The following is a 141005-nucleotide window of genomic DNA, read 5'->3' as shown; positions in this document are numbered from 1 at the left end:
GTCCTTTCACTCCGGTGACCTGTGGGGCCACCCAGATCCCTCCAAGGGGACGCGTCCCAACCACTGGCAGTGCTGTCAGCCACACCCAAGGTCAGGCCCTTCCCAGGCGGCCTGGGCTCAGTGACCCCACGACGCTGGTGCATAAAGGCTCGGCCACCTCGGCCCAGCTGGGGACAGCTCCAAGGGCCACCCCAGCTCTGCAGCTCCTGGTGGGGCGGGCCGAGCTGCCCCCCTCCCCCACGGTGCTGACCCAGGGCCTCCCCCCAAACGCTTGCACACTGGCTCCCTCCCAGAATGGGCCTCATGCTACTGGTGTCTATAGGTGGACATCAGGGATGGTGCCCACCATCCTGCAGGGCACAGGGCAGCCCCGCCAAAGAGGACGAGCCAGCCCTAACGTCCGCCTTCCTGAGCCTGAGAACTTGAGAAGCCCTGACAGTGCGGGGGGTTAAACTTTCACGTACATATGTGTTTACGTATATATATGTTTACATATATAGAGATTCTACTTCGCAGCAGACTCCCAGGACTGTGGGAACCTCTCCAAGACAAACAATCCTGTTTCTTAAATAAATACACCGTAACGAAACAGAGAGAGAGGGGGAGAGACAGAGACAAAGAGGTCGGGAGGAGGGAGAGGGAGACAGAGGCAGGGAGAAAGAAATGGAGGAGAAACCTATATATTAAATTAGGAGTTTGGGATTAACTACACACGCTACTATATATAAAATAGATAATCAACAAGGACTACTGTACAGCACAGGGAACTCCACTCAGTATTCTGTAATAACCTATATGGGAAAAGAATCTGAAAAAGGATGGATATATGGTATGTGTATAACCGAATCACTGTGCTGTTCACCTGAAACTAACACAACATGGTAAATCAACTGTCCTCCGATACAAAATTAAAGTATTTTTAAGAAGAGTCCATATATTAACTCCTCACAGTGTGGACCTTATTTGTATTCTGATACAAACCCACCCCAGGGTCAGGCAGTGGGTGGTGAGGGGACAGTGTTAAGAGTGGAAATAAACGGGGCACATCTTTGCCCGCAAATGGCGAGTCGGAAGAGCGCTTGTTTTCCCCGGGAAAGGCCCACGAGGATGACAGGCCCACACTGAGTTAAATGGGCTCGTTAATGCTGACGTTACAGTTATGGGGTGATAGCGATGAGCCTCGTCAGTCCTGGTGGGCCTAATTCCCGTCATCAGTGTTTCTCCTTCCATTCCATCCACTGCCCCAAACACGGCCTTTTATGGCCAGGGGGCAGCCACATCCCAGGCCAGCCTCAACGGCTGCTCCGAAAGCCCCCCACAGGGAAGCACTCAATTGCTTTAAATATTTTAGTTTTTTTGTTTTTCCACTAGGTTATTATGCAATAGCTTTAATGGTCAAACCTATCCTACACTTTCCTCTTTCAATTAAAAAAGATCTTGTTCCGAGTATACCCCAAAACAGAACGTGATGCCAACACCTGGATCTGGGCAATGCTCCTTCCAGAGGTCAGAGATGGGGCCAGGTGAGTAGGCAGGCCAACCCCAGGCCACCATAAAGCACCAGACCCAGGAGGAAACATTTAGCCATCAGAACTCTGGGACCCATAAAATGGAAATATCCCCCAAAGCCTAATCTCACCCCTCTGTCGACTCATCTGTCGCACGGCCAGACAAGAGCGGGGCTGGGACTTGAACTTGGATCTCCCTAACTCCTGAGCCCACTGCGCCACGTGTGCCACCTTCCCCCTGAGGCCTGCTGGAGCTCAGCTGCTCGGTGGCTGTTTCTCATAGGAAGAAGCAGGAAGAAGCCGCCAGTTAGAACTGCCTCTTCTGGACCTGTCTCCCCTCCCCCAACACCAATGCCACCAGTAGCCACCCGGATGGCTCAAAACCACAAAACTGATGATGACACTGAGGCTTAAACCCTCCCGTGGCCCCAGCGCCCACAGAACAAAGTCTTCCGCCCTCCATGACCTCAGGCTGGTCACAGCCCAGCCCTGCCTGGCTCCCCAGCCTCACCTCCTCACCTGAGAACACTGACCTGCTGGAGTCCTCAAACCTGCATGCTTCCTCTTGTCTCTAGCCCTTTGCACAGGGTGCTCCCACTGCCCGGAACAGCGCTCTCCTGCTGCCCCAATCCCCTTTCTCCTGGCTGTTACTCATCTTTCCATTTTCAGCTGAAATGTCTCCTCCTCCAGGAAGCCCTCCTGATTCTTCCAAGATGGGGCTGGATGCCCGTCATGAACTCCTGCAGCCCTCAGGGCTGCCTCTATATTTTATGTTTTTTACTCTGTTTTGTAAGTGATCATTAAATTGTTCCGCTCACTAACTAGGCCCTTACAGGGTGGGGACCCTCTGACTTCCCCAGGTTTACCCTGCTGTTCTCTACCTCCAGGGCACCATCACCTCTGCTCAAATGATTACAATTGACTCCTCCCCGCTCTCTCCACTCTCTGCCTGCCCCCATGCTCTCCTCCACCTGGTAAGTGGTCTTCCCTTCCTAAAAGGTAAGCGAGACCACATTGCTCCCCTGCTTAAGCCCATGCAGTGACTTCCTTCCTGCTCTTAGAACAAAGCCCAAAGTCCTGCCCTCAGCTCACAGTGGCCCAGTTATCAGGCCCCGTCCCCCCAACATCCTCTTGTCCCTCTCCCCTTCCTTCCCCCTCTGTTCAAGCCCTGCTGGCTTCCATTCAGATCCTAGAAGCCAGCAAGCTGTTCCTGCCCCAGGGCCTTTGCATGTGCTGCTCCCACTGCCTGGAGCATTCCTCCCACTCCTCACAAGACGGGGCCCTCTCTTCCTGCCCAGCCCAGGTCGAAGGAGCCCCCGCTCTGAAGCAGGTCAACCAGGGACCTATGGGTTTCGGTGCCTCTATAGGCCCACCTTCCTAATTGTAATTATTTGCATTTACTCACTTGGTTTTGTCTTATTTCCAACATTTCACTAAAATGAAAGAGCCTTCATTTGGGCGGGGACCTTCTGTCTTGCACACTCTTATAATGCAGATACCTCGCACATGCCTTGACACCCAGGAGGACTTGGTCAATATTCATGAAACAAATGAATGAACAATAAAAGGGACACAGTGAACGTTCCTGGCCAAGCCTTGGGTCTGGTGAGAGGCTTAGCGACCCTTCAGGACTTCTCTGAGCTTTGAGGAGACCAGGGACTAGCAGCCTCTGGCCCCTGCCCCCCTAAGGCCACCCAGCCTCCCCCGGTGAGGTTTTTCATTTGAGAAGAGTTGACACTTTCAAACAAAATAAACATGTCATAATAAATCTGAAAAACGGCGTAATGTTGGTGGGGGTCTGAGAGGTGGCTGTTGGAGGGAGCCACAGACAGACACACGGACGGATGGATGGATGGACAGATGTATGGACACAGGGTCAGGTAAGCAAGGGGCTGCCTGATGCCCAGCCAGCCAGGCTGGTGGGTTTGTGGATGCAGCAGGAAGGGCTCCTTAGCACCTCGGTCTAGTTCACGGCTCCGCCGAGGTCTACGCAGCCCTTTCTGTACCTGTGTTCACCTCAGAAGCAAGTGTCCACGACCCATGGACACCAGGAAATCTCTGGGCCTGCGGCTGGAGGCTGAAGGGTCATTTCTCTCCTTGAAAGGCTGGAGGGGAAGAAGGCACAGCACATGATGGAGAGGGGCAGGCAGGGGCACAGCCAGCTCCTCCCCTGACCCCGTTATCTTTAAGCAGAAAGACTAGGTTTGTCTAAAATAATGTTACTTGTTCAGGCTCTTGCTTCCTGCTGTTTCAAAGGTGGTTCTTAAAGATGTGCTCTTTGAGTGGGAAGATTCAAAAGTCATTTCAAGGGGAGGAGAGAGGAGGGGAAAGGAAGGAGAAAAGAAATAAAGAAAGAGAGGAAGGAAGGGAGGGAGGAAGGGGGAGGGAGGGAGGAAGGAAGAGAGAGAGGAAGAAAGAAAGAAAAAAAGAAAGAAAGGAAGGAAGGAAGGAAGGAAGGAAGGAAGGAAGAGAAAGAGGAAGAAAGAAAGAAAGGCTAAGGAAGAAAAGCAAAGAGGGGAAAAATAAGAAAAGAAAAAAAAGAAGGGGGAGAATTAACACCTCAACCCCTAATCAGAGAAGCCCCACCGCCCAGGCCCGAAGCCGCCCCAGGGGCCCCTTTCTGGACTTGGCAGGCCAGGCTGGCTGGTGGGACCCCACCCTGGGCCCAGGCTGTCCCCTCCCTCCTGGACAAGGCTGGTTACACAACCCCTCTGTGGAATCGGCCCAGGAGGCCGGTCACATGCGGCAGCTTCGCGGGAGGGGCGGGGGAGGGAGGCGCTTCCCAGACCCAGGCTGTCGCCACGGCTCCCCACCCTGCCCCCATGAGCTTGGCCTGGGAGTCAGCTCTTCAGCCCACTGGCTCGGCCGGACTGATCCGAGAGTGTTCCCAGATGTGCGCCGAGGGTAATAAAAAGGCAAACGGTTCCTGTCAGCAGCAGGAAACTCCAGGAGGGCGACCCCCAGCAGCCAGCAGGGCAGATGTTTGCAACGTGTGCTCCGGCGGCAGGGAAGGGAGGCCTGAGGCACCAGGACAGCCGCACAGGGACTGCACAGGGGGTGTCACTGCACCCCTTCTCCTTGGACACGTGGCAGAAGGGGTTGGGGGGTCTCCATGCATTCCCCTTGCTGGCCCCGCCTACCTAGTTCCATCCCACCCTGCTTCACCCCACCTTGGACTTAGCCTAAGTGTGGACATCTGGCGTTTGGCCTTTCCTCAAGAACTGCACAACTGCGTCCCTGACTTGGGGGAGTGGCTTCTCCCGCCCCAACCCTGAGGTTCTGGGGGCAGGTGCCAATCACAGTATTTTGCTCTTGTCCCTCTGCAACAGGGGAGAACATGTGACCCAGTCTGGGCCAATCACTGGTTCCCATTCTCCTAGCCACTGTGATTGGTGCCAGGATGGCCATGTGACCTAACCAAGACCAATCAAAGCCCTTCCCTGAGACTTTTCTAGGAAGATGGCAGAGGTGGAGGTAAGTGTCACCCTGAGTGAGGACCTTGTGGGAGGTGGAGCTGGAAGGAGGTTCAGGTCGCCTGAGCTGCTCCATGGACAAGGAAATGGGGTCCAGACTTGCAGGGAGAGGAAGTGAGCTACATGACCCTGACCTTGAGCCTTAGAGCACCAGGAACTCGGAGCGACTGGAAGGGTCGGGGGTGCCGCAGCTGTGCAGCGTGGGGAGACCGTCCTGGATGGTACCCAGAGAGGTCTACTTTTGCCTTAAAATGCAGGCTGAGGCCAATTAAACCAAATGGGCGAGGTCAGGCCCTGCCCAAATGGCTGAGGTGACTTTGGGCAGGGGAGGGGTTAAATCTGGGCAGGCCTGATTGGCCAGATTGGGACAGGAAGTGGGGCCAAAGCGAGGCCAGGCCCTGGAGGAAATGGAGAATTCTTTCCCTCAGCCCTCAAACTGACCTTTTGGGATGGCCTGAGCCTTCTTCCTTTTCTTCCTAATGTGTATGAGCACTGAGGAGGCCGCTAATTTCGTCTTGCTGGCTTATCTACTCCTCACAACCACCCACGAGGTAGGAACTATGTTCTGCTCACTTTCCAGATGAAGAGACTGAGGGTCAGGGTGGCAGTACATCCACCCAGGAACGCAACTGTTAGCAAGTGTCAGCACTGAGGTTCTCCTGCCCACCCCGGGCCAGGGCTCTCTCCTCCACAGCACAGTGGCTCCCACTGACAGGGCTTCCCTGGGGATCTGGGGGGCAGACACGGTCCCCATGCCCCGGCGACCCCCACTGGAGGAGCCATGCCTTCTCTCTCATAACCACCGCCCCCCCCTCCCGGCCTTGTGGCTTGAGCGTGTTCCCTGCCTGCCTTCCCCTCTCTTCTCCTTCCAACCCCTCCCACTGTCCGCCCCCTCTTCGCTCTGACAGCCAGGCTCTGAGGAGACATCGGTTCACACACACACACACACACACACACACACCCCCCGGGGTCTGTCCTGGAGAAACTTCAGAAGGAAGCAACACGACCGCTTCTGGTCTCCCCCATAAGAACACTGTTTGGGCAAAGTTCATCCCACTTCCTGGCCCATTTAGGGTGTTCTGTTGGATGTCACTGGAGCCAGGAGCTGGTGGGGGTGGGGCAAGGGGAACGTTCCCTCTGCTTCCAGCACAGTCCTGGGCATCTCCACCAGGGGTGAGAATCCCAGATGCAGCGTGGGTGCGCGGGCTGAAGCCCTGGGGTGTGCAGGGCAGGAAGGCAGAATGCTTAGACACTCCCAGTTTGGAGGCAGACGTGCTTGGGCTCAAACCTTGACTGCCTCTGATAAACTTACTGTGACCCTGTCAAGTCCCTCAAGCTCTCAGAGCCTCAGTTTCCCCACCTGTGAAGTTGGGATAATGACCCCAGCCTATGCAAGGACCGCCGCGCGAGGCCTGAGGGAGTGAGTGCAAAGGCCGTCCACACGGTCCCATCACACAGGGGAGCACTGCTGTCTCAAGACCCACCCTCAGCGAGCGTGACACACGAGTCGGCTGCACAGAGCCAGAGCTGTCACCCCCTCGTGGGGGGCTGAGGCCCCCAGCCCCGTGCCCCAGAGGGACAGCCCAGAAAGGCCGGGGCTGGTGGCAGGCAGAAACTGGAGCAGCAAGGCCAGCAGGGTGGGGGCCGGGAAGAGAAGGGGCGGCCACAGGAAAGCGTGGCCGGAACCCCCGGAGCCAGCAGCTGGAAGGAAGGAGTCGCCAGGTGGGCCCCACCCTCACCAGGCGGCGCTGGGCGGGCAGAAGGCCAGAGCACTTGGCAGGACTGGTCCAGCCTCCGGAGACCCCGGGATGTCCTTCGGGAATGAGGGCCAAGCATTGTCCCTGATTACAAGAGGCTCTGGCCGGCGGCTTTCACACGGCTCACTGTGTCCCGGGGCCTGTGGGAACTGGCTCTCTTCCCTCGGCTCAGTGGGGTTTCAGATTGTGGCCCCTCCATCTGCCACCACCCCTGAGCTCAGGGCCGTGCGGGATGCAGACGAGGGGGTGGGGAGAGGAGTGGACTTAGCTTTCATTCACACAATCATTCATTCAGGCTGCCTTAAGGAGCCCACTGCATGCCAGGCCCTGTGCTAGGACTCGGGAGAGAGTGATAAAAACTGGATCTAATCCCTACACCTCTATTCCTTCCTTTCTGATTCATCAAGTGCTCTTTGTCATTAGCAGTGAGAAGCTGGGATGGGGCCAAATCGCGAGCCAGCTAAGCCATGGGAGGAGCCTGGCAGTACCCAGGCTCTGGAAAGACAGCCCCGGGTTCAAATCTGCTCACTCATCAGGGCTGCCGTGTTCGGTTGTTTAGGTTGTGCACTGCACAAGGTGCCATATCCGAGGGGATGCTGTTCACACTGTGAACATCTTTATCATTTAAAAACATTTTTGAATTTTTATTACAGTTTCATTGACGTGAAAGGTGGGCTATTTGCGCATCATTTATGCCCATTTTCTGTCAGATGGCAGGAAAGGGACCCGCTATAACAAAATGGGCCTAACACGATTGCCTGAATTATTCCTAATCGTTATGAAAAATTTGAATTCTCCATTATTTTATGTTCAACAGTTTACAGAGAATGCCTTTACAGCTGGCCTCCTGCTGTTAAACAGAGAATAGTACAACTTAAAATCATCTACTGGGGAAGAGATGGTTCTTTCTACGGAGCCTGGGTCAGCCCGTGTGCCTCTCTGAGCCACGGTTTCCACAACTGTCTTACGGACCTAATGGCCCGTCCCTTGCAGGGATGTGTGCCGAGGATGCAGGGAAGCCTGCGGTACACAGTATGTGCTCGGCCAGAGGTACTTGCGGTCATTCTCCCCCGACATGCAGTCCTCATTTAAACTCTCTCTGCAAAGTGAAGGTACGCTGGTGCCTCAGTTTACAGCCCCCTCCCCCAAGAAGCAGAGGCAGCTCTCCCCAGGACCACCGCTGGGGGAGAGTGTTCTGCCTTACAGAGAGTCCTATTCCTGCCTGGGCTGAAATGCTTGCCCCTGAGTTTCTCCAAATTTGGTCCTGCCCAGACTCCCGAACCTGTTTCCTGTCCCCCGCCCCCGCCGCCACCCCTCCGTGCTGGCCGCCAGAGGGGCCGCCACTGATGGGGGGCCCTCCCCAGAGCCCCCAGAAGCCGCCCAAAGAGGAAATCCTCTTCCTCCCCTTACAGGCTGGAAACTACAGAATGTTTCTTTTGGAATCTTTTGGCTTTCACACTGCAGAATGTTCTAGCCTCATCAGCCACAGGTTCCCCTTCCCTGTTGGCCAGCAGTTCTTCGGCCAAAGATGTGCTTGGACCTTACCTCCCCTTTCCCCACCCCCTTCGCCTATGTTTGTCGCAAGCCAAACAAAATATGCCAAGGAGCCCAGAAGAACCGACCGGAAATGACCCAAACACGCCTACGGCTGATCCCTTCCAAAACTAGAGCGGCCGGGGTAGCAGGAACATGACAGCTGCGGCCCCCAACATGACACAGGGCGGGAGGACGGGGTAAATCTGAAGGGCCAGGTCGGATCCTGCCGTGGCCTTTGAAAAGAAAAATCCAGCTCTTTATTCATTTAGCTCCCAACCCTCCCCTCCTGGCAGCAGAATAATTAAATATTCATGCATTTTCTCCTTTCCCCTAAGAAAGCGATAAGTCAGATTTCTGCACACACATAGAAAAAGTGCCCCAAGGCAAGGAGCCGGAGCCACATTTCAGGGGAAGACAAAGCCTCCACTTCAATTTACGAATGAAAACACCCTTCACCTTTGCTGCTGTGAATTTCCTAGATACACATGGTCAAGACAATCCGAGAATTATGAGGCTCCAGGACCAATTAGGGCTGTTTGTGTTGACGTAAAGTCTGGGGGAATTTTTTTTCTTCCCCTTGCAAGTATTTATGATACTGACAGATGCAACAGGAAGAAAAAAAAAAAATCCCCTAACAGGAATCAGGCTCCTGGGGCCACATGTGGACGAGGATCCAAGGTGAAGAACAGCCTCTGGGCTTCTTTATTTTTTAATTATTTTTTTGACTTTTATTTTTATTTATTTTTATACAGCAGGTTCTTTTTTTAAATAGATTTTATTTATTTATTTTTGGCTGCGTTGGCTCTTCGTTGCTGCGCGCGGGCTTTCTCTAGTTGCGGCGAGCAGGGGCTACTCTTTGTTGCGGTGCGAGGGCTTCTCATGGCGGTGGCTTCTCTTGTTGCGGAGCACGGGCTCTAGCACAAGGGCTTCAGCAGTTGTGGCTCTCGGGCCCTAGAGCGCGGGCTCAGTAGTTGTGGTGCACGGGCTTAGTTGCTCCGCGGCACGTGGGATCTTCCTGGACCAGGGCTCGAACCCCTGTCCCCTGCATTGGCAGGAGGATTCGTAACCACTGCGCCACCAGGGAAGCCCCTCGCCCCTGATTTTGTTTAAGCCACCAGATCTGTGTGTGCTGCCACGTGACGACGGGGACAGAGCTGTCGCCACAGGTGCCAACACCCTCGCAGGGACACTGCACAGAGTCGGTGGTGTCAGCCACACAACAAACCTAGGGCGAGGTGTTCATCCCATTTTTCAGGTGAGGAAACTGAGGGCCAGAGCAGCCAAGTCGTTTTCTCAAGGTGGCAAGGCCGGGGGTGGGGTGTGAACACGGGCTCTCCCAGTGGCAGAGATGACCCCGCTGTTTGGAATTCAGTCCATCTAGGCCCTACTGTGTGCAAAGCACACTGGGGCATGAGGAGGTGCAGGCGGGGAGCCTGCTCCAGAGGGGCCAGTGGGAGGCAAAGGACAGCAACCTTGGGACTCCGTCCTGAAACAAGCTTCTTCTGGGGGAAGAGGAAAGTCGGGGAGAGGGGAGCAACTTAAGGGGTAAAGGCCCCCACATCAGCCTCCATGTCTGACCCGGCCTCCCAGGGACTGCGGACCCCCTCTGCCTCTCACAAAACTTCCTGGAGAGGGCCCGGGCACTGGTGCCCATTACTGCACCCAACCCTCACTCACATGGGCATTTATCCAGCACCTACTGTGCGCAGAGGCACAGTGTGGTGGTGTGATCTGGTATCCTCCACGCTGGGCCTCGAGCCCTGGACAAGGAAGTGACTGAGCTCTCTGACCTCCCTGTCCCATCTGGAAAATGGGCACAAGGAGAGAAGCCCCTGGCAGGGGGTTGTGAGGATTCCGTGAGCCGAGCCAGCACAGGATCCCCGTGGGTTGATGCAGCCGGAGGCCTGGGTTTAATCCTGCCTCTGCCATTCACTGTGTGATCTCAGGCCTGCAACTTACCCTCTGCATCTCAGTCTCCTCCTCTGGAAAATGGGACGGTAATGAAGGTTAAATGTGTTTATAGTTTGTTAGACGGTACATAGATGTTTTGTGCAGTTTTCTATATATGTGTTATGCTTGGTAATATAAAGACTGCACGTGATGGGGGAAGAGGCATTGCACGCAAAATCCCTTAGCGCAGTCTGGGCATACCGTAAATGATTAGGCAGTGTGAGCGCTATGTTATTATTATTCTAATTTTTATCCTGTAGGTCAGTGGGAACCATGGAGAGTCTCAGAGTGGGGGTGGGGGTGGTGGAAGCGGAGTCACACTTAGCAAAGTTCTGTTTTAAGCATCTTAGAAGTAAAGATACAGGAGCCAGGACCACTAGCCCAGGTGGTGCCTTTGTGTGTTAGGAAAAGATGCTCCGCTGGGCCACAGAACCCCACGCCAGGGCACGCGGCTTGCTGGACGGAGCCAGGTCTTCGCGCAGAATGAACGACCTGCCCGACAGTCCCCGGCAGCCCCGGTTGAGAGGGAAGAATGGAACGGTTGGTGGAGGGGTAGGGGGCCTCCACCTCTGAAACTCTTTGCCTCTCGGGCCACTCCCCCCATCTCCACAGCTCGGGCAGCCCACACGGCAGATGGAAAGGCTCCCCGGCTGGCATGTGTGCGGGTGGGCGGAAAGGGGGGCGGAGCAGCCACTTCCGGTGCCCCAGTCCCAGCTTGCTGACTCCCTGAGCTCATTTTTCCACCTCGCTTCTTTCCTTTTAATGCGCTCATACGTCTTAAGATCTAGATTGTTTTTTGTGAATGGAATGTAACTGGAGAGCTGGAGATGCAAGTCCCAGGAGGCCCTGCAGATGGAGAAGGTCCCCTCTCCGTGCGAAAGGCTCCCTGGTGGCCCGGGGCAGCCTGCGAGATGGACGGGGCCAGGTGGGGAAGGTCACGGTGCAGGCAAGGCCGCTAAACAGGAGAGGCCAGGACTCCCCCCCGCTCCGCTCCCCGCCCCCCCCACCACGCGGGGGCCCTACAGCTGTGTTTTCTGGGCTTTGTTCTGATCACACCCCAGGGTGGGACCACCCATGGAGACTCTGACCTCTGCCAGGATGGGGCACCCGGCGGCTGTGGCCTCTTCTACCAGGGGTCTGGTGACTTCCAGGGGCCCATCCTGCAGTCTCAGCCCAGCCCCCAGCACTGAGCAGGACACATTCATTCACTCATTCACTCATTTGTTCAAAAAAATATTAATTACGTGCTTACTGCGTGCCAGGGAACGCACCAGGCGCTGGGTACTGCTGTGAATGGGACGGCTGGGCCCCTGCCCTCATGGACTGATGGGGAAACACAACCAGCACAGGATTGTGAAGCAGAGAGATTCAACAACTTGCATGAGAACAGAGCCAGCTAGGTTGGACCCAGGTCCTGTTGACCCCTGGTGCGAGCGTCTAACCACTGCACTTCCTCCAGCTAAGTAAGACCAGCTCTAGGCATGGAGAGGCCTGGGGTGGTGGAGAACTCTGGCTCCTCCCAGTGGTCAGACAGGGCCTGCTTTGCAGGAAGGCTCCTGCCGGAGTTGCATCCCTCCCAGCACAGCTGTGAAAGGAGTGGGAATTAGGGAGAATCATGAAATTTCCCAAGGCTCCTGCCTTCATAAACTGAGAGTAACAACTCTCACCCAAGGGTGAATGTGAAGATTAAACAAAGTTCATCGTAGAAAATGAGCTCAGTACACTTTCTGGTGTATCGCAAATGTTCAATCAATGCTGCTTGCACAGTGAACAACCTGCCCAACGGTACCTGGCAGTACCCACTCTGTTCTCTTTCCTTAAAAGGCTATATATACATTTAAGTGGAGAGGGTCCAACAAGGGCTGGCTTTGAAGGACAGAAGGGTTTGAATGGAATTCAGACCTCCGAAGTAAAGCAAAGAGGTGACTGTCTCAGACATCCCTGTGGCTTCTGACACGCGTGCGTTTTCTGAGCCCTTACTGTGCTCAAAATGCGCTAGCACCATCCCTGGACGGCCCAGGCCACAGAAATAACCGCTAGCAAGAAGATCACGAAGAACGGGCCACAGCTCTGTGGCCTGTGAAAGCCTGGAAAGTTTCAAAGGAATGAATATTTTATACACTTTCCAGGACTTACGTGTGGAGAGATCCTTAAAAGATTGAAAGCGCCCGTTTCCCGGCCCTTCTCTCTGCTTTTTTTAATGTTGAGCTATAATTCATATACTATAAAATTCACAGTTTTAAAGTGTACAATTCAGCAGTCTTTTTAAAAATGTATTCACAAGGGTGTGTAACCATTAGCACTAGGTAATTCCAGAACATTTTCACCGCCCCCCAGAGAAACCCTATATCCTTTAGTGTCAACCCCCATTCTCCCTGCCCCCCAGCTCTGGCAAACACTCATCTACTTTCTGTCTCTATGGATTTTCCTATTCTTGACATTGCGCACAAGTGGAATCACAGTATGTGGGTCTTCTGTAACTGGCTTCTTTCACTTAGTAGGATGTTTTCAAGGTTCATCCACGTCCCAGCCTGTGCTGCATTCCTTTTCACGGCTGAATAGCAGCCCAGTGCGCGGACAGACCACATTTTGTTTATTCATTTACCCATGGATGGATATTTGGGTCGTTTCCACTTTGAGGCTATTGTGAATAGTGCTGCTGTGAACAGTTGTGGACACTTTTCCGTGTGGGGGCGTTTCCGTTTGTCTTGGGTAGATACCTAGGAGTGGAATGCCCGAGTCACGTGGTCACTCTATGTTTAACCTTTTCAGGAGCTGCCAGGCTGTCTTCCCAGGCAGCTGCACCAGTTTCCAGTCCCAGCAGCAGTGCATGCTGGTTCTGATTTCTCTGCATCCTCGCCAACACTTGTGACTGTCCATCTTTCCGACTGTGGCCGTCCTAGTGGGGGTGATGGGGCTTCTCGCTGCTCTTACCTTGCTTTTCCACCAGATCTTCTGAACACAGTCTTTACCACCCACGGAACTGCCAAGCTCTTGTTTAAAGGGGGGCTCCCCCGGGACTTCCCTGGTGGTCCAGTGGGTAAGACTCCGTGCTCCCAATGCAGGGGGCCCAGGTTCGATCCCTGATCGGGGAACTAGATCCCGTATGCATGCTATAACTAAACATCCCACGTGCTGCAACTAAGACCCGGGGCGGACAAAATAAATTAAAAAAAAAAAAAGTTGAGCCGCTGTAAACACTTAAAAAATAAATAAGTAGGGGCTCCCTCTGGACTGAGACTCCAGGAAATCAGGGCGCACACCTGTCCTGTCTGCTGTGGTCCCCTCCAGGGCGCAGTGGAGAGCAGCTGCTCGATCACAGTCTTGCTGAATGAATGGATGGCTTTATGATCATCTAAGCACCCACGTGGGAACACGGATCCTGACCGCATGCTGCGCTCTGAGCTCTAACGACCTCTGATCATTCAGAAGTCCAAGGAACCAGACCCAGACTCGCATTCTGTGGAAATTTCCACATTCTCATCAAGTTCTCCTCTGATATCATGTCGTCACTGAAGGCCCCGCCGGGTTGGACGGCGTCCTCCGGGCGACTGTCCTGGGAGGGACCTGGTGTCGGGCCACACACACCCCCACCCCTCCGAGTCTGCAGCTCCGCTCCTGGACGGAGCCCATCCCCCATGCCTTGGCCTCCGCGGCGTCCATCCCGGCCAAACGCAGCGGATGTGCGATGCCGCCCTTGTGGGGGAGGAAGCACAGGAGCTCAGCACTTATTGTTTAGAGGAAAAAGTTCCGCGGAGCCCGAGGAAGACGCTGAATTGTGCCTGTGGAACCGGGGAGCCCGAGGGGAGGTCACCCTTCGGTGCCTTGGACAGAGGCGGCTCGGATGCCTTGGTGGAGCCGGAAGTCAGTAGAGTTGACCTTGGCCAGCCTCCCACTTTCCTCGCTCACACTCCCCCCAGCCTCCCCGTCCTGAGCCCAGCCAGGTCCCTGCTTCAGGACCGGGAACAAAAGTGACCATCACTTCCGGGCACTCACCCCACGCGAGAGCCTGTCGAAGGGCTGTCTTCCTGTCCCCGTTTTACAGATGAGGAAAATGAGGCCCCAGGCAGGTCAGACCTGGGCCACAGTCTCAGGACTGGCAGGCGGAGGAGCTGGGATTTGAATCAAGCAGTTTGGCCACCGGGAGCTCAAAAAAGAGGAGCAAAATAGGGCCCCTGAGCGTTTAGAATATGTCAGCGTGAGGGGGCAGCTGGTACCTCCTCTGAGGTCATCCGCGTGTGTGCGCATTACAGTACTCGTTCCTTGAATAAAATGCTGTGATAGGGGAACCTCAGGTTTTTTTGGCTTTTGAAAAGTGTTTCTGCCTGGGCCAAATAAAAAGGTGTCTTACCTGCACTTGTTCCCCCCAGATTATTATTTTTGAATTTTCCTGATTGGTGAAATCGGGACCCCTTGTGGAAGGGAGGCACAGGCTTTGGCGCCCGGCTCTGTTCTCCTCGGGCACAGGGCGCAAACCCTTCCGTGCCTCAGTTTCCTCGTTTGGAGGGCTGGCATAAAGGTGCCCCTGCCACACGTCCCAGAGAACTGTATCCCTGGAAGCCACGAGCATCCTTTCCCCCCTCTCTCACTGACAGAGGTGGCTCACCTATCTCCCAGGTGAGAATGCCCCTCCCCCTTGAGGCCTGGGGCCCATGGACACTGGGACAGGCTGGACGGTAAGAAATTCAACCTGCATACTATTCACAATAGCCAAGACATGGAAATAACCTAAATGTCCATCGACAGATGAATGGATAAAGAAGATGTGGTACATATATACAATGGAATATTACTCAGCCATAAAAAAGAATGAAAGAATGCCATTTGCGGCAACATGGATGGACCTGGAGATGATCATACTAAGAGAAGTCAGAAAGAGAAAGACAAATACCAGATGATATCACTTATCTGTGGAATCTAAAATATGGCACAAAAGAATTTCTCTACGAAACAGACTCACAGACATAGAGAACAGACTTGCGGTTGCCAAGGGGGAGGGGGTGGGGGAGGGATGGAGTGGGAGTTTGGGGTTAGTGATGCAAACTACTATACACAGAATGGATAAACAATGAGGTCCTACTGTATAGCACAGGGAACTACATACGATAGCCTGTGATAAACCATCATGGAAAAATATATGAAAAAGAATGTAGATATATGTATAACTGAATCACTGTATTGTAAGGTATAAATTCACACAACACTGTAAATCAACTATACTTCAATAAAATAAATTAAGAGAAAAAAAAATTCAAGTTGTAGGTGAGAAGGCAGGAAAGGGTCACGATGCCTTGGCCATTCCCATCCTCTGTGAGTGAGTGAGATGGACCCAGTGGCAGCTCCCAGCCCTTAGATGTCATAGATTAGTAATTCTTCTTTTTCCCCAGTTTTGGGAATTAACAGAGGGTTGCCAACTCTTTGTCTGACCAAGAAAGGACAACTTCTAAAGTACCACTTACAACTACTGCCATTTAGCACCGAGCAAGAGACACGTTAGCACCAAAAGCAAAGGAAATCAACCATCTCGGAATTTTTTTTTTTTAATGGGATCAGCCCCACTTTGTGAGTACGCTTTTGCGTCTCCCATGTCCCTTCCTGTCTGTTTGCTTTGGACTGTGCAAATGCTTAAACAGGCCTGCTTTGGCATGTGGTCAGCCTTTGGGGACCACTGGGCTGGGCCCTGCTGCGGTGGCATCCTACCCACAGCCGGTGGCTGTTGTGGAGACGTGGCTGAAAAAAGTCAGGGACCACTTGGCACTGGTTTCCCACGGGCTGGGGGATGCCCTGATGACTCCATCATACTGAGGAAGTGGGCCCCGAACTGATGGCCGAAGTCCCTGTAGAATATATAAACTAGATAACCAACAAGGACCTACTGTACAGCTCAGGGAACACTACTCAGCATTCTGTAATAACCTATATGGGAAAAGAATCTGAAAAAGAAGACTATGTATATATGTATAACTGAATCGCTATGTTGTCCACCTGAAACTAACATGACATTGTAAATCAACTCTACTCCAATAAAATTAAAAATACACACAAACACACACACACACAAAACCCAAAAGTCCCCGTAGAGAACTTTCCCCCTTCTCAAGGGTGCCCTGAGCTCCCGGGAAGGCTGAGTTGCACGTTAGAAATTCCCCTTCGCCTGCTGGCTGTTGGCTCCTTGGTCTGGCTACGTTCCGCACTGAACGCCCGCTCAGGAAACGCAGGCCTACGCTTCCCTGACGTGGCCCCAGTGCCTAGGAGATCGCTGGGCACAGAGTAGCCACTTAATAAATATTTGTTCAGTAACTGACTGAGTTCAAGTACACCTACTGTCATGGAATATTATACAGCCAATAAAACAAGCTCAAAGACTGGCAAACGTTAACAGTATTCGAATCTAGATGGTGGGGACACAAACTATGTTGCCCTATTTTTTTCCACTGTTCCGTATATTTGAAATCTTTCTTAATAAAAAGCTGGAAAAAGTAACAAAAATTATACCCATGCAGAGTTTATAAGAAACAACAGGGGCAGACCTGTGATACATAGAAATTATGAACTCATATAAATTATTTACTAAAGAGATTGTCAGGAAACGTACCCCAATGCAACTAATGGATATTTCTGGATGTGGGTTACACCTTTTCCCTCCGTACTCTCTACCTACGTTTCTGGATTTTCTAAAATTAGGGGGAAAACAGCTTTGTAAAAAGTATGAATAAGATGCATCTTAGGGTTTTCTTTTCCCATCGTCCTTCCCTTTCTCTCTTCTCCCGGGGAACTGCTAATGGCTCCTAAATTGTCTTCTCTTTGCCTAGGAGGGAACAAGGCTTTCCTGTTCTGGAAACGTGTGTGTTGCCAGGAGTCCAGCAGATGAGAAAGAATTGAGGAGAGAGGCCCCTTCACGTGGAGCTGCGGCCGGGCTCCCAGGAACCACGGGTCCCCGGGGCAGCGCTGAGCTGTGGGCTGAGGGTTTTTCAGAAAGCTATACAGGGTCAGAGTGCAGGGTGCCCTGGGATGTGGAACTGATCCCCAGGGCAACAGAGATGGGGGGACTCTTGATCCCACCCTCTCATTATACAGAAAAGAACATGAGATCCAGAGAGGGGAAGTGACTGCCCGGGTCACATGGCACCCAGCCGCCAAGGCGGACTTGATCCCACGACTCCCGAGCCCTCCTCCCGAGATCCCTCTCCCCAGTCCTTCAGGGCACTCTCCCAGGAGTGCTTCTGGATTTTCCTCTGTTCAGTGGACCCAGAGGGCAATCACTCCAACCCCTTCCCGACATTCTGCATCACTGGGTTTCAAAATCACCCCTGAGTTTTCCAAGGGAAACATATTTTGGTTTTGGTTCTGTTCTTCCACTCATTTGAAGAAATCTGAGAGCCCTTTCTAATTGTTTGGTCAAGACTGCAGACAGGCAGCGAGGCACGCCACAAACGAGATCTTGAGCCTGGGGAACCCAAGGCCACCGCTGGCCTGGAGAAAGATGGGACACCAGGCCTGTCCCGGGTGCCTGCTCAGCCCAGGAGCCCCGAGTTCTTGGAACACGGGGTGGGGTGTTTGCCAAGTTCCCCAGATCCCTGACATTGGTGTCCTGTTGGGAGAGGCTGGGGCTTTGGTGTCTGTGAGTGCATACTGAGTCCATGCGAAGTTGGTAGCTATGGGCCCTGCCAGAAGTGGGGCCCTGCAGCCTGGACTACATTTCCTAGCCTCCCTTGCAGCTAGGTGTGGCTGTGTGACTAAGTTCTAGCCAGCAGGATGTGAGTGCAAAGTGACGCACAGCTTAAGAAAGGGGCATGCCGTTCTTCGCCCCGCCCTTCTTCTTGCTTGCTGGATGGTAGATGTGATGACCTGAGTTCCAGCAGCCATTTTGGCACCTGGGGTGACTCTAGGAATAGGAAGAACAAGATGGGAGAAACTTGGGCCCTGACATCATAGAGCCCCCTGCAGTGAAAAATAAGTTTCCATCTTCTTTCTTTTTTTTTTTTTTTTTGTCCACGCTGCACAGCTTATGGGATCTTAGTGCCCTGACCAAGGACTGAACCCAGGCCCTCGGTGGTGAAAGCGCAGAGTCCTAACCACTAGAACACCAAGGAATTCCCCCTTTCCATCTTCTTAAAGCCATAATTATTTGGGGTTTCCTTTGATTTGTGGACCCCCATGAGTCCTCTGCTCCCCCAGGGTTCACACTAGCTCTGTGTCCTCTGCAGCCGGCCCCAGAGAGCAGATGAATGGCCAGGCTTTGGATTAAAAAGGAGTCTCCTGGGGAGGCTGTAACCAAATGACCCCAGACAGAACACGTTTATTATCTCATGTTTCAGAGCTCAGGAGTCAGAGCAGAAGCAGAATCTGGGGGGGGTGAGGGGCGAGCAGCACGAGACACCCCCGCCCCACCCCAGACGCTGCCCGTCATGTGAACTGGGACGTTCTGCTTGGCTCCTTACTGCTCTTTCCCAATTTGAGGCCAGGCACGGTCGGGGAACCTTCCCCATCGCCCCCTCCAGCCTCATCCCTCCCGGCTGGCCTGATGCCCCCAGTGCGGGCCCATCTAGGACAGAGCCATTTCCGGACCTGGGACCACCCCTCCGCTTTCACCGAGCGGGACCCATCGGGGGGCCCTGCCCGACCCCTGTCTCCCTGGGGCCTCTCAGCATGTCCCCCAAGCCGGACTCAAGAGTCAGAAGAAACACCGGGCCCAGCAGGGCTGCAAAGCCACTGCTGACTGTAGGGTCTGCAGCAGCCCCAACCGAGTGCCCCTTTCTGAGTTCATGTACCTGCCTGCTGGCTCCGTGAGGCCTGTGAAATGCCAGCTCGGTGTGATGTGGCTGCTAAAAAAAAAGCTAATTCAGGGACTTCCCTGGTGACGAAGTGATTAAGAATCCGGGTTCGAGCCCTGGTCTGGGAAGATCCCACATGCTGCGGAGCAACTAAGCCCGTGAGCCACAACTACTGAGCCTGCGCTCTAGAGCCCGCGAGCCACAACCACTGAGCCTGCATGCCACAACTACTGAAGCCCACGCGCCCTAGAGCCCGTGCTCCGCAACAAAAGAAGCCGCCGCAATGAGAAGCCCACGCACCACAACGAAGAGTAGCCCCCGCTCGCCGCAACTAGAGAAAGCCCGCGTGCAGCAACAAAGACCCAATTGAAGCCAGGAGAAAAAAAAAACAAAGCTAATTCAATATTGAGTGGCACTAAAAATGTTGGGGCTTGGATCTGGGAGGGCAGAGCTCCCGGAGCTCGGTGTGGTCAGACCCCACATGGGGATGGAGCCCCTCTGGGCACTAGCAGCCACCCCCATGCTGCCCAGGGCTACTTTGGCCTGACACCAAGGGTCCCTTCCTGGCACCATCTCATTTCCTCCCTGAGGTCACCGTGTGAGGGCGGAAGATGACTGTCCCCACTTCACAGATGAGCAAACTGAGGCTCAGGGGAGTCCTGGCCTGCCCTGGGGCCAGCTAGGAGGAAGGAGCCTGGACTTGGCCCCTGGGCACTAGCTCCACGAGTCAGGGACCCTTCTGCCTGTGTAGAGAGGCGTCCCCAACAGCAGCCCGGGGCCGGGGGTGGAGGAGACACTCAGCAAACCCCTGGTGGGGGGCGGAGGATGACGGAGCCAGATCCTGGGCAAGGTGAGGGGCAGCAGGTGAGGGGCAGCAGGTGAGGGGCAGCAGGTGAGGGGCAGCAGGTGAGGGGCACGTAAGAGAGCTGGCAGTGACACCACATGGGGAACGGAGGAGGGAACGGAGCTGGCCATGGAACACAGTCTCATAAAACGGGGAAGGACCACCCGCCTCAGTCCTCGGGCCCAGGTGTGAGACCCGCGCCCAGCCCAACGGAGCGACATTCCCCCAAAGCAACTGGCCCCCCGTCCACGAAGACATCAGAATCATGCCAGCTAAGGACAGCAGGTGACCCTGGACTGGACACTGGAGCACGAGAAAATTATCTGTTTGCTTACGTACTGAAACGACATTACAAGTGTGAAATCTGAATGAAGCCTGCAGATTAGATAAAGAGTGAAAGAGTGTGTAACAGTGTGAAGCGCCTGGTTTCAAGTTTGTCTGTGGCTGTGTGAGAGGCTCGTCCTGCTCTTAGGAAACGCACACCGGGTATTTGGGTAAAGGGGCATCGGGTCTGCAACTTGCTCTCAAGTGGATCAGAAAAGAGAGAGCGAGAAGAGAATGATAAGGCAAACTCAGTAAAATGTTAACAGCTGGAGAATCTGGGTGAAGGAGTTCTTGTATTATTTCTGTAGGACAGAAATTACTTCTGTTACAAACAGAAAGGCAGCATCCTGAAAAGAAAAGGCCGGGGGGGCCCCTTTCAACTCAAGGAGACTAAACAGACTCAGCAGGAATTGCAATGCATCCCGAATCAGCGGAAAAACCAGCCACCAGTGACTTTAGTGGGACGGCTGGGGAAATGCGCCCACGGAGAGTGTACTGCATGCCAGCCCTGCACCCATGTTTTCTGGGTGTGATGGTCACGTGAGTTCTTGCAGGAGAACATAATGAACCTGCTCTTGAGGTGCATGCTGGATTTGGGGCAAAGGGGCAGGACGTCTGCAATGGGCTCTCACGTGGTTCAGCAAAAATACATATAGGAAAGAAAGAGTGCAAGCCATGCGCCCTAAACAGGGGTGGGGGTGGGGTGTGCACAGGGTTCACGCCATTTTTCTCTAAGACACAGACCTGCTTGCCCCTACAGCCAAGGGTAGTGAAGGGGCCTGGGGTGGGGGAGGGAGGGTAGGGAGGGGAGGGAGGGGAGGGAGGGGAGGGAGGGGAGGGAGGGGAGGGAGGGGAAGGGAGGGGGAGGGAGGGGAGGGAGGGGAGGGAGGGAGGGGGAGGGAGGGGAGGGAGGGGAGGGAGGGGGAGGGAGGGTGGAGGGAGGGGGAGGGAGGGTGGAAGGAGGGGGAGGGAGGGTGGAAGGAGGGGGAGGGAGGGTGGAAGGAGGGGGAGGGAGGGTGGAAGGAGGGGGAGGGTGGAAGGAGGGGGAGGCTCTCTCCCCACCCAGCCCCTGCACCCCCTCTCCCCAGTCTCTTGGCTTTTCTCTCTCTGGCCACAAGATGTCTCCGTGTAGCCCTACTAGAAAGTGGTCTCCGTTCTTTAAAGTTCTTTAAGTTCATGAATGACCCACTGCCCTTTCTCTCCATCAGCTGCTCCTTTTCCCATCTTGCCTGAAGGCACGGGCTTCCTCTGGTGCGTTTCCTGGGGTCACCTCCCACTCTGCCCTCCACGTGGTAATTCCCCATTAGGGGGTCTCTGCTGCCCTCTGGTGGTCGTTGCTTATAACACTGAACTCACACTTCCGGAGCCCCAGAAACCTGAAATGGCTTTGCGGCCTCTCCTAGTCCTACAAGAGGTGGGTGCTCCCGGGAAACAGAACCAACCGAATATATGAGGAGATTTATTTTAAGGAACTGGCTCACGTGATGTGGGGCTGGCAAGTCCGAAATCCGAAGGGCGGGCTGGAAACTCAGGCAGGAGCTGAAGCTCCTGGAAACCTCACTTTTGCTCCTAGGATCTCCCAGTGGTGAAGGGGTGAAGCCCCGCGGCCCTCCCACCCCGCCATGTCACTGAGGGTCAGGTCCTTTACTTCAAGCCAACTGACTGCAAGGCCGACCGCATCCCCCAGTGCCTTCCCAGCAACCCACGCGTTCGTGTTGGATGAAACGGTGGGTCACTATGGCCCAGCTGAGATGACACAAAAGACTGACCATCGCAGTTCGCTAACTGAAAAGCTTGCATTTTAAAGTGACATGTCACGTCTCCAATTAATGTTGGCCTGCTGATTCCCAACTCCAACTTTTTAAAAATCCCACATTTGGTAAGAAAACGCCGATTCTGTTTTCCGAGTGTATGAGTGAATGAGTGTGGGGCTTGGAGCAGGACAGGCCCAGAGCTGCCCCGCAGGTATTATTATTGTTGCTGTTGTGATGAGAATTACCTGCATGAAACGTTAATGAAGTTGAAAAGAGACAGAAGGAAGGAGGGAGGGAGAGAAATCATATGTAAGGGATAGAACGAGGCCCAGGGATGGAACTGAAGCTTTTCACCAAATGTGCAGGAAGCGAGGGAAGCCAGGCGTAGCTCAGAGCCACATCCCTCTGGTCTCCGCCCCTGCTGTCACGTGGCCATCTTCCCTGTGTGTCTGCTTCCTCTTTTTACAAGACCCCAGTCGTTGGACCAGAGCCTGTCCTGCTCCAGGATGGCTCGGCTCAGCTAATGACATCTGCAAAGACCCTATTTCCAAATAAGGTCACATTCTGAGGTCCTGGGTGGACGTGCATTTGGGGGGGACACTATTCAGTGCGGTGCAGCCCCCGAGAGAGACGGAGCCGAGAGCGTGCAAGGGATCTGACCGGTACCAGGACGGCCGCTCCGCACAGAGCAGGGACACAGGAGCCCCTTCCACGGCCTCATCCAGGGAAGACCTGCACAGTGACTGGCAGAGCCTCGGGGCACCGGTCAGGGCCACCGTGTGGGTAGTCAGGGGAGGTGACATGCCCCAGACAGGAAGAAGCTGAGTTATGTGTATGCATTGCTCAGGGCCCACAGGGAGCACTGAGCTTGTGCAAAGGGACGTATGGGGTGATAAAGGGACCACGCAGAGATGTGGGGGGAGGGACAGGTAACCAGCACAGGACCAGCCACCCCAGGGCTGGCGCCACTGTGGGCAGACAGGCCAGGAATTGCCCTGGGGGCTGCCCTGCCGTCTCTTTACTGATGCACCAGGGACTTATTTCCCCTGACAACAAGGCAAGGAAAGAGGGCCACGGTCCCATTTTACCGGGGAGAAGACTGCCGCCCAGAGAGGTCAGCTGATTTGCCTAAGGTCACACAGCAGGGCTGGGATTTGAACCTGTATTTAGCTGACTCTAAAGTCCTCGCTTTCAGGGTGTGGAGAAAAGGGAACCCTCCTGCAATGCTGGTGAGAATGTAAGTTGGTGCAGCCACGGTGGAGAACAGTATGGAGGTTCCTTACAAAACTGAAAATAGACCTACCATAGGATCCAGCAATCCCACTCCTGGGCATATATCCAGAGAAAACTATAATTTGAAAAGATGCATGCACCGCAATGTTCATAGCAGCACTATTCATAATAGCCACGACATGGAAGCAACCTAAGTGTCCATCAACAGAGGAATGGATAAAGAAGGTGTGGTGTATATATACAATGGAATATTACTCAGCCATAAAAAAAAACAAAATAATGCCCTTTGCAGCAACATGGATGGACCTAGAGATTATCATACTAAGTGAAGTAAGTCAAACAGAGAAAAGACAAATATCATATGATATCACTTACATGGGGAATCTAAAAAAATATACAAAGGAACTTATTTACAAAACAGAAACAGACCCACAGGCAGAGAAAACAAACTTATGGTTACCAAAGGGGAAAGGAGGGGAGGGATAAACAAGGAGTATGGGATTAACAGACACACTCCTATATATAAAAGAGATAACTATCAAGGAACTACTGTACAGCACAGGGAACTATATTCAATACCTTGTAAAAAACTATACTGGAAAAGAATCTGAAAAAGAGTGTCTGTGTGTTTGTGTGTGTGTGTATCACCACGCTGTACACCAGAGACGAATACAACACTGTAAATCAACTGTATTTCAATCAAAATAAAGTCCTCGCTTTCATATACACTTTAAAAAAAACAAACACACTCTTCGTTATAAAGACCTTCAGACGTATACAAAGTGAACACACTTGTGCAGCGGGTCCTCCATGGCAAGTTACCAACATGCTGCTTTTCTACCTTCCCCTCTTCCCGCCCAATCTCTTACTGTTGGGGTTGTTAGTTGCCTATTTCTTTCCTTCAGGTAAAACGGAGATGCACTGAACTGCACACATCCTACAATTAGCAAAATGTACCGTACTTCAGTCAGCACAGTTTTGTATGTGCCGTTCTATTTTCTTCTTTTTGTGTTATCGTTGTTTTCTTGCTTTTCTAGCAATGAGCAGATAGTGTTTATAAGGGGGGAAAGGCCAGTAAAATGATGATTAACGCGTTGAAGATGTCCCTGTGGGCTGGTGCCCTGTCCCCTCGATTCAGCGCCGAGCAGCGATTCGCTGTGCTTTTTCGCAAACCCCCCCTGAGTAGCCAAGTCTCCTAGGAGCCTGGGGAAGGCCGCGTGGCCTTCTCGGAGGCGGAGCCCCAGCAATACGGCCCACGAGCACAGCTGGGCGCAGGGCCAGCAGCCCTAAGCCCGGTCCCCGCACCTCCTGGGGAACCCCAGCGCTGCCAGGTCCACAAGAACCTCCATCTTCACCGGGAGACTGGGAGCCTCTCGGCGACCCCACCTGGGCCAGCGCAAGGCTGGTTGAGGCCTCCTAATCCGCTAGGGGAGGCTGGCCCGGGGAGAGGTTGCCTTAGTGACCAGCGGAGGCTCCTCCCAGGGTGACTGCAGGTGGCCACGTCGCCTGGTAACCAGGTGGCAGTGTCCCTTGAGCCAGGACCACGCAGCTGCACCCAGCCCCGTGTGGCTTCTCCCAGGCCTGTGGGACCCCTGGGGCCCTGGACCCCAGGACCAGGACAGCTGCTGTCTCCAGCCACAATGAACATCGTTCTCTCCAGGTGAGCAGCCCCACGCTGGCCTGGGTTGGGAGGGAGGGGGCGGCCGGGTTTTCGGGGCCAGACGCACCAAGACAGATGGGGCCGCCTGGACTGCTGGGGCAGGGGGCAGTGGTAAGGATGCTCTCCCGCCCACACCACGCCCACCTGGAGGTCTAGAGACCATGGAGGCTTCCAGAATCTGGCCTCTGTCTGCTTCTCCAGCATTTTTGCCCACAGCCCTGGGGTAGCTAAATTCACAGGGGCCACCCCAACTTCCCTCACTCATCTCTACCTGGGAAACCCCTCTTCATACCTCAAAACCCCATCAGGCATCACCCCCTCTGTGAAATCGTCTCCGACCCCACTGCCTGCAGCCTGAATCTATCACTGCCTTCTCAACTTGCCCCTTACCCAGCTGTTTCCACGCCTGGCTCCTCTGGGGCTCACAAACTCGAGGGTGCCCCTGGACCACCTGATGGGCTTCTTTAAAAATGCAGCCCCCTGGACCTCGCTCACAGGGAGTCTGGCGGAGAGTGGGCTGGGATTCTGCAGGCTTAACTTGTGTCCCAGGCGATTCTGACTGAGGGGGTCCAAGGACCCCATGTGGAGGGACAGGGATTGCGGCCGGCTGTGTGACCTGGAGCAAGATGCTGCACCTCTCTGGTCTCCGTTTACCTTGTTTGCAGGGTAATACCCACGATGCGCACTGCAAACCGTAAAGGGCTGCAGCAGTTCGGGTTTGTCAGGAGGACAAAGGGCCCTCCTCTCAGCTTCCAGCTTTAGAGATGTGACTGGAGGGACGCACAGGCTGGGGGCTTTGGTCATACAGAGAGAGGATGGGGCAGTGACCACCTGGGTGGGACGAGGGGCAAGGAGAGGGTGCAGTGGTGCGAGAGCGAGGCGACTGTCTGAGGCTGTGCCCCCTTTACTGTCTCGGGAAGATGAAATCCAGCAGGTCCTTCACTCACTCCGTATTTTTTCATGGAACACCTGCGATGGGCAGGCCCCAGGCTAGCGTCACATAAAGATGAGTCAGCACGCTCCCCGCAAGCCCGACCCAGAAAGATGCAGAGGGTGAGAGGAACCAAGCACAACAGGAAGCGATACATGGTGATAAACGGCCTGCCAGGAGGACACACTAAAGGTTCAGGGCTGGGGGAGGGAGGAGGGACCCACGGGCGGAGCACGGGGTCCTCAGGGCAGCGAGAGTTCTCTGCGACACTGTGAAGGTGGAGGCAGGGTACTGACGATGGCGCTTGTCAAAATCCACGGCATGCAGGACACCAAGAGGGAACCTTCATGTAAACGAGGGACTTTAGTTACTAAGAATGTGTCACCATTGGTTCACCTTTGGTAACAGAGGTCGGGCACGAAAGGGAAGCGGTTGATGATAGGGAAACCCTGAGCGCCGGGGAGGGGGTATGTAGGAACCCTGTGTACTTTCCACTCAGCTTTTCTGTAAACCTAAAACTGGTCCCCCCACCGCCCAAAAAAGTTTATTAATAAAGATTTACGATGTAGAGAAGGGAGAGAATGTCAACAGCTCGGGGAAAAGAGAGAATCTGGGGATTTCAGAGAAAAGAGGTCGTTGGGGCTCGGCGTGGCTGGAATACAGACCAACTCTGCTGGGAAGATAAAGCCCCTGTAAGGGCCCCGGGGTGGGAAAGGCCAGGTTAGGAGCCAAGCCCATGTCTGCACTCCTGCCCGGCCACTGACCAGCCCTGTGACCCCATCGGTCTCCCGCATCTGCCTTGACGGCCTGACCCGGGGACTTTGGGCATTATCGTGGGGACCGGACGCCTGGCCTGGGTTTGCCACCTAGGAGGAGGGCGGTGGGTGGGTGACCCATTTCGCTGTCGTGGCCTGGCTGGGCGTCCGTGCCCAGAACGGCTTCTCAGACCCCCACCTCCCCAGGGACAGCAGGTGTGGGTGACAGAGGACACAGTGACCCACGCTGAGAAGTGCTTCGGCCAGTTCTACTCGCTGCTGGGCGCCTACACCCGCAAGACAGCCCGGCTGCGTGACAAGGCCGACCAACCGGTCAAGCAGCTCATCGACTTCGCCAACACGGAGAACCCGGAGATGCGGGCGCCCTGAGGAACTTTGCCAAGGACCTGGCCAAAGTGCAGGGTTACCGGCAGGCCGAGGGGAGCGAGTGGCCCCAGCGGACCCATTTCCCGGGGGGATCTGAGAGTTGGAGCCGGCCGGCAGGGTCCACAGTCAGCGGACGCATCTCCTCCAAAGGTGTCCCCAGAGTGAGGACGCTCACATCACTCCCTCCCCAGGGTGACACCGCAGTTTACAGGACTGAGAGCCTGGAGGCTTGTGGAGGGCAAGGAGGCTGCAGGGAGTTAGGGAAAGAATTAAAAATCAAAATCCCCATGGGGCGTATATACAATGGAATATTACTCAGCCATAAAAAAGAAGGAAATAATGCCATTTGCAGCAACACGGACGGACCTAGAGATGATCATACTAAGTGAAGTCAGTCAGACAGAGAAAGACAAATACCATATGACATCACTTCCACGTGGAATCTAAAATATGACACAAATGAACTACGAAACAGAAACAGACTCACAGACATAGAGAACAGACTTGTGGTTGCCAAGGGGGAGGGAGCATTGGAGACGGAAGGGTTAGGAGTTTGGGATAAAAAAATAATAATAATAAAAGTAAAATAAAACAAAACTCCAGCCAGCCCAGAAAAATCCTCTCTGCGATGGTACAAAAGAATGAAACAGTTTTTCTATTGAATAAGCGTTAAGCCAGAGGTAATGCACATCACAGGTGATCGAATAAGTGATGGCAAAGACAGAGAAACCTCACTCCCCCTGAGGACAGGGAAGGGGACAGCACCCTTTGTCACACAGGACTTCCTAATTCCACCTGGCGACTGGGTGGCCACCTGGGCTGGCTAATCATCTTTATCCAAAGAAAACTAAAACCTCACCTCTCTCTGACAAGCAGGTAGGTACAGCTGGGAGCCGGGCACCAGGCAAACTCCCTGGAGACGCTGTGCTCCCCAAGTTTACAGTTCAGAGATGACTGGGCTTTCCTGGTTGTAAAACCAGCCAGAGGCTTCTTCAGTTTTTAAAGGCTTTATATCCATCTCAAAGGGACAGAGAAAGGATTCACAACTGCATGTTTTCTCAAAGGAATACTGCACGGAAAGGGAAGGGATAAGTTCCTTTCCCTCTCAGCACTTGGGAAAAAATTATTTCTTCTTTAGGTTTGCGTTTACAAGAGCCATAAGCCATAATGGAGGAGGAAGGGGCTGGGTGGGGACTCCAGCTCCCCTGGCCCATCGGGCAAACCCGACTCTCAGGGGACCCCATCCTCCAGGCACCAGCCTCACCTGGGAACCTGTCAGAAAAAGGCAGATTCTTGGGCTGCACCCTGGACCTGCTGAGTCAGAAGCTCTGGGGTGGTGCCTGGGGATCAGGGTTTCAAGAAGCCCTTGGGGGGACTCCTACACCTGTTCTACTGTGACACCCACAGGGTAAGCGCGTAACCCACACTAGCTTTAACTGTGACCACTGTTACCAGTACTGGTATTGTTTATCCTCATGTCTAGTTTTAGGCTTGGCACACAGGCACTGACTCAGGGGCGTGGGGTGTCCCCCTCGCTGACCCTGCCATGTCCCTGGATGCCGCACAGCACAGTCAGCTCTGAATTCCCCGCTAGTCCGTGTGCCAGGTGGCTCTGTCGGCATCCCTGGTGAGATCTAAAGCAGTCTGGAGAAATGAAATAGCGCTGGGTCCCAACCAGTTGCTAAAAAACCGTGCGCGGGTACACTCCTTATACCCATTGTACAGGCCAGGAAACAAGGCTCAGCGAGATGAAATGTGTCGCCCGCGCTCGCAACCCCAAGGTGGGAGGAGGGCCCACCGTGCAGCTGCGGACATGCAGACGGCGCTCTGTAAGTGCAGGCCGGTGGCCGTGCAGCCCCCCAGCATCTGCCTGGCTCCACCCGCTCTGACTGTGTTATGTCCGCGTGCCCCCAGGTCGAAAGGCTGGAGACCAAGGTGGTCAAGTCCCTGAAGCTCTACGGGGTGCAGATGAAGCAGACCCAGGTGAGCACGGCGCTGCGGCGCGGGCCACGTGGGGGGCTGGGGCCCCAGGAAAGCACCCTCCTCCTTCCGTAGGCTGAGATCAAGGAATTCAAACGCGTCCGGAACGAGGAGCTCAAACAACTGGAAAAGCTGGAGAGACTCAGGCAGAAGTCCCCTTCCCAGAGGTAGACCATCGTATCCTTCCCGAGGCAGGGGCCGGGGGGCGCTGAGGCCGGGGCCGTGCATCACCGAGCCCCCTCCACGGGGGCTGCTGGCTGACCTGAATCCCTAACGCCACCTGTTTCTGCCCCAGGTGAGCGTCGCAAGTCTGTCTGGGGAAGGCAGGCTCGCACGCAGGTAACGAACGGCCTCACAAAACAGCGAGGTGAGCTTTACCTGGGCAGGTGTGTGCAGGGCCCCGGGCTCAGGACAGCAGAGTCAGAGGCTCTGGGACAGCCAGCCATCAGCCGGGGCTCAGGAGACCTGGCTTCCGTCCCATCAGCGATGCTACTCAGCGAGTCAGAGAGAGACTACCCTCCACAGCCTGCTTCCTTGTCAGGGTTACCTACTTACTGCTCACGGGAGGCGGGTACTTCTAGGTGGGGAAACTGAGAAAAGTGACTTGCCCAAGGTCACACAGAGAGCTAAGGGGCAACCCCCAACTCAGCTCGGCGGGCGTCAGGCTCTGAAATCCAGCTTCCTCACGTGCCAGGCCTGCTGTGGAGTCAGGCCATATAGATGCCAAACAAGGCAACCAGTAAGTTAATTACCTAAAATCGTTCCACATGCGGGAATTAATTATCAGCGAACGTGGAGTACCTGTCATAGCAGTAGTTCAGCTGAGCCCACTCTCATGCTTGCAACAATCCTGCAAAGCAGGCCTTACAGCCATCCCCTGTTTGCAGGCGAGCACACTGAGGCTCAGAGGGGTTCAGTGACTTGCCTGAGGTCACACAGCTAACAAGAGGGTCTGTCCAAGAAGCAGCTGCCCCTTTCGCTGTGGTCCCACTCGGCCATTCCTTCCAAAACCAAATTGGCAAGAGGCTCCCACGATGCAGGACAGCTGGCCCAAGGGTGGGGTGAAGGGACAGAGAATGATCCAGAATGGAGCCCCCACGACACTTTGTATCTCTGGGGCCAGGCGGAGACCGGCGTGCAGAGGGCCTTGGCGGATGCCAGCCGCACCTCCCACCAGCCGGAGGAGATGGTGGATGCCTTCCAGGAGCAGAAGCTGCAGGGCCTCCAGGTGGGGGTGGTCGGTCCCTGGTCGGAAGTACTCTGGGCGGCCCCGTGGGTGAGCTCTGGCGGGTGTGCACCTGTGTATGTGTGAGAGCATGTGTGTCCCCTGTGACAGAGTGTGTGTGTGAGCTTGTGCCTGCTCGGCTCTCAGGGCCCTGACTCCCAGGACGGTTCATCCTGGCTTCCTCCTGGCCGCGGCGGGTAGAGGCCGGCTGCTCGGGCAGCTGTCTTGGGCAGCTGTCCTGCCCGGAAGCCAGCAGTGGCAGCCGTGCGCTCTCAGCACCTGGCCAAGCTCCCCGCCTACCAGGAGAACTGGGCAGAGTCTGTGCCCCCCAGCCCCTGCCTTTCCGCACAGTATCCACAGGACCCTCCTCCTTTTCTCTGCACAGCCCCAGGGGCACAAATACTTCCTCTCTCCACCCCGACCCACGCAGAGCCCCAGGCCCAGAGCCCCAGCTCTTACAAGAGGCCTCAGGGAGGCGGCGTCTTTAAGGGCAAGATGGTCACAGAGACCCCCGCACCCACTCTTGCCCCCCTGCCACTTTCGTCCATTTTCCAAACTGCTGCCCCAAGGCTCTCACAAAAGGCAGCTCTGATTTGTCACTCCCGGGTGTAACACCCTCCTGTGCTTCCCTCATTCCAAGGAGAAAGGCTGAAATCCTCCCCAAGGCTTCAAAGCCCCAGCCCCGCCCTCCAGCCTTCCCTTGGACACACCACTCCACGCTCCAAGAGTTCACCAAGACCTTTTATACCTCAGGGCCTTTGCACAGGCTGTGTCCTCTACCAGGAGGGCTCTGCCCCTACTCTGCATCGCGTTCACACCTGCTGTCCTTCAGAGAAACTCACCTGGACCCCCAGACCTGGTCCGACCAACTGTTAACACTCCCTGCTCCGCTCCCTCTGGGGGCAGTTATCCCAGGGGGTGGATTCATCGTATCTTTAATTCACTCGTGAATCTCACAGATGTTGAATTCACACCTACTGTGTGCCAGGCGCTATGCCTGAGGCTGGGGACACCACAGCCAGCAAAGCAAGGCCCCGTCCTCACAGAGCTGACGCTTTTGGGAGACAGAGTTCACGCAGACCCCGTGATGGCGGACAGCAGGGGAGATCTCACTGCTCCACGCCACCTCCTATACTGCACGTCGAAGCCACGGAGCAGACCCCCTGCCTGCCACGTCCCCTCCTGGGTCCTGGGCACCACGTCTAGGGCCTGGCACTCGGTGGGTACTCAGTAAATATTGGGAAAATGAATGAAAGAATGAACGAACGAAGCGAGCGAAACAGTAATTACTGCTGAAGCATCCACGTTGCAGGCAGAACCTAAAAGCACCAGCAGACCACTGTCAAGCACCTGACGCCTTCGAGGCCGGCGAGAGCACACAAGGTTCTGCGCGGTCGGCGGCCAGCAGAAGCATACATTTTAACATGGGCATCCTTTAAAATTGGGGGAATTCATTTGTAAGAGACGCTTATCCAAACCTCCAAATGTTAAAAGAGATAAAAGCCCAAACTTGAAATAATCATTACCACTCTATCAGTTTTAGGTCACGATTCTAATGAAGTACCTACAAAATAAGTCTCTGGCTCCTCTAAAAAGAATGTAAGCCATGCTTTCAAGCAGCGGTTCACTCACCTGAGCGCGCGTCAGAAATGCCCCGGCGGTCTCCTTAAAACGCAGACGGGGGGCACACCCTGGCGTCCCATCCAGTGGGCCTGGGTGGGCCGAAGAACGTGCAGCCTTGACAAGCTCCCAGGTGAGGCTGGTGTTGATGAGGGGCCCGCAGGTCGAGAGCCGCGGCGCTCACTGAATCTCTCGTAGGGCTTTGGGAACTGGGACCACTCCTGTCCTTCCTGTGCAGACGAATAAACTGAGGCTTGAGAGGATACGTCATTTCCTCGGGGCCACAGGCCGGCAAAGGGCAGGACGCGGCCTGTTGTTGTCACCAGCACGGCCTCCCGGGGGCAGGACGGGAGGAGGCAGGAGCCAGGGATTTCCAGCACAGTCTTTGGCCCCCTCGCCCCTTCCTTCTCCCAGGCGGCCTAGCGGCTTCCTCCGGCCCGCCTCTTCCAGGTGCTTCCCACGTGACAGGAAGAGGTGTGTCTCCAAACTGCAGGCTCCTCCCCCAACAGCAAGCCTCTTTCCTGCTGGGGCCTGCCACGGTGTAGGAGCTTGTGCTGAGCCCAGCACACAGTGGGAGGTTGTGCTGGGCCCTACACACAGTGGGAGCTTGTGCTGGGCCCAGCACACGGTGGGAGCTTGTGCTGGGCCCAGCACACGGTGGGAGCTTGTGCTGGGCCCAGCACACGGTGGGAGCTTGTGCTGGGCCCTACACACGGTGGGAGCTTGTGCTGGGCCCAGCACACGGTGGGAGCTTGTGCTGGGCCCAGCACGTAGGAGGGGACTGACACACAGTAGGAGCCTGTGCTGGACTTGACACAAAGCAGGAGTTTCCCCTCAGGTCTGGCACACAGTAGGAGCTTGTGCTGGGCCCAGCACACAGTAGAAGCCCCCACTAGAGCCGGACACACAGTAGGAGCTCTGTGAGAGCTTACTGAGCCAAGCTGAACCATCTGATCAAGAGAAGCCAACGTTTCCATCACTAATAATGTTTTGACAAGCTGGCTTATCAGGTTGTGGGCCTTCTGGGCCAGTAGCATCCCCTTCCTCTCCCATAAGACCCACTGCTAGCCCGTGGGTGACAGAGGCTGGAAGTTTGTAGCCATCAACCTGACCTCAGAATGAGAGAAGCGCAAGCTGAGTGGAGGAGCCCAGGTTGACAGAGCTGAGAAAAGGATGCCCCTCAGAAAGTCCACAAGGCCTCACACATTTCTGGAACAATCTCTGTGCAAGGCAGCTTTTGAACTATGGGAATGCATTATCTGTTCAACAAGAATAAATTAATTAGAAATAATATATTGAAATTCCACACCTAGGACCTTCCCTGCAAAGACAACTAAGCCCTCGCCCACACACACACACCCCCAATTGGTCCATGTCGAGATGACCCCAGGACAGTCCTTCTGACAGTGTTACTTATGTGACCTGGGCGTCTCTCCCCATAGAAAATTTTTTCGGACTTTGTGACCATTGAGATGGTCTTCCACGCCAAAGCGGTGGAGGTGTATTCCAGTGCCTTCCAGACCCTGGAGAGCTACGACCTGGAGAGAGATCTGGAGGTGGGTCACGGACATCTCATCTCCTATTTGGGGGGTGGGGCTGAATTGGAGGTGGTTTTTGTCTTTTTTTTTTTATTGAAGCCTAGTTGATTTACAATGCTGTGCTAATCTCTTCTGTACAGCAAAGTGCCTCCGTTTTACACATATGACATTCTTTTTTAAAATATTCTTTTCCATTATGGTTTATCCCAGGAGATCCAATATAGTCCCCTGTGCTCTACAGTAGGACCTTGTTGTTTATCCATTCTATATGTAATAGTTTGCATCTGCTAATCCCAAACTCCCAGTCCATCCCTCTCCCTCCCACCCTCCCCCTTGGCAACCACAAGTCCCCAGAGGTGGGGAATTTCCCCAACACCTTCTCTCTCTGGACCATCCACGTTCATGACCATCACCTGGGTGCTTAAAAACAAATGAATCAACAACAACAAGCATCGCCAGGCTGATGCCTGCTGACAAAGTGCTTATTACCCACACCTGATGTGATGAGGATCTAGAAAAAGCCATCTGAGTTATCTCTAATGTGCTGCATCACACCTCGTGGTGTAAAGCAGCGGTCGTTTACCGGGATTATCTTCCGTGGCTCTAGGGTTGCTGGGTTCAGCTGGGCTGTCCTCACTCCGGTCTTTCAGCCAATCCGTAGCTGGGGCCGGAGCTGTTTCCAAGGCCTCCTCGCCCGTGTGTGGTAGATGATGGCTGTCATCTGGGTCCAGGATGGGCCACGTGATTCGCAGAGTTCAGGGCAAAATGAAGACGTGGGCCCTTTGTTCAATAATTATTAACAATTCCAAGATGGCAGAGTCCTTCTGAGCTGGGGGCCCTGGGCGACTGCATGAGCTGTACCCCAGTGAGGCCCATCCCGTCTGGGTCTGCAGTGGGGTCTGCAGCCTGAATAACTGCCCACGGCCTCTCCATGGGGCGTGGACTTCCTCACAGCATGGCAGCTGGTCCAAGAGTGAGCATCAGAGAATTACACTGTGTCACCTTCCGTGACCTCAGCTCCGAAGAAACTGAGCATCCTGTCTGCCACACTCTGTTCCTTAGAAGTGCGTCACTAAGGCCATATTCAAGGGGAGGAGAATTACAGTCCAGCTCCTGACGGGAGAAGTGTCAAAGCATTTGTGAATGAGCTTTAAAACCATCTTAGGAGGGTCAGTGAAGGTTGGCTGGGCTCTGGTGCGTTCACTCAACTCTATTTCGGTCGGGGGGCAGTGTGATCTCTAATCTCTCTGCATGACTATGGACATGTTACCGTGCCTCTGGGCCTCAGTTTTCCCATCTGTAAAATGGGATGACAATGCCCACTTACCGCTCTGCAGTAGATCATAAGGAATAAGAAACAGGAGACTCCTAGGCGGACCTGGCGTAGGTGGGGGTCCCTGCAGTTACCTGGGCACCGGCTTCTCGTCCCGCGTCTTTCTTTCCCGCTGGCACCCCTTTCTTTGTGTCCTGACCGGATCCAACCCTCCTGGCAGGATTTTAGAGCCAAGATGCGTGGAGTTCATGGGCGTTATGACGCTCGGCTGCTCACGGACACCACCCTGCCCCCGGCCGTCCCGTGGTTTCTCGTCCAGGTGAGCACTGGGGGTGGGGTGTAACACCTGTGACAAGGTGAAGAGACCAGAGACCAGAGGCCGGCTGAGAACTCGGGTCTGAGAAGGGAGTGCTGCTTGGGGAGTGGGAGGGTGGCCCTGAGTCTGACCCGGACCTGCCTGAAGCAGACTCAGGGAACCACAGTGTGGTGAGGGGCGTCTCATGCTTTCTGAATAATTCTCTTGAAAGGCAGTGGAGGAAGTATGGTCCCCAGCCAGATTGCCTGTGTCCAAACCCACTGCTCCCAAGCTGTGTGACCCGGGGAAAGTTCCTTAACCTCTCTGTGCCTTAGATTCCTCACCTGCAAAGTGGGGCCAATGATAGTAACCCCCTCAAAGGGCTGTGGCATTAGGCGAACGCATCTACCCGAAACATTCAGGAAACAATGCTTGTCACTGTCATTATTATTATCGCTGTTGTTGCTGTGATGGTGATGATGATTCTGTTGTTGTTATGTATTTCTTTTATTTAGAGCACCCAGAGCACCATACGGAGCCAGAGAAAAGAAGCAGCCAGTGAGGACAGGTCTGCCGAGGAGGACCCCGTGGAGGACCTCAGGGGACAGGGGAAGGGGCTGCATCGCTAGGACGAGAACTCCCCAGTCAGGAAAAGGGGGCTGAGGCTGGATGCTCGGAGGCTCTGCCGTGTGCAAGCCCCGTGTCCTCTGAGTCCCGCTTTCCTCATCTGTCTGGCAGGAATCACATCACTCAGCTCATAGGCTGCTCTGGGGATCAGGGTGCCCAGAAGGACACCTGGTACATAGCAGGTGTTCAATAAACGTGGGCGCATCTCACCCTGACTCCTGCTGGGTCTCATTTCCTGTCTTACGACTGGGCTTCTGGGTGTTTAAGCCCGTGTGAACGTGTGTTACGGAACCAAACTCGGGTCCATTTGCCTGTGTGCAGTAAAGCCAATTACTGACACCGGGTTGCAGTGAAGGAAAGGGCAGGGTTTGTTGCGGGCGCCAAGCAAAGAGTCCAGGCAGCTGGTGCTCAAAAGGTCCCAACTTCCCGACGACTTTCAGGAAAGGTTTTTAAACACAGGGTGAGGGAGGGAGACCGTGGGGCGCGTTATCAGCTCTCGGACATTTTTCTTTTATTCTTTTTTTTTTTCCGGCTGTACCGTGCGACTTGTGGGATCTTAGTTCCCCAGTCAGGGATCGAACCCGGGCCCCCTGTAGTTGAAGCGCAGAGTCCTAACCGCTGGACCACCAGGGAAGTCCCTTGTGGACATTCTTCTGATTGGCTGGTGGTGAGGTAACTGGGCAGCATCCAGTTAACTTCTTCCACCTGTGGGGTTTCCGTACCTGCAAAACAGCTCAAAGGACATGGCGCAGGATATTATCTAGAGCCCTTGAGGAGGAACTAAAGGTCCTTGGCTTTGTTTAATGGCTGAACTCTTATTATTTTGTCTGGCTTGACTATTTTCCTTAGCTTCTGCATTTTCTCATTTCTCTGATTAAATTTATTCTTTGGAACTCGGGGAACTAGCCTAGGAGGCTAAAGTTTTTCTACAAACAAGAGTCAGGTGGAGGACATTGGGTGGGTCTGTCCCGGGAAAGCCCCACAGAGTCCTTATTGGTTGCAGGTGAATCATCTCCCAGGGCTGTCCTAACACAGCACCACACACTGGGGGCTTCAAACCACAGAAATCTATTCTCCCTCAGGCTGGACTCCAAGGTCAGGGTGCTGGCAGGTCTGGTTCCTTCTGGGGTCTGTTTCCCCTTTTTATAAGGACACCAGTCATAGGATCAGGGGTCCACCCCATTCATCCTAACTAAATATATCTGCAAAGACTCTATTTCCAAATAAGGTCACATTGTGAGTATGGGGAGTTAGGACTTCAACACATGAGTTTTGGGGACGCAATTCACCCAAACCATAGGGACGTGATGTGCGGGGATGACCTTGGGACCAGGGACACATCACAGAAGTGGAGGAGGGGTGGGAGTCCGCAGGCTCCTGCCCGCCTGGGCCCCCTGGGTGTGCACATTTGGGGAGCAAATTCCTGATGGTGGCTGGGGGCATCTGAGCTCTGGGTCACTCGGCTCTCAGCACACCTCCTGCTGCCTCCTAGACACCTCTGCCAGGGAGAGGACGTCCTGCAGCCGTTCAGGATAAACACTACGCTCTGGAGCCAGCTAGCCCCTGATTTCATTCCCCACTGCGGGTACCATGATTTCCTCCTCAGCAAAGTGGTGAACAAAACCTTCCTCGCGGGTGTGGTGAAAAGGGAACTCTCCTACACTGCTGGAGGGAATGTATTATAAACTGGTGCAGCCACTATGGAAAACAGTGTGGAGGTTCTTTAAAAAATAGTGTTACCATATGATCCAGCAATCTCACTCCTGGGCATGTATCTGGAGAAAACTAATTCAAGAAGATACATGCACCCCAAGGTTCTTTGCACACTATTTACAATAGCCAAGATATGGAAGCAACCTAAATGTCCACTGACAGATGAATGGATAAAGATGTGGTACCTACATGCAATGGAATACTACTCAGCCATAAAAAAGAATGAAATAATGTCATTTGCAACAGCATGGATGGAACTGGAGATTATCACCCTAAGTGAAGTAAGTCAGACAGAAAGACAAATATCATATGATATCACTTACATGTGGAATCTAAAATACGACACAAAGGAACTTATCTACGAAACAGAAATAGACTCACAGACGTAGAAAACAAACTTATGGTTACCAAAGGGTTAAGGGGGGGTGGCATAAATTAGGAGTATGGGATTAACAGATACACACTGCCATATATAAAATAGATAAACAAGGTCCTACTATATAGCACAGGGGTATCTTGTAATAACATATAATGGAAAAAAATATGGAAAAGAATATGGATATGTACAACTGAATCACCTTGCTGTACACCAGAAGCTAACACAACATTGTAAGTTAGCTATATTTCAATAAAAAATTAAATTAAATTTAAAAAAACCCAAACCTTTCTCATGGGATCATTGCAGGATTAACGTCTTCGCCACAGTGACTTTTATTTCCCAAAATGCAGCTCCAAGGCACCTCCTCAGGGAAGCCCACCCTGATTCAACCAGGAAGGACACTCACTCCAAAAATAACTAAAACATTCTATATTTCCTATATAATAATTTATAAAATAACCTTATCGTAGATTGTATTATATATCATCACATTTACAGTATATATTTTATGTTGTATTTTTATACTCTAAGCATTTATATGTGTGCACATGCACGCACAGACAGATACACACAAATGTACCTTTTCTGAACCTCAGTTGTGTCTGAACCCCACTGATAGTTTCTGAAGGAAAAGGACCTTGCTTCTTCATCTTGTGGTCCTGGAGCCTGGTGGCGCCTGGCACACAGTAGGTGCTCATTAAAGGTAAGTTGACGGCACAAGGGGCCTCTCCCCTCCCTCTCTGGCCCCAGCACGCCGAAGAGACCAATTGTTCCCAATTCCAGGGTTGGACATCGGCCAGGAGCTTCCCTGGCTCTCTCTGTGTGCATGGTCGCTTGGGAGTAGGGACAAAATTCCTAGCTCCTCTCTTTGGGGCCCAGGAGGTGGGAGGTGGGGTGAGCAGGGGTGGAAGGAGCATAACTTTTGGGGTCTCTTCCTTTCAGAGTCCCAGGCATTGAGGACAAACCCACCCCACTGCTTCCCAGCGCAACTCGCGCAGGATCTGAGCACAGGAGAAAAGAGAGCACCTGCGGTCACTTCCTGGGACATTAAAAGGTGACTTCGTTAGTGAGAGGCTAGTTCCAAATATGGAAAGAGGGGAGATGCTTCTTTCGGGGAGCCAGAGCATTTGTGGCACTGCGCAGGGGAGGTGGCTGCAGGCAGAGGTGCTCGGCACGAACTTAAGGGACAAGACTGTTACCATGGTCAGGGTGCCCCGGAAGCCTCAGCACCGTTTTAAGCGTCAATAAAGTCAGAAGTAGAAAGGTGACAATTTACAAAGGAACACGATGTGAATGCCTAATTGGTTAAATTTCTTTTATGTTTAGTGTCATGAATTTTGAAGAGTATGTTTTAAATGGATTCCTATAAAATTTAGAGAGAAGTTTGGTCGTTTTTCTTTTTCCTTTAATGGGCGGGACCCTTCCTACAGGTGCAGCTCCCAGGTTGATTTATTTCCTCATCGGGACAAGGAGGAAAGAGATTAGAGTGAGAAGCACGTTTGCATTTCTCGCAGGAACCGCCTCAGATGGGTGATGTTTTCCCTCCCATTATATGGATGAAGAAACTGAGGTTCAGAAAACAATTTGGCAAAAGGCACGCAGTGGGTTGGTGGGGAGGTAGAACGGGACCCAGGCTCGGGTCCCCGTGCTCTTCAGAATCCTTGCTGCCTTCAGAGGGGTCCTTCCCTGTCACCAGGAGTTGCCTCTGAATCCAGCCCCTGGCCTTCAGCTGCTGGACTCTCCTGGCACCTGAGGAAAAGTCAGGTGTGAAGGCTTCTACCACCCGGGCCGGTCCTCCAGGCTGGGTGGGAGAACCAGAGACAGGGCGGTCCGGCCCCTGCCCCACCGAGCATCAGGGCACATACCCCAGCCCATCTCAGGTGGCCAGGCCAGGGCTGGGGGACCTGCCTGCACCTTCGCCCCGGGAACCATCCCACCCGGGGCCCCTGGAACTGAGTCCACTTCTCCAGGTACCAAGGACACTTCTTCTAGGCCCTGTGCTGGTCCTCAGGCTTACCTCCCGGATCTGTTAGTCTCGAGAGTTAGAACATGGCTATTGACCTCTTATAATCAGAAAAAAAGAAAGCCCAACATTTCACAAAATACGTCTGTCAAACCAAGTTGTAAGGGATGATGGAGGTGTCCTGTGTGTGTCAGGTGGGGGTGGTAATCGCGTTCTACTCACAGCCCCTCGACCCCCAAAAGCAAGAAATGAGGCAGCTGTGGCTCAAAGGCAAGACCAGGATATCAGCTGGAAGGGGCTGGAGGCATCCTGGAGGCCAAGGCCCCTCCGTTCACTAACACACCCCGGCGGTGACTCAGCGGACACTCCCTCGGCCCATCGGTTTGGCCACGACACACACACACGTCTGCACAAGACCCAGCTGCTTAGCCTAAGTGGGGAGAACGTCTATTTGACCCCAGAAAAAAGGTGTTTTCTCTGTCATCACTGAGAAGGTTGTAAATTCTGTTAAAAAAAAAAAAAAATGTGCTCATGGACATGTGAAAACAAAAATTCAACAGACGGACTTCTTTTTTTTAAGAATTTATTTCGGTTTCTGCCTTCTGACAATCTGAGGTGAAATATATAGACGGTGTTTTTTTTCTTCACAGGAAACAGCTTTGACTTTAGCACTGTTCTGAGAGCTCGACCTTGAAACTTTCTCCACCTGAGAATATAGTTTGTAGAACGTCGCCTCGTGGGACACGAAATCGCGTAAGTGTACATATAACATACCTGCGTCGCGGACCCCGGCTTCTGGGCCACTAAGGGCAATGCGTGGGTATGGCCAAGGCAAGTTCAGGTCCGAGACCAATGGGTGGGAGAGAAACAGGGGAGGCACGTGGGAGACCCTCCTGAAGCCCCAGAGGCCACAGTTAGAACCACGAAGCTCTCGAGCTGACACGTCTTAAGGGGAGGTACCTGCCATTTGAGTTCGAGCCTTTCCTACTGTTCAGATGGTCGGCCCGTCCATCTCAAGGCGTCCACAGGAACCTAAGCAAGCCTCCAGCACAGGGACAGATCAGGGCCCGCATGTGCAGCCTGTGTGTGGGAACCGGGCCTGCTGAGCGCTTCCCTTTCATTTCCGCGAGTGCACCGTCCAGGACCAAGGTGGGGACAGGCACAGCCCCCCGGGGTCCGAGGGGCATCACAGCAGCAGGAGCCCTCCTTCCAGCTCAGCGACCCCGTCTGTGCTGCTCAGGAGGGCGCCAAGCGACAGCGCCCTGGTCTGACCCTGCGGGACAAGCGAGGATGCAGGGTCCCCCCCGCCTGCACAGAGTGATGGGAAGACGGGCAAACCCAGACCGTCCTGACTCGCTCCTGGAAATGACAAGGTGTTCCTTCTCCAATAGTAACCGAGAACTCTAGAGCGGGAGCAGTGTCCCCTTGACTCCTGGGGACACAGCCAGGGGGAAGGTTCCCCCCCGCAGCCCTTCACTCATCTCAAGCTCAGACAGACCAGCCAACGCAGGGACACAGGCCAGCGCCAGGACACCCAGGGACGAGGTAGGCCGGCCACCCGAGGCGCTTGCTGGAGAGGGACTGCAGGGAGATGGCGGCAGAACGAGGTCGGGGGGCCCGGCCACGCGGAGGGTCTTGGCGTTGAGGGTGCTCCTGGGTGGGAACCATCTGGAGAACCCACACAGGCCTGTTTCCGGCCGCCGGGCGACAAGGACGTACTGGGACATGTGACTTGACTAAGGCCTGGCTCCAGCCCAGGTCTGAACGTCGCACACCAGCCAGTTAGGGGCACTTGTCACCGATGCCATTCCCCTGTACGAACTCAGCTTCAAAGGCTTTTCTAGCGAAACTCCCCCTCGAGAATCGTAAAAAGGGATCAGGGATTTGCAGGAAGACGGGGAGATGGCTGAGTGGCACAAACAGTGGTTCAAGGAAACTAAAAGGCCGGGGGTGGGGCGCTGCGAGAAGAACCCCGGGACCGAGGGGCCGTGGGCCCCCAGCCCCGCAGCTCTGCCTGTGGCTGAGGAAGAGGGTGGCCAGGGGGTGACAAGCCTGGCACCGCCCGGCTGCTACCCCTCCCCCGAGGCTGGTGCCGGGCCCTTCTCCGCCTGCTTCCCAAGCTCCCTGCTGTTCTGGCAAATGGCTCAGGCCCCTGGCTGCCCAGCTGTCTCAATTGTAGGTGATTTGGCCATAGAGCTGATCTAACCGCACCGACCTGCTGGGATCCCCACTCGCTGAAAAGCCAACTCGTCGGGGTGCAGCTACGCCCAGGAAGGTCAGGCTTGTAGCTGCAGCCCTGACTGCTGGTCACGGTCACCTGGGTTCAACAAAACTCCTCGCAAGCCCCTTTGTGGCGTAAACACTGCGCTTCTCACACTGGGAGGCTGCAATACCGAGTGCTCTGGGCGATAAACCAACCCACTTAAAACAGCCGACGGAAAAGCAACCCTCAAGCCTGCCACCTCTCCACGGCAATGAACTTCACCGTCTAACCGGGCAGGGAGAGGTGAGTACGGGCTCCACTGGTTCCAGCTCCCGGGAAGGAGGAAAGAGAAAGGTCAGGCGGCACCTCTGACTGCAGTCCTGGGTCTCTGCCCTAAACCCAGCGTGGGGCTTGCCCGTGACCCTGACCGTCCCGGGTTTCACTGGAGCACAAAACTCGCGAACTGGACTCTCTCCAGCCCTCCTTTTGGCAACTTAAGAGCTCCTTGGTCTGCTTTTTTCCCCTTTCGGTGATAGGAAAATCATGGTCTACTCCCTTTCACTGTACAAAGAACTTACAATATCAGAACTTGGTTCTCCTGCCTTTGATTAAACGCGCACACACGGTAGATATAATCTGAATACCAGCACAGCCCCTCTTAAACATCTAACAATATTGCTAAAACTGCAACAAAGGCTGAAGACGTACAAAGCACATCTCGACACCATCCTATTTCCAAAGCAGGGTACTTTTCACTTGGGAGAATTAGCTGTTTTTGGCTCATTACGATTCACATAGCCCTGAAGGGCAGACAGCAGGAGACTGAAATGCCATTGCTAACGCAGGCCTTCGAAGCTCCTGGCTCGGGACCCTGAACCTACTGGGACTGGAAACTCTCCTCGTGGATATGACCCGACGCTTCCTGCCCCGAGTCTAAGGGTCCTGAGTTTACAGGGGAGGCCACCAGAGCTCTTTCTCCGAAGCCTCCTGTGTGTACGGCGGGGTGAGACTTCTCCGCCCTGGGACCTGAGAGCCCGCCCTGTGTCTGTCTGCTCGGAGCGGGCCTCGGAGGGAAGATCGTGCCACAGAGAGAGGAAACGTCAGCGAGGCAGGCTGCCGGCTCCTGCTAGGCACGCCGTGCGTCCTCCGGGTGACAGTGGTCAGACACTCGGAGGTGAAATGCTCAGCCAAAGGCAGACGCCACCAGGACACAGCAGGACAGCCTCAGAGCCACCCCGACACTGGTCACTCCACGAGGCCCACGGTCTCCGGCAGTGTCCCCTCGTAGGGCTGAAAGCAACAGGCAGCACTTCTGGGGTCAGACTCCACTCTTAGGAGCTAGATTTACACAAACCAGGGGAGAGGAAAAAACCCAAAGCAACCCTTCCTTCTACCTTCAACTGCTATTTCAAGAGGCCTGTATGGGAAAAAAAAAAGGTCTCAAGATCATCTTGAAGCTAAAGTGCCTGGAAAAGCCCCAAGAAGTCAAAGCTGCATTTTTCCTTCCAAGGCTGCACGGGCCCTCCCGCCCCACCCTGCGGGGAGAGAGCCGCCAGCTCCCCAGCACCCCTGGGAAGACCCAGAACCTACTGTCTCCCTCCAGAAATCAGACTGGATTGAACGTCCGTACAAAAATCTTCTATGTACAAGGATAAGTCTTTTGGGCACCTTTAGAATAAAATCTTAATGCCTTTCAACTAACCACTAAGAAAGCCAACGACACGCGGCCACAGGGGGAGAGCCCTGCGAGGGCACGTGGCCCGGCTCCTGTGGGGGGTGGGGGGAGCACAGCACACGCGGGGGTCGTCGCTGAGCGTCTCAGGAGGGGCTGCATCATCTTCAGGAGGCGCTGGACGAGGGGCCGCACACCCGTCAGCTGCATGTGACTTCTCTGAAACGCGTTCCATAGAGACCCGTCCTATCACTGGGCCCAGCATCGGGCGGAGGCGCTCCGGCCCGTGTGACCCGCCCCGCACGGGACAGGCAAACTGGCGACACAGCTGTGCTTTGTTTAGTGACACGGCCAGAGAGGCTGCCACCACACACACACACACACGCACACGCCATTGCGAAAACAGCAGGGTTTCTGAAGCCCCAGCCCCCCAGGTCTCCTGGAGGAGCAGCTCACGTCGGCGCACTCGGGTCCTGCCGTGTTTCCTGTCATCTCTCTTACGATCACCCGGATGTGCGTTCCTCGGCTCAACCAACGCACGCTCTGCTCTGGAACATTCCAGGGAGGCATCCCCCACGAGGGGAAACTTGGAGGGCCGGAGGGCTGGGTATCTCGCGTGTGCTTGTCATGCTGGAGGAGGTGCAGCGGGGACACGGGACGAAGGACCAAGGCGGGAAGGACGGAGCCCCGCTGGCCTCGTTGTCAGCGCCCAAGAGCTGGGGCTGGGGCGGGGGAACCGGGCTCGCCAGGGAAGCTGCTGGCAGGCTGGAGGCCTGCTGGCCAGACTGCAGTCCCTTGGGCTGGTCAGCTGTGCCTGGTACAAACCTGGGGGGAAGAGCCCCGGCTCCCGGCACCTGAGACGGCGAGGGGGTGTCCGCAGAGTCCGCAGGAAAGTGGTCCAAGGGCTCGGGTGGCGGAAGGTACAGGCTTCCCCAGGCGGCCGGGGTGGAGGGCCCGACCCTCCAAAGCCCCGCTACCCCGCCTCACACAGTCACCGCCACAAGCGGCCTCTGCCACGGTGCCTGTAACGCTGACACAGATTCTTTTGTCTGTTTTGAAATAAAGGGCAGCACTGTCTGCTTTCAGAAAGGGCGGTTGTCCTGAAGCCGCTGAAGAAGCTTCTCTTGTCTGTGCTTGTCACGGGACTGATGGCCCCGAGCTACTCCCAGGGAGCAAGGGGCGGAAGCGTCTCCACTCCAGAAGGAAGCTGTCGGCTGCGCGGGGACATCTCAGACAGCCTGACACAGACACCTGAGTGCTACGTGGGTCCAACACAGCCACTTGGAGCCGTGCCGTCTCCCGGCGCCCACACCCCTGACCGTGGCCGGGCCTTCTGCAGCCGGGAAGGCACGTCCTCTGCCCCGGTCTCTCTCCCGTCCTGGAATAGGGGGTCTCCCTCTCCTCCTGGAGCTTCCTGGGACTCCCGTCCCTGCTGCACGGAGAGGGGACCCGGAAAAGAGCCAGCACCAGCCGTGGACCGACACTCAGAGGCCCCCGCCCCCTCTGCTTGGTCCCTGCTCCGCAGGAACCCCATCCCACCCTGCCGGGGGGCCCCCAATCATCACTCCTGACTGCCCTGTGTCACTGGCGTGTGCCACCCCACAGCTGCCCTTCCCTACCCTCCCATGTGCACCCCAGCCTCTCCCGCAGGAGGCTACGATGGACACCGGCCCATCGTGGACCCAACATCCTCCCTCCTGCGCCCCCTCGGTCCCACGTCGCAGGTCTGCCACTCGGGGATATGGAAAGTCACCTCGGTGTTAGCTGTGTAATCCCAGAGACACTTTGGCACGCAGGTGGGGGAGCAGACACAGGCAGAGGGGAGGCAGGGAAAACGGGCAACCAGATTCTTCTAGCCGCTAGTTCTAGGGCGGTGGGGGGCGCCTCTGGGTGCTGCCAATGTCATGCGGGGGCGGGGGGGTGACAGCCAGCCGTGGGCCCGGGAGGGAGGCGCGCACCCACAGTCCTCCTGGGGGAGCCTCGGGCCAACTGCCGAGGCCTACTCGGCGGCCATCTGCTCGATGTGGTCACTCAGCAGCTTGTACTGCTCTGGAAGAGAGAACAACGTTATTCCTCGTGAGAGAGACGGCGACACGGACGGGCAGGTCCTTCTCATTCGGGGTGATGACAAAGCAGGCCCTCCCGGGCATGGCGAGTGTGGGCTTCTGAAGGAGTGACCTCGGCCTGGCAGTGGGCTCCGTGGAGCCAGGATGCATCTTCCCGTGGCAACGACGCGCCACAGGGCAGCCCCGCAGGCCCCCAGGAAGCCTGGTGTGGGCAGATGAACCCTGTCACGGGAGCCGGGCGTGGGTCCTGGAGGCCATGCAGGGGTCACGTGGTGGAGGACACAGTGTTCCTGCCCTGTGACGAGTGGTGGGGCTGGTGACAGCACTTTGAGATTTTCCGGGGGCACCGCCTGAGGCCACCCGTCCTTGGCCCTCTTTAACTCGGTCCAGGATGGAGTTTTATTTGTAAACAATATCGATCTGTACAAATCTATGTCTAAGTGGAAGAGTTTTCAGGGGACACGCAGGAAGCATCTTGTAGCACGTGGGATGACGCCTAAAGGCCAGCTGTCGATCAGGGAAGCTGACATCAGCAACGTGTCCCCTCCCGTTACAGAAGCCAGAGATGCCGCAAAGACCTCAAGACCCCCGCCGCTCCCCCGGGACCTGCGGCCACGTGTCATTCAAGCAACGAAGACAGGCCATGTGGTGGCCATTTAGACGGAGGGGCAACTCAGCGCCAGAGTCTGCCCATTTTCAAGGTCAGAGTCTGAGCACCAAGTTATATCTTTTCCTGGGCCCTGTCTGTAAGCACTGACCTGGTGGGCCCCGCACCATCCTGCCCCACGTGGGCAAGCCCTACCTAGCAGAACTGGGTCTCCAAGGGGAAGGAAGAGTGTCCCGCGCATGCAGGCCGACAGGAACGTTTAATGTCCCGTGGGTAATTACAGCAGGGACAGTCCTCTGAGCCGGGTGGGGATTCCAGCACGCAGCGCACTCGCCCCCAAAACCCCGGCCCTGCCGCCACTCACCCTCATCCAGGTTGCCAATCACCGCCTGCTTCTTCAGAAAGTCGTTGCACAGCTTCTTGTTCAGCCCGAACGCCAGCATGTTGTGCGTGAACGTGCTGGGGGGACACGGCTGTGAGCTGGCAGCCCTCCCGCCTCCCGAGGGGAAGGGAGCCGGGGCCCGACATGCAACCCACCGGGCCGGGGAATCGATAGAAAGATGTAAAACCAAATCGCCTCATCGGCCAGCCCTGCTCACCATGAAACCGTGTTAGGGGCGGACTAATTAGGAACCGGAGTCAAGGCCAAGTGGAGCGAATCGTGTGCTTCTGAGCCATTTAAGAACGCACAGTGGTCGTGACACTGAGTCGGGGATGTGTGACGTCATAAGGGTGGCGCTCCCCCAGCAGAGCGCCCGGGTAGGAGCGTCTCACCCGGCGGTCCCTCCTCACACCGCCCTGCTTGCTCATCTCCTGGGTGACCCGGAGTGGGCGTGGCCCCGTCCGGGTCATAGGGCGGGGCGGGGGGGGGGGGGCGGGTGGCAGGCCGGCCCTGGCGCTCACCCCAGCTGCCCGAAGGTGATGTTCTCGTTGAACCGTAGGCTGTCGTCCCGCTCCTCCTGGGTCATGTGGCACCACCTCTCTCTGCAAGCACAGGAGGGGCAGCGGAGGGGCTTCAGAGCCCACATCCCCGCCGCTTGGCCCCCTCCTGCTCTGACCCACAGGTGCTGGCCTCCCTGACAGAGAGGGGACACCTCTGCCGAAGAGCTGCTGGCGCTGCTTCTAGGAAGCCTGACCGAAGGCTGCCCCTCTGCCTGGGGGCCCGAGACCCACACTCATCACCTTCTCCTGGCGGAGACAAGGCTCAGGACCCAGAGACAATGTGCGCTGAGCGGCTGCCCGGAACATTCTCCGGGAGACGAGAACGCTGCCCCCACATCCTTCTCTAAGGTTCAAGGACACGGAGGCCGAGGCCCGTGTCACCGGTGGGGAGGCGTGCCGAGAAGCCGGCGGAGCAGGGGTCAGGAGCCCAGCGAGCGTCTGCGGCCTCTGACCACACGCGGCCCATCAGGCCGGCCCGCCTCTGCCGTTCACTGTGCTCCCAGGCTGCCTCGTAGGGCGCGGGGACGGGCCCGTGAGCACGGAGAAGACGGCACAGAGCCTCTCAGCGAAGCCGGGAACCCAACGAGGAGGGACCACGGCCCGTGAGGCTCCACGTGCTCTCCGTGAAGCAGCGCGGGGCTCAGGGTTCGGGCAGGGAAGGTGCGCTTTTGAGCTCTTTTTGAGCTCGGTGTCCCTGACTGAGAGCGAACGCCGCCCCATCCTGCAGGGCGTCAGCCCCTCCCCTTACGGCCAAGCACCCTTGTCCCCAGGGGCCCAGGACCGCCAGCCACTGCACCACTCCACCTCCACCCCCCGGGGCATGGGAGCCGCGTGGCCACCTGAGAAGTGAGCAGATGCCTATTTCCCCTTAAAAATTACACTCTGGACAAGGAGTCTGACTAAAACAGGGCTGAGAGGAAAAAGACAAAAGAAAAGGGAGAGAAGAGGCAGTATGAGGGGGTGAGGGGTCAGGGCGATGGAGAAGCTGAAAGAAGAGGAACAGAACCAACAACATCGACTCTTAACTCCTCTCTCCCCTCCCAGCCCAGGGAGGCTACTGGTGCCGCTGCAGCTGAGCGGGAGCCATGGGACACCAGGGCGCAACAGAGGCGGCACTGTCAGTCTCCCAGTCTCCTCATGCTGACAGGACACCCACGAAGACACCTGGAATGTGCTTCCAGGCACTATGCTAATCCCATGCCATGTTCCTTCCCATCCTTTTTCCCTGAGCGGTCACCCTTAGAATCGTCCAGCCACATAAACTCCCACACCACCACCAGGCTCGCCGGGTACTGTTGCACAGGTTGTGCACTGCACAACTCCAGACCATGTGGAAGTGGCTCCCTCGCAGGCGTGCAGCACAGCAGCCCTGACCCAGATGAGGAGGTCAGTCCTCTTGCTGTGGCGAGGACTAGAGTTGGGACATTTTATCTGATCTCTGAAGAAATAGGTAGAAGGTCATTTGGGATCAGGGGATGCCTACCAACAAATCGATTCCTTAAAATTGAGTTCAGCACCCAATACTGGTCGAGGTCTAATACCCCAGGAGGGCAGATCGTGTGTCTACATTGCCACAGTGGGAATTCGGATGTGTCCAGCAGCTTACAGAAGAGGAAGCCTCCTGAAACGGGGACATTTCTGCCTCTGAGAACAGAGAGGGTGCTGATGGTGCTGCCGGCAGAGTCTGCCAAAGAGGAATCATGCTGGAGGCACAAGGTTGCCCAAGGACCCAGAGCCAACCCCCGGCCCCCAATCTCGGGGTGTCCTGGGGGTCAGATCTGGGATGTGCATGGCCAGACCACATCTGCTCTGGGTGAGGAGGCCTGTGAGGCCCAGAGGCTCACTTCCCCTCGTGGGGCTCAGAGGTCATGATGCTCCAGCCCTGTCGGGCCTCGGCTGTGGTGCTGGGAAGCCTTGCTCCAGGAAGGCTGGTTAATTACACACACACCCCCGCCCCCCAGAGAGTCTGTGGGAACTTGGGGGCTTTTTAGGAACGGAGGTAGCTGCCGTGCCCAAATGCTCCTTTTAAAGCCATAATAAGGCTGCGTTAAAAAAAACAAGATTTCTCATAAAACAATAAGCACTAAAAATACATCACTGATTAAAGGAAGCATGCTTTGGGAAATTTCCACCAAATTAAAAACAAGCACTGAATCAGAAACTATATTTTGAATAGGCAGGCCTTTCACTCTAAAAATATCTTAACCAAGATATCGAGCACATATCAAGTTCAAACAATTGCAGTCAGACCCCACCGTGGGCTTGCAGGAAATAGCCTGTTCTAGACCTTTGTCTTCAGGGGACCCCCTCACACACACAGGCCTCACATCACACAGTGGCCGGGGGAAGGAAGCAGCTGTCCTTCCTCCGGGACCCCCCAGACCTGTCAGAGTGGGCGAGGGTCTGCCAGAGCCCGCAGGCCCCTAGGCACGACTGCAGGGACAGGTCCTCTGGCCCGACCTGCAGCTCCTGAGCCCGGATCAATGACCGAGCGGACAACAAGGGAACCCAAGGGTGTGGTTTCGGGGTCCGCTGGGAGGGCCAGAGTGGCCCATGGAGGCTGGACTCGCTCCAGGTCGGAGCTGACCTCCTGGACCTCACTGCCCTCTCCTCTCGGGATGCGCACTGGGCCTCGTGGGGCTCTCGGGGGCCGTGTCTGTCTCCTGACCATTTCGGGGTCTCTATGCTCGGCGAGCTCCCCACTGTCTGTCGCCAGCCTGTCCCAGCGCTGGGCCCGCCGGCCGCGAGTCACACCCACGTCTGGTCACACCCCCCTCCCCTCCGACCCAGCGGCCCCGAAGGGCCCCCGCACTGTCCATGGACAGTCACGTGGACACACACCTCTTCTTCTCCTCCTCTCCAGCATCCCCTCTGGAGCGGCAGCAGAAACAGGTAAACAGAGGAACACGTCAAAGTCATGCAAGATATGTGGATGGAAAAGAGAGCAAAGCGTGGAAGGAGGGTTATCACAGCGGAGACGGATATGGAGACGGGGTTCCGCGGGGCAGTGGCCCAGGAGTCTGAGAGCAAAGCAACACGAGGATCCCCCTCGCCTACAGGCACTTCCTGCATCTGCGACTCCCAGAAGGGCGGAGAACTCTCTCTCTAGAATCCTTAGGAATTCCAGCATCGCTTCCTCTCCACGTGCTCCCCTGCCTTCCTGGGGCACACAGCCACAGCAGGCCGCCGTGGGGTACGAGGCAGGTCATCCCGATAGGGTTTACTTCCCCCCCAAAAAAGATTTCACTTAAGATCCCCCAAGTGCTCGTGGACTAAAGCCTTAACCAGCAGGCACCTGCCCTCTCTCCTGCCGGGAGAAAGGTTAAGGGGTCTCCCCAGGGTCAAAGAAGGCGGGGATTCAATTTCATCAATGAGGAGAGACTCAGACTTCAAAGTCCCATGACTGGAGGGGCCAACGAGGTGACCCAGGCCTGGGAGGCCGCTGCCCCTTCCCCGCCCCGCTGCTGCACACAGCAGGCACCAGCCTTAGCTTGCCGCCGTGGCCAGAGAGAGCTGAGCACCCTGCCCAGCCCTCGCCGCTGCCCAGTGCTCAGTGAACCGCTTTACAAAGGGAGTCTTCCGAAGCGGCAAGACTGCCCTCGGGGAAGCTGCAGCCCAGAGGAGTAAGTTGACAGTAGCGACTGCCCTTCCCAGACGTGAGCCCAGCACCCAGGGTCCCGCGGCAGCGGTCTCAGCTCGGGAGTCTGGAGTCTCACAGAGACAGGCAGAGTGGGACCGAGGGGGGCCCTGTGGGCTTCACTCAGTGGGAGTCTGCATTTCTTAGGAGGGTCAGGCGGAGTCATGCCGGAGCCCCGGGGCAGGAAGCGCTCATGCAAGCTGGCCCCCCCACCCAGGAAGCGGTGCGCCCAGGACCCTTCAGGCAGCTTGCAGGGCACCGGGGCCGCCAGGGGTTGAGGAAGAAACACAGACGCGTCGACTCAGCCGTTCTGTCCTCCTGCTTTCCTCTTCAGGAACGGGACAATAAAGCCTCGCCCTGGTCCTCTTCCCTGGGGCAAAGCGGGCCCGGACTTGGCTCCTACCTGGTGGTGGGAGACCGCTTTCTCCTCTCACAGTGGACAGCGTCGAAAAAGGCCGCGTTCCAGAACCTCAGCGTGTGCCTGCAAGACAGACAAGGCCCACGTGCCTTTATCCTCAATGGAGCTGGTTCCCCCCCCCCCCCCCCCCCCCGCCACCACCACCGGGCGACGTGTCCTGAGGGCATCCGTGCGTCTCTCCCAGGACTCGGCCTGGACTCGTCGGGTCAAAGGGGAAGCCGCCGCCAGCGGGATGTGGGCGAAGGCCATCTCCCCTTCTCTGCCTCCGGCTGAGCTCCCAACAGGAAGCAGAGGCTTTGAGGAGGCCTGCTTCTCTAGAACACGGTCTAGTAACATAAATGGGAGCCCCGGCAGGGACAGGCCACGTGCAGAGGGCAAACGTATTTATAGCGACACACGAGGAAGAGGCACGCTTCCCAAGGATCAGGGTCAGCAGCCCTACGGCACGTGGGCCGAGTCCAGCGGGCTCGCCGTCTGTGTGAATCAAGCTTATGGGATCACAGCCACGCCTCCACTTACACCCTGTCCACGGCGGCTCTGGCACCACAGCAGCGGAGGGCAGTGGTTGCCTGTCAAGCCTAAAACACTTACCACCCGGCTCTGTACAGAAAAGTGGGGCTGAGCCCTGTTGCAGATAAGACAGCAGCGGAGCCTAGGGGGGCCCAAGCTATGTCAGACGGTGGGACCGGGGCTGCTGGGCTCCCTCTCCCTGCTTCCCCCCGAGGCTGGCCCTGCAGGGTGGGCTCTCCTCGCGGAGGCTTCGGGACAGCTGCAGCCCAGCCCCGGCCGGCCGCGTGCCTCACGCGCCCCATTCTGCCGCCCCAGGTTCTCCCACCGCAGCTAGACTGTGATCCTCGTGGGAGGGGCACGTCTGACACCCTTGGGGTTCCAGGAGCTACTACACCGCCTACGTGTGAGGAAATAAAAGCCACCGACGGAGAGGCTTCAGAGGGACGAGAGCGTCCTCAGAGAAAGACAGAGGGCGAGATGTCCCCTGACCACTGGTCTCCCACTGCAACCACAACCGTCACATGTGTACATTACTGACACACACAGAACAGCTGCACTAGGATATAAGTCACACACCGTAAAACGCACGCTTTTCAAGGACACAGTTCAGTGGGTTTTAGTATATTCACAGAATTGTGCAACCGTCGCCACTATCCATTTCCACCGCGCTCCCGGCTTCCCCCAGCCCCGGGCAACCACCGATCTGCTCTGTCTCCAGGGCTTTGCCTCCTGGACATTTTGTGTACATACACTACGTGGTCTTTTGTGTCTGGCCTGGGTCACGTGGCAGAACGTTTTCCAGGTCCACCCACGTTGTGGCAGGTGTGGGTGCCTCATTCCTTTACGTGGCTGAGTGACAGCCCACATTTCATGTACCCACCTTTGGGCTCTTACGAATAACACTGTCATGAACATACGTGCACAGGTTTTTGCTTGAGTACCTATTTTCAACTCTTTTCAGTATCTACCCAGGAGTAAAACTGCCGGGGTCATGGGCTACAATTCTGTTTAACTGCTGCCCGACCGTTCTCCGCAGTGGCTGCTGCGTGGGACAAGCCCACCAGCCGTGTACGAGTTTCCAATTTCCCTGCATCCTCGCCCATCTTTTCTCCTTTGGTTCTCCTAGGGGGCGTGAGTGGCCTTCACTTCTTTTGTTTGTTTGTTTGTTTGTTTTGCGGTACGTGGGCCTCTCACTGTTGTGGCCTCTCCCGTTGCGGAGCACAGGCTCCGGACGCACAGGCTCAGCGGCCATGGCTCATGGGCCCAGCCGCTCCGCAGCATGTGGGATCCTCCCGGACCAGGGCACAAACCCGCGTCCCCTGCATCGGCAGGCGGACTCTCAACCACTGCGCCACCAGGGAAGCCCTGGCCTTCACTTCTGATGGAGACATGGGTCCTGGTGACAAACGTCGAGGGTGGCCTTACCAGATGGGCTGCTGCTTCAGGTGTGTGTACAGGTAGATCTTCTCCCCCTTCCTCTCCTCCTCTGGGCTGCACACAGTCACTGTGGGAGGGGGAGGGAGACTGAGCAAGGCAGACCCCCGCCCCGCCCCGACTCCAGCGACCCTCCCAGCAGGCCCCGCATCATCCCACAGGTCACACAAACATACACCGGAAACTCCATGGCACCTGCCCTGCGGCTCTCAGGCCTGGCCCTGAGGACTCCTCCCCAGGGAGGGTCCCGGGAACAGCTCCCCCACCACTGGGGATACTTTCCTTGAGTCCCCTGGGAGGAGGAGTTGATCCCCAGAGAGGCGGGTTTTCCGTGGAAATTCAGGAAGCGGTTAGAGACCAGAGCAGAGCGCAGTAGGACAGCGTCCCCTGCTACGGGGGAGCTGGAGCCCCAGGCGTCCAGGGACCTGCGGCTCCCCGTGGGCCGGACTGAGGCCCTGTGGCGCTGCTACGGCACCGCCCGGCCCCACGAGCACGGGCAGGCACTCACCCGTCTTCCGCGGCTTCTCCTGGGACTTGCCTTCTTTCTCCCTTGGGGAGAGAAACCATAGCAGTGACAAAACGACCCAAAGAACCCTGTTACGTTGCTGAAACGGGATGATGCCTCATAACCAATGTGTAAACCGAAGGTGGTCTTCTCTGCAAACACGTTTACGAAATCAATGCCACTCGTACCACCTGCCAGCCTTTTAGAACTGAGATGTGCCGTTCAGGCTCCTCTGTGCCATTTTCTCTGAATCCAAGACTGTCCAGACCAGAGGAGGAATAAAGCCAAGTGGGCTGGTTGTAACCGAGCCGTCGGAGGGGACGGCGGGGACCACAGGGCGCCCCTGCTTTGTGGAAGTCTCGGTTCCTGCACTGCTCGGACGCGGCCCCGCCCCCCGCGGGTCCCCGAGTGGCTATGGGAACACCGCTGCCCTGGGGAACGCGGTTTCTCTCACGGCAGCGGGAGGCGGGGTGCAGGGAGGGGGGTGTAACTCCCCTTCTGCCTACCGACAATTTCCGCGCGCTCCTCTCCAGCCCTAGAAACACGGGCCCACGGGGAGAATCCCAGCACGTCAGCAAATGGAACAGCGTTTGGAAACCCCAGAAAACTGGAGGCTGGGGAGGCAGCTGCCCCCCGGGAGCAGCTCTCAGGCCCCCGTGACGGCCGAGGGCGCAGAGATGCTCCCGACGCTGGGCCAGGGTGGCCTCCTTGTCACACCCACGGTCGGGGAGGGACGTACGCAGGCGATACTCACTCGCTTCTCCTGGCCAGGGGCCCCTTGGGCTTGGTCTCCAGCCCGAAGAAGCCCTTGACGTTCTCCGTCTTGGCCGACGTGTTCTTCAGAAGCCGCTCGGCGATGTCCTTCTTCTCCGCTAACCAGCTATTGGCCGACTTCAAGTAGGAGTCGATGCTCCCGGCCGGCTTCTCCTTGAACTCGGAGGGGAGCAGGTGTGGTTTACCTGGAGGGAGGGGGAGAGAGCAGGGATGAGAGCCAAATGGAACCACAGAGGCCGGGGCCACCTCCCTCCGCCATGGCCAGACATGGCGGCGGGGGGAAGCAAGAGGCTCAGGAGGCCCGTGAGCACATGGAGGGCCGGGGGCCCTGCCCTCTCGGGCGGTCGCTGAGCACCCAGTGTGGACAAGTCAGCCAGGTGCCACCAGGGGCCGCAGAGGAAACAGGCAGGGACCCAGCCCCAAAGCAGCAGCAAGTCCAGAGGGCGGGGGAGCAGCGCACACAGGGAAAGTGTAACGTACAAAGTGATGGAGGAAGACACAAGAGTCTCTCCTTGTGGAGGGAGGGGCCGTGCGGATTCCAGACGGCCTGGCTGGCACCTGGGCTGGTCCTGAAACAGGGAGGCCACTGGACATGGGAGACGGTGCGAGAAGGGCAGCGAGGGAAAAAGAGGTATGTCCCTTCCTAAGGCTGTGCACGGACCGATGTGTCCCGCCCCATATCAAAGGGCTCCACGCTAAGGCCGTCAGAGCAGCTGCTGCAATGGCGCAGAGCAGCAAGGAGAGGGTGGGCTGCTGAGGTGAGGAGACGATGAAGTTGAGCTGCAGAGGTAGGGGACGCGCCACAAGAGCCAGCCCACTGGTGCCTGCGCTGCCCTGACCCAGCTGCAGCCCGCGGGCAAGCCCTCAGCAACCCTCCCCTCACGGCGGCCTGAACGAGCGCCAGTGGTCACAGCCCAAGGAGCTTAACACGGGGAGCCCCCCAGCTGCCCCCAGCTGCGATGCACCAGGAGGCCCCAGGGCCACGAGCCCTGCCCCAGACCCCGGGCTGCTCCAGGTCCCCCCCGTCCACGGCTGACCCTGTGTCACATTTGGCCAGAACATGAGACGATGTCCTGCGTCTACCCTGAAGCGTCCTGCCCGTGTGTCTACTTTCTCGTGTCCTCCCAGCCAGGGCCGTCAGCCTCCTGACCCACGCTGTGGACCGTTCTTCGCCTCCCGCTCTAGGGGTCTCCCTCCTCCTTGTTCCCGCCCTAATATCAGCTCCCTTTGTTTTCTGGATGCCTCGCAGCTCTGCCTTAAGAAATCCCCACTTGACGTGGCGTTGGAAGGGGACAGGTCTGCCTGCCACGTAAGCCCCGGGTCTCACCGATGTGGTAGTAGGTGAAACACATGGTCATGAGGTTCTTTGCAGGCCCGAAGTCGTCCATCTGGTGACACCTGAAATGGAAAGAGAGGCGACTGGCTAACAGATCCTTCCACCGGGTCCTCTCTGCATGTTCCTGAGACAAGACGAGCATGTTCCACAGACACCTCTAAGCTAGTACCTCACTCCCCAGACACTCCAGAGGAGAAGCCACAGAAAGAACTCCCCTGGGTCCAGGCACCCGGCCCGGGAGCGGGTCCGATTTAGGGCACTAAGGCGCTTCACTTTCAAGGTGGAAGAGCCAGAGCCCTACCCCAAGGAGCAGACCCGGAACTGGAGGTTGGGCCTCAGGTCTCAGGCTTAAACCGTTGGCCCCGTCCAGCCCCCCTACTTCTCAGGAATGAGCAGTGGCTTAGACGACACCCGCCCCCCCGATGTGGGCAGCAGCAGAGTCCCCTGGCAGGGGGGAGTGGGGGAGGCCATGTGAAGATGTGGATTGCCGGGCCCATCCCAGAGTCTCTGGGTCAGCAGGTCTGGGGCAGGGCCTGAGAATGTGCATTTCCAACAAACTGCCTTGGGAAGCGGATGCTCTGAGGCTCCTGGCCCAGGGACAGCACCCTGAGAATGACTGGGAATGTGAATACCTACGTACCCTACACCACTTGCTGAAAATCAAATTAAAGTATGACGCGCCAGAACCTTTGCTATGCCAAACGATATCCTACAAATATAAAGGATTATATTAATACTTACTATATCACACTTACTACATTGAGAGTATGAGATATACGTGGATCCATTCAATTTAGCAAACAAAAAAGGGGGGAAATACTTCAAAAAGAGGGTCTGTCGGCCACTAAGAATTTGTACTGTTACAGTGGCAGAAGCTACGGTGATGTGCACTGTGGCGCTGCAAATGAGAGAAGAAAATGAGGAATCAGCTAAATGCCCAGCGACAGGGCAGGAGCCAAATTAATTATGGAGCATGTGTACGTTCATGTGTGACAACACCCCACAGCTGTGACAGACGCAGCACTGAGTGCAAACGCACAGTACTGCCTTTTTATTTGCGGTACGCGGGCCTCCCGCTGCTGTGGCCTCTCCCGTTGCGGAGTAACAGGCTCTGGACGCGCAGGCCCAGCGGTCATGGCTCACGGGCCCAGCTGCTCCGCGGCATGTGACGCGCAGGCTCAGCGGCCATGGCTCACGGGCCCAGCTGCTCCGTGGCATGCGGGATCTTCCCGGACCGGGGCATGAACCCATGTCCCCTGCATCGGCAGGCGGACTCTCAACCACTGCGCCACCAGGGAAGCCCAGTACTGCATTTTTAGAAAAAATATCTATTTGCTGGTATGCGCTTTATTAAGATGGCTATCACTGAGAGATGGACGAAAAGTGAGAGAAGAGGGTGTGAAAGAATACCTCCTTTCCCTCTTAGGCTTCTGTGCCTCTCCATCCTGTTCCCTTACGTACTTTCCTTTCCTGTTTAGTTTTTCACCTTGGACTAGTGTTACTTAAAGAAAGAAAATCAACAGAAATTATCTAGACGTGGGGGTGAGGGCCATTTTTGTTTATCTTTTTGACATAAAAATAATAAATCTAAAAAACTAAACTTCTGTATGTTCCTTTTTTTTTTTTTTTTGCAACCACATAAAAAAATATACGCTCACGGACAAAGTAATGAAAGATTCTGTGTTTTGTCAGGGTTGGAACTTGAGGTTAACTACACCCCCCCCACCACCACCTACCAGTTTGCTTATTTAAGGAAAAACTGGAAGAAAAATTGAGAATTAGATAAGCACGTTACCATGCAGACAGGCACCATCTACACAAAATACAGGTTCCTGAAAATTATGGATGCAAATGTCTCGAGGTCAAAGGGTCTTTGGGGCAGGAGACCACACTGACCCTCGACCCCTGGGGCTCTTTTACTGAAGCTCCCGAGGCAAGCAAGCGTGGGCCCTTGGCTACCTCAGTGAGGGCCTCTCGTCCCTCCACCCACACTAGCTCCCAGACCCAGATCCCCGCCCCCACCCCTGGGGAGCACACCCTGAACTTGGGACATTCTGAGAGCAAGTGCAGGAAAAACAGGGGCTCCTCTCTTTTGGCCATTTTCCTCTAGTACATGCCCCGTGTGCATGGGGGACAGAGAAAGTTGGGGAGACACCGAGACAGGGAATTAAAGTCAAGAGAGCAGCTACATTTCTGTTGGGAGAAGAAGGGGAAGGGACAGGAAAGGAGGAGTTTTCAGGCCTGGAAGGACACAGGGACACAGAGAAGTGGCCACGGCCTAAGCCAGGGGACCAGGACCTGCTCCGAGGCCACACTGAGGTGAGGGGGGAAAGCGGGCTCAACCGAAGGTCAGATCAGGGTCAGAGCTTCCCTCCCTGTCCCACGCATTTCCCCCACCCACACGATCCCCCAGGTAGACACGGCCGCTCCGGTTCACACTGTGGAGGGCGCGTGCGGCTCTGATGCACGACAGGATGTAGGAAGAGGGTCAGGAGTCCTAGAGCCGTGCGCGGGCCTCAGCAGGAGCCCCTCAAGGCAGGTGGCCGGCCCCCCCGGCCACACGGAGTGGGGGGCCCTTCTCCCCAGCCCACGCTGTCCTCGGCGATAAAAGGCCCCAGTGGTGCCTCATTAGACCTCAGGGCAGCGATGCCACCCAACCATCTCATTAGTGGGCGGTGACCGGGTTTAGAGTAAGTACTTCACCACAGGAAATCCAGAGAACCCCAGACCTCAGCTGGAGGAGGGCAGGGCCGCTGTGTAATCACAGCCTGTCCCGGGGCCCGCTGCTGTCAGGTGGGGACCGCTCACTCCCCGCCGCCCCCCCCACCCGTGAGATACTGGATACTGGTCACGACTTCCAGACAATGCTGCCGCCGCGGGGGAGGGGAGGTGGTGGGGGAGGGGGAGCAATTGAGCTGACGACGCATGCGGCTGGTTCTCACGACTGGGGTCTCCCAGGTGGGGAGGGAGGGAGGGAGGACGAGAGGTCAGGACGGAGGCGCTAAGCCTCAGCATCACTTACTCAAATAGGACCACCGCGAAGGACTGCACCAGGCGGTAGAAGGTGGCCTCCGAGACGCACTTGGAGTTGCAGCGCTGTCCGGGAAGAGGGCAGCCGCGTCAGGGGGCCGCTGGCGGAGGTGCACCCAGCTCAGAGGGGCTGCGTGCTCACCCCGCCCAGCATCTCTGAACACAGCTGGGGCTCAGAGCCCAGGACAGGCCCTGCTACCCAGAGACCGGGACCCAGCAGAGGGCTGCCCCACCCCCGACCATCACTCAGGTGTTTCCTGCGTCTCCTTGGGAGACTTTTAAAACCAGGAGCTTCGCGCGCTCACCCTCGTGTGGGAAACTACAGAGGGATGGGACCCCAAGATGACAATGCTGGCTGTTTTCTGGGTGGGTGAGGTATGGGCAGTTTCTCTGTTTTTGCTTATCTGTATTTTCTAATTTTTCTTGGAAGAATAAATTATTCGTGACCAAAAGATCCTTTAAAAACGAAGAACTTAATCCACTTTACAGGAAAAAAATAAAAAGAACCTACTGGCTGTTTTTAAAACTTACTGTTTATCTGAGCTTACATACATGGCTGTCATTCTCTTGAATATTTTATCTTTACAAAAATGGAATATTGTAGGTTATTTAATAAAAACATGTGTGGACATAGCCCATGTGCTGGTCTTTAAAAAAGCGAACTTTTCTGGAATTTCATGAGGTTGACAGCCCAGCATTCCTTTCTAGTGGGGCATCTTCCACTATTCTAATTAGACTTTATAACATCTCTAGACGAGCTTTACTCTTTTTCCGGTGGAATCGTTTTCCTCAACTCCCTTCTCCAGAGCGGGTGGGCTGCCCCACACCACAGCCCCGCGTCACCCCTCTTACCTGGGCGCTCACGTACCGGGCAAACCATTCCCGGCCTTTTCCGTTCTCACTGCTGCAGTACTCTCCGAACTTGGCTTTCTCCTCCTGGTCCAAGTCCTCCCTGGAAAAGAGGGCAAAGGGAAAAGACAGGAAAGCTTTCATCCTCTGCAACAAAAATGGCTACAGTAGGGAAAGAGGAAGGAGAGGAACTCCTAAGTGCTGTCGGCCCTTGGCATCCGCACCACGGAACCCCGACGGTAACTCGCCCCCGCCAAGTGCGGACGCTCATCTCAGCCTCCGGGCAACCCCGAGAGGAAACACTATTACTTCTGTTTCCAGGATGAGAAGCCCGGCTCGGAGGATCACACACAGCTGGGGAGTGGCAGGTGGGAGCCCCATCCAGACCTCCTGGCTCCAAAGCCCACGTGCATTCCCCCGACCTCCTGCCTCAGTGAGGTCTGGGTACTCACAAGGGTTCCATAACTCTCCGAGGGCTTGGCTCTCCAGCTCATCCAACCGCCCCCCATCTTTGCTGCTGAGGTCGGCACGGAGCCATCGACTGGATTCAAGAATTCCTAATGTGCTCAGTCTCAGCAGGACCCACTGGGGCCAAGAAACGCAAGAGGTCTGACGCCACCTCCAGCCGTCAGAAGGAGGGCATGGTTGCTTATTCCTCTGCACTTCGGAAGAGCCGCTCTGCTCTCTGACTCTCCACGGCTCCGTGTGAGGGGTGAAGATCGGGGGACCCCAGGCCTGGGGGGGTCACCCCCGCCAGGGTGGACAAAATGCTCACCTGATCTCAAACCACTTCCAATCATCTTCGTGGGGGGGGGGGGCCAGTACTCTACCCCAAATGTAACGACTAAAAGGGGGAAGCAGGAGGCTGAGGATCCACTGGCTTCTGCAGTTTCATTCATTTAAGGTTTTATAGAAAACATCTTGGTCTCACTTATCCCAAGTACCGACACCAGATGAAATGTGAGAATTCGCCGGGCGTTTGCAGGGAGTTGTGGAAAGCTCTTAAAGAGGCATCTGACTCACTTGTCCACGTTCCATGTTGCTGACTGCCTGTCACAAATCTAGACTGGCCTTCCTGGCACATTAGTGAGCTTCTGGGCTTTCTCCCCTTTGCATGAACTGGGTGTGCTCAGAAAAAGCTGACTAATTTCGGTGTCAGTCAAACAAAATGAGTAGGAAGCCACATCTACCGCTCTCCCAGAATGCATTCAAAATCAAACATAAAAGCAGTCTGGGGACAGTCAATAGGATCCTAGAGCTCCGCCCCCTTCTAACTGCAGAGAAGACGGAGGCACACCTGGAAAAGGTGGAAATCAACCTTGCCAGCTAACAAACCAGGGGCCTAAACCTCAGCAGGGAGGAACATCCTCGGTGCGTGGCGTCAACAGGCAGAAATTCTTCTTACGCTTTAACGACATTGGAAAAGGGTCCCTTCAGCCAGAGCCCCTCAGGCCGCAATGCATGCACGGGTAGAGGCCTCACTGAAATGCAGATGCTGACTCAGTGGGTCAGGTGGGGCTCACGACTCTGCATTTCTCGGCCCCCCCACCCCGCGATGCTGATGCTGCGGGTCCCAGAGACGACCTGAGGGGCAGGACCGCCAGCATTTCGCGCACCGCTGTGAACGATGCAAGACCAGCCGTCAAGGCCTGAGGCCTGAACCGAGTTTGCGGCGTGCTCCCCTTTCTGCTGCTGGGACGGCCACAGCTGTGAGTCAGATTCCCGGCTCCTCGGCCTCCGCTCTCACTCCAGGCCCCACCTGTGCTACCACTGTCACTGCTCGTTGTCTGCACTGTCAAGAACCACCAACGCGAGGCCAGAAAGAGGTGCAAGGGTGGGTCCCCATCCTAGCAGCTGCTTAAGGCTCAGCTGCCCGAGAGCGTCCCAAGGGCTGCGGGTAACTGAAACCTCCTGGCCTTGTACTGCCCCTAAGTCACTGGCAGCTAACCACCACCTCTGAAGGCGTGCCCATGGGGGCTCACCTGAGGTGCCGCGGGAGCAAAGCCAGGGCCCTGAGCGGAGGGAAGGAGTGGCAGAAGCTCCCCAAGGGGGCCTATGTGCACTGGGGTGGGGCGGAGACGCGAGGGGCCCAGCAGCTTGTGAGGCCTGGAGCCCTGGCCGGTGGCGCCCTGCGAGGGGCTCACCCTCCGGAGAAGATCTTCTCCACGTAGCCGCGCATGAACTCCCGGAGCTCCAGCAGCTCCGCATCCTTGGCCGAGTCGGTGCTCTGGTTGGAGGAGAAGGACTCGCTGGAAGAGCAGCGGCGGCACTGGCCCCAGGAAGGGTGCGAGGGCGACTCGCCCATGTCGTTCTCGCTGTCGGCCGACTCCGTGGTCTCACTCTCCGACGCACCCTCACCCGGGGAGCTGTCCCCGTCCTGCAGCTTTGGGGACAGCATCTCCAGGGGCGAGGAGGTGGATGGCTTGGCCCCGGCCCCGAAGTCAATCAGCGAGCCCACGGGGACCTCGGGGGCCTCCATGGCTCGGGGGGGTGGGGGGCACTGCCGGCAAGGATGCCAGGTGGGGGCTGGCGAGCGAGGTTCCCAGGTGCGTCAGCGGGAGCCTGAGGCTGAGCGCACGTGAGCTGCTTGGGAGCCGCTGGCCACCGGGACTGAGTCCTCTGGGGCGGCCCACGGGGCCCTAAGGCATCTGGAATGGAAGCAGAGACACGTCATCATCACCACGAGAGCTTCTCTTCATATAACGGGAAAGAATTAGGGCACGAATGCCCTGTAAGAGGCTCCAAACTTCCAGAATTTGGGCCACCTGTCTGCTGATGTCATCTTCCTACTGCCCACTGACTGTTAAACACCTGCTATACGGTGGGCAAACAATGAACACACACACACCATCCGTCAGGATTTCTCCGAACTAAGCAAGGAGACCTTGAGGGGGCTGCACCCCCCGGCCCTCTCCCGACTCTGGCCGACCAGACTGAGGCCAGTCAGAACAGAAATCACCGCAGATGGCCGTCTGCCGCCCACTCCTGCTGGGTCACCAACCAATAGAAATCACCGCAGATGGCTGTCTGCCGCCCACTCCTGCTGGGTCACCAACCACTGAAGACGGTGTCGTCAGGCACACGCTAAGCGCACGAGTCTCCAAGGCCCACGTCTCTCCCTTCCCGGGTTCCTTTCTCAGCATTTTCCCACTCAAGACCCAGCACCTTCCTGGCTGTCGGATATATGTCCCCTCTCATCATCCCCCTAAAGCCTCCCATGGTTTCTTTCTTTTCTTTTTTAAGCACCTCACCAGACACAAGATCTGCTGGCACATTTTAAAAAATGATTTTCATTGTTTTTTGGCCGCACCGCGCGGCATGCGGGATCTTGGTTCCCCAGCCAGGGACTGAACCCGCGCCCCCTGCCGTCGTGGCGCGGAGTCTTAACCACTGGATGGCCAGGGAAGCCCCTCCCTCTGATGGTTTCTAAGCAGCATTTGCCGAAGGACCCACCTCCTCCTCCCTGCCCCCTCCCTGCCCTATGGCCACACTGGGCAACGGCATCCACCTCTGGTGTCTGTTCCTCCGCCCCTGAAGCTGGACGGTCCTCTCCCTTCTCCCCCATCTTCCTCCCTCAGCCCCAACCGGAGTTCTATTCATCCCTCGAGGCCCGGCTTAGTGCCATCTCTTCTGAGAAGCTTCACTCAAACCCTGTGCAAACTATTTACTGATTCCTGTGTGGCCCCCCTGGCATTTTACTTACACTCATTTCTAAGTCTGCTTGTTTCACAGGTAGATGTGGGCATTTCTGTTTGTCCCACTGAAGTACAATCCCCTGAGGGCTGGACCATGCCTCAGCCACCTTGGTAGCCATGTGAGTGCCCAGCACAGACACTAACTAAGTGTCCACTGGACGTTTGCTGAGTGGATGACCAGACCTGACCGTGAACACGCTCTAAGAGTCGGGAAGTCAACGGTGTAGGCAGAGCTGGCATTAGGATCTTGGCTTCTAAACCAGTCTCCTGCTGGTCAGTTCAGGGGTCACCTGCCAATTCTGGGGCTCCCTCCCCCATGACGATGGGCAGACAGCTAAGCAGTAAGTTAAAGCCCTCCTGATGTAAGAATCCAACTTGATCCTGGGCACTGTCCCTATCCTCCACCTCTACAGACCCCAAATATCTAGGACAACACCTGGCAGACAGGTGGCTGCCGATACTGTGAAACTAATGCATCTTCTGAGGGTAATTCAATATCAAAGCTGCGTTCACTGCCCGTTAAGAGCTTCATGTTCACGAATCGATTACGGGCTCCTCCAAATTCCCCAGCCCGGGATATTTTTAGGTGCCCTGAGTCAGAAGGATGGAATGGCTGGCTCCGTGTCACTGGAGTGGCAACCGCCCCCCTTCGGAGAGTCCTACAAAGCCCGCCTTGGTCCAAAACAGAGACGCATACACCTCAGCTCAAAAGAACTTTCTGGGCCAGGAGAGCAACAGGGAGTCTTAGGAGCTCAGGTGGCAACGCAGACTAAGGAGTCTTGGGCCAGGGCCAGGGTAGCCCTGGCCCCTTCTCGCCAGCAGGGCTGGTGAGCTGTGGTCTCTGCTCTCTGGGCCAGAGTCCCCGTCAGACACTGAGGTCAGGTTAGATCTCTAAGGTCCTTCTGGCAACCACACTCACAGACTCTCCAAAGGACAGAAAATGACACCTATAATGACTCACCGGATATTAAAAATGGAAAATCACACACTAGGAAAATGTTTGCAGCCACTATGATAGGAAAATTGAGTTAATCATATCTGTATGATAAATTCACCCAAATCCAACTAAAAATCTATATTCTAATAGATACACAAACTACTCAAATAGACATGGCACACAAGAGGAAGTATTATTATTAAGTGCTTAGACAATTCTTCAACCCATACTAATAACCACACGTATAGATAGGCAAATCAAAACAATTAGGTACCTGCTTATACTACAAAATAAGCAAAAATATGAAAATTATAACCCAAAAGCACATGAGATTAAGATAAAACTAATATTCTCAAACAATCCCGGCAATAGGGATAAATAAGACTTTAGAAAGCAATTTCTATAATTTTTATTTTTCTCTCCTCTGATCCGAGAATTCAAATGCTTGGAATTTATTCTGAGAAGAGAATTCCAAACAGTCAAAAACAGTTATGTGGAGAAAAACGCTCGCTGCAACATTAGTTATCGTCCTGAAAAATAGGGGAAAAAAATCTAAATATAGTAAAGTGGCAAATATATTCTAACAACTTGATGTAATGGTAATCAGTGTATGATGCAATTAGAAAAATGCTCACTTTATAGTCAAACAAATATTCCACAATCAGCAAATACTTACTGAATCCTATTGCAGGCCAACCTCTTGTTTTGGGTGCTAGAAATACTGAAGTGAGTGAATTTTAATTGTACTATAATTACAATCACGTATACAAGTGAAAAAGGACTGAAAAAGGAGATAGAGATGTATTACAGTGCTGGCACCGAGATAACCGCCCCTTTTTATTTTATTATCATTAACAGTGGAGTTTACAATCAATAAAAATTCAGAGGAAAAGGAAACAAGTTACTGTATCTTGCAACATTTCAGGTGGTTGGTCTGAAGGGCGGCATCTATTTACCAAAGCAGAACTTGACAGCACAGGAGGGGCAAGGTCAGACCCAATGGTTACAGCTATTTCTGGTCCGGCCCAAGGCGCTCTCCCAGCGCCTTTCTAGCTTGGAAATTCGGGGAGTGCATGAGTCACCCTTTCCCAGAAGCCTCCTCTGTGGGCTCAGGAAGGAGCGGACAAGGTGAGGGGCCTGGCCCTGCAGGAGAGGAAGCAAAATTGACGGGGGGGGGCCCAGTCCTGGGCACCATGTGGGCAGCATGGGCTGCAGAGTGCGGGTCCCTCTGCCCGGGATCTCATCTCTCAGCCAACCTTGCTCCCGGAGCTGAGATGCAGGTGAAGTGGCCACTTATGCTAAGGGCCTTGGAAGTGACCCCACCCTCTTTCTCCAGGAAGGAAACGTAATTACGGGCCTCTGTCCAGGACAAGGTGATGGTCACTCTCAAGACACCAGGATCACACACCTCACTCAACTACCCGTGCTCTCCTAGCTGCAGAACACAGAGGAAGTGGGCCCAGTGGGGACTGACTGCACTGTCCCCGAGGAGGGCCAGCCAGCGGCTGCCACTCAGGATCGTGGGCCCAGCGGGATCAGATCTAAAGAGCTTTCTATAAAAGTGCTGAAATCCACTTCATGAAATCTTCCAAGTCTTCAACACTGGCAACTAATTTAAATTTATTTCAAAACCCATCATGGACCAAAGAGAACGTGTCTGCGGATTGCACTCAATCCCTCTGCTCTGTCCTGTGTACAGGAGGTCCCCAGACCCACTGCACGGCCACAGGCTCTGAGACTCAGGGTTTTAAATCACAGCGGAATCTCTGCAAACAGACAGCGTGGATGTTTAAAATGCTTTCTACAGACTTGCAGCCAAACAGACCTCCCTGCAACCGCATCTTTACAATTCACCTCTTAGGCCCTATGGCAGAAGCTTCTACCCATCAAATTAGGCTAAAATTCTAAGTCAGCCCATGTCTCTGAGCGCTGAGAGGGGGCTTCTTCGGACTGGGGGTCAGGGAGGTAGATATCTGAGCTGAGATGGAGGGGGGCTGGGCCAGCCGAGAAGGCTTGAGAAGGCTGGAGAAGGCTGTCTTCTGAGCAGAGGACAGGGGTCTGGCTGGAGGAACAGCCCACACAGAGGCCCTCGGCAGCCATGACTTCGGAAAGTTCAGGAACTGGGAAGGCTGAGGAGGGAGGAGGTTGGCAAGGGGGGCCAGGTGAGACACTAGGAGCCTCGACTGGGTTCTCAGGGTGATGGGCAGGCAGCCGTGGCAGCAGTTTGGAGAAGAGAACGAGCGCAAGGGGGCCAGGGGACGTGGTCCCGGCGGGCGCATTCGGGGGGAGGTTTCCTGACCTCCTGCCCCGCCTCCCGCCCACATCCCCGCACCACGTGGCCCCAGCTGCGGCAGGAACTCGGAAGGAGATTGCCGTCTGTGGCTGCTGCGCCACATCCTCAGGGCCTTTGCTCAAACCCTGATTTCCCCAGCCCCCGGCGTGCCCAGACTGAGCCCTCCTCCAGCAGGCTGACCTTGGGCAATCACACAGGCTCCCGGGGCCGGGGGAGGCTCCGGAACCTTCTGGAACTCTGCCTCTGCCATCCGTCTCAGGCAGCTCCCTCTCCTTTACTGTCCCAGAGCCAACAGACGTGCTGCTCCTCCCACCAAAAGAAGAGACGGCAAGCCTCAATGGACCAGCACAGCCCACACGCTGGCTCAGGCTCCCTCCACCCCACCCGCCCCTCCTTTCACAGCATCAGAGAATCGAGGCGGGGGTGGGGAAGCAGGAGCACCCCCCCCCCCCCCCGCACACAGCTAGGAAGTGACGGGGCCCAGAGTCAAAACTCAGGTGAACGCCGAGCCCAGGCTCTCAAGTCACCACGTGGGCCCTGCAGCAGCCTCTCTGATGCTCTCCTGCGGGTGCGTCTCCAGAAGCGGAGCTGAGGGTCAGAGGCCTGCACAGCAGTGAGGCTCTGCTGGGGCTGCCGAATCGCCTTCCCCAGTCTGTGCTGTGTGCTAGAACAGGGGTCCCCAGCCCCCGGGCCATGGACCGGTATCAGGCCGCGGCCTGTTAGGAACCGGGCCGCACGGCAGGAGATGAGCGGCGGGCGGGCGGGCGAAGCTTCATCTGCGGCTCCCCGTCGCTCGCGCTACCGCCTGAACCATCGCCCCCGCCCCCGGCCCCCAGTCCGTGGAAAAATGGTCTTCCACGAAACCTGTCCCTGGTGCCAAAAAGGCTGGGGACCGCTGGCCTAGAAGGCAAGCCCGGGCCACGCCCAACAAACACCTTCCCTGCCGCTGGCGCCGAGAACCTGACGTAGGGCTTCACACACATCCCTTAGATGGATTCTCTCCAGCACTCAAGTCAAGCTTGTGGAGATTATTTTCTTTTCCCTTTATCGTAAATGTATCGTTAGAGAAAGATTTGGAAATAGAAGAGGGAGAAAAAGCTCCTGGTCCCACCAGGCCGACAAAAATCCCATCTCCATTCTCGTGGATGCCCTTCTGGTCTTGGTCAAAAGGCAAACCCTTTTTTTTTTTTTTTTTTTAACCATTTCAACGGCGAGAGAAATTCGCATGTTTATTTGGCACCTAGCTAGTGGCTGTCCCTCTCGTGACAGCTACAAACCTGCAGGGGACCCCAGTGGAGAGGGTCTGCTCTGCTCTCCCGAGGTGTGTTTTACTTCAAATGGACCTGACAGAAGGTCGACAGGCCGTCTGCGTTTGGCTGCAGGGAGGAGGGGAGACAAGTGAACTTGATCGATGATTGATCGATGATTACTGTTATCTGTTTCGGTTCAGCTATGAGAGGACTTATAATGCACGGTTTCCAGGAAAACTGTGCCTCACTGGAATAGCTGGAGGAGAGGAGAGGGAGAGGAAATAAGGGAGACCTTTCAACCCGCTGCTGCTTCCTTCGCCCTGTAGAGACTGCTGAGGACACGATGGATGGACTGCAAACCTCAAGGTTCTGCAGAGCCCTCCTCCCCTCCCCATGCGCCCGCCTGTGCCCTGGCAGGGTCCCAGCAGCACGGGGTGCAGGTACCACTTCCACACCTCCCCGGCCTGCCACAAACAATCAGCCTCACAGCGCACAGGCTCTTCCTGCGCCTCCGTCCGCATCCGTTCCCCGAGCACCCCTCCTGCTCATAGGTCACAGGTCACAGAGAGACCCTGTGGGCTGGCCAGGGAGGCGGGGCTGAGGAGAGACCCCCAGGTGGACCGCAGCCACAACTGAGGCTCGTGGAAACCCGCTTCCTGTCGCTCAGAACCTCTCCTGCAGCGAGACCCTAACAAGGACCTCCGTTTGCCTCTGCCAGGGGCTGGTCACAGCGCAGCCCTACAGATGGATAAATCCCCTCAGCGCTTTCTGGCTGGGTGATAACTGACACTGCCTTGGAATCAGGAAGAAATGTGGCGCTACTTGGGGCTAGGAGACAAGAGTCATTCCGAAGAATGAATACGTGTCGAGTAAGAAGTGTCAGCATGCTTTCAGATGTCAGTGTGTTCGTGCAACTGTTCAGACGTAGATTTATGTCCAGTCAATGTGGATCTAGGGCAACCTCAGGCCAGTGGAATCGAAACCCATTATTGCAGTCGGGCAACGAATGTAGTGGAGCTTCCTGGCAGCCAAAGCAAAAATGGGAATCACACCGGGTCACAAATTCTTTTCATTCCGACAAACTCATCTGTATGTGAACTTTATCCAAACACCGAACTTAAAAATCAATTTGTCAAGAAGATCCTCATATGAAAAGACACTGATTATTACAGTGGAAGTCTCTAACAGGTTCTGTAAAAGATACAGAGATGCTGAAACATACATTTTTTAAATGGATCTCCAAAAATCTGAAAGCACATGTTACATGCATTTGGAGCAGGTATCTGTCGGTTGGAGCACGCTACTGGGTGAAGGTAAGATCTCCTCGGTGGCGCAGGGATGGAGCATCACAGACCTGGAGACGTCATAGTTAATAATATGCCCATGAGGGTCCCTCTCCCTCAAACATCAGATGTCCCCCGGGGCTCTGGCAAGCACCAATCGCCACCATTCACGGCAGAATTCTCTGAAGAGCACTGGCGCCAACATTCTGATTTGGTGATCGAAACAGAACTAGAGCTGGAGGGGTGCAGGGAAGGGGCGACCCCAAAGCCCTGCCTGAGGCACCAGCTCCAGGGGTTTAATCGGGATCAGAGCCCACACTGGTTAAGGAGACGGGAACTGAGCAGCTGGTGAGGAATCTCAACCCACAGCCTCCGCAGGGAGTCTCTGAGCCATGATCTCTCATCCTCAAGGAAGGAGAGAGGACGGGTGGGGGAGGGACAGGGACATACGTAACCTGGTTTCAAAAGGGAATGAGCTCTAGAGCCTCACTCGCACGCGTGTGTGTGTGTGAGTGTGTGTGAGTCTTACAGACCCGCCAATCAAGGGAACACAGTGGAAACAGCACAAGGGCTTTAGCAAGATACTAGACAAACGCATTACAGCTCTGAGGACAAAACAGAAAAATGTGGCCTGAATGCTGTGTAATTAGGTGGTTTCATCCATACTGTATCTCGTTATCCTAAAATGCACTGTTCTGGCACTTTAAGACCTCTGAAATCAGATGTGTCTGAGCGTCGCTCCCAGCCAGGCCCGCTGGGATACAGCTGTCATTGTCCAGAGACCGGAGTAGAGCCTCTTCTACTCTTTTATTTTAAAAATCAATTCAAAACACATAAATTGTAGTCACGTCACTCAAAGTGAATCAATTCCCACACAGCGAACTCCCCCCGAAATCCACCACCCGCCTCAGGGAATAGAACACGACAAGCCCCCACCTCGTTCCCCTCCCCCGAGCTCCCCTCCTCCCCAAAGGGAAGTGGACCCGTAAAGGGCACGCGGATGGCAGAGAGGATGGTATGTTACAGAAACCCATGCACTTCAACGGCTCTGAGGCAACTGCAGAACAGGCCTCCGAACGTGAGGAAGCTTTAGAAGCCCTTTAACCAACTTATTTTCCTTATATTTTCCTCTTTATTATGGACAAGAGGGATGCTTCATAATAATCTATGCCCAAGTCATTCTATAGGCGTTCTTACAAGAAAGACACAATAAGATTCTAGGGACAAGAGAGCATTATGTCATAGTTTAAACGGCAGTGCCGCATCTTAATTCCTTGTGCGTAAAATAGTGGTGAATCTTACAACTGACGGGGTCTTCAATCTGAAGAAAGACGGTGGTTGAACCCCTCCCCCAGCGTCAACTTGGAAAGATGTCTCTACCGCTCATGGGCTAAGGACTCCAGCCCGGCTCTATCCTACCCCTTCATTAATTACTCAGACTTGAGGGCAGTAACATGTTGGTGGAGAACGTGGGGAGCCGAAAGCCGGAGGGAAAGTTAACTCAGAGAACGACACAGTCGGGACCCAAAAGATTCCGGCAGACTCAGGGAGGCTGAGTCTAAAAGATGCCCCTGGACGGGGAATGTGGTCATTCGCTGGGCACCAGCCAAGTGCCTTCCACGTGCCAGGCCTGCTGTGGGAGCAAAGAGATGGTGACAGTGTGGCCTCTGTCTCTGAATAACTTATAAATCATTAGCGAGGGAGTCTGACCTCCTGACTCAAAGTTTCACAAGTCCAATGTCGACAGGCAGCTCGTTCTCGGGCGGCACACGTGCCACACGAGTCAATGGGTGTGACGCCGACAATAACAGCAAACTCGAAACTGACCTTGGGCTGCCCTGACGGAAGCACCTGACCCAAAAGAGGAGAGACGGTTTCACTCACCCACCTCTGCTTCCGCCCGTCAGGCCGCTCCTGGACCATTCTGTCCAACCCCACCCCTTGGAAGGAGTAACCAGCTCCTCTTAGGGCAGCAAATCTCAGTAAACACGTCTGGGGACCCAGGCCTTGTTGTCCCCAGCCGTTAAGCCCAAAGCGACTCGGCAGGATCCATCATTTTGGAAAACGTAATAAACTGGCACAAGTATTTTAATTTAATAAATGTTTGGAAGACGTGTAAAAAAGCAGAGAGCATCCCCCAACATGAGAAGAAAAACAAAAGCCCACTGGATAACCGTGTCACATGAGCAATGGTGAGAAAGTCGAGGGGATTTACTGAGGGGTAAGTAACTTGGGAAACAAGACAGTGAATTCAGGGACTTCCCTGGCAGGCCAGTGGTTAAAACTCCACGCTTTCAACGTGGGAGGGTCGCGGGTTCGATCCCTGGTCGGGGAACTAAGATCCCACATGCTGCGTGGCCACACACACACACACAAAAAGACAGCGGATTCAAATCTGTGAGGAGTGGCTATGTGACCAAGGGACTAGGTTGTCCTCCATACTTCCAGAAGGGAGAACAGAGTCCCAGCAAGGCAGCCGTCTCCACCAGCCCCGGGAGTGGTCCCTCAAGAGTCTCCTTTCTAAATGGGAAGCCGGAAGCAGAAGGTGTTAGCACGCTGTTAGCGGGAGATGCTGCTGGACCTCTAGGGTTTCATGCCAATTCCATCCGGAGATAACATTTTATGACACTTAAGGCAGGTTTTTCTCCGCTGCAGCTGTCGTAATGGTTATATCCAAGATAACTCTTATTTTATGACCTCCAGGAAAAAGGAAAGGTCTAAAATATTCACAGTTCACAGGAAAAAGAGATAAGGGGCCATCTGCTGGTTCCCGCACACCTGACCTCACTGGGTCCCTATTAAAACCACCACGACGGGCCAGGCACTGTGCTAAGTGTGGGGAAAAGGGCCGTGGAAGAGACAAGTTCCCTACAGTCTAGTGACTCTGCCTGCCTCGGTTCAGCAACAGTGCAGACGGCTCCAGAGCAAATCCTTTTTCACCACCACACTGCCCGAATCAGAAGGGTCCAGGAATTCAACGAGCCCCAACTGGATTAGGGAGGAAGGAAAGGGTATACTATGATTACAAACCAACAGGTCCTCCCCAGTCTGAGACTTTGAAATTTCTTAGTTTTTCCAAAGTTGCTCGAAGTCTCAAGTCACCTCCCACCAGGGTGTGGATGTACCTTACGCACTTTACTAATGTTTAATTCATCCCAGGTAGTTCTTCAATGAATTGGCGAGCCCGCTAGTTTAAGGCCACAAGGAGGAATTTGGCGGCAGGTGTTTCCCATTAATTCTCACCACTGACTTACCGAGGTGGTTGCATTATAACCAAATGTTCGAATTTACTAGGCACATCCCTCCCTCTGTGAGCAGCTGCACTGCTTTAGTAGGAGAAGGACATAGCTGGCGATTCAGTGACAGCCGGATTTGATCTGGATACAGACGGCCTTGGCCTTCCATCCTTTTGGGTAACGTGGCAAAATAACTGCATACTTCCCCCACCCCTGGCACGAAGACAGCCGCACTCCATCGGATTAGGATAGGCTCCCTAAAAGCTCTGAAACTTGGTCCTTCTCCTAGAACCCAAGGTGGGTGAGGGATGGAACTGAACAACATCTAGTCTCTTTGGGGTTGGTGCTTTGCTCCACTGGCCCAACTCAGGGCCAAAACGAAGAGCCGTGCAAACGGACATCTGTGCCTCCGTGGGAGGGAAGGCTCTGGGCAAATCCTCCTGGATGTGGGATCACCTGGAAACCGCAGTAAGCACTCTGCGTGAAACCCGCTAGTGTCCGTCACCAGTTAGCTTCATCTCTGGCTGCTGGTCAAGGAGCTCTGCCATCTGGAGCTGGTCAAGGCTGCCCACGCAGCTCTCCAATGGCCACATGCAGAGGGGATGCTGTTGTCATTCAAAAGCAACCTCACATAAGCATGGGTTGCTGGTTTCTTCAAGACAGAACTTCTGCATAATCAAGCTAGTTTCCTCCTTCCCTCTCTCTGACACACACTGGGCCTTTGCTAATGCCTTCTTCATTTCCCTATACACACCACCCACCTCCCTCTGGCTAAATCTCTTGGCACATACAAAACCTGCTCTGCAACATGGAGAAGTCTGAAAATTGTGGTGTGTCACACCGGTGCTTTCTCTAGGTCATCTGTGGTCTTTTGAAATCCTCCCTAACGTTGAAACATGTTTAAAAATATTTTTTTAGTCTACCTATTTAATTTATCCTAAGGAACTAACCCCCCAAATGGCCCCAAATACCTCTATGCAGCATGCTTTATAATAGCAAAAAAAGTGAAAATAAACTAAACGCTCGACAAGAAGAAGGTTATGTCAATTCTGCTACATTAATTCTGGCACTCCACTGAAATAGGACAGCAATAATGACAACATGGCATATTGTGAAAATACTTCTGTTAAATGAAAAAGACGTGGGAAATGAAAAACCGAGATGTAAATTTATATTCTCCCTGTAATTACAACTATGTAAAAATAATACAGGGCAACGCCACAGCTATCCTGTCTGCCTTACACTGTTGTCATAAGGATCAAATGAACTAATAAAACAAACCAGAAAAGAAGAAGGCAAATGGCTAAAGTACTGTACGAATTCTGAATGGGATTCCTGTCAGGCACTGGAAGAATGTTCAGTACATGAATCGACAGGGCAATGGGGACTTTAAAGATCACATCAGTATCAGAGACCCTGGAGAAAACGGCCACTTCCGAAGTGCTGCCTTACGATTTTCAGATGGTTTTTGCTTTCATCTGGGTCAACACATGGAGACTGAAATTCAGTGACACTTAACGGTATCTGCAGTCGTCTCATTCAGAAAATCTTTTAACAAAGCAAGAGTTATTCTTGCAATAAAGGCTTTGCTTTATTTGAGAGAGAGAGAGAGAGAGAGAGAGAGAGAGAGAGGATCTACTTTAAGAGGTTCTTTTTTTTTTTTTAATGTTTAATAGATCCTTTCCAGGGAGCAGATTTAGTTATTTATTAGGTTGCACCGGGTCTTAGTCGCGGCAGGCAGCCTCCTTTTTTTTTTTTTTTTTTTTTTTTGCTGTACGCGGGCCTCTCACTGTTGTGGCCTCTCCCATTGCGGAGCACAGGCTCCGGACGCGCAGGCTCAGCGGCCATGGCTCACGGGCCCAGCTGCTCCGCGGCATGTGGGATCTTCCCGGACCGGGTCACGAATCCGCGTCCCCTGCATCGGCAGGTGGACTCTCAACCACTGCGCCACCAGGGAAGCCCTAGGTAGGCTCCTTAGTTGCAGCATGCATGTGGGATCTAGTTCCCTGACCGGGGCTCGAACCCTGGGCCCCTGCATTGGTAATGCGGAGTCTTATCCACTGAGCCACCAGGGAAGTCCCCTAAGAGATTAATTCTTTATCAAGCCCAGATCGGATTCTGCAGCACGAGGCTATACACATTGGTGACCACCTGGATACAAATACCCAAATACGCTAGATGAAAGCCTCTTGAATCTCAGAGAGACCTTTCCCTGCTTCTCTATGTGTACATTTCCTGACACCCCCAACGGAGAGGAATAAAGCTCATTTGCTTACAGTAAACCATTCCCTTCAACCTGGCAACCTGAGTGGGTGAGAAGGAACCCCCTTCACACTGTGCAAGGCTAGATACGTAACGATGGGGTAAGGGAAGCTCAGGGAGAGGGTTCCTTCCATCAGTCCTTTACGTGATGCTGCAGGTCAGTTATTTCTGTTACCATCCACCCAATCCTTCAACTTTTACTCTTTTATTTTCCTCCTTCTCCACACGAGCCACAGTTCTCCTGCATCAGTGACATTCTGACTTCCTCATGTGTCCGTTTAACCTGGACTTTTTGTTGAACGTCTCTAAAACTCTCGTCTTCTGGCTTCCTCATGGTTCTGAGTGAGATGGAGTGAGCACACTCCGTCCTGTCTCACCCACTGAGTGTGGCTACAAAACGTGGGCAGAATGGACAGGGCAGCTATTGGAGGACTCTGGAAAGTAAACAGTAGCAGGCCAAGGAGGGAAGATCATCAGAATTTGCAGCACCCCCAACATGGTGGTGATCCTGCCACCTCCCCACTCCAGGACCGCCAGCCTGGACTGAATATGACCCGATATCCAGAAACAGGTATCAGCGGAGCTCCAGAAGGCTGGTCCTGGCTTGGGGAGCAGGGAAGCGGTTGTCTAATTCTCAGAGGCAGTGAGCCCAAACCCAGGGCTTTTCCTTTTCTGTGCTTCTGTCTTCTTGGAGCTCTCACGCCCCAGTCTCCCAGCAAATCCCCAGCAGCAGAGGGGTCCACAGATGCCTAAAACTTTGTGGGACGGAAGCCTCCTTTCCAATTGGAGGAGCTGAAGCAGGTGAAAACCCCACTGAATTTTTCTCTCTTGGTCCTTCTCTTGCTTAGTCACAGATGTGAGCTAAGTCCCAGGAAGAAGGTAGCAGAACAGGAGAAATAACGCCCCTGCTTTCTGGCTGAAGAACCAAACAGAAGGGGTCCCTGGAACTGGAAAGGACTGGGGAGACTGTGGAACAGGAGAAGCTCAGGAGAACAACCCCATAAAGTGTGTATGAGCCCCCGGGCTCAGTCCTGAGATGAGCATGTGTAGGTAGAACCCTAAACAGCATACTGTGGACTCTGGGTACTGAACTTCAGGAGAGAACCCTGCCAAGGTCCCACACTGGCCACGGAGTGACACGTAGGGGCAGATCTGAAAAGCACCATGAAGACTCTGAACACACAATTGATACTGAAACTCACAGAAGGCTGGTAGGGACTTAGAATCTGAACTCAAATTGGTTGAGTGTCTGCTACAACAAAGATGGCAACATTCTCCACAGGACTGAACCAAGACCAAGAGTCTCATAATGTAATATTCATATATTCAGGATCAATCCAAAATCACTCAACATACAAAGAATGAGGAAAATCCTCAACTCACATGGGAAAGGATAATCAACTGATACCAGTGCCAAGACAACAAAGTATTGGAATTAACTAAGACTTCAAAGTAGTTACTATAAAAAGTACTCCAAGAAGTAAGGAAGAACATTCTTGAAACAAAGGGAAAGATAAAAAGTCTCAGCAAAGGGCTTCCCTGGTGGCGCAGTGCTCGGGAGTCCGCCTACCAATGCAGGGGACACAGGTTCGTGCCCCGGTCCGGGAAGATCCCACATGCCGCGGAGCGGCTGGGGGGCGTGTGAGCCATGGCCGCGGAGCCTGCGCGTCCGGAGCCTGTGCTCCGCAACGGGAAGGGCCACAGCAGTGAGAGGCCCGCGTATCGCAAAAAAAAAAAAAAAAAAAAGTCTCAGCAAAGAAACAAAAGATATGAAGAAGAATCAAATGAAAATTTTAGAACTAAAAAATCCAGTAACTGAAAAATTTAAAACCACTGGATAGGCTCAATAGCAGAATGAATATGATAAAAGAAAGAGTCGGGCTTCCCTGGTGGCACAGTGGTTAAGAGTCCGCCTGCCAACGCAGGGGACAAAGGTTCGAGCCCTGGTCCAGGAAGATGCCACATGCCATGGAGCAACTAAGCCCGTGCGCCACAGCTACTAAGCCTGCGCTCTAGAGCCCGTGAGCCATAACTACTGAGCCCACGTGCCACAACTACTGAAGCCTGCACATCTAGAGCCTGTGCTCCACAACAAGAGAAGCCACCGCCATGAGAAGCCCGCGCACCGCAACGAAGAGTAGCCCCCGCTCACTGCAACTAGAGAGAGCCCACACGCAGCAATGAAGACCCAACTCAGCCAAAAATAAATAAATAAATTTATTTTAAAAAATAATCACTTCTTTATAAAGAAAAAGAGGAAAGAGTCAGTGAACATGAAGACAGATCAATAAAAATGATCTCATCTGAAAAACAGGGAGAAAAAGGGTTTTAAAAAAGTGAGCAGAGCCCTGGGGACTTGTGGACAAAATTAAAGGATGTAACATTTGTGTCATCAGAGTCCCAGAAGGAGAGGAGAAAGAAGATGGTGCAAAAAATATATCTGAGGAAATAATGACTGAAACTTCCCCAAGTTAGCAAAGGACATAAACCAACAGACTTTGGCAGCTCAGGGAATACAAAAAAGATAAATCCAAAAAATCCACACCCACATACATCGTAATGAAACTGCTGAAAACTAAAGACAAAGAACAAATCTTGAAAGCAACCAGAGAAAAATGCGTTACTCAGAGGAGAATGCGGATTCCAGGGACTGTAGATTTTTCAACAAAAACTGTGGCACCCAGAAGGAAGTGGAAAAAAACAAACAAACACTTTTTACGTGCCGAAAGAAAAGAACTGCCAGTCTAGAATTCTAGATGTGCCCCCCAAAATCTTTGTGGAATGAGGGTGAAAACTTTCTCAAGAGAATTTGCTGCCAGTGTATGTGCTCTGTAAGAAGTTATAAAGAAACCTCCTTAGATAGAAGAGAAATAATACCAGAAGGAAATGGAACATCAGGAATGAAGGAAGACCAAAGGAGAAAAATCTGGGTAAATATAATGGACTATCCTCCTCCTCTTGAGTTCTTTAAAGTATGTTTGACAGCTGAAAGCAAAAGTGATAGGGACTTCCCTGGAGGTCCAGTGGTTAGGGCTCTGTGCTTTCACTGTAGGGGGCACGGGTTCAATCCCTGGTCAACGAACTAAGATCCCACAAGTCATGCAGAATACATATGAAAACTACAACATACAGGGAAGAGAATAAAGGGGCCTGTGATGGTTAGTTTTCTACTTTCACCTGAAGTGGTAAAATATTGATTCTAAGTAGACTCTGAAAAATTAAGTGTGCATATTGTAATCCCTAGAGCAAATACACACACACACACACGCTATACATAAAGAACACAATAGATAAATTAAAATGGAATGCTAAAACACATTCCAATAGTCCTGAAGAATACAGGAAAATGGACAGAGAGTGGGAAAAAGAGGGAACAAGTAGAAAACAAAGAAACAGAATGTAGACCTAAATCCAAACATACTGATAATTATATTAGATGTAAATTGTGTAAACACACCAATTAGGGATTTCCGTGGTGTCCAGTGGTAAAGAATCCACCTTCCAATGCAGGGGACGTGGGTTCGATCCCTGGTTGGGGAACTAAGATCCCACATGCCGTGGGGCAACTAAGCTTTCACCACAGCTACTGAGCCTGTGCGCCTCAACTAGAGAGCGCACGTGCCACAACTAAGACCCGAGCAGCCAAAAATAAATAAATTAATTAATTAAATATTTTTTAAAAAACCCCCACACCAATTAAATGACAGAGATGACCAGAATGGATAAAAACACATGACCTAACTCCATTCTGTCTACAAGAAACTCACATCAAATATAGTTATATTGGTAGATTAACAATAAAAGGGTAGAGAAAAGATATACCATGCAAACACTAATCAAAAGAAAGCTGAAATGCTCTATTAATAACAAAGTACACATCAGAACTAAGAGAATTACTAGAAATAAAAAGGAACATTACATAATGACAGAAGTTTCAATTCATTAAGAAGATATAATCATCCTAAATACGTATGTACCTAACAACAGAGTCTCAAAATACAGGAAGCAAAAACTGCCAAAACTGAAAGGAGAAGGAGACAAATCCACAATTAAAGTAGGAGACTTTAAAAACTCCTCTCTTAGTGATCTGTAGAGCGAGCAGACAGAAAATCAGCATGGATGCAGAAGGGCGGGTAAGTAACCTCACCCAGATGGATATAGCTGACATTTCTAGAACAGGTCGCCAAAAATCAGCAGAATAAACATTCTTTCAAGCGCACATGCGATGTTCACCAAGATATCCTGGACTAAAAACAAACCTTAGTCAATTTAAAACAACTGAAATCACACCAAGTATGTTCTCTGACCATAATGGAATTCGACTAGAAACTGATAAGAAGTATAACAGGAAAATCTCCAAACATTTGGAAATGAAACAGCATACTTCTACATAATCCATGGGTCAAAAAGGATGTCTCGAGGAAAGTCAGAAAACATACTGAACTGAATGAAAGTGAAAATGCAGTATATTTAAACCTGTTAAGTGCAGCTAAATCAGCGCTTAGAGAGAGAGTTATAGCACAAAATGCTTACATTAGAAAAAGAGAAAGGTATCAAATCAATCATTTAAGCTTCTACCTTAAAAACTAGAAAAAAAGGGCAAAATAACCCAAAAAGAAGAAATAAGGAAGAGCAGAAATCAATGACGTTGAAAAAGAGAGTCCAATAAAGCCCAAAACTTCTTTGAGATCACTAGACTTGATAAACCTCTAACAAGACAGATCAATGAAAAAAGAAGACACAAATGACGGATATCAGGAATGAAAGAGGGGGATGTCACCAGAGATCCTGCAGGCATTCAAAGGATAATAAGGGCAAACTACAAACAGCTCTACGTACACAAAGTGACAAGTTAGATTAAACGGACCAATTCCTTGAATATCACAAACTACCTAAACTCACCTAAGATGGAACGGATAACCTAGGTAGTCCCATAACTATTAAAGAAATTAAACTGATAGTTTAAAACCTTTCAGAAAAGAAAACTCCAGGTCCAGATGGTTTCCATGGCAAAGTCAACCAAACATTTAAAGAAGAAACAACATCAAGTCTACACAATCTCTTCTTGGAAATTCAACATTTTCCATTTCATTTTATGAAGCCAGTATCACTCTCTACCAAATCAGACAAAGACAGTACAAGAAGATGACAAACCAATGTCCTTCGTGAACACACGTGCAAGTCAAATACAGCATCATGTGAAAAGAATTTCATACATCATAACCAAGTGGAGTTTATCCTGGGGACATAATGAAAAAGATCAAACAATGTAATCCACTGTGTTAGCGGTCTAAAGAAGAAAAATCATATGATCATATCAACTGAAGCAATAGCAACAAAAAAGCATTTGACGAAACTCAATCTCCATTTATGACAAAAATTCTGAGCAAACAGAATAGAAGGGAACTTCCCCAATCCGATAAAGGGCATCTATAAAAACTCTGGGACTTCCCTGGTGGCGCAGGGGTTAAGAATCCACCTGCAGTGCAGGGGACATGGGTTTGAGCCCTGGTCTGGGAAGATCCCATATGCTGTGGAGCAACTAAGCCCGTGTGCCACAACTATTGAGCCTGCGCTCTAGAGCCCGCAAGCCACAACTACTGAAGCCCACGTGCCCAGAGCCCATGCTCCGCAGCAAGAGAAGCCACCGCAATGAAGAGTAGCCCACAATCGCTGTAACTAGAGAAAACCCGCACGCAGCAACGAAGACCCAACGCAGCCAAAAACAAACAAACAAACAAAACTCTGTATCTAACATTACACTTAATGGTGAAAGACTGAATGCTTTCCCTGTAAGACTGGGAACAAGGCAAGAATATCTGCTCTTACCATTCCTATTCCACACAGTATGGGAAGTTCCATCTAGTGCAATAAGGCAAGGGAAAGATATTAAAAGGCATTGGAAAAAAATACTGGAAAGAAGAGAATAAACCTGTCTCCATTCACAGATGACATCTTGTCTAAGTAGAAAATCCCAAGGCATCTTTCCTTAAAAAGCCCTAGAACTGATAGGTGACTTTAACAACGTTGTAAGATACAAGGTTAACTCAAAAATTCAATCATATCTCTATACACTAGCAACAAAAATTTGGAAATTGAAGTTAAAAACTGAACAGCATTTCCAATAACTTGAAAAAGTGACTACTTAGGCAAAAATCTAACAAAACATGTACAGTACTTGTGTGCTAAAGAATCCAAAACACTGATGAAAGAAACCACAGATGACTTTAATAAAGAAAATAACTGTCGTGTTCAAGGACTGTTAAGACTCAACACAGTGAAGACGTCCAGTCTCCCCAGACTGATCTACAGGTTTCATGCAATTCCTATCCCAGCAGGATTTTTTGGTAGATATAAACAAACCTATTCTAAAATGTATATAGAAAGACAAAGGAACTAGAATACATAAAACAACTGTGAAAGAGAAAAACCGAGTTGCAGGAATCATACTTTCTGATTTTAATCATACTTACTATAATAGCTATGGTAACCAAGACAGTGTCATGCAGGTGGGTGACGGACACACAGATCAATGAAACAGGATGGAATCCAGAAACAGCCCCACATAAGTACAGCCAACTGATTCCTCACAAAGATGCAAAAGCAGTTCAATGGAGCAAGGACAGTCATTTCAACAAGAAATGGTGTTGAAACAACTGGACATCCATGAACAAAGAAATAAATTAACAGAAAAACTCACACCTTACAAGAAATTAACTCAAATGGATCCCAGACCAAATGTAAAACAAAAGTATAAAAGTTTTAGAATAAAACAAGGTGAAGAGTTCTTAGACACTATGACATTGAAAGCACTATCCAGAGAAGAAAAAGGTGATATACTGGACTTCACAAAAATTGAAAACTTTTGCTCTGTGAAAAACACTATTAAAAGAATGAAAAGACAACTTACAGACTAGGAGAAAATATCTGCAAATCACATATCCAGCAAAGGACTTGTAGTCAGAAAACAGAAAGAATTCTCAAAACCTAACAGTAAGAAAACAAAGAAACCAGCTTCCCTGGTGGCGCAGTGGTTGAGAGTGCCTGCCGATGCAGGGGACACGGGTTCGTGCCCCGGTCCGGGAAGATCCCACATGCCGTGGAGCGGCTGGGCCCGTGAGCCATGGCCGCAGAGCCTGCGCGTCCGGAGCCTGTGCTCCACAACGGGAGAGGCCACAACGGTGAGAGGCCTGCGTACTGCAAGAAAAATAAAAAAAAAATAATAAAAAAAAGAAAACAAAGAAGCCAACCTAACAATGGGAAAAAGAACAGACACTTCACCAGAGATGAAACGGCGGGTGAATAAGTAGATGAAAAGGTGTTCAACATTATTAGCCATGAGGGAAATGCAAATTAAAACCATGATGAGCCACAACTACACACCTGCTAAAATGGTTAAAATTAAAAAACACTGATAATATCAAGTGTTGACAAGGATGCTGGGTAACTGGAACTCTATGTCGCTGGTGGGGATGCAAAATGGTTTGGCAGCTCTGTTTGTTGTTGCTTTTTTTTTAAAAAAACGTCAATTTTAGGATAGTTTTAGATTTACAGAAAAGTAACAAAGATAGTACAGACCTCCCATATACCCCACATCAAGTTTCCCCTACCGTTAACATCTTATATTAATTAGGTATATTTGTCATTATTCATGAAATGCTATTCATCCCTTCTCACTAACTAAAGTCTGCACTTTATCCGTATTTCCTCAGTCTTGTCCTGATGCCCTTTTGCTGTTCCGGGATCCCACATGACACTATCATCCTGTCTTCTCAGACTCCTTTCACCTATGACAGTTTCTCAGACTTTCTTTGTTGTTGATAACTTTGACAACTTTGAGTATTTGTCGGGTATTTTGCAGAACGTGCCCGAGTGGGGATTTCTCTGGTATTTTTCTCATGGTTAGACTTGGGTCATGGGTTTTGGGGAGGAAGACCACAGAGGCAAAGTGCTGTTTTCACCACGTCATTTCAAAGTCACATACCATCAACTTGACTTCTCACCGGTGACCCTGATCACCAGGCTGAGGTCATGCTTACCAGGCTTCCCCACTGGAAAGTGCTCTTTTGTTAATCTCCCCTTCCAAACTGTGCTCTTTGGAAGGAGGTCACTTCACGCAGCACCCCCTTAAGGAGTAGGGAGTTAGGCTCCAAGTCCTTCAGGGTAGAGGATCTACAGAATTCTTCTGCGTGGGAGATGTGGGGAGTTTCTTATAAAGTTAAGCATGTACTTACCACATAACCCAGCAACACCTAGATATGTATTCAAGACAAATGAAAACTTGGCTTCACACAAAATTCTGTACACAAATGTTTCTAGCAACTCTATTCATAATCGCCCCAAACAGAAAACCACCCAAATGTCCTCCTGTGGGTGAATGACTAAACAAACTGCGGTGTACCCACACTAGAGCCTACCTCTCAGCAATGAAATCCTCCCACACGTAACACCTCAGTGAACCTCAAATGCGTGATGCTGAGTGAAAGATGGTCCTCAGAAGTTCACCTAAGGCAAGACTCCATTTATAAGATGTGCTCCAAAAGAAGGGGGTGCGGGTTGCCAGGAGTTAGGGATGGGGTGCAACAAGGGGGAACCCAAGGGAGATGCGGGGTTGATGAAGAAAACGTTTTGCCTCCTAATTGAATTTGTGGTTACACAAATCTATATGTATTTTAAATTTCACAGACATGTACTCCAAAGAAAGGTGAATTTTACTATATGTTAATTTAAAAAAAAAAAAAAAGAGGTGGAAGCAGCCAGCCAAGTGCCCCACACAAGGGCTAAGTAAATAGTAGTTCCCTTTTCTTATAAAAAGCGGGGCCCTAGAGACCCCAGACCCCTCAGCTGCATGGCTGACATTCCCTTGTCATCCAGCCTAGCGCGTGTCCTAGATTTCTTGGTTCGGTGGCTACCTGTGTCCACATGCCTCCCAGGTGTCCATTTGGAACCACACACCCTTCCTGACAAACAGGTTCTGAACCTGAATCCCTAGAGAACGTGAACAACCAAACCAGTCCTTTCAATCTCCGTGCCAGCTGACCTTAAAGGATAGCACCTCCCTACACGTGGGCTGTCCTTCCTCTGCAGGTAGACAGGGTCAGACACGTGAAAAAAGAGGTGGAGAATGGGGGGGAGTCCTCGATCCCAGAGTCCCTCATTTTTCTGTGATTTTTCATCCTTTGTCTGCATGGAGGAAGGGGTCAAGCAGGTAGAAGCTACTCTGGATCAAGTCAGTTTTGTTTTAAAACTGAACAGGGAAGAAACCACTGGCAGAATAGCCACGTGTAACAGGTGTGGCTGCACAGTGAAGACACATGGTAAGAAAGGTTTAGTGAGAGAAAATCTCACAGAAATGCTTCCTACTGGATTCTCTCCGGGAAGCACAAAGACCAAAGTCACGACAGTTAAGTTAAAAGACGCAGCACTGTCAGCACACGGGCCCGCTCGCTGCCCCTGGGCTGCACACGGCTCCCCATCGCCGGCCAGCATCTCCCTTCTAACCCCTACTGCAGGTGGATGCCACTGGAAGATGTGCCTCACCCACTGGGGGTCCAGCCACGGGCCCGAGACAAGTACAAAAGCCCATTGGGCTTCCCTGGTGGCACACTGGTTGAGAGTCCGCCTGCCGATGCAGGGGACACGGGTTCGTGCCCCGGTCCGGGAGGATCCCACATGCCGCGGAGCGGCTGGGCCCGTGAGCCATGGCCGCTGAGCCTGCGCGTCCGGAGCCTGTGCTCCGCAACGGGAGAGGCCACAACAGTGAGAGGCCCGCGTACCGCAAAAACAATAATAATAATTTTTTAAAAGCCCAAGCTGGACTTGAGGATCAAGGTCAGGAACCCACAGGAGCTCCATTAAGCCTCGGGAGCTGACCACAGGTCTGACGTCAACGCAGCCCGCAGGGGCTGAAGGACAGGCCCCCTCCACACACGCGCAGGGCAGGACTTGGTCCCCTCTCTGCGGTGACAATGACTTAGGGTCACTGAACCTTTGAAGTGGGGCTCAATTCCAAGAGCCCCCGCACTACACTGTTAAAACACAGTCACGGAGCCTCCGCTGAAGTATCAAATACAAGCACTGTCTCCCCAGAGAACCGGCTCACTGTGCAAAGTAAGACAGCCCCTTGCAGCTCTGGGAGGAGCTGGGTGGCAGCCCCGGCCTCCTCTCCACCCACTCTTTCCTGTCAAGGAAACGTCCAGGAACTCGTCTGTCTGTTACAGACCACGCCCATGACTGGGGAGGAACACCTCCTATTTTAAGGGAAGCACTGCCTTTTGGCGGTGGCAGGAGACAGGCTGATTCCAGAGCTGCTGGGAGAGTTGGGGTCTCACTCTTCTGCACCACGGACAGTAAATGCAGTCGAAGCTACCCCTTGGGGCCTGGTTTCTGAGTCACCTCCCTGCAAGCCTGGACCGGGTGACACAGGAGCCCACCACCTCCCCTTCCTGGGGACCCGTGGCCCCTGAGGTGCACTCTCGGCCGGGGTCACCTCCTTCCTCCGAGCTCACGCTGTGGACCCAGCTTCCTCGCTACTGGCTGGACAAAGGCGCTGAGCGGCAGAGACCTCGCCGAGCGTCCACGAGGAGAAGAGACAAGCCGCCTTCTTTCGGAGCCACTGTGGTTTTCAGGAAACAGACATGGGGAAACGTTCACGCCTTTCTAAAGGCACGAAGGTCCCTGTAAGGCATTTCAGGCAATTTAACACACGTCAGTCATGCGGGGCAGATTGGGGAGGAGGCCACACTCTCTGTGCTGGGCCACAGCCTGACCCAAACCTCTGCTGGCCATCGGCCCGTCTTTCCACCCAAGGCCCAGGGCTCAGGAGAACCAGGGGCGATGGCTCTGGGTGCCCTGCTGGGATGAGACAGGATGCCTGCTTCCAGGGTGCCACACCCACGGCTGGTTTTGCTTGTTCTTTCCTCAAGTGATTTACCCCCAATTCCCCACTGCTGCCCCCCTTATGGAGCAAATGTGAGTGTATTCCTAAAATCCCATTCCAGACTCTTCGTGTTAACATAAGAGATCCCACGTGCCTTTGGCCTCAGAATCCCCCAAAACATGACATGGAGGAAAGTGTCATCTCATCAAGGGCCTCTAACCAGACCGTACTTGCTAGGTTGCTCCAATGGCCAGAGAGACAGACGGACAGAGACAGAGGCAGAAAGGGAGTGAGAGAGACGGAGACAGCAAAAGAGACACAGAGACGGAGACGGGGGTGGGGTGATGGTGGGTTTCAACGCTGGATCTAACGACAGAGTATCATCAGTTCTACAGAGTGGTCTGAGATGTGAAACGAGAGTCTTCCACCAAACCTTTTAAACAGTTTTATACCAGCCATGATAGAAGTGATACACAATCACATTTTTCTAAAAATTTTCTCCCCCTGGCAAATTTTAATTTGAATAAAAAGATGGCATTTCCAGACATCTCAAAAGAGTCACCGCTCCCACCTCTCACGCATTCACCTGAGACCTCCTGCCACACCTGAGTCCTGCTGTGGTTCCCGGTGTGACGTTCTCTCTAGAAGGTCAAAGCCACCGCTCCCTAATGCTGCTTCCGCCAACGACAATGGCGTGAGAAAGCCAAGCTGACTTGGACTGTTCTTTTCCTATTACTATTATTTAGTACTTTTTGATAATTGCAACCAATACTCATTGTATGCTCACGACACGCCAGGCCCTAAGCTAAGGGCTCTGTGCTGAGAACCTGATTTCATTCTCCTGTAACACAGAAGCTAGGTTATTATTATCCCAATTTTACAGCTGAAGAAACTTTAAGGCTTAGAAAAGCTGTGTAAAGAGCTTTTTAGATAGATATTTTTAAGTAGCTGTCTAAAGCCATAGAGCTAAATACGAGAGTCTAGATAAGCCCCAGCAGAGTCTGAGTCCACAGCCTTGCTGTAGGGCAAGTAGGTAACTGTGCTCATTTGGGGTGCAGATAAGGACGCTCCAAAGAGCCGTCAACCACTGGAGTGGATTAAGCCTCCCTCACCAATCCCTACCGGAGCTACAGGTCTTCCTGTTTGGAAGTGATACAGGCAACGTCTGATTTAGCCATGTGACATTTATTCCAAAGCATTTAAAGAAGTTTTCTAATTCCTATTTCAGTAGAGACAGGCAAAGAAGAAGCGTTTAGCACTTTTCACCCACAAATCCTAGGCTTTCATATTAGTTACTCAGGGCCTTCAGGAAAAAAACTGAACGATTTTAAAATAATAATAAAAGAACTGGGAATTCCCTGGCGGTCCAGTGGTTAGGACTCCGAGTTTCCAATGCAGGGAGCACGGGTTCGATCCCATCAGCTGCGTGGCACAGTCGAGAAAAGAAAGAGAAAAAAGAATAAAGGAGAGGCTTCCCTGGTGGCGCAGTGTTTAAGAATCCGCCGGCCGAAGATACCGTTGGTGAGGAAAAGGGAAACCAGCAGCCCTAACCCAGCTCACCCACTCCTTTCCCCCCCTTCCTCATTCTTCTTTTGCTTCTTGTTTGCAGATCCACAGTTGAGACCCTGTGCTCTGGATGTCACAGTCACACCTGGCTCATTGTTTCCGATGTCTCCACCATTCGGATACAGGACACCAGTCTGCCGGGCCTTCAGGGTCTCAACTAAAAAAGCGAGGTCTTCTATAGGTTCTTCTTCAGCAAGTCTCTCTGTCTGAGGTGCTTAGAATTGTGTAGAAAGACGGTCTCCATAAAAGATTAGAAAAATATCTTTTACGAAGACATTAATATATACGTGAGTGTAATTAAAATGCCTTTTCGGTGTAATATTGTTAATGATTGGTATGCAGAGGAAAATAAAATCCCTGAGTGGCAGTGACTGTGAAAGAGGCATATTTTCAGTTGTTGCTTTATTGGGCACTTACACCGAAATCCATTTGCTGGATGTAATTCGAGCTGCTCTGAGCACAGGGAGTTGAAGGAAGCGGTCAGTGTCCGTCAGTGAGACCCGTGCTATTTTCATGCTGACAGCTTTTTCACCCTCTGTTTACAGCGTTAACTGACAGATGCCACAGATGGTCATTAATTCAGAGACATCGTTATCCTACCATGTCAGTTTTAATGAATACTTGGATGAAAGTTAATATAGTGATGAAGGGCTTCCCTGGTGGCGCAGCGGTTGAGAGTCCGCCTGCCGATGCAGGGGACACGGGTTCGTGCCCTGGTCCGGGAAGATCCCACATGCCGCGGAGCGGCTGGGCCTGTGAGCCATGGCCGCTGAGCCTGCACGTCCGAAGCCTGTGCTCCGCAACGGGAGTAGGCCACAACAGTGAGAGGCCCGCGTACCGCAAGAAACAAAAACAACAACAAAAAAACAAAAACAAAACAAAACAAAAAAAATATATATATAGTGATGAAAAACTAAACGCAGGAATTTATTGCTAGGTACGGTTGGTTCACGACCTTTCGCAGCATGGATGTTGACACAGGCGGAGTGAAAACTCTGTACTGAAGAATTCAACTGTTGAACAAATTTCTTGGGTTTTGTTGTTGATGCAGTGATGAAAATGTATATCAAAGTCCTTAATGTGATTCCTGGACTATCAGGTTACGTAACATCCATCACTGATGAACCAGCATTATTCCAGTAGCATGCAGATGTCAACAGTTTACATTTTGTAATTAAAGAAACTGTGCAATTTAATTGTTATTCTTGAAGGAGTTGAACTCAAAATAGTTTTGTTCACAGCTTTGTTGCGGTAGGTAATAGTCTATCCACATCGCTGCATTTAACATAGAAAATGGCTAACCCAGTCATTCAGGGAGTTAAAACTAAACACAAGTGACATTTCACAGCAAATGCTGTTTCGAGTCTTTGACTCCTGCTATTCCATCTAATCAAGTGGCACTGCTCTGACGACTGCAGCACGTCATGCAATCTGATACTGCAGATTCTGCTCAAAGTACTCTGCCAGTTTACTGCATACGTGTACTAAGCAGGTTGTATTTATCTGAATAAAGAGTCTATTTGAAATTGTTCATTAAACTTGTTAAGCCTATAGGATTTCCACTGGGAAGTGTTTTTGCCTGGACATCTGTTTAAAAAGTAACTAAATGATCTTCATGAGAAGGGTGTATATTCCTCTGTTTTAGTTTTGTAGATTGAGAGAGCTATTGATCTGGTATCAGGATGACCATCACCCATCTTTTCACGGCCTGTCTGACTACAGGTGTTTTGTCTTATTTTTTGACATCCTTCCTTGTATTAACAGTCTAGGGGGTGTGGGGATATGATATAAATATACAGGTATATAAACCTGAGAATATGCTGCAATCTCTAGTTCCTTTGGATATCTTAGACGTAATATGTTTGTTGGAAGCACTTGTGCTATTTGTTTAATGTTTTTTTTTTTTTTTTTGGCGGTACGCGGGCCTCTCACTGTTGCGGCCTCTCCCGTTGCGGAGCACAGGCTCCGGACGCGCAGGCTCAGCGGCCATGGCTCACGGGCCCAGCCGCTCCGCAGCATGTGGGATCTTCCCGGACCGGGGCACGAACCCGCGTCCCCTGCATCGTCAGGTGGACTCTCAACCACTGCGCCACCAGGGAAGCCCTTGTTTAATGTTTTGATTTTATAATTTTTGGTATATTCTCATCAGTCTTAGCTCTAGAGTTCAAGTTCTCACTGGGCAGTAGTTACTGTCTATGTGATGTGCAACTTGGCATCTAATAAATGATTTTTTATGATGGTGACAAAAAAAAAAAGAATCCGCCTGCCCATGCAGGGGACACAGGTTCGAGCCCTGGTCCGGGAAGATCCCACATACCACGGAGCAACTAAGCCCGTGCACCACACGACTGAGCCCGTGAGCCACAACGAATGAGCCCGTGTGACACAACTACTGAAGTCCGCGCGCCTAGAGCCCGTGCTCCGCAACAAGAGAAGCCACCACAATGAGAAGCCCACGCACCACAACCAAGAGTAGCCCCCGCTCGCCGTAACTAGAGAAAGCCCGCACGCAGCAACAAAGACCCAACACAGCCAAAAATGAAACAAATAAAATAAATTAATTTTAAGAAGAGAAGAAGAAAGGAGATGTTTGCAAAGGAGCGGGAACAAAACCGTTACGCACTACGTAATTCTAGATTTTGTTTTACTCGAATAAAACCCCAAGATTTTAGGCTTGGATGAGACTTCAGATTTACAGAAGACGGTGGCGGCTGGCAGACAGACAAGAAAGGGATGGGGCGGCAGACAAGAGGTTCAGGGGAAAGGCACAGACTCGTGGAAGCTGCCCTAAGATGGGAAATGGAGACCCAGGGCAGGGAAGGGACAGGGGGATGGCGTGTCAGCAAAGCCGCACAGCGGTGCACACAGAGCTGCGTCTGGAACCCACACTTTCCGCCCACAGTGTCACCAGCCGACTAAAACAGACACCCAGGGACTATGCGGGGCCACTACTACCCTGGGACTGGTTTGTCATCTCCGCTCAGTGCCGAGTCCTGCAACTTCACCATCCAAGGCCAAGAACAGAGCCGCTGCCTCACTTCTCGGATGGAGGCCGTACCAGCGTGACAGATAAAAGGTGTTATCTTGTAGCGTTCAGGTCATTCATGCGACAGACATTTATGAAGCCCCTACCATGTCCTGTGAACTGTGATTAAGTCCTGGGGATACAAAGATGAAGAGGATATGGGCCTTCCTTTCCCAAACACAATCTAAGAAGACACAGACATAAGTAAATGATTACAGCAACGGGACAAGTGCTGTAATTCCAGGATGCAGACGTGCATGGAAGCCCAGAAGCAGAGCCTTCGATGCTGCCTGGGGAGACTGAGACTGCAGCGCTTGGGTCAAATCTGGTAGGAGCCTGACAGTCAGACAAGGGAAGACACTGCAGGAGAAAACAGCACGAAGCCGCGGGCGAGGGGTGGTGGGAACCACCCGACACACACACACAACTGTTCAGACTTATTCAGAACTAGTCAGAGGACTGGGAAAGATAAAAAATATTGCCAAGTCTACCACAACTCTATATTTGCAAGTATTCCCCCAAACCTTAAAATCGAAACATATATAATCAATCCCTTTTCTACCCACAATACTATGAGAGCTGAATTCTCTTATTTTGGGGGGCCTTAACATTGAACAAGAATTGAAATATATGTAATCTTGCACTCCAGTCCTGCTTCTGAGTATAAATACGTGTTTGTTTGTTTGTTTGAAAGTGTAGTTGACAGATGTTTATTTCAACGTAGGTGAAAAGAGATGGGTTTCTGCCGCTGCGTTGCTTCAAAGCTTTCCAAACGGCCTCCAAGGGCTTAAAGTGCATTGATCCATGGTTCGCGAGGCACGGGCTTCTCCAGACGTCTTCTCTGCAGAATTCTAATTCATGCTGTAGACGTGGAGCTGATTTTCTTTCATCTCAAGGGCTTTAGCTGGAGACAGCTCCCGTTTGGGCTATCCTTTTAGGAAAATAAATGATAAGTAGGGGCCGGTTTACATGAAAGAGAGACAAGGGAATGAAAGGATGGGGCCCGGCATAGAACCTGTCAAGCTTCTGGAGACTAATAACCTCCCTGACGTTACCAGAGGCAATTCAGAAACGCAGCCAATGCGGAGCTGCGCTGGTCTACAGCAGGGCTTCCAACAGTGACTCCATCAACACGCAGGCTGGGTAATTCTTGGTGGTGGGATCTGTCCCGTGGGCCAAGCTGTAGCACGGTTAGAAGCATCCCTTGCCTCCACCCACTGGATGCCGGAAGCAACCCCCAGTCGTGACAACCAAAAGGTCCCTAGATGTCGTCCCCAGTTGAAATCCCTGATCTAGATTAACTCCTAGCAGTAACAACACCAGGGTCTCAATCCTGTTAACTGCTTCCTTTTGAAAATCCTTCTCTCGTTAGTATCACTGTCACTCCCCCAAAAAAAGCCCAATAAAGAACAATCATGATGGGCCTTTGACAATACACAAGTCCCGATAGGAAACAGTTAGGGACCTACAAGAAGCAGGGAACCCTGTGCATGCAATCTCCCTGATCAGAAGAGGCTCCAAATGGCACTAACTACTGAGTTGCCTCTGGGAAAGGAAGAGGATGGAGGTGAGTTCGTTTGTTCGGTCATGTGTTTATTTGATCACTCAATAAACATTCTTGAGCATCACAGGGTGCCAGGTGCTGGGCCACGTGGACAAGGCAAACGAAAGTCCGGGCCTCCAGGAGCGTGTGCTCAAGTCAGAGAACAGAGGTAAACATACGGCATCATGGTCCGTCATAAGTGCTGTGAATGAAGCACTAGCAGGTTGGAGCTGCAGCCACTGTCCCCGTGTGGTCACTGAGCCAGGGAATGTGGCTCGTTCAAACTGAGACGTGCCAACCACGCAGATCCCAGACTTAGCGCAGAAAGAGAACGTACGCTGTCTCATTAATAATTTTTATGTTGATTAGATATGTCAACGATAATATTCTGGATATCTTGGATTAAATAAAGTCTACTAGCAAAATTAACTGGGCCTGTTTCCTTTACTTGTTTCGCGTGGCTGCTAGAAGCTGAAGCCCATGCATGTGGCTCAGCCTGAGAGACCTCCACCACCAGCGTCCTCGGCCCCAGGAAATGACAAGTTTACGGGCTCTGCGGCGGGAACGAACTTGGCCCGGCTGAGGCTGGCAGAGCTGCAGGCCGTGCACTAGGTAGGGGCTTGGGAGCCAAGTTAAGGAGTTGGGATTTCACCCCAGCAACAACGGGAGAGCAATGGAGGGTTTGCACCAGGGGAACACCACAGTCTGTTTCCGATTTTGCAAAGATGCTGCACTCGGATGGCCGTGCAGAGAGTCGACGGGCACGGAGGCGAGGACAGAGCAGGACCACCAGGCGGGAGGGCTCAACCTAGCGGGACCCCTCGGCTTTCAGCCCCTCGACGTGACCTGAGAGAGGAGGTCTTTGCCACAGGGCACAGGACTCTTGTTAATTCCCCTTACATTAGATTTTGATTATGTACACGACCTCTTTCGTCCTCCTCACTTTCTTCTTTCAGATTAGTGAAATTTTTTTCTTTTTCTTTTTCTTTTTGGCCTCACCGCACGGCATGCGGGATCTTAGTTCCCCAACCAGGGGTGGCCCTGAAGTTTTTCATCGCCCACACCGAGCCTCGGGGTTCTAAGAGCGATCCTGCTGCTTCAAGAAGTTCAGCATGATCTACCCGCTCCTAGAGCAGAGAGAGAACCAGACCAGCTTTCCTCCGTGGACGGGTTTCCTATTCCTGTACACCACCACACGAACTAAGCGGGGAGGGGTCTTAGGTTTTCACTGTTCTGATCTCACTTAATTCTTTTACTTCAGTCTTGGTATTTACTATGAACGCACAGTTCCGTTCTGTTTTCTTCTCTGGTGCGGTTTTTTCCCCCACTTTTCTGGGGCCCTATTTTTGATCTTAGCCTCCCTGCTTTATTCCCAAAGCCTCTCGCTCAAGGATGTCAGCTGCACGGCAGCCCTCCAAGCTCATTTACCCTGGTATTTTCCCTTTGCTCTGCTGATCCTAGAGTCTCCTTTTTCCCCAGCTCATTGGTCATTTTTGCTACTGGTGAGTCATCTTCTCTGACTCATGCCAGGCTGTGATGCAAAGGCCTCAGAGCACACCTGTCTGTGAAAGGCTGTCCCTGAGGAACACGACCTGCACCCAGGCACGAGCTTGCGCATGTGGATTTGATAAAGAGGAGAAAAAAATAATCCCCTTTTCTCTCTCTCTTTTTTTCCCCTCCGAATTTACCATTTCTTTCAGCTTTTGTTGGAGATTATCCCTACGGTGGGATGAGTCTTGGTCATTCGTTTTGCATCCTTGTTTTTTTCAGTCTTAACTGAATTGGTTACAATATTGCTTCTGCTTGGTTTTGGTTGTTTGGCCATGAGGCATGTGGGATCTCAGCTCCCCCACCAGGGATCAAACCCACACCTCCTGCATTGGAAGGTGAAGACTTAACCACTGAACCGCCAGGGAAGTCCCATCATTTTGCGTCTTTAGAGGCAGGAGAACATTTCTTGAATGAGCCCAGAAAGCCTGAGGGGTGACAGATTTTCCTTCTGTGAGGTTCCTCCTCTGGGGCACAACATGGAGTCTCACCCGTGTGCCACACTGGGATCACGCTGCCTTTTGAGAGCTGTGAAGATACCACCAAACTCAGGGGAGACGACATGTACACGCAGCTTTGGTACCTGGACTGAACCTGCCTGGAGCTGCGAGCCAGCTCTGCCCTTACAAGCAGATGTGACGGAGGCCTCCGCCTCTCTGCGCCTCGGCTTTCTCACCTGTGAAACGGGGAGGGTATCAGCAGCTCCCCCATTAGTGTTCTTGTGAGGTTTAGGGACACCCCCCAGAGAGCACCCGGCACAGCAAATCCGAGCTGGAAAGACACCATCTCGATCCCCGGGGGGAAACACACCATCAACTGCCCCTCCCTCCTTCCTTCCCTGAGTCTCTGTACGCACCTCTTCATCAGGGCTAACCCTGAAGTTCAAGGAACCCGATCCAAAAAGCACCCCATAAATACAAGCTCTTTCCCCACACTCTTCCCTGAAAGCCCCACATTTTACCGTTACAGACTCATTGAAGCACCTCCCGTCTAAATATAAAACTCCTGGCTGAGGTGTTGTCATTAGCTCTTAGCACCTGGGAACAGACCAGCCTCTCAGGTGCCCACAGCAAGGGGTCTGAAAAGGCCGGAGGAAGGAGGAACGGAAAGCAGGGATGGGAGCACAGCCCGCGGGGTCTAAAAAGGCCGGAGGAAGGAGGAACGGAAAGCAGGGATGGGAGCACAGCCCGTGGGGTGGGGCGGGGTGGAGGTGATACTTGGGGAGAGCAAAGGACAGCAAGGTCTTTGCAAGGAGACAGAAGAAACTGGTGGAGATGGTGCCACTGGGGAAGAGACTGGGAAGCTGGGGGAGGGTAGGGGAAGCAGTGACAGAAACCACTTTTCACTGGACATCTTTCTGTATTATTTGAGTTTTGTACCGTCTGCATGTATGACCCAGCCAACAAAAAATGAAATAAGGGAGCGGGGGATATTGGGTATTTGGGTGAGACAGAGCCAGAAACAAAAAGGTCCTGAAGGCGAACGGACCAGTCGCGTTGGCTATCTCGCTGGCAGCCTGCCCTGCTCTCACCGCCCCCGCCCCCCCGGGCCCAAATCAGAAAAGTCTCTCTACGAACTCCTGCACGGCTCATCTTTAGAACATCGGCAATACTTTCTCAGGGTCAAAATCTGAGACACTGCAACTCAGAGTTCTCCAGACCTTACTTAAAAGCCCCTCAGAACCACTGGAAAAGCCCAACAAAGGAAAAACGCGACTTCTCTGATGTTGTGGCCTCCGGCTTTGACCAGCTGCGCGAGGTCTGACCTGGGAACATCATGTCCAGCTGCACCGTTTATCTCACTGTCAGTGAGCCACTCCTCTACCACAAGGACGACGGGGTAAAGCAGAAGGCCAAGGGAGGAAATCATCCCTCCAGGGCCCCTGAAGAGCCATCAGAGAAACCCACATCCTAACCTGGGCCGGAGCCACGAGAAAGGCCTGCCACTGGCGGATGGGGGAGGGGAGGAGAGGCCACGGGCTCTGCAATCAGTCAGGAGGCTGGTCGGGTCCTGCACGACCTCCGGCAAGTCACTCAACGGCTCAGACCTTCCCTCCCCTCACCTGGGACACACACAGATCACAAGCTGTCAGTTGCGAGTTGTAAGCATCACAAACGCTTGGGGCACAAACATCCAAAACTATGTCCTTAGCCTGAAAAACAACCCAGCCCCTCCTGCCAGTTCTTCCCTTTAAAAGGTCAATGGATCTCGAAGTTAGAAGGTGTTATGCATTGAATTGAACAATGAAAGGAGAGGAAGTCCGAAGCCCTGGAACCTGTGAATGGGACCTTATTTGGAAACAGGGTCTTTGCAGATGTAATTAGTTAAGATAAAGTCATTATGGAATAGGGTGGGCCCACATCCCATTTGACTGGTGTCCTTACAAGAAGAGAGGAGACAGAGAGACACACACAGAGGGAAGATAATGTGAAAACACACACACACACACACATACATGCACGCACGCACGTGCGGAGAAGGCCATGTGACCACAGAGGCAGGAGTAGGAGTCATGCAGCTGCAAGCTGAGGAACAGAAAGGATGGCTGGAAACCCCCAGAGGCTGGGAGGGGGCCCCGAACAGACGCTCCCGCTGAGCCCCCAAGAAGGAACCAACCCTGCTGACACCTTGATTTTGGATGTCTTGCCTCCAGATCCGTAAGAGAATATCTGTTGCTTTAAGGCCCCCAGTCTGTGGTACTTTGTTACAGCAGACCTAGGAGACTCATACAGAAAGGAATCTGGTTATACTGTCTATCTAAGGCTTGAATTCTCTTGCCCGATGGTCAGCTAGCCAGCCTGTGGATGGCTGTCTCTAATAAAAGACGACTAGTTTAGTATCTACCAATGCAGCAACCCCTCCCATCTTCGAAAAGGTCTGTCATAAAAATCATTCATTCAACAAATATTCATTGAGCACCTACTACGTGCCAGGCAGGCACGGTTTGGAGCACTGTTGATACAACGGTAAAACAGGGAGCAGACAATAAAAGCACTTACAAATAAGGCCATTTCTGATGTTTTGAAGAAAGTAGAACACCGTAACTTAACCAGTGAGTAGGTTGGGGACCAGGATGAAATTATTTATATTGTTAGGGAAGGTCCCACTAAGCATGTGATACTGGACCAGCGACCTGAATGACAAGGAGTCAGCCACGGAGAATCTGGCCGGAGGAAGAGCCAGTGCAAGGACCTGAGGCAGAGCAAGCTAGACCTGGACAAAGCACAGAAAGAAAGAGGGACTTCTGTGAGAGAGTGAGAGAGGGTTAATTGATGAAGCTGGAGGAACAAGGAAGGTCAGTCAGTCCTCGTATAGTAGACCCAGGTAAGTAGTTTGCATCTGACCGCAAGACTACTGAGAAGTCACTGGGGAGAGACATGATTTGATTCTTCGTTTTTAAAAGATCACTCTGACACCATAAAGTTCTTATAACTGAAGTCTTTTTAAGTATAACTTTTGTCCTTTCATTCTTGGGATCTTGGACCCTCACAGAACAAGTCTGATAAATGACATTCCTGAATCATGGCTCCCAAGATTTCCAGGCTTACCAGCTCTAATTCATTCCCCACTGTAGCAATTTCCAGTAAATATGCCTGATGTTTTTTTCTATGTCCTTCATTAAATGTGATGCCCAGAAAAGAACTCGATATTCTAAGCATGAAGTAGATGAGAACTTCCACCTTGGTCATTCCAGATCTACATGTCCATTGACGTGCCCCAAGATTGCCTTGGTTTTAATTCTGTTTTGTAGCACTGACCTGCTGGAACACATCTCAGATAACCTCCGCTGGTGTCCTTTTTCAGATCTAGATGCTCAGATCGAGAAAACAGGATTCAAGCTTATTCTTCCCTAATGAGAACAGCTGTGCCCTCTTTAAAAAAAAAAAGTGTCACCATAACGCAAACAATGCCATGCATAAAAAACTGGATAAAATAAACAAAAGTACTGGGCCAACTCCTCAGGTTTCACAACCACTGCATTTTTCTTCCGGGTGGAGGACAAGGAAAATGATTATGGTAAGTTTCCCTAGAATTGCTTTGGTCTCTTGCATCACATGGCTGAAGACACCTAGACTATTAGGAAACACTGAGCGCTTGGGCAAAAGACACTCCCTGCAATCATACTTCCCACTAGATTTCTCAAAGACTTAAACAAATCTGAGTAGGCGCAGACTGCCAAGCCTGGGATAGAGGGAAGTGGTGAAGAGAATCCACACCTGCGAGCCAAGCTGACTTAGCAGGTGGGGCAAGCGGTGGGAGAGGAGGATGCTGGGAAAGCCCTAGGGCCCTGGGATGTGTGTGTAATCTGTCCTCATCCTTCCCACAGCCCACTCGGCAGAGTGGTGACGGGCCACTGCATCTGGTGTCAGATGGCTAGGGTTAACGGTCTGCTTTGCCCCCTAGTAGCTAAGTGACCTTGAGCAAGTCACTTAGCCTCAGTTTCCTCCTCTGTGACATTTGTGAAGATCAATTAAGATTCTGTGTGAAAGACGTTTGCAAATTACTCCGTCCCGTAAACGTGAGGGGTTATCATTGGCAAAAAGGATTTTTACCCCTCCCTTTGCATGTCATGAGGGTTGACTTTTCCTGACGTTTTCTCTTCCCAGGCTGCTTCTGATGGTTCTTTTAACTGGATTATTTTCTTTTTTGAGGGAGGATGGGGAGGCATGTAGCATGACTCATCCCACCCTAAACCCTTCCTAAAGACTATCCTAAAAGAAGTACCCTCAGAGCCATCTGGGGTCACCCCAAAGCAATTTACCTTCAAAGAACCAAAGCTATTGTCATGCAAAAACAAGCACATCTAATATCTGTGGATACCCTCCACTCTCTGGAAATCCGAAGCAAGTTATTTAAGGTTGGTGATTTACTCAGGTCACCGAGTAGCTTTTCATTGGCCTTAGTCGTTATGTTCTCAAGTAATATGAACTATCTTCACATTAACTCACACAGGCCATACAAAAGACAAACACTGCAAAAAACAAAACAAAACACAGGAATGGACTCCAGAACCAAATAAGAAGTTAACCTGCTGCTCGCTAAAGTGTCTATGCCTGAGTCCTTAGCTATCTTCATTTCCTTAATGGAAAAAGAGAATCTTATGAGTCAACTTTCTCATCGTGAGCTGATCTCAATAGCCGGTCGCCCTGTGTTTCAAATGCGTAAGCAGTCCTATTTCTGCACAAGGTGGAAATAAAAACCAGTGACAGCCCAAGGGAGAGATGGAACAATGGGAGAACATACACTTCCAAACAGAACCGTGAAAAGATGGGAAGAAGCGCTCACGTGTAATACAACTGGATTTTTTTTCTTTGCTTAATTCGGTGTTAAGCATCTTGGCTGCCCTGGTTTAGGGTGAGGGAGGGGGTGCCTCTCAGCAAATGAGCCCAAAACCTTAGCATTAGGTGACAATGGTCTGGAGGGCGGTCTGGCTACAGCAGCCTGGTCCCTGACAGCTGTTGGCTTGCCTCCAAACGCTGACTCGCCTCAGGGACAGCCTGCATGTCAAGCACCTCACCTGTGCCAGCTCAGAGGTGAGTTCCTGCCCAGTCTGCAGGCTGGCACCCTGGCCTCACACTTAAGCACAGTCATAGGAGCTGGCTGGTGCCCACTGCCAAGTCCTCTTCCTCTTCCCAAATCCAATCAACGTACAACCCAGGGAAACCCAGACCCCTCCAAGGGGCAACTCGCACCCAGCTCCAGAAAGACCGCATCCTGTCCTTTCCAAGACCCTGGACGCTGGTGCAGGCCACCCTGAACCAGCTGTTCCAAACAGCCTGTAACACTGTGTCGGTAGTGCTGGCCCCTCTGCGAAGCTCCTCCTGCTTCCTGAGCCTGGGGAGGAGGGGGCCCTGGGAAGGCACAAGCTGAGCCCTTTCTCCTTGGCCCCCATGCCGCCCCCAGCTGCCACCCCAGGAGCAGAGGGACAGCAAACTTAAAATCCAACACACAGCACAACTTGGGAAATGTCTTTCCCATCCCGGTCCCACGCACCCCTCCCCAGCACGCCCTTCCAGGAGTCGAGGCAGGGCGGAGGGGGGCGGGGGGGGGGAACCGGCTCCATCCCTAAGCCACCTGGCGACACCGTCAGCCACCGGGGAGCGGGGACACCTTGTCCAACCCCCCCCCCCACAGGTATCGCACTGCTCCTGACACGGTGGGCTCCTGCCCCGCCTTCCCATTTCCTGCAGAAACCCCAGGGGCCCTCGACCCCACCCCACGCTCCCTCACCCGCCGGTCCCTGGGCGCTCCAGCTGTCGCCCCTCGGAGAGCCCCCTCGCCGCCGGGAGAACCCGGCACGCCTTCCCCTCTCGGCCCCTGGCAGGGTCCCCTCTCACCGCGGCGGGGGCCGGCCGGCCGGCCGGGCAGACGAGGAGCGAGCGGGCGCCGTCGGGCTCGGGAATGCGGCCACTGCTCCGGCCCCAGAGCCGGGTCCTTCTGAGGCGCCGGCCAGCGCGAGCTGTCAGTCAGCTGGCCGCGCCCGCCCCCGCCCCCCCCCGCCCCCGCCCCCGCCCACCCCGCAAACCCCGGTCCCGTCTGCGCAGGCGCGGGGCGGCCCGGGAGCGGCGTCACGTGACGGGGCGGTGCAGCTGTCGGCGCCCGGCCTTCCCGAGGGTTTCGGTCCACGTCCCGCGTCGCTTGGGCCTGGGATCGCCCCTCGGCGGGAGGCCTCGTCCTGCGGCCCTGGCACGCTCGGGGACTTCCCGTGGTTCGCGCTAACAGAGGGTCCCGGGAACCCCGTTTGCTGGATCTGCTCAAAACTAGGGTGTTCTCCGGGGCGGGGCAGAGCTGGGTGGGCGCAGGCCGCTATGCAAACAAATGAGTGGGTGATTTGGTGATTTTGGAGGGGGGAGCCCCGGCAGGGAGCCAGAAAGTATGGCCTGATAATGGTTGCTTGCCCGCCGTGGTATCCGCACCTTTAAAACAAGGATGCCCTTTGCCATTTCCTCCTCGCCTATTTCAGAGTTAGGGTGACGTCTTGACATTAACGAGCATACTTGTAAAACAAGTCAAGCGAGGATGTATGGAATAGAAGGGCAGTTTGAGGCCGATTGATTTTTTGAAAGGGGGCTTCTTAAAAACTGATGGATTCCACCTTCTGCTCTGAAACGTCTAGGCCAATCAGCATCTTTTCACCAGATACAATAAACACAATTTTCAGGCTGTCGGGTTTGGGTTTCTTCCACGTGTCTTCAATTCAAACAAACAAACCAAAACCACAAAAGGTAAAAAATAAAAGTACCTCCGAGGGGAGCTTTTTCCGTTCTAGAGCAAGTACAGAAATGTAAACTGACACCCCCTCCCAGTAATTTTGCGGTTATGGCAAACTTGGTTCCAGCACCTAGCAAAACAGTGTGGGCTCTGACGCCTCAAATTCTCTAAAGGCATTTCCAGAGCTACACTGCAGAACTACAGTGCTCCTTCTGGGGGTTGGCTGTATGACATAATAAAGCTCTACCTTTAAATGAATGCCCTGGTATCTGAACTAGGGCAGACTGTCCATTTCAGAAAACTGGGGGTTCTCGGAAGTCCTAGCAGTTCTTTAGTCTTTAGTTCCTAGAAGTCTTTAGTTCCTAGAAGGAACTAAAGATCTGCCATGTAGGAGAAAAGATGACATATGGATTGATGATCAAGTGTCTTTCCTGTGCACCAAGCATGGAGCTGCTATCGCAGGGAAGTTGGCCTATTGAACTTAAAAGACTTTCTGGGAGGGAGGTCTTCCTTGGCAGTCCAGTGATTAAGACTCCCTTCCCCACTGCAGGGGGCATGGGTTCGATTCCTGGTTGGGGAACTAAGATCCTGCATGCCCGTGTGGTGTGGCCAAAAAGTTAAGAAAAAACTTGCTGGGGGAAGTTAAAGGGACCAACGTGGAGGACAAAGCTGGAAGCTGTGGTTGCACAAGAGTTATGGGGCCTTCAGCACCACAGGTCCATTCCAGGTTTGCTTGACCAGCTCAGTGTAGCCATCATGTGCAAGAAACCGGATCTCTGGGTGTTTTAAGCTTGGTATGAAATCAGGAAGGGAAGGAGTGTAAGGTGGCGTTCATTCCCTTATGTGGGCACTACAGATTGGTGGGCATGCCATTGGTCCCTGTGAGTTTCTGCCCTGCGTCCAGCAGAATACAAGCCCATCATGAAGACTTTATGGGATGGAGGAGGGTCATATGTGTGGCTAGAGGAAGTCCTCCCTTGGTTCAGTGAGTGAACCCAGGACCAGGCATGGGCTCTTGCAGCCTTGTTCTGACTCTGGATATACCAACTAGTCAAGAAAATTGGAAAATGTGAGTTTATTCAGGGTCGGATTCCATTTGGGGGAAATGTCATTTCTCCTCAAGAGATTCATATGGACCTTATCTCTCCATACCACATAAAAGATATTCTGTACTTGCCAGCAAGTTGGAGAGAGGCAGATGATATGGCCATTTTATTTAAAAAAAAAAAGGGGGTGGGTAGTGAGTTCTACAAACCACAGACCAGTGAACTTGACATTGGGCCTGGGAAGCATTCAGGCCAGATAACTCATGAAAAACATCTGTGACCCCTCAGAAGAGGAAGCACTGACGTCAAAGACCAAGTCATGCTGGCTTAAGCATGAGATTTCAAGCTATGAAATCTACAGACTCGTAATTCAAGGAAATATGATAGAGGTAGTGTATTTGCACCTGGAAGGTATATTTACCAAAATTCTTTCAGTAATAAGTGACAGAAATCCCGGCAAACTGGTTTTTCAAAAACTGAAAAGTTCTGGGGTTGGCCCAGCAGGATCCAGGGGCCAAGTGATGTCATCAGAACTTGGTCTCTCTCCCCTTCTTGACTGCTTCCCTCTGAGCTGGGCTTCATTCTCAGATCAGGTTCTTTTTATAGAGTGGTCTTCAGCAGCAACAGGCTTATGTTCTCTCAACTCAGCAGCCCCTGTGGAAAAAAAGAATTTTCTCCTTCGGTATTTCCAGCAAACGTCTCAGGATTTGGTCTGAAAGGAGGAGCAGCGCTCATATGCTCATGCCCTTAAACCAATCGCTGAGGCCAGGTGTTGGAGATTGGCCCCACCTAACTACTAGGTGGAGAGGAAGGGAAGGGTGGGTGCCCATGGGAAACTGAGGTGCTCTTGCCAGAAGAAGAGGGGTGGGTTTGGGTCAGGCAACGGAAAGCAACAGGGGCTTCCCTGGTGGCGCAGTGGTTAAGAATCCACCTGCCAACGCAGGGGACAGGGGTTCGAGCCCTGGTCCGGGAAGATCCCACGTGCGGCGGAGCAACTAAGCCCGTGTGCCACAACTACTGAGCCTGTGTGCCACAATTACTGAAGCCCGCGTACCTAGAGCCCGTGCTCTGCAACAAGAGAAGCCACCGCAATGAGAAGCCTGCGCACCGCAACGAAGAGTCGTCCCCACTCGCCGCAACTAGAGAAAGCCCGCGCACAGGAAAGAAGACCCAGCGCAGCCAAAAATAAATAAATAAATAAATTTATTTTAAAAAAAAAGGGAAAGTAGCAGATACCCGGAACCAAGCATTTGCTAAGATATCTTGTGATATTGTATAATGAGCATGAAGAAAAGGTGGGAGAAATAGTATATTCATTTGATGGGTGAATCAATATTCAAAATACTTTGATTAGAGGATGAATCCAAAAAAGAACTATACAGGATAAAGCAGGCAATGTGGCTTCTCCACTTTATCAGTTTAATTAGTCTCTGAGCTCCACGACAGGTAGGAACTTTGGTTTTGCTCACCCCCGTGTCTGCAGCACTTAACATGGTTCCGAGAGTAGGCGATTAAATATGTGTTGAATGAACCAACACAGGTTTAAGATAAGGATCTGGGGGGTGGAGGTGGAGGAAAAGAAGAGGACTGAGTTGTTGGAGCCAGAGCACAAGTGGGCAGGGACTTGCTTCCAGGCAACTTGGTGGATCAGGTCCTGGTAGGAGGAGCTGGGGATCACATCCCAGGTGAGCCCTCAGGACTTGGTATAGAGCTGCTATGTATAGCGCATGGCCTCTGGCTCCTTAGAGAGTGAGAATGTTATGGTATAAAGAGCAGGATCTTCAGAGCTGGACAGAAAGAGGTCTGCACGCTAGCTGGGCTCTGCTTCTTTGGGGCGATCACTTAACTGAGCCTGTTTTCTCAGCTGCACAAAGAGATCGTACCAGTTTCACAGACATGAGGATGAAGAGAGTCTATGAGGCAGCGAGGCTCCTCTCCTAGCTGTATGACCTTCAGCACACTCCTTAAACTCATTGGGCCTGTTTCTTCGTCTGAAAAAGGGGCCAACCATGGCATGTTCATTCATTCATTCAATGCATATTTATTGAGTCGCTGCATTTTGACAGCGAACGAGACCAACAAAATCCCTGCCTTTCACGAGGCTTGCATTGCAGTGAGGGATAAACGATGGCATAACTAAGTGACAGAGGATGTTAGCTGACTTGTGACCAGGAACAAAGCAGGGAGGGGGAAGTGAACTGTTGCAGGAATGGGAGAGAGGGAGAATTTTTCAATAGGCTGCCGGGGAGGAAGATGTGCTCCGAGTCAAGTCCTGAAGGGCCTGAGAGAGCCAGCTTGGGACATCCAGGGGACACAGAGCCCCAAGCACAGGCCTGCTGCCGCAGCAGGCTTTACCCACAGCTGGAGGTGAGGTGGCCCAGTGAAAAGGAATTCAGGAACATATCATACCACTTTGGGTTTCTGGACTTCCTGGGCCTTGTTCAACACCACGGGTTGTGGAGTTTCAACCTTCCGGCTTCCTGATGCGTTCAACATCACGATCTCAGTGGAAAAAGTAAGAAACCACCCAAACTCCCTTCTGAAGAAATTTCTGATTTTCCATTGTACAACCAACCGTTGAAAGTCTCTCTCTCTTTCTCCCACTGTTTACTTAAAGTACAGCATACAAATCATAAATGTACGTGGCCGAATTTTTGCCAAGTGAACACTCATACAACCAGCACCCAGGTCAAGAAATAGAATATAACTGGCACCCTAGCATCCCCACCTCAGTGGTCATCACTGCCCTGCCCTGTCTTCCTCCACCAAAGATCAGTTTTGCTCAACTTTGAGCTTCTTATTAATAAAATTATACAGTATGTACTCTTTCATGTCTTGCTTCTCTTATTCAACATCCTGTGTGAGATTTATTTGTATTGTTGTAGGTAGTGTGTACTTTCATTCCGTACCGTATTTCACTGTATACGTATACCACGATTCATTCATTCTACCCCCAAACTACAAACAACCTAAACATCTGTGAACAACACTGTACTGTGTATTGTGGGAACATTCTAGCACAAGTCTTTTGGTCCACCTTCAGCAGGTACTCCTAACAGCTGCCCTGGGCGGTTTAATCATCACATCCCTACCCCCAGCAGTGAGGTGTATGGAAGTCCCAGTTTTTCTACATGTTTGCCAGCACTTGTTTTTTCACGTTAGCCGTTCTAGTGGGTGTGTAAATACGATTTCATTGTGGTTTAAGTTTGCATTTCCCTGATGACTAATGAAAATGAGCATTTTTTCATGTTTTGGATATTCTTTTGTGAAGTACCTGTGTTTTGCCAATTGTTCTATTGGGTTGTCTCATTTAATTTTTATGTATTTAAAAATGGATACATGGTTTACAAGCTTAACAAGTTACAGACCTATTCCTTGTATATTTTTCCAGGGATATTCTGTGTACGTAAACATATATATCCCCCAAATCTTCTTTTTCACACAAATACAGTTTTACACAATGGACTTAATATACCTCAAAGGCCACTGCACACCACAGCATTCCATTTGTATGTATAACACACTTTATTTAATATACTGATGGCATACAGGGCGATGCAGTTTTTTGCTTCTACAAACATCCTACTGTAAACACTGAAGTGCAAACATCTTTGTGTACATGGGTGAGTCTGCCTGTAGGATAAATTCCTGAGCGGGACTGCTGGGTCACAGGGTGCGTACACTTAGATTTCTGTGATTCACATTTGCTATCTTGCTCTGCAAAGAGCTGAATAAATTGACAATGGCATCAATTTGGGCTGCCTTGGCAACAGAGGATCACCAAACTTTCATCTTTGCCAACCCACTAGGTGAAAAATGCGGTCTCTTGGTACTCTAAATTTGCATTCGTTCCTTTTACTTTGAATGAGGCAGAGGATCTTTCCACATGGTTGAACAGAGGCTCCACTTTAAAAGAACTATTTCCTGGGATGAGTGGTTAGCTGGAAACTAGCTCCTGATGGCTAAACGGAACTAATCCTGAAGATGGGATGTTTCCCATCCTTGCAAGGGCGTCCAATGTCAGGTTTTTGGTTCTATGGGCCTTATGAAATCAAGGTGAGGCAAAACACTGTGTTGAACCACAGTCTCAGAACAGGAAGAAACCTTAGAAATCAAGTCTGAGATCATATTTTAGAGATTAAAAAAAAAAAAAAAGCTGAGGTTTGGAGAGGGGAAATGACTTGCAGAAGACCACATATCAAGTCTGTTGAGAAAGAGATGAAAGTCCTTGAAAGAGTTGAATTGTTTTTGTCAACTGCTGTCATCCCTGTTAAATATTTTAATGAATGATTTTACTGTGCTATCTCCTTTAGCAACAATGCAATTTTAAAGTCACAATAAACAAGCCTATACAAGTGTGGGGACAGAGGAGAATTATGAGTCTTTTTGTGAAAGACTTTGAAATGGGTCAAAAAAGATTATTGGGTGCCTTCAATGGACAGCTAGGTGTTGTCATGCACACCCTTGGGTTATGTGGTTCTATGGATTTTTTTCTTTGCTTTAAGCCATTTATAACTCTATAGGTTTTGGAGAATCGAAAGCAATCCAAGTGATTCTGTTACCAAGGCTGTTGCCCCAGAATCATATCCCTGACCCTCCCTCGAATGGAAACCAATTATTCTTATCTAAGTTTCAGGAGGAAGATGCAAACAGAAAAAAAATAAGAACTGGTTAGAACCAACCAGGCCCAAGATGGCCGAAGATTTGACTTCCAGTAGACCTTGAGCCTCATTATACTCTGTAATATATTAGCATATGTTAAATGACACACCCACCAGGGCCAGGAAGTTGACGACTGCCATGACAACAACCAGAAAAGCCCACATAAGGACTGAAAAGGAGAGTTGCAACGGTTCAAGGTCCAAACCACACCCCTGTTCTCCAGTAAGTCAGGAATATTCCTCCCACTCCTTCCAATTCCCTCCTTTTAACCTCGACCTGCCAATATATTCGGTGGCTCCCCCTGAATTGGGTGGAGAAGTCGATTTGCGAACTAGATGCCCCCTTCCCATTCTTTGGCCACTAAATACAGCTGGTACTGTTCCAGTCTCAGCACTGGTTTCATCGTTGTCTGTGCGAATCTGATCGGAAAAAGACAAGAGGTCTCGGCTGGGGCTAGGACCCCGGCGCAGGTCCAGCTGACCAACTTGGTAACAATTTTTGTCCACCGACATCAGACATACAAATGAATCTCGTCTGGTAGAAGTTCAATTGACTTCCCCATTGTAGAAGAAGCCAGAAGCAGCTACTAAGCAAATTCACTGCAGCCTTCCTCACTGCACACATGTGCCTGCCTTTCGGACTCATCTCTGAACCACATGTATCACCTTACCTACTTCCTCAAGAATCAGTGAGTTAAATTAAATCTCTGACATGTGTTTATATTTGTATGACAGTCATGATTTAAGCTTTTCTTTTTTTTTTTTTAAAAGATACTCTTTTGGCGGGAGGGATAAATTAGGAGGTTGGGATTAACATACACACTACTATATATAAAATAGATAACCAACAAGGACCTACTGTATAGCACAAGAAACTATACTCAATATTTTGTAATAACCTATAAGGGCAAAGAATCTGAAAAAGAATAGATACATATGTATATCTATGTATAACTGAAATCACTGTGCTGTACACCTGAAACTAACACGATATTGTAAATCAACTATACTTCAATTAAAAAAAAAGATACTCTTAATTTGCTCATAGCAAGTATATCTTAAGCATAGCAGGCACTTGTAGTCTTGATGTTCTCCAAAGACAGTCATCCTTTCTTTCAGCCTATGCAAAAAGAATTGACCACGGATTGGAGGCCTACCCCACTTTTCTTCCACGTGGGAATAAACAGACCAGGAGATAGGAGGCTCAATGAGGGTTGACTGAATGCATAGCCCCATTGTGAGTGCAGAGGTACAGTAACAAAATTTTAAGCTTTCAAAGTTCAAATTTTGATGATTAATGCACCCCTTACTTCCAAAAGCTTGGCTGGATAAGCGTTTCTGGGAGTAAGAACGGTAAATTGTAAAAAGGTGGCTTGCAGGCAGCGGAGTCTGATAGATCCCGCAGCTGCAATGACTGTTTCTAATCAATCTTACAAGTTAGTGGGTACTTAAAGAGTTTAATAACAAACACTGAGCGCCTACTTCCCAGCCCTGCGGAAATTGTCCCAAATATTGTAGGAAATACCACTCCCACCCCCCCCCCCCCCCAAAAAACCCAACCACGTTTCCACCTTCAAAAACCTTAGGACTTAGCATCTGGAAGGAATCGCTGGGATGCCATGGTTTCCAGGTCGCTCAGAGGGGAACCAGAGGCTCAGCGAATCAGGAATCGCGCATCCAATGGCGCTTCCCCTACTCCCCACGTGCTTTCTGGCTCCGTCGTTCCCACTCGCGCTTCTCCATTAACCCGTGTTCCGTCCTCGCACGCCGTACAGGTCACACCTAACGCTGGCTCAGGAGGGCCACCACGGGCTCAGTAAACCCGGGCAAGAACTCCTCCCCGAGTCAAAAAGCCTAGCCGCGCGGCTTGGACCTTGCGGTAGCACGTAGCCCTCATCCTTTCTCTTCCGGACCTCAGTTTGAATGGGTCCCTTTATTTTAGCGAGGGGACCTTGCGACTAAGAGTCGCCTTTCTCTGGGAAATGTCAGTCTTTAAGGTCCTCTGTCCCAAAGGGATCCCGGCCGCCGAGTCCCAGCAAACCACCTCAAACACCCTTCTCCGCTGCCGGGAGCGGGGCGACCGGAACTGCGCAAACGCGGCGCCGCTGACCACGCGAGGTTCACTTCCGGGGGTCGTGCCGCCAAGCTCTCCAGGTTGGGCTCTGTCTCTCGAGTCCGCTCGGAGGCCGCCTCCCTCCGACCGGCCCGGCAGGACCGAGCCGAGCCGCGGGGCCCCCTCCGGCCCGGCCATGAGTGCGGCCGCATGATGCGTCCCTGCCTCGGCCGCTGCAGTCGCCGCCGCCGCCGCCGCAGGCCGGGAGGAGCCGCAGCGCCGGGCGACCCCGCCCGGGCCTCGGGTGAGTGCGGTGGGCCGGGGCGGGCTGCTCGCGCCCGGGTCTCCCGGCCACTCCAGGCCCCCGTCCGCCAGCCCCGAGCCCCCTGCTCCCTTTCCTCCACCCCACCCCGCACCTGCGACCTTCCCGAGTTCCTCGGGGCACCTCTGTGCCAGCGCTTGACTCCTCTTCCAGGTGTCTCCTTGCCACTCCTTAGTGCACCTTTCGGGGTAGGGCCCGAATTGCAGCCCCAGCTTTCTGCCTGACCTTGGGTGCGACACTCAGGGCTCCGAGCCGCGGTTTTCTCCTTTAATAACTAATAACGGGGTTGTCGTTGGAGTTAGAAGAGTGGCAGTAAATCCTGTGTAAGCTGTAAGGAGTAGTTTATAGGCATGCGTTACAGTGGGCTTCCTCTCACGTCACCCATGGCTTCTCGAATGAATGCTCCAGTTCTTCCCTCCCTTGTAAGTTTTAATTTTCCTTTTTTATTCTTTGCCCACCTTCTTCCTTATCTTCCCTTCCCCTGCCAATGATCTTTGGGGGATTGCCTGCCAGGGCACCTGGGACAGTCAGGTCAGCCTTCAGGGCAATGTTTGCATCTTTTCTTGCTGTCGCCAAGGCTCATCTCTCCTGAGGCGTCATTGCTGCTGAAACTAAGTCTCTTTTCGCTGTCGGATGGACACACTTTATTGGCTTATGGGTAACCAGTTTTTTTTGGGGGGGGGGGTTAAGAACTGTTGACGTAGCTGCTTTGTAGCTTCTTTTACTGACCAGGTGGTGTAAAGGGCTGTCCAAGCAATGCTACAGTGTTTAATGTTTGCAGTCTGCTTAGTGTTTGTACTTAATGTACATAGATTTATCCGTTTTCCTACTGCTGTCTCAAATGGTCTAGAAATCTGGGCCAATGTATATTTCTTCTTAGACTCTTCACCTTAAAGATGATGAATTTAATCTGTTGATACTTTCACAAATTTTATTTGCTTAAAGTCACCTTTTTAAAAGTCAGATTTAATCTTTTTGATTCTGTCTTAACAAGGTTTACTTATCTGAAGTCGCCTTTTTAGAAAGTCACCTTGGGGACTTCTCTGGTCGCTCAGTGGTTAAGAATCCGCCTGCCAATGCAGGGGACACGGGTTCGAGCCCTGGTCTGGGAAGATCCCACATGCCACGGGGCAGCTAAGCCAGTGGGCCACAACTACTGAGCCTGCGCTCCAGAGCCCGCAAGCCACACCTACCGAGCCTGCGAGCCACAGCTACTGAAGCCCACACGCCTAGAGCCCATGCTCCGCAACAAGAGAAGTCACTGCAGTGAGAAGTCCGCGCCCCTCAACGAAGTGTAGCCCCTACTCGCTGCAACTAGAGAAAGCCCGCGCCGTAAATTTGCTTCTTAGGAAGTCAGAATACTTTTTTTTTTAATATTTATTTATTTTGGCTGTGCTGGGTCTTAGTTACGGCATGCGGGATCTTCGTTGCAGCATGCAAACTTAGTTGCGGCATGCGAACTCTTAGTTGCGGCATGTGGGATCTAGTTCCCTGACCAGGGATCAAACCCAAGCCCCTTGCATTGGGGGCGTGGAACCTTAGCCATTGGACCACCAGGGAAGCCCCAGAGTACTTGATTAAAGAGAACGGCTCTTGGGATATTTGAAAAACGGAATGGAATAGACGTCTTAAATTGCACCTCTTGGAGATTCTGGTAAATAGAAGCGTCGAGTGACTGACATTATTTGGGTTGTATGCTTTCAGGAGCGAGGCTGGTAGGTGGGCTTTTCAGTTGTGAGGTGGAGGAGCATGAGACTATTTGATAGTAATTTCCTAAATAATTCATAAATCAACAACTGGAATTCTTTCTCTTTTTTTTTTTTTTTTTTTTGCGGTACGTGGGCCTCTCACTGTTGTGGCCTCTCCCGTTGCGGAGCACAGGCTCCGGACGCGCAGGCTCAGCGGCCATGGCTCACGGGCCCAGCCGCTCCGCGGCATGTGGGATCTTCCCGGACCGGGGCACGAACCCGTGTCCCCTGCATCGGCAGGCGGACTCTCAACCGCTGCGCCACCAGGGAAGCCCAACAACTGGAACTCTTTATGCACACATCTCACGTCAAAGCAAAGTGGGTAGAGATGTATACATCAAACAAAAAAAAGTTTTCTTTTGTTATTTTTTATTATTTTTTTTTACCAATGACTCAGAGCCTGCCTCGATTACAAGGAGTGAATTAGGAATTTTCAGCCTTGCTAATCAATGCACTATGAAAGCAGAAGTCCTCTTCTAGAAAGGACAAATATTAGCATGAATAGAATGACCCTCTCAGCGACAGAGAGAAAGTACTGAAAGGAACTTCGTATAAGAACAGTCTTGAGCCAGTCAAAAGTCTGGACATGCTTTTACATTCTTTCTGAAACTTACCTGCAAGGCTGGGACCCTTTGGTGACATAAATCACATAATCTTTGTTAATGTGAGGAAATGGAATGAGCAGTAAGTTCACATGTGAAGTTAATGCTTGGGATGAATTGAGAAGTAGTTTTCCTGATGATTCCCTGCTCCAATTGGATTCCCTGCTCCAATCCGTGGTGAGCAACTCTACAAGATAGTTTTCTTAAAGCAGCTTTTTGGGGTATGTTTCTTTAAAGTAATGTTTTAATTACAGAGGTAATACATGCTTGTTTTGTTAAAAAAAAAAAGAAGTTCGAACACTAGAGCAGAGCATAAAGTATAGAATCTAAACACTCACTCTTGCTCCCTTTTGTCCCCAAAGCCAGTTTCCAGGGTCAGGTTAGCAACTTGTGTGTGACCCTTCAGCTGAAGCACCTGAGAAGAGTTTGGGCCACCTGCAGAGTTGGTCAGCTACAAAGTTGAGAGGGAACAGTCCACACAAGACCACCGTCACTTCTGACACCAGTTGCAAGTCTGGGGGTTCCCCAAGGCTCCCTCAGGTTCGATTACTAGCTAGCAGGCCTCACGGAACTCACTGAAAGCTGTTGTGCTCAGAGTTATGGCTTATTAAAGTCAGCCGAGTGAAGCGGCTCTCAGGACAGGATCTGGGGCTGTACCAAACACGGAGCTTCCATTGTCCTCTCCCCAAGGAGCTGGAACGTGGTGCGTAACTGGTGTTGACACGAGACACTGTGCGCCGGGTATTGCCAACCAGGGATGCTCACCTGAGCCTTGGTGTTTGCAGTCTTTATTGGGCTTCTGTGACATGGGCATAAATGATTGATTGATTGACCGCCCACAAGGTTGATCTCAGTTTCCAGGTCAACTGATACTGCGTGACCCAGAGCCCCACCCTGAATCATGTTGGTCTTTCTGGTGTGGCCAGTCCCCACCCTAAATCAGATGATCAGCCAATGATAAAGCCCAGACCTTCATTTGAGCGGGGTTAAATTCTTTATTACACAGCATCCTTCCTTCATTCATGGTGCCTTCCTTAAAAATATACTTTTTAAAAAGAGATGCAGACTCACAGCTATAGAACAAACCAGTGGTTACCAGTGGGGAGAGGGAAGGGGAGGGGCAAGATGGGGTGGGGGATTAAGAGGTACAAACCATCGTTAATAAATACGCTCCAAGGATATATTGTAAAACTCAGGGAATACAGCCAATTTTTAAATTTTTTTATTTATTTGCTTTGTTGCACCGGGTCTCAGTTGTGGCAGGCGGGCTCCTTAGTTGCAGCTCATTGGCTCTTTAGTTGCAGCATGTGGGCTCCTCAGTTGTGGCAGGCGGGCTCCTTAGTTGTGGCTCCAGGGCTCCTTAGTTGCAGCATAAATGGAATATAACCTTTAAAAATTGTGAATGTCATACACCTGAAACTTATATATTGTAAATCAACTATACCTCACTTAAAATTATGTATATATGTGTATCTATATTATATATATACACACACACTTTTTTTGCTTTACCATTGACAGAGGACTCTCCCTTATAGATCATAGAGCAGAGGCTGCTGGGAGAGTTCTCTCAACTTTGACTCCATTCCAGCTGAGATATCTCTGAATGCCCATCAGTCTTTTTCTTCCCCTTGCCTCTGAGGAGGAGAAAACGCCTCCTTTCCAGTTTAACATGTGTCTGTACTTTGGTCTGCCTGTTAGGGGACGGCATTTAGTCACTTACTCTCACTTGCCTCTGATTTTTTTTCTCTTTCACTCACTTTTTTGCCTCTATCTACAGACGTATTCTTGTTTTGCTTACTAGTTCATTCTATTCTTGAAAAACCTCTAGTAGAATTTTAATAATTGTCTAATAAATCCAGACTCTTCATGGGGCCAAGATAATGCCTTACATTGGTACAGCACCTCACAGTTTTGAAAACACTTACCCTGCAGTGGTTTGTACATAGTGGGTGCGTGGTAAATAGGCAGAGAGCGAGAGTCTTCTAATTGGAGGAAACAGCGGGAGCAGAAGCACAGAGGTGTGAACAGGCCCAGCAGGGGAAGCAGGATGAACGCTGCGTGGAAGAGCCTGGAAGGGCAGGGGAGCCAGATTCAGTGGCGCCTTGAATGCCATGGTCCCAAGGTTTGGCGCCTCTGTTGGTTAGTGTTCTACAGAGGTACAGCCAGAAGTGAGGGTGCCTAAGCTTGGGTTGTGAGAAAAGTGGGAAGGGAACGGTCAGAGCTGTAAGCAGGAAGCGTGGGCAGCACGTAGGAATGAGGGAAGAAGAGGCCTTGTGTCCAGAGGTTAAAAGGTGCTTAGTAGTGCTTCCCTGGTGGCGCAGTGGTTGAGAATCTGCCTGCTAATGCAGGGGACACGGGTTCGAGCCCTGGTCTGGGAGGACCCCACATGCCGCAGAGCAACTGGGCCCGTGAGCCACAACTACTGAGCCTGCGCGTCTGGAGCCTGTGCTCCGCAACAGGAGAGGCCACGACAGTGAGAGGCCCGCGCACTGCGATGAAGAGTGGCCCCCGCTTGCCGCAACTGGAGAAAGCGCTCGCACTGAAACGAAGACCCAACACAGCCAAAAATAAAAATAAATAAATTAAAAGAAGGCTCAACATTAAAAAAAAAAAAAGTGCTGAGTAAATACTGGCTGTGTGAGGAGTGTTATCAGTAAATGGAAGGAGAGGCCAGCTCTGTGTTAAGCTGGTGGTTTGGGTCATTCTGGGACAGGGCGCAGTGCGTTTGCAGACCTAGTAATAAGCAGGGGCAGGCAGGATAGAGAAGCTTCCAGTTTCTCTTGAGACAGGCTCTTACAGTATTTCTGGTCGGGACGTTTTGAATTCTTAGCGGTCTGTATTTCCCAGATTCAGTGTCCACGTTACGGAACATGTTTTCTGAAACCAAGTGCTCAGGGAGATGCTGTGTTTTCATGGAAGAGCATGGGCTTTGGAGTCGGAACAGCCCCGACTCCACACTTTGCTGGCCGTGAGCTTGGGCAGGGTACTGCAGCTCGAAGGCGCAATTTCCTCATCCCTTAGCGAGCACCTCGTTTTTAGGGTAGCGGCAGGGTTCACCGTCGTGATGTATACAAAGGTCCTGACCCATGGCAGATGTTCAGTAACTGGCCTATCCTTTCACATTCCAGTATCTTACATTGTCGTTAACTTGCATCTGAGAGCTAGGTTCACTGTGAGCGGGTCAGATGGGCCTTGTGTTGCAGGTTTGGGCAAGTCTGATGTTACAAAAGTTCATTTCTTATTAAACAAAGAAACCCCATTTAGGAAGATAAGGAAAGAGGCGGGGATTCACCAGCTTGGTTCAGGCTCAGCTTTTCCCTGGGACGGGACACTTGAAGCGTTTGGGGACTCTGGGGTTCTTTTTGTCTCTGGCTTTGGAATTCTTGAGGGTTTAGTTACCATGTTGGGATTAAAAATAGCTCCTCCATTTGACTTTCCGGCTGTGGCTCTGGTACGGGGATAAAGGTGGAAGCTTTGGCATCTGTGTACACGTGCCTTTGAGGCTGCCTCGTGCAGCCTGTGTGCTCCCAGTGACACACCCAGAAAAAGCCCTGCCAGCGTGGGTCTCTCTCCTTCCTCCCCTTCTCCCTCTCCCCCCTTAACCCGTCCACGTTTCTCCCCCTTCAGCTCCCCGGACCGTCTGACCCCATCCCATCCCACCCCACCCCAGGCCTCCCACTTTGACCCTCTTTCTTACTCCTTTCCGGTTCCTTTGGGGTTTGTTTTTGCTTTTCCTTCTCTCACTGAACAAGGGTTTGTGGAGTTCGGGGTGTGCTGGGGATATTACGAGAACATTCTGTTGCGGTGATGACAGAGGAACGAGACAGCCCGGGTGGGAGGGGAGGTAAGAGGTGCGGTCCACAGGCTCCGGGCCAGGTAGGGCTGTGTAGCCACAGGGTGGCCTTTGGGTTTTATTCTAACCACAGAGGCAGCAATTGGCTGGTTTTAATAGGTAAGGGAGTGGCAGGACCCGACTTACATCTGTAAAAGCTGGGCCTGGGTGCTGATCGGGGAGTGGGTTATGGGCGCACAGAGGCAGTGAGTGTGGAAACGGAGCGCTGGTTTGTGCTGCCCGGGCGGGGCAGCCTTGATCTGGGTCGGTGTTGGAGGTCCAGCCCACAGGACCTGCTGACGGGTTAGGTGTGGGGAGGTTGGGAAAAGAGTGGAATGAAGGGTGTGTCCTGGCTTTTGACCTTGGTACCATTTATGGAGACGAGAAGGTAGGCTCAGGAGGTTTTGGTGGGTGGAGGGGTTTCTGCTTTGACCCTGCCGTGGAGTTGCTGAGTGACGGACTGGAGACGCCCAGTAACGCACTACGCTTGGCAGCTTCCCAGGGGCATCTTTTCTGACTACATGGGCCTGAGATCCTGGGAGATTATTCAGAGAGCATGTAGCTAAAGAGGACAACCCAGGACCCAGCCCAGGCACCGCCACAGTTCCACGTCTGTGGAGGAGAAGGACCTGGCAGGAGGCTGAAGAGTGGCTGCTGGGATGGGGAAAAGCCCAGTGTCGTCCCCTCCCCACCCCCGTGAGGTTGGCTTTCCTCTCCCAGAGCCTTGGCTCCTTGTGTGTTTCTCAGTTTGCCCTGTTTTGTTTTAGTTTGAAAGACCTTTCTGGAAAGGTTACATAAGTTTACTGTTCACAGTGTGGACAGTGTGCCAGCGCATTATTGAGACCTGGCTTTTGTTCACTTAATATTCCATTGGTTTTTTCCCTTAAAGGTTAATATTCTGTTCTTCAGATTCAGTAACTTGAGAAGAAGATACTGGTTCGTATGGCATACATTACTGGTCTGGTTTGAAAGCACAAACTAAACCTTTCATGACTGCAGATTGATGGAAAGAACATACAAGAACATAACTGCAGTGGCACTGAATGCACTGGAGCCAAGGCACTGGGGTAGGCTGTCTGAATGCTCCATTCTTTTTTTTTTTTTGGCGGTACGCGGGCCCCTCACTGTTGTGGCCTCTCCCTTTGCGGAGCACAGGCTCCGGACGCGCAAGCTCAGCGGCCACGGCTCACGGGCCCAGCCGCTCTGCGGCACGTGGGATCTTCCCAGACCGGGGCACAAACCCGTGTCCCCTGCATCGGCAGGCGGACTCTCAGCCACTGCGCCACCAGGGAAGCCCAAGAAACTTTTTTTTTTTTAATTAAAAAAAAATTTTTTTTCTCCTCTGAGTTCTTAAAATTGCACCTCGCAGGCTTATTTTTTGGTCATACTTATGTATCTTACATCATACTAAGTTGAGAGAATATCAAGAAATTGAAAGAATGAAATTTAGACTAAATGATGGAAAATGTACCATTGAAGAGGATAAATCACACACGCACGCACGCACGCACACACACACCCACCCCTGCCGCGACCTGACTCCCTTGCACATCCTCCAGGCCTCAGGACCTCCAGTCCCTCGCAGTTTCCTGTCACCTGGCTTCGCAGGCTGCTCCCCTTCGTCCTGCCCTCCATGGCGAACCCCCAACCCCCTGCAGGGCTTTGGGTCCAGGCTGCGCTTGTGGATGAAAGGCCTGGCTGTTGTGGCGTTTATTGGGAACCGGGGTTCCAGCGCTGTCTGGCCCACGGTGCTGAGTTTCAGCTCTCTCTTGCCACCTCCCCTACCTGCCTTCCTTTTTCCAGTCTCAGTCGCCGTCCTCAGCTTTTCTCCACTTCCAGCGCCCACAGCCCACCTCCTGCCGCTCAGAACGGCGTGTGGGGTGGGATCTGCTTTAGCTCTGCGTCGTCCATCTTCTCCGTACCCTCTCCCCCACCCTCCCCCGCCTAGGGAAGAAGGGTCCCTCTGCTCTGTCAGCCCCTGCGTCTGCAGACTGGGACCCTTATTCTTTAAAAACAGAAAAAATGAGCCTATGTTTCTTTTGTAGTTGCAGGAAAAGCTCAAATAACCATAAAATGAGAAAGAAAAAAGCAACCATGCCAGGACCTCTTGGTTTATAGTTTCTTAATCTGATTGTTTAGTTGGCTTAACTAGGCATTTCGTCCTCAGTCTCTCTTCGTTACATCTCTTTGGGGCTGTCCTAGGCTTTTTAAAAGTGTGGCCTGTTCAAACCGAGAAGCAGCATGGTGGGACTTGTGTGGAGGTCCCAGACTAACTGGGGGTCCGGGGTGGCTCATCTGTAAAATAGGGAGACCAAGTCCTTCTTTAGGTTCATCATAGCTTTTCTTTTTTTTTTAAATTTACTTATTTTCTTTTATTTATTTTTATTTTTGGCTACGTTGGGTCTTCATTGCTTTCATTGCGCACAGGCTTAGTCGCTCCGCAGCATGTGGGATCTTCCTGGAGCAGGGCTCGAACCCATGTTCCCTGCATTGGCAGGCGGATTCTTAACCACTGCACCACCAGGGAAGCCCCTATGATTTCTTTCCTTCTACTAACTTTGGGTTTTGTTTGTTCTTTCTTCTCTAGTTGCTTTAGGTGTAAGTTTAAGTTGTTTGAGATTTTTCTTGTTTCCCGAGGTAAAACTGTATTGCTCTCACCTTCCCTCTTAGAACTGCTTTTGCTGTGTCCCACAGGTTCTGGATCATCTTGTTTTTGTTGTCATTTATCTCTAGGTATTTTTTGAATTCCTCTCTGATATCGTCAGTGATCCATTGGTTGTCTAGTAACATATTGTTTAGCCTTCGTGTATTTGTGTTTTTTATTCCCAGAATTGACCGACCTACCTTCCTTCCTTCCTTCCTTCCTTCCTTCCTTCCTCCCTTCCTCCCTTCCTCCCTTCCTCCCTTCCTCCCTCCCTCCCTCCCTCCCTTTCTTTCTTTCTCTTTCTTTTTCTTTCTTTCTCTCTCTGTTTCTTTCTCTCTCTGTTTCTCTCTCTCTTTCTTCCTTCCTCCCTTTCTTTCTTTCTTTCTTCCTTTCTTTCTTTTTATTGGGACTTCCCTGGTGGCGCAGCGGTTAAGAATCTGCCTGCCAATGCAGGGGACACAGGTTCAAGCCCTGGTCCGGGAAGATCCCACATGCCATGGAGCAGATAAGCCCGTGCACCACAACTACTGAGCCTGCACTCTAGAGCCCATGAGCCACAACTACTGGGCCCACGTGCCACAACTACTGAAGCCCACACACCTAGAGCCCGTGCTCCACAACAAAGAGAAGCCACTGCAGTGAGAAGCCCGTGCACTGCAATGAAGAGTAGCCCCCGCTCGCCGCAACTAGAGAAAGTCCAAGTGCAGCAACAAAGACCCGACACAGCCAAAAATAAACAAATATTTATTTATTTTTAAATATTTGATTATTTATTAGATTGCATCAGGTCCTTAGCTGTGGCATGTGGACTCTTAGTTGCAGCATGCATGTGGGATCTAGTTCCTGGACTAGGGATCGAACCTGGGTCTCCTGCTTTGGGAGCGCAGAGTCTTAACCACTGTGCCACCAGGGAGGTCCCCCGAATTGATTTCTAATCTCATAGCACTGTGGTCGGAAAGATGCTTGATATGATTTCAGTTTTCTTAAATTTACTGAGGCTTGATTTGTGGCCCAAGGTCTGATCTGTCCTGGAGAATGTTTCATGTGCACTTGAGAAGAAAGTGTATTTTGCTTCTTTTGTATGGAATGTTCTATAAATATCAATTAAGTCCATCTGGTTTCATGGTCATTTAAGGCCTGTGTTTCCTTATTGATTTTCTATCTGAATTATCTGTCCATTGATGTAAGTGGGGTGTTAAATTTCCCCACTATTATTGTGTTACTGTCGATTTCTCCTTTTATGGCTGTTAGCATTTGCCTTATATATCGAGATGCTCCTATGTTGGGTGCATATATATTTACAATTGTTATATCTTCTTGGACTGATCCCTTGTTCATTATGTAGTGTCCTTCTTTGTCTCTTGTAACAGTCTTTATTTTAAAGTCTATTTTGTCTGCTAAGAGTATTGCTACTCCAGCTTTCTTTTGATTTCCATTTGCATGGAATACGTTTTCCATCGCCTCACTTGCAGTCTGCACATGACTCTGAGTCTGAAGTGGGTCTTTTGTAGACAGCATATATACGGGTCTTGTTTTTGTATCCATTACGAATCCCATTAAATTTTAGGTAATTATATGTATGTTCTTATTGCCATTTTGTTCATTATCTTGGCACGAAAGCACCTCGCCTACCGTCTCATTGTGACTTCTCTTTTGTCTTTGAATGTAAAATATCTTTTTTGGTAGGTTTCAGTCTTTTTTGTCGATGATTGTTCAGCAGTTCGTTGTGATGTTGCTGTTTTCGTGAGAGGAGGTGAGCTCGATCCTTCTACTCCGCCATCTTTTCCAGAATCGAGGGGCTGCTGTTAGTTTGGACGCTTGCTGTCTGTTTCCTCAGCACCTGCTGGCTTTTATTCCCTTGATACGGGGTGTGCAGGTGCAGCCGCCCTTGTGCGCTACTGGGAGGGCGGGGGCAGCACTTGGCGACTGCTCGCAGGTCTCGTAGCGGTGGCCTGTGCCTGCCTCTGGAGCCCACGATGGCGGCAGCGACTCGCGCCAGCCCCCAGAGCTCCTGTAGGCAGTGTCCTGTTGCCTGGGAGCGCTCGTCAGGAAAGCAGCTCTTATGGTGGTCCCTCCCCTCTCCTCGTGCACCCCTCAGTACGGCGCCTTGGCTCTCTGACAGGCCCCGGCTTCTTCCGAGCACACCCTCAGTTGCCACGGTCCAGCCTCTTCAGCTGTCTCCGTGCATCCCGCCCCGGGCCTCTCCCTGGGTCTGACCTCCGAAGCCTGAGCTTCAGCACTGACGGATAAGCGTCTGAGGCTGGGGAGCGCAGGGTGGCGGCGCCGACCTTCCTTGCAGGCTGCTCTCTGTGCTGCCCTCCGCGGACTGGTTCCTGTGCTCTCCTGCTAGGCTCCGACGCTCGACGCTCGCCGCCTGTCCAGGCTGATCTCCACAGCTCCCTGCCTGGGGCGCAGGCCCCGTCTACATTCCTTTCTTTTTCTTTTTCCTTTTGTTCTACCAGGTTAGCTGGAGGTTTTCTTGCCCTTCGGGAAGTCTGAGGTCTTGTGCCTGCGCTCAGGAGCTGTTCTGTGGGAGCCGTCCACGTGCAGATGTGCTTTCCACGTTCCTGTGGGAGGAGGTGAGCGCCTCGTCCTACTCCTCCGCCATCTTGGTCCCGTCCTCTTGTTTTATTTATTTATTTTTTTTACTAATAAAGATATTTATTGGAACAGTATAAAATGAAAACAAGGTATCACATCAATTAAATACTTGGACAAAGCAATCATTTGTTACACAAATTAAAATTCGTTGCAGAAGCCACATTAATTCTATTTATTGGGAGCCAGTGAGGGTGAAGTCAGTTTACACAACAAATAGAATTCTGTCTTGTTGAGAGGTTCATCGTAGCTCTATTATTTTTTTAAATTAATTTATTTTTGGCTGCATTGGGTCTTCGTTGCTGCACACAGGCTTTCTCTAGTGGCAGAGAGCGGGGGCTGCTCTTTGTTGTGGTGCGCAGGCTTCTCACCGTGGTGGCTTCTCGTTGCGGAGCGCGGGTTCTAGAGTGCAGGCTCAGTAGTTGTGGCGCACGGGCGTAGTTGCTCCGCGGCATTTGGGATCTTCCCGGACCGGGGCTCGAACCTGTGTCTCCTGCACTGGCAGGCAGATTCCCAACCACTGCGCCACCAGGGAAGCCCCATTGTAGCTTTAAATGAGATAATACGTAAGAGGGGAAATTGAAAAATTGTTTTTTCCTTCCAGCTACGTATGTCCTTGACTTAACCACATTTAAACAAATTTGCTTCTTTAGTTTGCTCACCACCCAGTCTGCAAGCTTCTTGGCTCTTTACCGGAACTGCTGGGAGAAGGTCGCGGCCCCTTGGTGTGCTGTCTGCTCCAGCCAGCCTTCCTGCTCCCAGCCCCTGCTCGTCCCCTGCAGGCCCCGCTCCCCTGCTGGCCCTGCGTCTGTCAGCTCTGCTCTGGGGCATGGCAGCCGCCTCCCGGCTGCCCGTCTTCCTCCTTCCATCCTAATCTTAGTTTGTCACCAGTTATCTTTCTAAAACATTTGTCTGTTGACCGAAGTTCCAGTCTCCCTTTGCAGCAGAATGACGTACAGAATTTCAGGGCCCTGGCCTCCCCTTCCCTGCCTTCCCGCCCTCCCTCGCGCTGAGCCCAGGGCCCTGCAGCCGGCGGATTCCCCTTCCAGCCTCTGTGCCTCCCGCACTGTCCTCTCCTGTGCGATCTTGCCTGTCCTGTGGGCCCACTCCTGCTGTCGTCCTAACCGACACTTTTCTGGTTCCTCTGGACGGGATAAGCGATTGTCATCTCTCTCCGTCATCGCCCTCTGCCTGCCACTGGGGATAACACCGAGCACGTTGTTTACCAGGCTGGTCCCCGCCTCTCTCTCCCATGAGCCCTCGTGGGCTGAGGGCCTGTCCGAGGTTGAGCATCCTTGGGCCTCACATGGAGTCTGCAGCTTAGAGGCCCCGCCCCCACGTTTGAATTCAGCACATCTCACGGCCTGTGTTTGCCTCACACGCTGCTTCTGTGCCTGAAGCAGAGATGTGCTTATTCCTGTTTCTTATAGGTCAGCAGTGGGCGTATGAATAGTAAAACAGTGATGAGTTTAAGCAGTGTTTAACGTACACGTGAATACCAGACTCTAGGGTAGACATTTCCTTTTATTGCAACAGTGAAAATCATTGGATCTTCATTCTTTTTTGTAGCAACTGATCACCAAAGTATATTGATGTCTTTTGTTTACTTGTCTTCAGTTTGTTTATGAGAAATGCATCTTCTGTTTATAGACACGGGGAAAAAAGTGAGGGGAAGAGTTTAAGACACTTGCCCGAAGATACTGTTAAAAGTCAACTGTGACAGGGTCTGGCTCGGAAGGCAGCGTCTGTAGGGAGAGAACGGGTCCAGCAGCACTTAGAACCTGGCTGTTACCACACCCTTTTACACCTGCACGTGTACCTGTGCTGGTTATTCTTTTTCCTGTTCATTTTTTAACTGAGGCATAGTTAACGTACAGTGAAATGCACAATTTTAAGTGTATAATTTTATCAGCTCATTGAATTTGGTTTGACAGTGCGTGTGCCTGTGTCGCCTGGTGCCCTTTCCGTCAACTCAGAAAGTTACCTTGGACTCTCCGTCATTCCCTCTTGTGCTCCAACCCCGTTCTGATTTCTTTCAAAATAAATTAGCTTCGCCTGGTTCAGAGTGCCATGCAGATGGACTCCTACTGTACATACTGTGTTTTTCACTTGGCGTGGTTTTTTGAGATGTATCCACACGGTGGCCTGTATCCGTCCGCAGTCCCCCTTGTGTGAATATACTGTGGTTTGTTGATTCATCTCCTGGCGAGGGGTGTTTGGGTTGTTCTGGTTTGGTGACTTAATGAATGCAGCAGCTGTGAACAGTTCTGTACACGTTTTGTGTTCATATTCACCTTGAGGTAAACACCTAGAAGTGGAATTGCCGAGGCACAGGGAGGGTGTTGGTTTAACTCTGAGAAAGTACCAGGCCGCTTTCCGACGTGGTTGCCATTTTGGTTATTTTTAAAAATTTATAAAAGTAACGGGGTTTGGTCTCATTGTAGAGATTCTGCTGTAGACCTGAGGACTGCGATGGGCAGTCCTGGGTTTTGCAAAGCCGGTTTTCCTTTAAAACAGTGCTAACATAAGCTCATTTGAAGATACTCAAAATGAATGTGAATGCAAAGTTGAAAGTATCACTAGGCATAATGAGGCATTACTGGTTCCGCACGTTACCTGGCATTTAAAGCTGTTGGCTACTGCATAGGTATTTGAATAGAGTTACCATATATATATATATATATACATTCACCTCCGTTAGTTTAAGCAGCTTGTGGTTCACAGCCACATTTGTTACTGAGAAGTTCAGAGGGGACTCAGAGCCACAGATAGGCTAGGGAACCTTTGGTGTGCAGGGTGGCGGTGACGGGTGCGGGGAGGCTGTCCACGTCCTTGTGGAGGGAGGACGGGTCCTGAGGAGACTTGTAGGGTCGGGTGGGCAGGGGAGCCTGACAGCAGAGCCGGGCCCGGCGGAGGGGGCACTCCCGGTCAGGAAGCAGCGAGCAGCCTCCAGTTGCTGGGAGGAGACCAGGGGAGCTTACCCTGCCCACCCCTCGACCCCCGAGTCCCCTCACCCTCTTCCACGCCAGCCCCCTGGTGTCCTAGTCAGGGGTCTTGGTTTCAGAAAACAGACACCAACTGAGGGTTTGCTGAGAGAAAAATGTTATGTTGGAAGGATATCAGATGCAAAGAGAGTGGACAGGCTGCGAGGCACACGGGGCCGCCGGCCTGGGTGGCAGTGGAGCTGTGCAGAGGAAGGACGTCTTGTTCGGGGTGCCTTTGCCAGACCTGTTGTTTGGAAGATGGACCTCCTGGATTGGTCCTCTGATTTCATTTCATTTTCTCTCCTAAGGTCTTTGTCTTTGTCTTGTTTTTGTTTGTTTTTTGCTGATTTACTGTAGCTGATTTACAATGTTGTGTTAGTTTTAGGTGTACAGCAGACTGATTCAGTTTTATATATATGTATATCTAATCTTTTCCAGATTCTTTCCCAGTATAGGTTATCATAAGGTACCGAATACAGTTCCCTGTGCTATACAGGAGGTCCTTGTTGGTTAATCTATCTTCTGTATAGTGTGTATATGTTAATCCCAAACTCCAAGTTTATCCTTCCCCCCTTCCCCTTTGTTGTTTAGTTCTCCTTCCTGGGAAATTTCCCCATTCTCTCTTCCAGTCCTGTTTGTAAGATTAAAAAATTCTACCATCATGTTTTTATTTTCCAGTAACTAGGAAGTTCTCAGAATGTTCCCCTTTGTCTCACAAATGCAGCCTCTTAATTCCTCGTAAGTTTTCTTCTCTGTGCGTTATGCCTGCTCTAAATCCCGGTTTCTCTCTTTTCTCTCTGGGGCTCTTCCATGAGACCTGTTTGAGCTTTTCTCCAGAACATCTGTTGGCTCTTGGTTCACATTTAAGGATGAGATGTACCAGGAGCGTGTGCTTGGAGCGTCTGCGTCCATGGTCCTTTGTCCTCTGGTGGCCCTGGTCTTAGGGAAACCTGGCAGCAATCTGACCTCTTTGGGAGGGGGACACGCCGCCTCTTGGTGTCTTCCAGCCTCTTTTCTTGGGCCAGATGAGTGCTTCTAGGGAGGCTACGTCTGCTTGCCCACCCAGTGGGAGACGCTGCCAGGCTGGGACGCCCCTCACTCATTCCACCCGCTCCTTCCTGCACCGTGCCCCCTCCCCCGGGGCACCCTCCCCCAGCGGGGCCTGGTGCACCTCTCACCTCTTTCTCTCTCGTCTTTTCTGTAATTCCTCTGCTGTGGCTGGTGAACGGTGAACACTTGCTGCCTGCTGAAATGCAGGTTGACCAGATTTGGTCTGGATTATCCCTGGGGCTCTTTCTCAGGGATTTTGGCTTAGAGATTTGTATTTAAGACCAGGGCTAAAGTAACAAGAGTGTAAAATGGACAGGTTTAAAATAAATTACTTAATTTTCAGGATTGTCAAGCAGTTTACTAGTAACGAAAACCTAGAGGACTCATGATTTCATAGTTAAAGATGGTTCTGAGCAACGGAACTTCAGGTGTGAAGCGTCACATCGGTTACATGTGCTCCCAAAGTTGATCATATGCACTGAGAAATAGTATATGCGCCTTGGTCATAAAATAAGTAACTTTTCTAATCAGATTTTATTATCTTTCAGATCCTACCACATAGGACAGTATGCACCTTAAGATCCTGAAGAAAAGACACAAAACGTTCAAGTAATGTCTAAAAATAATTTGTGAGGTAAGTGATTGCTTATTTAGGTCTCTAATCACTGTTTCCTCTCTAACAGCTGACACTAACTTGCACACCTTTGAAAAGGCAAATACGGGCAGTTCAGATGGTTAATGGTGACAAGTAGATCTTTTTTTTCACGTATTGTCTTTGGGTTTGCTTACCACCTACGCTAAAAGGAGAGTGTGTCCCTGGAGGAAGATTCCATGAAGAGAATTGATCAGTTACTAGCAGGTATTACAAGATGAGGGGAGTTCTCAAATGTAAACCACTGGAAGGGTTTTGCTCGAGTGGTTGTCCCTTCAATAATGGGGGTCTGCAATGTTGCTCTTAGCGTTCTGGGAAACGGGGCTTGATTTAACACGACGATAAACAGCTCAGGTTCGGAGTGTAGACAGTATCCCATTAAACTGGACATTAAAGTAGGAAAACCGTCGGTCAGTGCACAGTGCTTTCAGGTCTTTTTCAGACGTGATCACGCAGAGTATTCAGTCACCAGTGACGGGTATCAGCACAGAGTGAGGCTGTGCCCTCGCCCTGGCTTCGCATCGCCAGTTGCCGTGCCATTTGCTCTTGTGTTCCCAGCATTTTTAGATTAGTTGAGTGTAAAGGAATTGTTTCTTCATTTCCTCCCCTCCCTTCCTGTTGCATTAATGAAGTGTAAGTGCTGTGACTCAGCGGAAGGCGCCTGCTCTTGATGACAGATAACCGGATGTGTTCAGCCTAACCTCGCCGTGTTCACCGATTGCTTTCTTGCAAATGAAGTGACTTTTGGGCATCAGATTGTTCTCCCTTTGCCTTCTAGTGGATTTTACAAATTCAGCTCTGAAGCACACGGGCGTGATGCCTCAGTGTCCTAACGTGCTTCTGGGAATGTCCCTTCCCGCCCACTGGGGTTGGTATGTGTGCAGTCACCCTTCCTCACAAATACAGCTGCCATCTGCCCCTCTGGGGGAGGCCTGCGGCTGCTGTCACCAGTGCCTCAGCCGGGAAGGTTCATCGGGACTGGGTCAGGCGTCCAGAAGACTCAGGTCCTGATTTCTAGGCAGAACTCGGGCTGCACGAGTGTGCTCTGACAAAAAGCTGGCCTGTCTCTGGACACGTGGCCCCTGCGACTGCTTGCTGCCCAGCAGGCGGGCACCCATTGCTCCTAGAAAGCGTCTTACCTGAGGAGTAGCCATAGAGCAGAGGGATTCTGGTCAGGGGAGTTTTTCAGCTAAGGCTTTGATGAACATTTATGATTCACTAAAAAACTTCCGTGGCCATCACTAGGCCTCTCTCTGGATCTGAGACGGGGACCAATTCATGTTGTTCCGTCTGCCTGGAAACAGATGCGCGCTTGCCGTGAGCCCAGGGGCGTGCGGGCACCCGACGGGGAGCCCGGAGAGAAGAGCCAGGCCTTTCCCACGAGGGCTGACAGCCAGCCCAGGGCTGAGACACGGACGCCCTCTCAGGGTAGGGAGTGCTGAGCGCACTGCCCGTGGAGCTGCCGAGCCGGTCCTCCTCCCAGAGAGTCTCAGCCCCCTGGCGGCATCAGGCTTTGCAGTGGTGTAGACAGGACCGCGCTCCAGCACCCTCTCCAGATAGCCGTGTCTGCTGTTCAGAGTCCCTTTGCAGAGTGCTCTTCAGAGGCACGAGGACTGCCTCTGCAGGATGACTTGCTTGGCAGAGAGAAGCCTCGGGCGCTGCAGGGCGGGTGGCCTCTGCGGCAGAGGCCTTAGCAGGAAGGCAGCCGTCGGGTCCAGTGTGTGCTGGCTGAAGAACGGCTGGTTCGGGGCTGCCCAAATTCTTATCTTCAGTTTCTTCACTTCAGTAATTTTAAAGCTCTTGTTGTCTGATCTAAGAGCAGGCTGCGGGGAACAGTTTCCTTGCTGTCTTGTACTAGTCAGTATCTTTGTATCGAGAGGGAAACCTGCAAAATATTTGCAGAAGGAACTCTCACCAGCAGATTCACTCATTCAGTAATGTTTTCATCGTTCCCGTGCTCCAGTTACAGTTAAGGAAGGAAGTAATGCCAGGATTCCGAGCGGATGCTGTGCGTCAGCCGTAGCAGACCCGGCCCCAAGAGCATTCTCATCCCTCCTCCCCCGCCACGCTGGGGAGGCCACAGTCGCTTGCTCTGTTCTTGTTTGAAAGAAGCCGAGCCTGAGTGGAGAAAGCCCTCGGGTCGTTTGATAAAGTGCTATCAGTGTTTTTCTATCCCCTGCACGAACAACAGGGCCACATGAACTGACTCTGTTTCCCCTTTCTTTATTTATCATGAGTATTTCTACTCATATCAGACACTGATGACAGGAGGTTATAGGTTTAAAGAAGCAGCAAAATGTTTGCTAGGAAAAGTGTAAGTTTTCCTTTAGTTTCTGACCCTGTGTGTTCTCGGGTATTAGGAAATATGGGAGAGTTGTCGAAAGAACAGATAAGTGAAGGAAACTGTTAAAAGACTGAAAGAGGAAGGGCGTTCTAGAAACAGCACAGAGTTAAAGAAGACTGCCTCAAAAACATGGTCGCACGTTGTCACAGTTCAAACGAGGGAGAAGTGAGAGTGAAGAACTCAGTGAAACAGGGAAGAGTCAGGCAAGAACTGGGCTCTGTGGTCGTGGGCCGGGGTGGAAACGAGCAGTGAAAGAGCCCCTTGTCTGTCAGCCTCTCATCAGCTGCTGGCATGTGTGCGCTGCGGGCCCTCGGGCCTTGGCACCGTGGATGGGGCCGTGGTACCCCAGGCCTCGTCTTGCCCAGGCTTGGGGCCTGGGTGCCAAGGGTGTCTAGCTCCTGCCCCGCGTCGTCCTTGTGCAGTGTGGCTGGGGCCAGCCGCAGGTGACCGTGTGTCCCCGGGAGCCTCACCAGTTGTGTCCCATGCCCCTCCAGGGAAACCATGCCGTCATCAGGACACCGGCTCCGGGATGTCGAACACCATCCTCTCCTGACCGAAAATGACAACTACGACTCTTCCTCCTCCTCTTCATCCGAGGCCGACGTGGCAGACAGGGTCTGGTTCATCCGCGACGGCTGTGGCATGATCTGTGCTGTCGTGACGTGGCTACTGGTCGTGTACGCGGACTTCGTGGTGACGTTTGTCATGCTGCTGCCTTCCAGAGACTTCTGGTACTCCGCGGTCAATGGAGTCGTTTTTAACTGCCTGGCGGTGCTTGCCCTGTCCTCTCACTTGAGGACCATGCTCACCGACCCCGTGAGTACCTGCCCTCTCGCTGGGGTTTTCGGCCGGGTCTGGGCTGGGGAGGCACCAGCGGCACCGGGCGGAGGGCCTCATGCTCCCGCATCCTCGGGGTTCACGAGTTCCTGGATACAGGCTGGTGGCGTTGTTTGTGGCTTCGCTGGAGAGAACCCAGCGCCCAGAGAGAGGTGATGTCATGGTATATTCATGGAAAACATTACACTGAGCTGTTTATTCAGATGAAGAAAGTGTACTGAATAATGCCTGAAATCCTATTTTATTTTTTAATGTTTATTTATTTACTTGGCTGTGCTGGGTCTTAGTCGCTGCGCGTGGGATCTTTATTGCTGCTTGCGGGATCTTCGTTGCGGCCTGCGGGATCTTTTTAGTTGCGACATGCGGGATCTTTAGTTGTGGCATATGGGATCTAGCTCCTGGACCAGGGGTCAAACCCACGCCCCCCGCACTGGGAGCACGGAGCCTTAGCCACTGGACCGCCAGGGAAGTCCCCCCTTCTAGTTTAAATACTTTGTTTCTCTGAAGTATGGACTGAAAGCTGAGTGATGTGGCATCTAGGTTTCACCACTTTACGAATCACACGCAACTAATTTAACTTCTTTGGGCTGCAGGTTAGCTATTATCTTTAAGTTCGCTGTAGGAAGAGCTGGTAGTGTCAGCCATCTTCCTGCATGTTGAAAACGGGGCTGGGTCCATCGTTTGTAGGCGTTTCGGCGAGGAGGCCACCACGTCGGTGCCCAGGTGCCAGGCTGCGGTGTGCCCGGTGGGGCCGGGGGAGGGAGGGCTACCCGGCTGGGCCCCTTTCATCACAGTGCTTGTGTCTTCTGACCAGTGTAGGCGTCCTTCCCCCCGTGGTCCCGCTCCTGCTACAGCCCCTCTCCCGCGGGAAGAGGCCTCACAGCTCTTCAGGAAGCCCCGAGAGCCGGGGGTCGGGTAGCAGGTGTGTGTAGGGCGCTGCCTCTGCTCCCGCCGGGCGTGTTCGCTTCACTTGTTTCGCTGCCAAGAAGCTGGATGGAAGCGCTGAGGGCTGGAGTGTGAGGTGGGGGAGGGTGTGAGTCCCGGATGCAAGCATTTTTTAATTGAAATTTAATTCACATTCCGCAAAATTCACCCTTTTGTTCGATAATTTTCATGTATTCACATCACCGCAGTCATTTTAGACATTTTCATCACCCGAAAAAGAAACCCTGCAGCCCTTAGCTGTCACCGCCCCGCCCCCCCAGGTCCCCCAGCGCCAGGCAACTGCTGATGTACTTTCTGTCTCTGGACTGGCCTGTTCTGGACAGATCACATAGATGGAATCACACAGGGACACATGGCCTTGACGTCTGGCTTCCTTCGCGGCGCGAGGTTCCTAGGGCTCACCCACACCGCGCACTGTCAGGGCTTCGTTCCTCTTCACGGCTGAAGACTGTTCCACTGTGGGGTTGGGCCACGTTTTGTTTACAGCCATCGTCAGTTGGTGGCCATCGGGGTCCTTCCCACTTCCTGGCTGTTATGGACAGTTCTGCCGTGAACCCTTGTGGACCAGGTTTGTGTGGACCCATGTTTCGTTTCTCTTGGATAGAGACCCAGGAGTGGAAGTACCGTGTCATATGTTCACGCTACGCTGAACTGCTGAGGGGGGTTTTTCGTGGCGGCTGCAGCGCGTTACAGTCCCCCCAGCAGTGTACGGGTTCCTGCTTCTCCACCTCCTCAGGTGATGTTCATGTGTTTGATGAGAGCCATCCTGACGGCTGTGAGGTGGTACCCCATTGTGTTTTGATTTGCATTTCCCTGATGACTAACGATGCTGGGCTTCTCGGCCGTTTGTAGGTCTTTGGAGGACGGTCCGTTCACGTCCTCCGTCTTGACATCTGGCTGTCACTGCTTCCGCCATGCCACACGTCAGGACTCCAGTGGCAAGTTACAGAAACCACCGGGAGTCGGTGTGAATAGAACCAAGGGCACCCCGCGGGGTGTCAGGAGCCCAGGGCAGGGGTGCGTCTGGCCGCGGGCAGGCGTTGGGACTGGGGTGGGGAAGCTCTCGGGAAGGAGGCAGGGGAGAGGCCGACTGAGCCCCCAGGCACCCCTGTCCTTCCTGGCATCTGGCCCTCTGCCGCCTAGTGAAGACGGTGGCCCCTCACACCAGAGGGAATTGGGAGCGCTGGGTTCCAGACGCACCGTGTGGGGGAGACTGCGTGGCCGGCGGGGTCGGGTGTCTGCTCCGTCCTCTCCTCGGGGCGGCTGCTTTCTCCTCTCTGAGGATCACCTTCAACACGGGGTCCAGTCTGGGCTGAACGAGAGCCGTCACGCCACCCGGGTGAGGCCAGTTCTCTGCCGGACGTCCTTTTACTAAGGAACAGTCAGTCTTTGCTAGGATTGGCTCTGGCCTGGGTTGTTTCTTGAGAAGTTATTGGTACTTTGAGGGGGGAGCAGAAAGGAAGTTGGGGTCTCTGACATGTGATGGACCAGGGAGCTGATCGATCCCAAGGCGGCAAGCTCACCTCTGGAGGCGAGTCTCAGTGTCAGAAGCATGAGACTGTGCAAGGCCACCCGCTGCCCCGCGCCCAGAGCCTGCTCTCCTCTGTCTCCAGCCTTGTTCTACAAGCATCAGCCTTAGCAGCAGATGTGTGCCGAGGGCCCACTAAGGCGCCTTTGTTCCGGGCGCCCTGGGACGCCTTTGGGCGTTCATTAACCCACCAGCACCTTGCGGAGGTGGGCGTACATCACATTAGAAGGTGAGACCCACAGCTGGCAAGAGGCAAAGCTGGGGTTTGAACAGTTATCCGTTGCCAAAGCCCTTGCTTTTTCGTTAACTTCTTACAGACATTTCATTATACACAGAAGTGGAGAGAAGAGGGTCATGAACCTTGCTTATCACCTCGTGGTCAATCTCGTGTCAGCGATATCCTCGCCAACTCCCTTTCCCTCCCCAGAATATTTGGAAGTACATCTCAGACATTATAAAACTTTATTTGTAAATAACTGTGTGTATCTTTAAAAAGGGCTCTTCTTTTTTTTTTTAATATAAATTTATTTTTTATTCTTGGCTGCGTTGCGTCTTCGTTGCTGCGCGCGAGCTTTCTCTAGTTGCGGCGAGCGGGGGCTACTCTTCGTTGCAGTGCACGGGCTTCTCATGGCGGTGGCTTCTCTTGTTGCAGAGCATGGGCTCTAGGTGCGCGGGCTTCAGTAGTTGTGGCACGTGGGCTCAGTAGCTGTGGCATGCGGGCTTTAGTAGCTGTGGCGCGCGGGCTCAGTTGCTCCGCGGCATGTGGGATCTTCCCGTCCAGGGCTCAACCCCTGCATCGGCAGGCGGATTCTTAACCACTGAGCCACCAGGGAAGTCCCAGAAGGGCTCTTCTTTATAAAAGCATGGCTACAGCGTCAGTGGCTCATGTGGAGCGGTTGAAGAATTCCTTACTGTGTCCAGTGAGAGTCCACATCTCCTCAGTCGTCTCAGTCCTTTTATATTCTTTTGTTTGAATCAGGATCCAAATAAGATCTATCCTTTGTGACTGGTTGACGTGTCTCATTTTTCTCCTTCCGCTCTGGGGTTTTCAGCTTATATCCCTGTACGTGGTTTAACGTGCTCCTCGTCCCCTGTGCTGCCCATGGATTAGCAGGTAGACCTAGGGGAAGCGCCACACTCCCGTGCCCCTAGGTCAGGTCCTGGGGATCCAGGATGCGTGACAGGGAGGGAACCAGGGCGTCAAGATGGAAAGATATGGGGGGGAAATGTGCTTTGCAAATCATAACTTCCCTGGATATATGTATGCCCTGGTTGGGAGCACCCTTCCTAAGAGTGGGCACCTGGTTTCCTTCTCCAGGGCGGATCAGAGGTGGGTGGGTGCAGGTGTGAGACGTCGGGCGCCAGCAGCAGCAGCGAATGGAAAAGCTGTCAAGAGGACGCTGTGCCACAGGGGAGCCGTCTGGGCCGTGCTGGGGTAGGAGGCGTGGCTATGGCAGGGAGCACAGTCCTGGCGAGACACAGATGAAACACGCAAGATGCGTCTTAGAAAAAACATGCCCTGAAAATGGTTCGAAGGCGAACGCGAGCTTGAGGAACGTGCCTCACCTGTTCGGAAGGTTTCTTTGATGGAGCGAAGAGGGGCCCACTGGTGCCGAGGAAGCGGGCGCTCCTCTGGTGTGACCTGGTGAGACCCGGTGCTGAGCGGACCCGGGCCCGCCCTTCTGCTCCGCGTCTGGCCTGCGAGAGCACATCGGACTACGGAATCGAAGTGTAGATCGCCAGCCGCGGGGACCTGGGTGAGTCATCGAGAGGCACTGTGGGAGACGGGCTGCCTGCCCAGGGCTCTGAGCCGCAAGAAGGACCAGAAGATGCCTTCATCTCCACGTGGGCTGGTGGTTACGTGTTATCTGACGTGTCGCCCCCTCGAGATGCACACCTGTCCTCCGTGAGCATCGCAGGAGCGCTCTCCAACCAGCGGGCAGCGTGGGGTGCCGTGCTCCGCAGAAGTGTCAGGTCACGTGTTTTACCGTGGAAGCAGCGTGTGTGTGGCTAAACCTGCTCCGTTCCATCGTCTTATGAAACGTGTGACCCGAGCTGTCACCAGGAGCGGCTGTACAAGGTGGGAGCTCCTGAAGTCAGAACAGTGTCACGGGGCCGGCGGTAGGCGTGGGGCGGGCTGGGGTCCTGGCTTGGTTGAGGGACCAGAAAGACTCCAGAGGGTGTTGGGAAAATTGAGTAAAATGCTGGACCTGACCTTCTGATGTGAATTCTCAAAAATGAACCTTTAAACCCTGAACTTTTTTTACACTGTAGATTAAGGAGACAGGTGGCATGTTAAGGCCAGGATCTTGACCACAGCAGCTTCCCTGTGTTAGGATGGGGGACTGACGGGTGCCCATCTGGAGGGCAGTCAGCTGCAGGGGAGGGTCGGGCAGTGAACCTTCCCATTTTGCCTGCAGCCCTTCCTGTACTGCCCCCTGAACCCAGGGCACGTTGTGGGACCTCACTCCTGCTGGTGACAGGGCCGCCTCTCCGGCTCCCCGGGGGCCTTGGAGCCAGTGGTCCTGGGTCTCCACACGTGCCTGCTGGGTTTTGCAGATGTGGGTGTCGGCCCTGGCCCTGCAGAGGTTGGCTCGGGCAGCCAGACAGTGGGCTTTCAAGAGCTCCAGTGCAGCTCCTGCTGCCAGTGGTGTGCCTGCCGTCTCCCCGTGCCCTCCTGTCACTGCGCCCGTCTCCCCGTGCCCTCCTGTCACTGCGCCCCCGTCTCCCCGTGCCTTCCTTGTCACTGCGCCCCCGTCTCCCCGTGCCCTCCTGTCACTGCGCCCCCGTCTCCCCGTGCTCTCCTGTCACTGCGCCCCCGTCTCCCCGTGCCCTCCTGTCTCTGCGCCCCCGTCTCCCCGTGCCCTCCTGTCACTGCGCCCCCGTCTCCCCGTGCCTTCCTTGTCACTGCACCCCCGTCTCCCCGTGCTCTCCTGTCACTGCGCCCCCGTCTCCCTGTGCTCTCCTGTCACTGCGCCGTCTCCCCGTGCCCTGCGCCCCATCTCCCCGTGCCTTGTCACTGCGCCCCCGTCTCCCCGTGCCCTCCTGTCACTGCGCCGTCTCCCCGTGCTCTCCTGTCACTGCGCCCCCGTCTCCCCGTGCTCTCCTGTCACTGCGCCCCCGTCTCCCCGTGCCCTGCGCCCCATCTCCCCGTGCCTTGTCACTGCGCCCCCGTCTCCCCGTGCTCTCCTGTCACTGCGCCCCCGTCTCCCCGTGCCCTCTTGTCACTGCGCCCCCGTCTCCCCGTGCTCTCCTGTCACTGCGCCCCCGTCTCCCCGTGCCCTGCGCCCCATCTCCCCGTGCCTTGTCACTGCGCCCCCGTCTCCCCGTGCTCTCCTGTCACTGTGCCCCCGTCTCCCCGTGCCCTCTTGTCACTGCGCCCCGTCTCCCCGTGCTCTCCTGTCACTGCGCCCCCGTCTCCCCGTGCCCTGCGCCCCATCTCCCCGTGCCTTGTCACTGCGCCCCCGTCTCCCCGTGCTCTCCTGTCACTGTGCCCCCGTCTCCCCGTGCCCTCTTGTCACTGCGCCGTCTCCCCGTGCTCTCCTGTCACTGCGCCCCCGTCTCCCCGTGCCCTCTTGTCACTGCGCCCCCGTCTCCCCGTGCTCTCCTGTCACTGCGCCCCCATCTCCCCGTGCCCTCCTGTCACTGCGCCCCCGTCTCCCCGTGCCCTGCGCCCCATCTCCCCGTGCCTTGTCACTGCGCCCCCGTCTCCCCGTGCTCTCCTGTCACTGTGCCCCCGTCTCCCCGTGCCCTCTTGTCACTGCGCCGTCTCCCCGTGCTCTCCTGTCACTGCGCCCCCGTCTCCCCGTGCCCTCTTGTCACTGCGCCCCCGTCTCCCCGTGCTCTCCTGTCACTGCGCCCCCATCTCCCCGTGCCCTCCTGTCACTGCGCCCCCGTCTCCCCGTGCTCTCCTGTCACTGCGCCCCCGTCTCCCCGTGCTCTCCTGTCACTGCGCCCCCATCTCCCCGTGCTCTCCTGTCACTGCGCCCCTGCTCTACTCCTCCCTCCCAGTGGGGCTCCTTCTCCAGAAACGTGCATTTCTGTGTGAAGGACAGGCTCCATGGGGCACAGAAACGGGGTCCTGGCCTTGTCCACAGGCCATGGTGCCCAGAATGATCTTCCAAACGTGATTTCCACTGCCTGTCTCCACTGCCCAGAGAACAATTCCTCCCCCTCTGCAGCCTACTCGGGCCCGCTGCCCTCCCGTGTGCGGGGCTGTCCGGCTCTTGCTCCCATTTCCAGATTCTTGGTCCCTCTCAAGCTCCCCTAGCGCTCAGGGCTCCTGCAGACACACTCTTACAGCCCCGCTGTTCCTGCCCCTGGGCCCGGACGCCTGGGGGAGGGGGGTGCTTGGGGCTCGTGTGTGACGGCTCCTGATTAGGTTGGCAACTTCAAACACACAAGATAAAGTCCTTTTTGAGATTGCTTTGTTCAGCACTCCCTGCTGCCGCTGATAGGAAACCTGTGTGTCAGGAAGTGTGCGCACCCTGGGGACGCCAGCTGCCCTGGGGCTGGAGTGGCTTCCAAACACACCTCACCTCTGGCACGTCCTGCATGAAGTTTGAAAAACCCAGGTGACTCACCTTATGAAGGATGACGCACTCTATATTTTGAATTCATTTTAAAGCATGTTATTTTTCATGAAAAATAAAACTTCTGGTCCTGCCTGAGTAATAGTTATTTTTCATATTAATGTAAGTGGCAACTACAGCATGATAAATTATATCATGGTACATAACACCCAAGACTAATTCCTAAATTCACTGATGTTTCCTTCCGCCCAGCTAAAATACACTGTTATTAAACCATAGGGGGCAGTACCCAAAGGGAATGCTACTAAGGAATACATGGAGAGTTTGCAGCTGAAGCCTGGAGAAGTGATCTACAAGTGCCCCAAGTGCTGCTGTATCAAGCCCGAGCGCGCCCACCACTGCAGGTATGGCGGCCCTCCCCCAGGGGAACCCGAGTGCCCATCACTGCAGGGACCCCTTCCCCAGGGTGACCCGAGCACCCATTACTGAAGGGACACCTTTGCCAGGGCAACCAGAGCACCCAGCACTGCAGGGACCCCTTATCTGCGGCAGCCAGTGCATCCACCAGTGCTGGGACCCCTGCCCCGGGGAAGCCCGTGTGCCCACGACTGGAGGGGCCCCTTCCCCGGCACAGCCAGAGCCCACGCTGAAGGATTTCTTCCCCAGGGCAGTCTGTTCACCCACACCCACCCTTACGGGGACCCCTTTCCTTAGGCAACCCGAGCACCCACCACTGAGGGACCCTCTCCTCAGGGCAGCCAGAGTACCGAGCACTGCTGGAATCCCTGCCCCAGGGAAGCCTGAGTACCCACCACTGGAGGGACCGCTTCCCCAGCAGCCACAGACCCACCACTGCTGTAACCCCTTACTTGGGGCTGAGCCCCCCACTACTGCAGGCACGGCTTCCCCAGGGCATGTTGAGTGCCCAATCTGCAGACACCCTTCATAGTGCAGTCCAAGTGCCCACCACTGGAGGGAGCCCTTCCCCGGTGCAGCCAGAGAACCCAGTGCTGCTGGGACCCCTTCCCCAGGCAGTGTGAACACCCACCACTGGATGGAACCCTTTGCAGGTGCAGCCTGAGCCCCAGCCCCTGCAGCGACCCCTTCCACAGGGCAGGAGGCCCCCTGGGTGGCTTCTTCCCAGTACTGTCTTCATTGGGCGGTGTTTCCTCCGAGCGTGGAATAGTGAAAATCTAACTGCTCCTTTTCAGTATTTGCAAAAGATGTATTCGGAAAATGGATCATCACTGCCCCTGGGTGAACAACTGTGTCGGAGAAAAGAATCAGAGATTTTTCGTGCTCTTCACTGTGAGTAAAGATACTCATGGAGTGAGTGACTTGTACTAAGTTCTTTATCTGGAATCTTACCTGGAGCTAGTAAGTTTATTCTGACGTCAGCCCTGCAGCCTCTTCTCTGGGACTCAAATTATACCTGTGCTGTCACTGGTAGGAAGTAGTCCACCAGATGAGTGTACGTTGCTTGTGTTATTCTGGGTGTTTTACTGTGATTTAATTCTCTCCCAGATACCTTGAACCCCAGTTGTTAATAGGCTCTTGCTGAAGTGGTAGAACGTATTTCCCCATGTGGATTTCTGTGCTTGGTCCAGTGTGGTCCTGGCGAGGCGGATGTCAACTGCTGCTGTTACTCCTTCCCTCACTCATTTTCACTGACCCATGAGATCAGGAGTAAACGTACGGTTCAGCGGCCTTTCGTCCTCGCATGGGCTAATGGGTGTCTCCCCGCAGATGTACATCGCGCTGGCGTCCGTGCACGCGCTCGTGCTCTGCGGGCTGCAGTTCGTCGCCTGCGTCCGAGGGCAGTGGACTGGTAAGTGCAGGTGCAGGCCCCCCTGCACGTGCACGCTGTGGGGGGAGAGGGGAGGCAGAGGAAGAAGGGATCCTCCAGTTTCGAAGGAAATCGTCTTGGTTATTTTAGGAGTTAAATGAGCTTTTTAAGAAAAGAGTATGGGGACAGTTCTCACTGCCATTTTGCTATAATGAAGCCGTGTACGTACACTTGGTCTTCCTTAGTCAGCTAATAGTTTCTGCACCTTGCAGATTTTTGAGACTGGGTGAGAATGCGTATTGTTCCCAGCAGGCCTGTGTGTGCTCTGGCTGGTCGAGCGTGCATGGCTGAGTACGAGTCGCCCCGCGAGTGTAGCCAGGCAGGCGCGAGCTGGGCGGCCCTGGCCTTGGGTGTGCGGCCTGCTCACAGGTGTAGGCACACGCGACTCTCATCTTTTCTGGCTTTTGCTGTATCTTAGTACGCAGTGCTGTACACGAATACAGTCTCAGTAGAAAGCGGGGTAGTACAGAACCTTCCGCATCTGCCGACCAGGAAGTGGTGGTGTGGGTTCTTGCCTGGCAGGGCTGCCTCCCGCCCCTGGTGGACAGCGGGTGTGCCTGTTTACGAAACGAGCTCCTTCCTCCGTGGACGCCGGCCTGAGGGCGGCACAGAGCCGGGGCCGCTCGCCGCGCTCCGATGTCCGGCCACAGCCAGCTCTTCTCGTTCACAGAATGCAGTGGTTTCTCACCTCCAGTCACTGTGATCCTGCTGATCTTCCTGTGCCTTGAGGGTCTGCTGTTTTTCACTTTCACCGCAGTGATGTTCGGCACCCAGATCCACTCCATATGCAATGATGAAACGGTACGCTCCTCGTCTGCTGTGTCTGCTGCGGCCTTCGTGCGGGCACGAGTCGGCGGGCAGCACTGCTGTGGACAGCGGGGCCCGCGTGTTAACCCGGGAGGTGGACGGGGCAGCCCCGAGGGGCCGCGACAGCATCACCGCACGCGCCCCCCTCGCTGCGTGCAGCTCGGGTTTCAAGCGTACCTGTGATGTGAGAGTCAACAGAGCCAGGCGGGGAGAGCCGGTACATTCCGTTTCTAGGAGGCCCCGCCCCCTGGCAGCTGCAGGGAGCTGGTCGCCTTCATGTCTTTGAACTGAAGGCCCAGAGCAGGCACTTCATCAGCATTTGTAATAATATAGTACGTGGAAAAAAAGACAATCCTGGCCCGGAGGGCTGGCTCCCCCTTTGCCTCTGGGGCTGCCTAGGCTGTCCACCCCGCTGGTGGCTGCAGCCTGGCTGTGCTCGGGGGCCGCGGGGCTGGTGCCAGGAGAGGCCCCGCTGCTGACCCCGACGCCTCGTTCCCACGTGCAGAGGGAGGGACGTGTGAGTCTGGTGGTGCTTCCCCTGTTGTCACCGCTCGCCTGACCCGTACCTGCTGCGGGTTTTCCTGGCACTGCCGCCCACTTGCTTTTCTTTCTCCCGCAGGAGATTGAGAGGCTGAAGAGTGAGAAGCCGACGTGGGAGCGGAGGCTGCGGTGGGAAGGGATGAAGTCCGTCTTTGGGGGCCCCCCCTCGCTGCTCTGGATGAACCCCTTCGTCGGCTTCCGATTCAGGCGACTGCAGATGAGACCTAGGAAAGGGGGCCCCGAGTTCTCGGTGTGAGGCTCTCATCGTGCTGGGACTTGTTCACGGACTTTATCTATTTGGGGTCGGAAAGGGTATCAGCAGCTCATCTGTGGCCAGTAGGGCAAGTGGAGAGCAGTTGCTTGCAGCAAGCAGAGTTTATACGTTTCCGGTCACAGATGGCGGAGTTCCCACACTAACTGGGTGGCGCTCTGATGCGTGTCACCGTCCAGTAACAAAGGGACGTGGCGGCACGGAGAAGCCAAATGTCATTATCTTCCTGCACAGTTAGGAGTTCTGTTAACGTACTTGGCATCTTTTAAGAAGTTTCGTGGGTTGTTACACGGGTTATTAAAATCCTGTGTGCTGAGCTGCTTTTCTCACTCATGAAGAAAACGAGCCAAGCCAGTGACCAGGAATTCTGCGGCTGGTGGCTTCGGGGAGCTCCCGCTGGCCCCGTGATTCCCGAGGGTCCGCCTCGGTCCAGGAGGGGCCTGGATGCAGGAGCCGCAGGCGCTGCACGGAGCAGCAGGGCTGCAGGTTCGCTCCCCGCCCGGGGCTGGTGGGCCCTGACCCTGTGGGCAAGTCCACGTGTGTCTGTGTGTGTGCGTGCACGTGTGTTTTAAAGTGGGCCGTGTTGTTCAGGCAACATAACACGTTATGGGCGTGTGCCACAGACAAGCTATTTTTTAGAAACCGACGTTTCAGGGAAGAGGGGAGAGCTGCGCGGGGTCCCCCCTCCCGTGGGGTTTACTATGAATGTATTGCATATTGGAGAATATCTCAATCCAAAGAACAATCATTCCTGTGTGGTCTTCTGTTGCCCTCCTGTTTTAATTTTTTTTACAAAAATCTTGAGTGCGTGAGAGGGCTTTGGCACTGACCTGTCTGGTTCCGGCCAAATGAGCAGCGTGTAAACGGCCCCTCCGTGAGAGGAGAGCAGCGTCTGTGGCGGCCTGGCACCTGCAGCCTGATGCTCGCGCAGATGGCCTGCAGGGGGCGCACGCGGCCCCGACGAGGTGAGGGGGCCGCGAGGCAGGAGCCCCTGGGCCCCGTGGGCCTCGCTTGCAGACTATTCAGGATGGCGACAGCTTGTTTGATTTTTCAGTTTTTACCTTTTTGGGGCATCATTTTGTTTCTTTACCCACGTCACAAGCGATAAAATAGGACCCTTGGTGCAGAGCTTAAAATTATGCCAGAAAGCAAACAGCTCCCCTCCCTGGGGACTCGCCTTAAACTTGCCTGGTTTGTCGGTGTTTCGCGGGACTGAGGAGGAAGCCATCTCTGACAAGGTCTGGCGGGGGGTGGTGTCCCCTGAGCCCACGTCCCACGCTGAGAAGAGTGGGCGTCTCCCTCCTGGTCTCCACGCCTCTCTGCTCATCTGTGAGCTGTTTTGCTTTCGTTTGCATTAACCCGTCCCCTGTCCTGATCAGGGTTTCTACCACTGCTGGCGCAGAACCACAAAGGGCCTATTGGACAACAGTCTAGCTGAGTAAGCGAGCTGTGGGACGGGTGTGAAATGGACTCAGTCACTGCAGGACGTGGGCTGTGACGGGGGGCGCCGAGTCGCAGCCGGAGGACTAACAGAACAGGAGACTGATGGGTTTCCCGAGACTGTTCTGCAGCATCTGTCGTCTGGGTTGGACGTGTGTACTGGGCTTCAATGTGAGGCTTTTCATATGTATATCCTGGTTATCAATAAAAACAATTATCAAAGTGGTTGAATCCTGTGAGACTTGGCAAATACGTGCAAATCAAGTATACTTGACTTTTCAACCTCTTCTTTCAATGTAACTTTTTTAAGAAATAAAGCCACCAGTTGACATTCTCCAGCCCTTTGTTCAGTGGCGCGGTTCTTGGTGGGTCGTTGGCGTGTTTCCGTGCTCGGCTCTGACACCGGCACCCGGGCCGCTGCGGTCCCCCCTGCTGCTTCCAGAGCCCCATCCTCGCCGGGGACAAGTGAGCCGCTCTCCCAAAGGTCACCGTCTCCACATTTAACATTTTACTTCCAGTCGACGCAACGGATCTCACTTAGCTTTGTCCTAAACATCCCTTCATTTTTTTAGTGCGCTTGGAAATAAAAATTGTAAAGATCACGCTCTTCCATCCAGCATCTCAGGTGCCCACAACTTCATTCAACAGTGTGTCTAGTACTTGCACTCAAGGGAGGGACCCAGAGAGGCGAGGCGAGGCGAGGGTGGCCGCCACGTAGGGAGGCACTGGCCGGCCTTGCAGACGCGTCCCCGAGCACGCCGCTGCGCCGGCAGCCGCCCTCAGGCTTGTGTCTGTGGCTCTGAAGAATTGTGCCGCGGTTCTGTGTTCTTCCTGTTGGAATGTTTTATAGGCTCATCTCAGATGACATCTGCCTTAAAATGGAAAATGAAAAGATGACCCAACTGGGAAGGTGGCTGAATCCCGTCTTCTGTTAGATTTGGGTTTCGCAGCTTAAGCAGAGAGAAGTATCCTGAAGGGGAGACGGCCTGGGAAAAGCCCGGGAACGGTGGGCGGGGTGTCCGTAAATCCTTGTTGATCCCGAAGAAGCATTCTGGAGCCTTCAGTGACAGGCCAGCTGCCCACAGTGTTGCCCGAGGATCCAGTATGAAACCGGATCGCTCCCCGCACAGGACACAGGGAAGTTACGGCCAACTGCAGGTGCGCGGCTGGGTCAGCGAGCGCTCCCCGAGCCGGGTGCTGATCTTTACGGAAGGAATGGCTCTGCCCCAGGACTGATGGCAGGCGTGGAAATTACGGGGTCTCTGTGCACTTTGGAGACCCCACTGCGGCCTCCCAGTTTTGCCGCCGAGAGGGTCTGGGAACTTCCGGTTCCTGTCTCAGACGACCTTTTTTTTTTTTTTTTAGTCCTTGGTTCCTCAAAGTCAACAGTCCTCTGCCTTGATGCCTTGTGCTAATGCTTGGTGGACCCTTTCCACCTTAGACACGTGCTCCTCGGTTCTGACAAAAGTGCTGTGTTCCAGGGGCTTCCCTGGTGGTGCAGTGGTTAAG

The 141005-nt window shown here is 52.8% G+C and overlaps 3 protein-coding genes and 1 long non-coding RNA gene across 8 annotated transcripts; 2 read left to right on the top strand and 2 right to left on the bottom strand.

Moving 5' to 3' along the window:
* The first annotated feature begins 24793 nt into the window (after window positions 1-24793).
* CIBAR2 (CBY1 interacting BAR domain containing 2) lies at window positions 24794-35446 on the top strand. Its single transcript, XM_060000017.1, is given in 10 exon segments — window positions 24794-24820; window positions 26713-26881; window positions 26884-26947; window positions 28809-28869; window positions 28942-29033; window positions 29190-29205; window positions 29990-30094; window positions 33154-33267; window positions 34743-34841; window positions 35333-35446. Coding segments are annotated over 10 exon segments (861 nt in total).
* A 4619-nt stretch (window positions 35447-40065) lies between these two features.
* Window positions 40066-99459, bottom strand: KIAA0513 (KIAA0513 ortholog). Of its 4 annotated transcripts, none has more exons than XM_060000829.1 (13): window positions 99338-99459; window positions 61627-62130; window positions 59486-59585; window positions 58626-58699; window positions 55595-55665; window positions 54248-54452; window positions 53497-53537; window positions 52980-53058; window positions 51030-51107; window positions 49831-49860; window positions 46951-47031; window positions 46412-46506; window positions 40066-45423 (listed from the first exon to the last, which is right to left on the bottom strand). In XM_060000829.1, the coding sequence occupies exons 2-13, from the start codon at window positions 61959-61961 to the stop codon at window positions 45374-45376; spliced, it is 1239 nt and encodes a 412-aa protein (XP_059856812.1). In that variant the 5' UTR covers window positions 61962-62130; window positions 99338-99459; the 3' UTR covers window positions 40066-45373. The 4 variants fall into 4 exon arrangements, with proteins under 4 accessions (XP_059856812.1, XP_059856811.1, XP_069396371.1 ...); XM_060000828.1 differs by lacking the exon at window positions 99338-99459 and adding an exon at window positions 66588-66667; XM_069540270.1 differs by lacking the exon at window positions 49831-49860.
* Window positions 99460-101432: 1973 nt separating this feature from the next.
* LOC132417200 (uncharacterized) lies at window positions 101433-107745 on the bottom strand. The gene is made up of 2 exons (XR_009517771.1): window positions 107490-107745; window positions 101433-101911 (listed from the first exon to the last, which is right to left on the bottom strand). It is a non-coding gene; the product is annotated as an uncharacterized lncRNA (long non-coding RNA).
* Window positions 107746-108137: 392 nt separating this feature from the next.
* ZDHHC7 (zinc finger DHHC-type palmitoyltransferase 7) lies at window positions 108138-139828 on the top strand. Of its 2 annotated transcripts, none has more exons than XM_060000860.1 (8): window positions 108138-108275; window positions 124303-124388; window positions 127245-127566; window positions 134872-134996; window positions 135804-135900; window positions 136339-136420; window positions 137109-137239; window positions 137865-139828. In XM_060000860.1, the coding sequence occupies exons 3-8, from the start codon at window positions 127252-127254 to the stop codon at window positions 138039-138041; spliced, it is 927 nt and encodes a 308-aa protein (XP_059856843.1). In that variant the 5' UTR covers window positions 108138-108275; window positions 124303-124388; window positions 127245-127251; the 3' UTR covers window positions 138042-139828. The 2 variants fall into 2 exon arrangements, with proteins under 2 accessions (XP_059856843.1, XP_059856844.1); XM_060000861.1 differs by lacking the exon at window positions 108138-108275 and adding an exon at window positions 119658-119701.
* The last annotated feature ends 1177 nt before the right edge of the window (window positions 139829-141005 follow it).

Source organism: Delphinus delphis, chromosome 20, assembly GCF_949987515.2.
Source record: "Delphinus delphis chromosome 20, mDelDel1.2, whole genome shotgun sequence".
In the NCBI taxonomy this organism is placed as follows: domain Eukaryota; kingdom Metazoa; phylum Chordata; class Mammalia; order Artiodactyla; family Delphinidae; genus Delphinus; species Delphinus delphis.
The sequence above is the reverse complement of the archived record's forward strand: the minus strand, read 5'-3'. Positions and strand labels throughout refer to the sequence as shown.

Bases quoted from the DNA above. Each gene is read 5' to 3' on its own strand.
- KIAA0513 (XM_060000829.1), bottom strand. From the start codon at position 61,961: ATGGAGGCCCCCGAGGTCCCCGTGGGCTCGCTGATTGACTTCGGGGCC. The intron at 58,700-59,485 runs GTAAGAGGGGTG...CTTCCCGGACAG, and splicing joins CCCGGTACGTGAGCGCCCAG to CGCTGCAACTCCAAGTGCGT. The intron at 53,059-53,496 runs GTGAGTGCCTGC...CCCCTCCCACAG, and splicing joins GGAGAAGCCGCGGAAGACGG to TGACTGTGTGCAGCCCAGAG.
- ZDHHC7 (XM_060000860.1), top strand. From the start codon at position 127,252: ATGCCGTCATCAGGACACCGGCTCCGGGATGTCGAACACCATCCTCTC. The intron at 127,567-134,871 runs GTGAGTACCTGC...ATTAAACCATAG, and splicing joins GGACCATGCTCACCGACCCC to GGGGCAGTACCCAAAGGGAA. The intron at 134,997-135,803 runs GTATGGCGGCCC...GCTCCTTTTCAG, and splicing joins GAGCGCGCCCACCACTGCAG to TATTTGCAAAAGATGTATTC.